The sequence below is a fragment of the Lacerta agilis genome, chromosome 6 (genome assembly GCF_009819535.1).
Source record: "Lacerta agilis isolate rLacAgi1 chromosome 6, rLacAgi1.pri, whole genome shotgun sequence".
Lineage (NCBI taxonomy): Eukaryota > Metazoa > Chordata > Lepidosauria > Squamata > Lacertidae > Lacerta > Lacerta agilis.
Genome location: NC_046317.1, coordinates 64,256,486 through 64,384,155, shown reverse-complemented (window position 1 = coordinate 64,384,155; position 127,670 = coordinate 64,256,486). Strand labels below are relative to the sequence as shown.

Here is a 127,670-nt window from a genome sequence, read left to right as displayed (position 1 = left end):
CAGGTACTATAAGATGCTTAATAAGCTTGCATACATTGCGGACCCAATTAGCTCAAGTTTCTGTGTTTGTCAAAAGTAAGCTAACACTTGCAACATTCCCAAACATCCCTTTTATTGAATTGTTCCCAGGTTAATTAATGTATTTCCAGAGTATTCCAGGTTATATGGCTGCATTTCCCCCCCCCCATATATAGCAGCATGTCTGTCAGATGTGCCAACTTGAATAAAATATTGGGGGGGGGTTGCAGGTAAGCCCCATCCTGCATAATCGATTACATGACTCAGCACACACACCATTTGAATGGCAATGGCCATCAACTTTGGGTCTGGTCTCCTCAAATATTTTAGGGTGCATGTGTGTGAAGGGTCCTCAGCCCCTAAGAGTTGGCTCCTATGATGTCTGTTGAGGTGGCTAAAATGAAATTGCCAAAGAGAGCAAAACGGATAAAGCCTACATCAAATGAATTAGGCGGATACTGATAAGCGTGAAAATAGTGTAGCAAACCTAACAGATGACTACTGTTCCTTATGTCTTATTAACCCACAGTAAACCAACCTAAAAGTAGGTATCAACTTGTAAAAATGGAAATGGATATATCTGCTTTGAAAAGCCAAGTCAGGCTTGAATTTCTGAGCTGGCTAGAAGAAGTCTCCTGGCTCTTGTTTTGCACAAGACGTGAGGGTGGGGAAAGTATACTGGATTACCTGGTCATCTTTTGCCCCGCAGAGAGCTGAGGAGTGGGGTTGCAAAGGAGGGAACGGGATGACCTATGACTAGGGATGGATGAATCTTCCAATTTTGGCTTCTCTCAAGAGGCAGGCCGGGCAAATGAAGGACCAGGTGCTTCCCTACCCCTCCCTGCAACACTCTCTCCCAGAAGAATGAGAGAAATGAAGTGGGTAGAGAAGCAGCAGCAGCAGGTTCCATGCAGGTGTAGTTTCCAGCTAGGTGTGTGCAACCCGTCAGGTTTTATATGAACTGGTGGATGGGGAGTGGTCCCCAGTTGCTGCAACTGCTCCACAGAGCATGAATCTGGGAATAGCTTCCTAGGTGCCAGATTGGTGTGCTCCAGAGCTGTCGAAGTGACTGTTATCTTTGACAATGATCGCTCCCCACATCAAATGGGGGGCGACGTTTGCGTGGTCGCACGCAGCCCCTTGAGCTCCTAGGTGACACCTGGTAGTTTGGACTGGCTGCGCCTTCCCCCAGGAGGGATACCTGGGGTCTCTGCCTACCCCAGCTAAGCGCCCAAGCCCGCCTGGGGGAGGCGTTGCCAGGGGATTGGCCAGGTAAGGGGAGGGACTACCTAGCCCACACAATAGAAGGTAGCTTACCAGGAAGCAGCAGTCAGGCTCCCGAGCTTCTCCCACCCTCCACTCCCTCAATTAATGCTTATTTTTGCAGGTTAACCTCTTCTCCACAGGTACACAGGCGCTGCTATGTCAAGGCCATTGTTGAAGGGCCGGAAAGGAATTTCCCTGCATTGGCAGGTTTTGCCATTCCCGTAGCAATTTGTCACAAATTTGGCAGTTTCAGGCCTTGGGAGGAATCCTTTAGTCATCTTCCTAAATGGGGGGGGGGGTCGTGGGGCAGTGACTCCACGCCCCCAGTGTGGTGGCGATACCAGGGTTCCCGTTAAAGGGGTATTGGGGGGAGGCATTGACTATACGCCGAGAAATTGTCATTGCTCTCCCCCACCAGTGGCGGCAAACGGAGGGCGGGCTATCTGCTTGAACATATGTTCTCCAGAGCTAGCCCAATCCCCGCACATTCTGGATAACCCTGAAGTTTCCCAGATCCCCAGCTGGGGGGCTGGGAAGGATAAACGCCCTATGCCTGAGCCAAGGTCTCCCTACATCTGAATCTTAATAAAGTTGTGGCCAAATTTAATCCCATAGCATGTTGTCTGGTGTCATTATTCTGCTCGGGGGTCGCCTGGGGTTGGGGGACTCTGCCTGTCCACCCAATAGTAAAGTTTCTGCTGTGTGCATTCCTTTGACTGGGAAGCACACTTGACAGGACATATCAAATACGGCAGGATACAAATAGCTCCTTTATATACTTTAGTGTCTCCTGTCCTGACAAATGAATGTCAGCCAAGCAACAACATGGCTAGGGTGCCGGCGTAGCGGGGTGGGGAGCCACTGGGGTGGTTGCCCCAGGCACAAAATTGTTAGGGGCACAAAATTTCAACACCTGATGCTCCCTCAGTACAGCTGTGTGCTTCCATCACTGAGCTCTGTTGAAAACGGCTTCTCCATGGAATGACTCTTATCTCTTCAGCCACGATTTCTTGGGTGACGCAGACGTCGGTAGTTGAATGCCCATGCATACTTCGTCCATTTCCTTCCCTTCCAGAGGAAACCCAACCAGATGGCGGGGTATGAATAATAAAATTATAAACTTATCTCTCCCACTCACCCCCTTTGTGCTGCCCCGGGCACTGGCATCCCACATTATGCCACTGGTGCCGGATCATTTTTGTACTGTAAAATACGGTGGCAAAATGGAGTATCACTCTCATTAGCACACAACTTCTTTCCCTGGTATAAGATAAAACAAACTGAGTTCCAGTCACTGTGCATAGCAGGAACAGTCTTCTATGCAATGTTTATTAAGAGACAGCAAGGAATGAAAGGAGGGAAATGAATAAAGACAAGGTATGTAAGCTATTTCCATTTCCCCCCCTTTCTCTCCCTTTTCTACAAGATAAGATTGGCTGTGTTGCCACTTTGTCATATGCAACTGTCTCTGGCAGATGTAGACTATTTACACTCTGTGTGGGTGAACAGAGATTGCCACGTCTCCCAACAACTGCAAGGCAGGAGAGCTGCTACTAAGGCAGGGGCCTTCATTTCTTTTTCTCACATGATCAGTTACCAGAGAGCCAGTGTGGTGTAGTGGTTAAGAGCGGTAGACTCATAATCTGGTGAACCAGGTTCACTTCCCCACTCCTCCACATGCAGCTGCTGGGTGACCTTGGGCTAGTCACACTTCTTTGAAGTCTCTCAGCCCCACACACCTCACAGAGTGTTTGTTGTGGGGGAGGAAGGGAAAGGAGAATGTTGGCTGCTTTGATACTCCTTCAGGTAGTGATAAAGTGGGATATCAAATCCAAACTCTTCTTCTTCTACCAGTTTAAAAATCAAGCACAAAACTCTTCCACTGGGCCAAGTTGCTCTTAGGTAGCAGATGAGGGTGAGAACTCAGTCTTCAGTGGGAATGATTTACTCTTAACAAAACATGGACACATTAAGGAGGAGGAATATGCTCCAGCCAAAATTAAGCATTTATGGGTCGACGCTTTCAGCAAAAATGCCCACCGGTAACTCAAAGGACTTTAATAAACAGTGCTTCACTTGGCTACCTTTTCCATTCTTTTCTATTAATACATACATAATTAGTGCCAGGTGAGGTGGGGTGGTGAAATATGTAAAGAATGAAAGAAAATGAAAAGAGGATCAACCGCATGCTACACATTTCTGATACAAATTTAATGTTTAATAAGCTATAGGCAGGGGAGGGAGCTTCCTGACACTTTGAAATCTGATGTATTTATGGTGGCATATGTGTTCGTGGACTAATAGAGATCACATTATCAAACGCATGAAGTTTGTACACACACACACACACACAGAGAGAGAGAGAGAGAGAGTGTGTACATTGAGAAAATGATGTTTCTTTTCCCCACAGCTACAAGAGTGTAGTTTAACATTACTATGCAAAACTCAATTTTCTATGCAAAGTTCTATGTTGACTCAGTTTTCCGCAGCTGAGAAAAAGGCACAGCCTATGCTAGGCATAATTAGGAAAGGAACTGAAAATAAAGCTGCCCATATCATAATGCCATCAGACAAATCTATGGTGCAGCCACATTTGGGCAATTCTAGTCATCTCAGGTGAGGTAGAGTTGGAAAAAAAAGTTCAGAGAAGCATGAGCAAAATGATCAAGGGGGTAGAGCAACTCCCCTATGAGGAAGGGTTGAGGACTTTTAAGTTTTGAGTCAGTGGTGACATAAGAAATTTATAAAATTATACATGGCATGGAGAAAGTCGATATGGAAAGGTTTTCTCCCTCTCATAGAATTGGAAGGGATCCAAAGGTAATCCAGTCCAACCCCCTGCAATGCAGGAATCCATGAGAGATGGCCATCCAACCTCTGCTTAAAAACCTCCAGGGAAGGAGAGTCCACCATCTCTTGTGGGAGTCCGTTCCACTGCTGAACAGCTCTGATTGTTGTCATAACATAAGAACTCATGGCTATCCAATGAAGCGGAACATTGGAATGTTGGAAGATTCGGGACAGATGAAAGAGAGTGCTTTTTCACACAACACATAGTTAAACAATGGAACTTGCTCCCCTAGGAAACAGTGATAGCCACCCACTTGGATGGCTTTAAAAGAGGATTACAGAAATTTATGGAGAAGGCTATCAGTGGCTACTAGCCACAATGGCTATGCTCTGCCTCCACAGTTGGAGGCAGTTTCCTTTTGAGTCCCACTTGCTGGAAACCACAGGAGGGGGGGGGCTCTTGTACTCAGGTCCTGCTTGCAGATTTCCCACAGGCATCTGGTTGGTCACTGTGGGAAGAAGGCCATTGGGCTGATCCAGCAGGTTTTTGGTGTGTTCTCATGTTTTTATAAAGTTATAAACCTGAGCTTTGGGTAGAAATGTTACAGGTTGTAATTCTTACATTTCATAACATACAGACATACACCTGCCCCCCCATGTCTTCACACTGTTAACCAACCCGCTAAATCTGTCTGCCGCATGACCTATAAGGGCTGGTTTATAGAACCATGTTTCTCCCATGATGAATTCATCATGAGGTGACGAGTGAAGTGAGGGAGGCAGTACAGGTATAAGTGTCAGGAAGTTACAAACTGAGAACCAGTAGTGGATGTCATGGTAGAGCAGAGGCACTCACTTAACCTCCTACTGCTGTTCGCTGGGTAGGAAAAGATTATGTTGAGGTCAGCGTAGTGCAAATGCACCAGCAGAGCCAATCTGGTTCTCCTGTCTGTGTGTTTGCACTGCGTTGCCTTGTTCCTTCCCCTCCCAGTAAACAATGGTTGACCTGCTGGAAGACTGGCTAAGTGCCTGTCTCACCACACCATCCATTATGGCTAAGAACAAATACACAGTTATTTTTGTGTAAGAAATCCTGTGCTTCATTGTGCTTCCACTATAAAATGAAGCAACCAGTGCCTGCTAAAAATTATGTATGCAGTATAGCACACATTGTGTGTTCTGTTATTCATTTGCCAAGTGTATGGTTTGCCTCACTGATTTTGTCATCTGGAGCTGTTGGTTTGCATGCATGTCCAATTCCTGCTTTATGCTTGTGACATGTTTGAATCCAAATGGTCTTGACTGTGCCACTGTCCTTCACACAATTCCAGACTACATTCCTAGCCGCATTCTGCTCATGCAGCTGTTCATGTCCTTATTTTGTCTAATGCTGGAGGATATGAATCAAGTCACTTTTATGTACTCTGTTGACCTGGGATAAGTGGCAGTCCCACTGTCATGAGAGAGAAACCTATGTTGCTAGGTATTTGCAATTGTTTTCAATGGAGCTTACTTGGCAACTGTGCAAACCTGTGAATTTTGAATTATTTACTCAAGATTCCATATTTAGTGACTTGTTTGCATGTCTGCGATAATATTCATAAATGCTGCCTGTTTCTAGTTATTCGGAGTGCAAAGAATGTGGAGTGAGTTCAACTGATGCACAGATGTCTGACTGCATATGCAGAAAATCCGCAGCAAGTTTTGACCTGTGAGGTACCTGATAAATGTATACCAGTAATTCTCAGCAGACTTTCCTGTATGTCACTATTAATAATGTCAATGCCAGTATTGTTAAGCATCTCTCTGTTCATCAAAGCAGATAGTTTGCAGCAGACCCGTTTGTTATTTTTGGCAAGGTTGAGGTTGCAACTCCATGTGGTTGAAAGCCATGTTGTTTCTCTTCTACACAAAGAAATCAAACAGTTGGGGAAAGCTAGAATGCGCTGTTGTAATTCAGCTGCAGAGGCTGACTCTGAACCAAATTATGTGTTATCATGATGGAAAGGGAGATTAATCAAACAGAAATGTGTTCAGTTCCAGGAAAATACATTTTAACATATTTTCCAGTCTTATGCAATGTTTTTCCTGCTCTTTGAAAAGAGTGACAAAGCCCAGGATCAAGATGATTCCCTCTTCCTTCAAGCCAATGTTGACTGGAATGAGGGATTTCTAACACTTTTCTACCTGGAAACTGATTCTTCAACCGCTTTCTACACTTCTAAAATTGAACCGGTGGCTGTATTTACAGTCATACATATGCAGTCAACTGCAGAAATGTAGATGCATGTGCATTCATTATATCACAGCAGAGGTGCCAACTCCTTGGGGGGGGGCGGCGAGGCACTTTGGTCCTCCCAATGTTTTTTTGAGGGGGGTGGGCCACCTCAATATTCAGAGGGCATTCGGCTCCTCCCCTCAAACAGCTTGAGAAGTTGGTGCCTCTGCATCACAGTCACTACTTCTGCTTTTCACTGGTTCAGATGATATATGCAGGAAATCAACAACAAGAAGAATTACCGGTATGCCTACTGGCCCAGCTTCCCACATCCATGCATTCACCCCAAATTATAAATGTGCAGACTCTGTGTGAACAATCTGAGACCCTAGAACAATTTGTACTCTTGGAGGCTGTTTACTGCTTTGGATGAATGAGTGGGCATGGATGGGAGCCGAGACCAGCAGGCTAAATCCTGTTCCCACCCCCTATATATGCACTGATATTACTTATCTGTCATGGACTCTGTGTGCGTTTGGTAGCTGCAGTAATTTAACAATGCCATTTCGGAAGAGCAAATATAACGACAACTGTTATACTGTATATAACCCACTGTTTTCTTGGGAACCACCCAGAGAAGCCAAGGGGCAGCCCCTCTCTACCAAGAAGTCACCCTGGGGAATTTGCTCCCCTCCTGAGAAGTCACAGTGCGCTTGGATTTCATTATGAGCAATGTTTGTGGAATGCAAAGGACCTGGCCCCCTTGGTTATGTAAATAACATGCCAGCCAGGGTATGCAAAGGTGTTCAGAGGTCTTAGGGCTGGGTTGCTTATAAATTAAAGGTTGTTTTTATTAATATTCTGAGCAAAGCTCTTGCCAGATTTCGCTGGACTTTGCCCTCGGGGAGTTCTACTCTGTTTGGAAACAGAAGATCAGGGCCTTCACCCATCTCATAGCCTGTGAGTTATTTATGTAACATTTTGGGGGAACATTTTTGGCTCCAGGAGATGGAACCTTATCAGGATCAGCCTTGTGGGTCAAATTTGACAGGTGAGTGGGACAACTCACTTGTCAATTATGTGATGCTCACCAGCTGAAGAAGGCCCACCAGGCCAATAAGTATCCGGCCCATACAACCAAAAAGATTTCTGACCCCTGCCTTATGGAATATAATGGGTGGGATTCACCTAAGTGTTCCTATCAGCAGAAGCCCTCCATAAGGATTCCTGCTTCCACAACAGGGCTTTCCCCCTTTCCCAAGCATTCTGTCCCCCTGAAATTGGCTCAGAGTGGGAGATAAGGAGCATATTTTAAACAGCGCGCAGGGTGAGGATAAGGGATATCATTCAATCTGGCAAGCTGGAAGGCTTACGCAGCCAAAATGATTGGAAGAGCATAAAACTGAGCAGACTGAGCTATGAAGCATGGTGGCACAGAAAAAAAGGAATTGTATCAGAGAGGCAGAGTTGAAGGGAAATTGGTGCTGGGAATGAAATGAAAGTACCAGTGGAAGGACATGGGGTCATGAAATGGTACATTTTAGCTGAGGGCCATTTTCTTATGTTCATGTATTTCTTAGCATGATTTGCATATAAAAAGGTGTCAGACGAATTGGCTCCTAATGGCAAATAGAGTGCTTTAACAGTGTTAAAGTCACTTTTAGGGCTTTGCCACCTTGGAGAGGCGTTTATTAACCCAAACTAAGAACTGAATCTGAAATGCCAGATGCTTGTACCATTTCAGAAAGCAAATGGGAAATCATATATATGACAGCACATCAAAAACTATTTGCATTTGGAAAGCTAACACACCAGAGTGAAAAGAACTAGCCTACTTTTTTCCAGATGTGCTAGCTTTCCACATTCAGTGAGGGAGTTTTTGCCATGATGCGGTAATCAAACACATAATTCAACACAATTGTTTTGATTTCCTACAGTACCAGGTGGACTACTCTGCAAGTTTTTCTGTAATGTTTAAATTGTCTCTAAATGGATGAAGAAAGGCATAGGGTGAAAGCAGGGACTTGAGAATGGAAGAGTTATTTTGAGAACTAGGGTGCATCATCATATGGCATCCTAAAAGTCAAAACAAATGGATGTCCTCACAATTCTGGCCCATAATAATCTGCTTTCTATACTGTATTTGCACTAGTCTGTCACTATGCTATTTTCACACATTTGCTAGAAATTTCTTCTAATAAAATGTATTTTTGTATGTTATTCTCAGTAAATGTTGTTTGCAGATGATACCGGTACATCCTTGGCAATGTATTCCAAGGAAGCTCTACAGAAGAAGAGTTTGGATTTGATATCCCGCTTTATCACTACCCGAAGTAGTCTCAAAGCGGCTAACATTCTCCTTTCCCTTCCTCCCCCACAACAAACACTCTGTGAGGTGAGTGGGGCTGAGAGACTTCAAAGAAGGTCACCCAGCAGCTGCATGTGGAGGAGTGGGGAAGCGAACCCGGTTCCCCAGATTACGAGACTACCACTCTTAACCACTACACCACACTGGCTCTCAGAGACTCATCAACCATTTTGCCCAAGGCTGCAGGGAGCTCTGCCTCACCATTAGCCTGACAAAGACTAATATCCTGGGTCAGGACGTTACCTCTCCAAAAGGGTATGAGAGAATGCGATGCTAGTGTCCAATATGAGGCTTGCATGTTGAGCACACCAGGAGCGACACCTCAACGTCTTCTACAAGCACTGCATCAAGAAGATTTGAGGCATCACACGGCAGGACAGAATCCCAAACAAAGATGTGCTCCCCTAAGCCCACATTCCCAGCACGTTTGCATTCCTATTTCAACAGCAGAATGGAAAGTAGCAGAATCTCCAAGGATCCTGGCTTCAGGTACCAGGCCTGTTGGCAGACCAACTCTGTGCTACAAAGCTGTTTGCAAACGTGATGTGACCCCAGAAGCATTGCTTCCACTACCTGCTACTTGGCTGATCCTTCCAATGTACATACTCACAATAATAGATGAGTGCACTAATCTGTATGTCAGATGCCCCGAGTGATTTGTTTTCTAAAGGGCATTGATGAAATGCAATGAACTAAACATTGCAAGGCTCGGTGATGGAAGTGGCTTGTGTACAGATGTCATCAGCTATACTGTATTTTCTTTAAAAGTTCAGCCCCAAATCCTGAGATTTTTTTTAAAAGCACACACAAAATGCATGACTTTTGGAATACCGTTCTGGCAAAAAACTGATGTGTTACTAGGTTGCAAACAGAAACGTAACACTAATTCGTTGCTTTCAAATAAATGCTTGAAATCGGCTCCAGTATTTTTGCTTCTAATAATTTGTGACATTTGGCAGATTGCAGTATACAGATTGTGTAGGGTGGCAGTAGCAGCAGCAGCAGATTGCTCCATCCCCAGAAAAAAACTGATGCTATGGTGCCATCTGGTGACCAGAACTGAAAGGAAACAGCCAGGAGGAAATGCTTGTTTTGTGTGACGCTTCTGTGATGGGTCACAGAAATATAGATGAGGGTGATGGGCAATAACCTCTGAGAAGGGAAGAAATCATCTTAAAACAGCTCAGCAGAACCATTCTTCCATGTAAAGCCTCATTCAGTGCAATCTCCTGGAGGAGAACACTGTTGCATCCTCTGATGGCAAAGCTCATACACAGTTCAATTGCAATTCCCCTGACTTCTTTCACGAGTATAGATTCATCATCCTCAGGGGCTGATAATGTTTACTTCTGCCTTCTCACTGCTGCTCTTCAATATTCAGAACCGAGGTGGGAGGACATCAGTAGAAACAAGTCGTTGTACCAAAAGAATCAAAATGCGACATAGCTCACACAAAGAGGTGACAAATGAACTTGCCTGTTCAGTGTGTGGCAGACTCATGTCTTTCCTTTGATTCTGATCCTACACAAAGTATTTGGCAATTTTTCTTTTGTCCTGGTGCTTTATGGATGAGCAATCTATGGCCTATGTGGCTGTCAGCCTAATGTCATGTGAGCTTTGCCCTGATTTCATTCAGGTCACAAAAAGGGGAGAAAGCTGGTAGCAGAAAGAAGGGCTGGCAAAGCCAGGGAGAAAAGAAGGCTCTGGCCCCCACCAGCATGTTGGTCCGGCAGATTATGCTGGGTTGGAATGTGGCCCTCAAAGAAGCTTCATTTGGGCCTATCAGGGCCAGAGAAGCTACTCATTTAGGCACCCGAGATGCAAGGAGGAGTAGCTAGGGTGGCAGTACCACACTTTTGTTCTCTCAACAGTGAGACAATGTGAGGTGAGGCAGGGGTGTGGTTAAGGTTGTGGAGGCACACTGCCATTGTTAGGCCTCTGAATTGTTCCTGGGTGGCAATGAACATGGCACTCAGTTTGCCCCCAAAATCGTACATGACAACACATGGCAGTTTAGGCCAAGAAGCAAACTCTGGTAACATATCTATGATACAGGAGACAGACGGCATTTTCACTTCTGTCTCTTAAACTATTTTCTTCATTTTCCTTATTTCCGTAAACAGCAATGAATGTGCCTGAGCAGCAAATTAAAATGAATGTGTTGCATTCAGTGTCATAAGGCTAACGCTCTGTCAGTGCAAGGATTTTTCCTTGCGCAATGAAACATTCTCCCCTTCTCCTCCCCTTATGAAACCCATGATCTTTTCTGGAGTTTCCCCTATCCATCCAGAGCAGATTTGGGGACAGCATGGGGGGTGATCCCATTGCGCCAGCACTAATCCTTGCATTAGTGCAAAAGGTTAGTCACATACCACCCGGCGTCTGCTGTTTTCTCTCTTACATTGACAATATCCACAAGAGGAACATTCTGGACTAAAATAGCACTCAGTGTGCCAGTTTGTAAAAATGCCCAGGATCCTGCTGAGTAGAAAAAGGAACTGATGGGATTTCTGATTTCTGAATACTGCTTAATATCAAAGCCTGTGGAGGTGAAAAGGAATGCTTGCTGTGAGGAATCACAGAGGAGGCTTTTTGGCGCTGCCACCTGCGGCCTTCAGTCTAATATCACGTGGCCCTCAGGACAGTGGCTAGGGGAAAGGGAAACCTATGCAACTCTCCCAATTCCACCCATGTTTGGCTCTGACCCCATACACTTTTGGCTCTACCCACCACAAAACACATACAGGACCCCCCCCCCCAATAGATTAGCCGCAAGAGAACGCAGCCCTTGAGAGAGAGGGAAAAGGTTCCCCAGTCCTGCTTTAGAACTCTCACTAGCCTTTTACTCCACTAGCTGTCAAATCTTTCAGGAACGGTTTGTAAGATGGAAACACCCCTTTGTGATGGCGCAGTCCAACCTGACTGGGTTGCTTCCGAGGGTAGTAGCGAACTTCATTTTGGAATGCAGTGTCACCCATACATAGGTGATGGAGGGAGCCAACTGCAGAATGTATCACTGAGCAAAAAGTCCTTCATGGGATATTTTTAAATTATTAATTTATTACTATTACCACCGTCATCATCGTCATCCTAAATGAACACCCCCCCCCCCCCGAGACTGATAACAACTGTATTGCAGGGTGAAAGACCATAAAAGGAGTAAAAGACATTTAACAGGAGACATGGCCAGTGTTCCTTACAGAGCCATCCTAGACGCAGGTTCTGTCCTCTATAAAGCTTCTGTTTTTGAAAAGACGCAGCAGCAGCAGCTTCGCCTCCAAACTGGAGATTCCTTCTAAGAACCATGGAGCTGAGTGTGTGAATAAAGCATTGCTCCAGAGCAGGGATACCAAGAGGGAGCTTTGTAGGAACAGGAAACACTGAAACAAGAGATATGTGCAGACTCAATGTCTGGAGTGGATACTAGGCATCCAGAACAGAAACCATCTAATTTAGTTCAGTGCTCATTCACTCCTAATATCTATGATGCAGTCAGCTTTTGCTTCTCCTTGCCACCATGCACACCTTAAGCTTGTTCTGCTCTTCAGTGCCATGCAGGACGATGTTCTGTTGCCAGCATTGAAGCTGCAAGTCTTCAATGATTGAACCGCAAGTCTTTCGTAGAAGACAGAAGTGACCTTGCCCTTCACTCCAGGCCACAAAATGTTTTGGGCCAGCCCTAGCCCAAGCTCTGATATGGCTCCTGAGCCAAATGCATTCTGGATGATCATCTTTAATTCTTCCAATGACATCTTACCTCAAACTCACTTTGTTCTTCATCTGGACTCACCATGTCATCCTCATTCTGGGACTGTAGAAACATAAGAAACTTGCAAGATTACTTTCCAGGCATCTCTTCATGCAATGTTTCTTTTTTGCTTGCTTGCTTGTTTGTTTGTTGTGTCCTGCTGGTGACATTAATGTTTGTTTTGTCCTGCTGGTGACATACATTCAAATTAACATGTTACATCTCATCTTGACTACAACATTAAATCTTCTTCTTCAGAATATTCTGCCTCAAGGTTTTGGTATATTTACATACTTTCAACTTCATATGCTAAGTAGTTTCTTGGCTTAAGAAGAAGATTTAATGTTGTAGTCAAGATGAGATGTAACATGTTAATTTGAATGTATGAAAATACAGTAAAGCCTGGGAAAGAATTTACTGAAGAAGCCCGAAACTGTCCATGGGCGAAACAGGGGACAAACACCGGCACCCTGGCTAACATTTGTGTGTAACATCTTCAACATTTCATCTGACTGGACTTACCTTCGTCAATATCCACAGGAGCCTGGCTAAAGGAACTTTAAAGACTGAAATTTTCCTGTTGCATTAACTTGAATGAGTTTTCTGTTTGTGGCTTCTTTATTAGATTGTCCTCTCTATTCTTGGATTACTTATATAGGATTCAGAACGTGGAATAGTTTGGTAGATTTCTGTGTGCCGTTTATGTGCTGCTTACTGTATACTGGTTTACTACGAGTATTGGCAGCATAGGTTAATTTTTTCAGCTCTTGTATTTCCTTAGGTGACATTAATGGTAGCACAAGCTTTTGCCATAGAAATAGACCAGAGAAACACAGTGATTGGTTGCAGTGCAGTAAGCAAGAGCTACTCCTTTGCAAACACACAAAAACCCCCAACTCCAGGCTTATAAAAATGCTTCTTTATATACTTTGCGATGTTAAAATGCAAAGCACGGATAGTTGCTTAGCTGACTCAAGTCTGCTGGGAGATGTTTAGAGGCAATGCTCTATATTTGAAACGCTATAAGGGCTATTTTTTTCTTAGTATCCCTCTCATCTCCATCCCAAATTGGTTATGTTCTGTTTCACTCCTGCAGTGGGAATGTCAATTGCTTTTTGCACTGGAGATTTCCTCTCCTAGTAAATACAGCTCTAGAATCTCCTTCTGGCTTTGTTTCTAGCATTCATTCATAAAAGATTTGCTGCATGGCTGTTCTGCGGAAGGGAAGTGATTTTTGTTTTGCTTGTTTAACCTTGATAACAGAATCTAGACAAGTAAGAATTTTATTGTACAGCAAAAAGCCTTCATAAAATATATAAAAATATGCATGACAGGACACAATGCAAGCCGAGTGTGAAATATCAAACGCTTCCCAAGCCCTTGGGACTTTGCCATACAAAATGTGAGCCAGGTATCTTGCAGGCTTGGGCCTGCATGGAATGTGCTGCTTGGGTTAGATCTCTGCAACGAGAGCACCAAATCTTTCTGGGTGGTTAAGTGTTGCATTTGTTTTCCTGTCTTCTCAGATTTGGGGGTTGAAGTGGAGGGGGATGGAAGAGAGCTGGGGAGCTGTTTGCTGAAGCAAGGAAATGTGATCAGGAAGCCTTGTGTGGGCAATAAATTACAGCCACTCAGCTGGGCTGCAGCCACTGCAGGTGGAGAGCACCAGTTACCCACTTATAGGAGGTTCTCTTCCATTAATAGAGTGGTGAGGAATTAATATCTCAGTTACATAGTTATGGCTAAATGGATCCTATTAGAGAAATATTACAAGGCTGCAGGATTCCAGAGCCAGGAAACATGATCAGGTGCAACATATGGTATTTCATCATATTGACTGCCAGATTTGCCAATGGGAAGACTTGCACACTTTCCCTTAGTTAGTTTTTATTTTGTTTGTTTTTGTTTTAACAGCATTGCAGATTTGGGATTCTATGGCGGAAAGGCCACAGAATGTCAATGGATGTTTGCCCACCCTCTTCTTGAAAACATACAAATAATTTATTCCACCTTCTTACAACCAGCCCACTTGACTGCTCTTACTTCATATAGACAGTATTTCCTAATATTCAATCAAAATCTACTTTATTGTAGTTTTAAAAACCACAGGCCAGGCTGACTGAGTGTGCCTCTGGTTTAGTTGTACCTTTGTCAAGTTGTTCTTAAACAATTCACAATCCCTGAGCTCTCTTCCTGCAATAAGATTATAATACTGACCCACCTTAAAGGGCTGGTGTCAGGGACGACATGTAAAGGAATCATTTTGAAAGAATATTCTGAAGAACGACATAAATGCTAAATATTGCAATAAAGCTAGCTTTTAGTCACCTCTTCTGCTCTTCACAAGTGTTGATATAACTGCACCATCCAATTGCCTCTGGACTGAAGCACTTTCTTAATGAATTTTAATAAGCTGAAGTAGAATGTGCAGCATTTGGCAAACCTTCTAAGTCACTACCTGCTGCTGCACAGTGTTTCCTTGGGAAATCAATGAAGAAGGGCCATCAATCCTGGGAACCAGCATTAACAATGTATGAAAGTGATTCTGGGAATGTCCCAGATGGAAACGGTTGCCAGCGATCCAAGCAAACGGAATGCAGTGCACCAGCCTTCAGCTGCATCTAGCAAACACACCCTGCCTGTCAATCACATCTCTCCAGGAGGCTGAAATAATTTGTTACATGACTATGATTGGAATTCCCATAAGGGACAAAGGATTACAAGCCACAGTAGAATTCACCCAGAATAGTTGCAATTCCCTTTGAAAATCTTAGCAATTGCATCAAAATAGGCAGTCCAAAAGCAAACAACTCAGATATTAAATACATACCTGTTACGTTCAGCTTGCAGTCTACAGAGGCTTCCCCCAAAGGGTTCACGGCCTTGCAGGTATAGACACCACCATCGAAGGGGTTGGGCTTGCGGATTTCTAGAGAGCAAATACCTTGGTTCATGAGGGCTAAATATCTGGGGTCTTCTCGAATTTCCATCTGGTTTTTCATCCAGATCACTTTGGGCTGAAATACAGATAAGGCACCAAAATGGCAGAAATTAACACCTCTCTCCAAAAAAGTGGGAAGGAGCTGATAATTGGTCCCAGGTGAGCAGCCGTTTCCCATTGCTTAGTGATAAGTTTCTAGACAATCTCTCATAACTTTTTTCACCCTTAACCCTCCTGCCTACTCATTGGGACTGCTTTATGATGGATGTCACTGACAATCTCCCAGTGCTGTTATAGACTGCAGCACCCATCGCATGTTTGCTGAAACAGGAAGGCACCACAAAGCCACTTCCCCATAAGACTGGACATTTATCTGGAAAGTGATGGGGAAATGCACGGGAAAGTGTGGCTTAAAACTTGCTTTGAGGCAATGCCATCCAATCTCCCTCCCTGCCCTGAATAATATCAGAATGACTGCTCATTAAACAGCCCAAGTTATCTTATCTTCCTGCAAATGAATCAGGGTGGATGCTAAATAAACAGGTCTCCTGGAAGCCCCATAAACTCTAGAGATGCTTGAAGAATTTGACACAAACTGGCCTAATCTGCATCTCCTGGACTAAAGTGCAGATCAGAATGTAGCTCTTATCTGTTTCTCTGAATGGTTCTCTGAATGGTTCTCTGAATGTTGCGATTTGGACCACAGCTCAAAAAAGCTATGCATCTAAATGCGTGTTATGAAATAAATTACAATTAGAAATTCATATTTTGAAAGAAAAACATTCAAATGCAGCTTTAAAAAAAGAAGTTTGCAGATTACTGTGGAAGCAGGACAGAACAGCCTGAGGAGTAAACACATGCACCAGGTACACTTAACCTGAAATAAATGGATCCACCCGTCTGTAACTTATCCCCATTAACAAAAGAAGTCAACCCATGTTTTTCTACCAAAGGAAACACCTCAAGCCTCTCATCCTATACCCAATGTCAGATTCAGTCTTGCTAAAGATGGTCACTGATCACTTAGCTTCCGAGAATGACCAGCACTCACCTTTGGGAAGCCCCGGACACTACAGACAAGCTGGGTACTGTAGCCCCGGGTGGTAGTTCTGTCGGTGAGAGGTTGGGTGAATTTTGGAGGTTCAGAAAGATCCTTGCTATTGTACTTCTCTGCTTTGTATGTGATTGCTGGGGGAGGGGGGGAGAAGGCAAATCAATATAACTCTACATAAGAGGGGGAGCAGATTGTGACACTTTCTGAAACAATACAAAACGACAGCCCTGTATATCGAAATAAGTGTGTAAACTGCAAGTGGAAAAGGTAAAGGACCCCTGGACGGTTAAGTCAAAGACGACTATGGGGTGTGGCACTCATCTCCACAGGCAGTTTTCTGGGCCATGTGGCTAGCATGACTAAACTGCTTCTGGCGCAATGGAACACCATAACAGAAGCCATAGCGCATGTGAAACGCCGTTTACCTTCCCGCCGCAGCAGTACCTATTTATCTACTTGCACTGGTGTGCTTTTCGAACTGCTAGGGTGGTAGGAGCTGGGACAGAGCAACAGGAGTTCACCCCATTGCAGGGAGCTCACCAAAGTCAAGCAGATTCGAACTGCCAACCTTCTGATCTTTAGCTCCCTGAGAAAACTATCAGCAGCCTCCAGCCATATATTCATTTGTAACTGCTGTCTTTATGAAAGGCAGAAAGAAAATGTTCCTTTTTTCACCCCCAACTACACCATTAAAACTCACTCCGTCATCCCTCCTAGTGTCTGCCATGGCTTATCTGGCTTTACATCAGAGTAAGGGACGTCCAGCCTCTGGGTTAAAAACTGCCTCCTCCAGGCTTCCATATCCTGCATTCACGTCTTTCCTCAGCTTATGGTCTCTCTTCCAACCCATGCGTCCCTCTCTCCAGACCATCCCCTTCACTAGCCCTGCTTCCAGCTCTTTTGTGCGGCTGGAACATGGCCTACTGAACAAGAGTCACATGTGTGGTTCTTCCTACTTTTCTTGCTGTCCCCACCCACTTTTCCTCCAATACTCCCCTCCCCCACCACCTGAGCATACAGCTGCTGGAACATTGCCCATCAAAGAAGATGCTTTAGACAATCTGGCTGGAATGGTTTGGGCTGCCATGGCTTGCCCTCTGTTCTCGATGTTCCATGCACGTAACCCACAAGCCCTACAAGGAAAGGGGGGTGGGTTTCCACTACCATGTCTTTCCTACTGTGCTTCTGCAGCCCCTACCTGATTTTTTGATGTGAGCCACGTCCTTGGAGACAGCAGGCTTCTCGCTGAGGCCGCAGGGGTTCTCCGAGAAGACTCGGAAGGAGTAGCTGTTGCCAATTATGAGATCGGAGACGGTGCAGTTGGTGCGGTTGTAGTGCTCCATAACTGTGAACCATTGCTGGAAAGCAGTAAAGGTCAGCCTCTTAAACACGAAAAAGGTTCAGGTTCAGGGCACAGGGCTGCCCTCACAGCAGAAGGACCAAGAGCTTCCCAAGCCAAAAAAAAACAAACTATGGAAGCCACCCTGGGGTGCTATTCTGGTTTGGTGTTAGGGCAAATGAAAGTGGGTGGCGGTGGCACCATTAGGGCCTCCTATTCATACCGAATAGCAATGCCCAGGGCAGGGGTTGTTAGAACTGTAGCACAGGAGGAAGCATTTAACTCAGTCTGTAGTGTGTGTGTGTGTGTGTGTGTGGTTCTTTTTAAAGAACTGTACAATTGTTGATAGCTACATCTTTCAATGTAACAGGTTCTCTGGTCCCGTGGTTTTCACTCTACCACTTCTCCAACAGTGTTGCATGAAGCGGGAAACAGCCCACAATACAATTTGGCAAATTGAGAAGGAAGAGAGTCCCCACTTGACAAACATTCCATTGCTGTACTGGGGTGGGGAATAACGGCAGGAATTCTCCTTTCCACAGCAAGCTGCCCCCACCAGTAAATCAGAGAAAACTCACCCTCTATCCAGCCACACAGCACGTTCTCCCACCCAGCCCTTTCTTAATTGCCGGCATATATAAATGTAGCATACAATGAAATGCTAACTTGCTGCACTGAACAAGCCAAGACTCTCTTATATGTTTGCATAAAAGAGTGCTTTTGCACCTTATAGAAAAGGCCTTTGATACTATTTGATAAGAAGAAGAAGAACTGCACATTTATTAATATTATAATATGTTGCCCTCTTTCACCCCAAGATCCCAGAGAAGGCTACAACATCAAAAGGCAATATTAAAAACAGTTCAAAGCAACTGGCACTCACAGAAACCAGGTGGGTCCCAAAAATATTTGGCAGCAATGTTGTTTTATGATGATCTGCGTGTTTTAATTTTTTAAAAAAATTGATTTTAATGACTCTTATGTATATTTTAAACCAAGATTTTAAGAAATGAAAGTTTGTGTATTTGTTCGTTTCAAAACCTTATACAGTATCAATGCTTCCACAGAGCAACTGAAGCAAGACATAGGTCACAGCACCAGGTATATAAAAATAGCTGAGTGCATCAACTCTTCCAGGGGGCTTGTGATTGGACCCCAGGAATAAAGCTCTATTACAAAGGCAAACTGTGTTGACCTACTGCCATTTCTGAAATAAATGCTGCCGATGCAGGATTAGAGAGGAAAAGGTTCTCAAGGGAAAGATTTGTTGGACTAAATATGGATACATTTAGAGGGTTATTTACATTTGCTAGTTAAAAAGAAAACAGTTCATACATGAGCTTTCTTTTTTAACCTTGATTTACATTCTTATTCAAGATATTATTGATTCCGTTTATTGTACTATAAAAAACATAAAAGAACAAAAAACATAAAGGTTCTAAGTAATGTTCTTTTCCCATTCTCATTTTCACAGTTTAAACCACCTGTGACCAAATTCTGTGGATTGTCACGGAATTTGTGGGCTGCGTTTTTTGTGGAATGTGCATTGCATTTCTTATATTGACTCCTTTTTGTTGGGATTTGTAAACAGCTGTGAAGGGATGGTGGCTTCAGGACCCACCACTAATTCTTGCACAAAGTTCAATGCCTAGCTGCCTTCTCCCCACCACCCCCCAGCTGTATCTTTCCCAGTTCCAAGTCCTTACCCCAGTCTTCTTGTCTGCTTTTTGGACTGTGTACCCTTTGAGATCAGCATTGCCATTATCTTTGGGTGGGCTCCACTCCAGTGCCACGTTAAAGCCCCATACATCCACCAGCTTCAGGTTCTCAGGAGGGCCTGGTCTCTCTGAAAAGATCAGCCACACATTACTTCTGAAATATCAAGACAGTGCCACCTTCTATGGCACATCACAGAGACGTTCAGCAGCAGGCACCAGATAAAACAGAGAGCAACCATTAAACTATCTGGAAGAAGAGGGAAATCTATAACCATACTAGAATATATTATTTTTCATTCATAACTCTCATGCAGGTATAGTTTCAGTATCAGAAACAATGGCTCCTAATTCTTCAATGCCTTTTCCATACAGCATCTTACCCTGTTGTATAGGGGATTTGAGACTGAAACAGAACAGTCATCTCAGTACACATTCCCCATGGCATAAGCACACCACATGCTCCAATGCTTAATAATGCCAGGCCCAGCTAGCTGCCATATGCCACAGTACGCAGTGACTCTTGAATTAGAGAATTTTGTTTCAAAGGAAGAGGTATCTGAGCTAGCCACCCTTTAGATACCAAATCAAACCATATGGTGTCATCGCCCTTACCAATCACCTGGAGATTAATGGTGGCCTTGTCTTCTAGTTCATCTAAGATCTTAACACTTATTTCATATTTTCCAGAATCATTGCGCTGTAATTGACGGATGAATAGGACGGAGTCCCTCTCACTGTTGCGCAAATGCATTCGCTTGGGATCCAGAGGCTGGCCATCTTTGGTCCAGGTCACCTGTGGCTTTGGCTTTCCCTAAAGAAAGGCATATGAGTTGGTAGATCGCGGTTTTCTTCTATTTGTCTGGCTACTAACTCTTATAAACATATAGTGAATCTTCGGCAATGGATAGGTGGTCTTTCATGATTTTGATGGTTCCTGGTGTTGCTCTTATAACTACGTTATCTGTTTTTCATTTTGTTTTATTAATTTGATTTCAATGATTAGAGTTTGCTTTATATTATATTGTGGTTCTATTACGTGAACTGTGTTGATTGTTCTTCATGGAAGTGACAAGTGGGAATAAAGGTTCAAAGAAAGAAAGGAAGTGTTCATTTGGTTCCACTTTCTAGCCACATGTGATTAAACTGTGATGCAAAAAGCCAACACAATTTTTGGATTCTTATTCGAAGGCAGGACAGTTGCCGACACGCATTTATGTATGAGAGTGCCCATGCACAGGAAAGGCAAAAATTTTCATACTGATGTTTCTACCCAAAACCTGAGCTCTGAAATCCCCTCCCCCAACAAAAAAACTTAGGGGCAGTTGAAGCAAGTATGAATGTGTGTGAAATGCAGTTGCTTCTGACAGCTGGGCCTTTAAGGGAGTGGCCTAGATCCACAGCATGTCTACAGATACCCAAGAACCAAGGAAATGCATGGAGTGCTATACCCTATTATAAGTCTCTCTATGCCACTCCATATGGCTTGCACTTGCTATTTTTAGTCAAGAGCTATTTTAGGCTCTGGGCTACAATCCACCACCCAGTGCCTGACTGGAACATATTGCCTCTACCTTCCAAATGCCTTCCAAATGCACATAGCAAACTTGATCACAATATCAAAGCACTCTCTTGTTAAGAGCTCGTTAAATCAGAATAACATAAAAAGACATCCAGTGTCAGAATTTAGGAATGCTAGGAAAAGATCAAGTATGACACAAGACACTTTTTCTGCCTGTGTTTAGAGATTAGGAGGCTGCCAAGAGCTGATGAGTTTTATGACTTGCAATATACAGATGTAATGCATATGTCAGCCAAACAAAGCTTGAGCTTGTTTACACATTACAGTTTAGGATTCAATGGTTTGTGTAGAGTACCTTGTTTCTAGTCCTGCCTTGTCCTGATACAACTCTCTTCTCAAGCGCCAATGTTTCCTTTTGCCCAAGCCTGTCAGTCTATTCTTTTTCTCAGTGACCAGGTGACATTCACGTGAAGCCGGAATTCTTTCCAAAACATCAATAATTCCTGCTTTGGATGCTGCCCACTGTAGCCAACCTGAGAACTAGTTCACCTTTAGTGTACAAGCTTTCTGCAACTATTCCTAGCTTCTTGACCAATTATGCAAAGGCTTTTATCCCCACCCAAAGCCAAAATGTCAAAATAAGAATAAGGATCCACATACCCGAAAAGGAATCATCAGGTTCAACACATCGCCCACAGTCTTCATGTACAAGTCCCTCAAATAGCGTGGCAGTCGGATCTTGGGCTGCTCTGGAGAAAACAAAATTATAGCAGTTTGTCACTGGTACTGAAGAACTTTGCTGTGGAATCACTGATGAATCTCCTTTGCTTGGATCATTTGGCTTGCTGGGAATGCTTAGAAGCACTAATCATTAGGCAGTACAGTGGTACCTCAACTTACGAATTTAATCCGTTCCGAATGCACATTCATAGGTTGAAAAATTCGTAAGTTGAAAAAAGCGATTTTCTCATAGGAATGCATTTGAAACGAAAAATGTCACGAAATGAGCCATGTCTTAAAAAGTGTGTCACTAACATGAAAAGTTTGGAAAGCTCTGTGTAACATTTGTTTTAATATTTAAAATGGTAAACTACCATGAGTGCCTTGGCAGAAAGGTGCCATATAAACACAGTACTACAGTAAACCCAGGGAGGTAAGGCACACTGATGAGCTCTTCCATCACAGTCCAGAGAATCAAAATGGAAATGAATTCTGGCCAAGGCTGCACTGGCAGAACCCTACAGTTTGTTTGTTATTAAATGACACATTTGTAACCTGACCCAACCATGGAGCCCCATATCAGGTAACTGTTCTTTATAAATTATCGGAGGTGAGAGTTTCTATTAACTCTGGCAATTCTTTGAGCTGAGTTGGTTAGCTCCATGAATGGAGAGGTGGGATCAGGACTCATAAATAGTACTAGGCATGCATTTCATAATTTAATTTAATCCACTCAGCAAGAAGAATCAGTATCAAGTGCCACATAGCAACAGCAAACCTTGCTGTAACTTCACCGAACTTTTTTTTTTTTAAACACATTTTTATTAAAGACTTTCTTGGTTTACAAAAGTTCATGCATTGTCTTTTTTCAGGTTGTACAGTCTTTCTTACAAATAAGTTACATTTGTTGTGAGACATTGGTGTTGAGTACAGTATAAGGTAGAGGGAGAGGAGGGGTGGGGTGGTGAGGCTTATATTCTTTTATATAGTGTATGTGTGGGGTTTTGTGTCAGCGTCAACTGGGTAAGTTCTCTATTCATTTATTACATTTCCTTGGTAGTGAGAGGTATTGGGGGGGCAGGGTGTGGTTGGTAGTTTGTGGTTGACTGAAGTGGTGTTTGTTTGCATTTGTGAGGGTGGGAGGTCTTGTTAGGTCAGGTAAGCCAGATGGATTTGTATGTTGTCAGGGGGTTCTTGTTGTCTTGTTGGGCTATATATGTGACAAAAGGGGAGCCATACTGGGGTGAAGGTGTCTTCTTCTATTTGTCCCCGTGTCAGTTTCAGCTTATTGGTTAGCTTTTCTAGTAAGGCTGTTTCCCATACAATTTGATACCATTGGTCCATGTTTACTCCTGACCGGTCTCTCCAGTGTCTGGCTATGAGGCATCCGGCTGCTGAGAGTATTTGGGTTATAAGCTCTGTATAATGTGAGTGGTCATTATGGTCTTGGAAGATGCTCAGTAGGGTCAGATATGGGGTGAGTTCTAATACAGTGGTACCTCGGGTTACATACGCTTCAGGTTACATACGTTTCAGGTTACAGACTCCGCTAACCCAGAAATAACGCTTCAGGTTAAGAACTTTGCTTCAGGATAAGAACAGAAATCGTGCTTGGTGGTACAGCAGCAGCGGGAGGTCCCATTAGCTAAAGTGGTGCTTCAGGTTAAGAACAGTTTCAGGTTAAGAACGGAGCTCCGGAACGAATTAAGTACTTAACCAGAGGTACCACTGTACCTGTTAAGTTATTTTGCAAATCTCTTGTAGGACTGCTGTCCAGAAGGGTTGGATTTTAGGGCATCCCCACCACATGTGGTGATATGTCCCTGTGGAGGTGCAGCCTCTCCAACATCTTGGTGAGGTTCCTGGGCCTATCAGCACCAGTTTCCGTGGTGTTAAGTACCACCCATAGGCGAGCTTCAGAGTGAGTTCCCTTCCTTTGGCTGATACGAACTTAAAGGGAGGTTTAGATCACATTCTAGTCCATTAGGTGGAGTTAATTTCATAGCCTGTGTCGTGCTCCCATTGTTCTTTGATTGAGTCAAGGGGGGCTGTGGGATTTTGGAGTATTATGTATATTGTGAATATCATCCCTTTGCCGTGGTTTTCGAAGGTGGTCAAGGGCTAGTGGCTGCTGATTTTACTGCTGGATTGTTTAAGAAGGCAAGCAGTTGATGGTGTGTTAGCCAAGGTATTTGGGTGTCCCATAGTTTGTCTTGTATATCTTGTATTGACCTCACCGAACTGTTGACAGAGATCCTTCCTCCTTCTGGTATTAAAGGTAAGTACACTGCCACGTTTGGTACAATTCTGCTGGCTATAATGGCTCAGTGGCGCAATAGAAAATGGATGCATTGACACAACTCAGTCCTGGAAAATGAAGGCTGTTGCCATTCCAAAATTAAGATGGTGCCTAATGAATGGCAGAGATGTGCAAAGTAGGCCAGGGAAGTCTGCTGGGTTAATTTTCAAATTCTACAATGAATAATATTTGGCAAATTTTAGGTCCAGCTAAAGCATAATTTGTTTGTTTGTTTGTTTGTTTGTATGCTGCCCATCTGACTGGGTTGCCCCAGCCACTCTGGGCAGCTCCCAACAGAATATTAAAAACATGATAAAACATCAAACATAAAAAACTTCCCTAAACAGGGCTGCCTTCAGGTTAAATAGTTACCTAGTTTTTTCTTTCCTGCATGTTTTTGCAGGCACTGTAACTTCAAATTCCAATTTTCACCCACTTCCAGAGGTGATCAGTCACAGAATCTTAACACTGCAATGCAACCCCCTGCAATGCAGGAATCTCAAATTGGTGGGGTTAGTGTCCTTTTTGGGGGTCCTAATAAAGGTAGATTTTGTAATTCATCCTAAAATAGTAGCACAATGTTTTCAATATACAGCTACAAAATTGGTTTTGTACCAAATCAGTGTGAGATTTTCTTTCAGCTCTACAACTATGCTCCTACAATTTCTGGATTTTACTTCAAGTCCCTCTGTTGTATACTAAGCCAAAAAGAAGCATGTGTATGTACCATGCAGTGAACAGCACATACTGGAAGCGGAGCTTTATACTTTCCCTTGGGAAAACAACCTGGTGAGATTCAAAAGAAGCCTGTATGCATTTAATCACTTGCTGCTGTCTTCACTCGCATCAAAATAGCAATGGTGTAACTCTAGAATGCTATATTTGTAAATGGTAGCCTGGGTGGTAAAGGAGTTATGTTGGGGTTTAATAAAAGAGCTATGCATGCCTGCGAGGCTTAAACGTGCAGTAGCTTACGTTCCAGAAGTGATCGTGTAAAAGAGGACCCAGGATTAAAAAGCTGAAAGATAGTTTAGCAACACTGTTCATAGAACACCAGCAATGCAGTAGGATATACCAGAGGACAGTGCTACCAACAACTGTAACAGCATCTTCACTCACCCATCTCTTTTCCCCCCGAAGATCCCTTGCTGGCATTTATTCTTATCAACAGGGCCGGCGCAGCCATTAGGCAGGATGAGGCCACTGTCTCAGGCAGCGGAAGCCCCCAAGGTGGCACTCTCACAGGCTTATCAGCCTAGGGAAATCTAACACTCCAAGGAAATAAGGTATTTTCTATATCCCTACATACAAAGGAAAGCATAGCTCATATAGTAAAGGTTATCTTGCTAATTGCTTAAAATTGCGCAAAGGTATTTTTTTGCTCAAGTGTTAGAATCCAAGTGTTAGAATCAAACAGCATCAGGGGCAAACAGCAGGGTGACATTTTCAAACACAAACCTATGTAGAGGACATCGATGCTAATCTTTCGAAATAAAAGTAACAGCATTAAGCACACTTTTAAAAAAAAGAACCAGTCCTTTCAACACACAATAAAGTAGGCCAGTAGTATTATATCAATATTGTGCAATGAGAGAGGTTGTGAGTTTCCTGAGCTGAGAACTGGTGCTGCTACGCTGTACCAATTGGCTAGAAAACTAATTGAAGATTAAGTGTGTAAATAGACCTTCAATCTCAAAATGCCATAGCATATATTTTTTTTGTCTACCTGCGGCTACACAGGCACTCAACTGGAATTTGCTCCCAGCAATGTACATAAAGTAGGCTCGTTAACTAAACAGTTGGAATTGCGAGAACAATTTAAATATAACATTCTGGTCAAGATTTTATATTTGCATAATCTGGGACACTCAAACTATAGAACCTACCCCACCACAAAGAAAACATTCACCTGCCAGTACAGTACTGCCGATATCTGAAAATACAACAACCTGAATTTGACTCATTCTGAGTCAGGTTAAAAAGCACTGCGTACAAATTTCATCAGACAGTGGCAGATGCCTTTATGTCCCTACTCCTTCCACACCTTATGCTAGTGGTTCACAAGTAGTGAAAGATGTGTAAGTCCAGTGACAATCTGTGCTGGCAGGCAGCACAATTACATGCTGCAGTAGAGAACTCACTTACCAGCTAGCTGGCAGAGAAGTATGTTCGTGACCGGCATTCATCATTTTCCATCAAAACATTTGTCTAAAAATAATTCCTCTTCGCAGTAGAAACAGATTTTAGGTTAGTCTGAAGTGTGACCCTTCTGTCCAAGCTATACAAGGTCTTAATATTTCACACTCCACACAAGAGACCTATTAAACACACTATGGGGCCAGCAATAATACCTTGAGGAGGCTGAAGAAGTTTTCAAACTCCCAAGAAGCACTGAAGGTCACACACCCTTGCTGTAATATGAAGTGAAGGATCCAGGGGTAAAGTGACCAGATGCAAAGAAGGACAAGATTCCTGAATCTTTAATAGTTGTGTGTGTGTGGGGGGGGGTGCACTCTAGCAGCGTTTTATGCAGTGGTTTAAAAAGCAGTACTTGGCAGATTCTCCTCAGCCAGTTTCTAGCTGCAGAAAAATGTATACATGGGTTCCAAATTACAGCACTCAGATCCATGACCACTGCTGCTAAGTGAGATGCAATTAACAGTGCAATGTATGTATCATTGCACTGTGGTGCTTCATTAATGTTATTAGCAGCTGATACCATGGAAGTCAGAGCTGTGTCATACCCAGGACTTGCAGATCAGACTGTTCTTGCAATTTGTAGACATATCTGCACATGATTTATTTTGAGAACTAAATGTGTTTGAGAGGTATACTTCTTCATCACCGACTTCAGCTTCTTCTGGTTTCCTGTTACCCAGAGTTCTGTTGATGACTGAAGGATGAGGGCAAGGTAATGTCACAGCCACGAGGGCACCCCAGGTTAAAATGAACCTGCCTCGCCATGGATGTTATCCAGTGCTTCCAGTTGAGTGCTAAAATGCTGAAGAAAGAACATGGGAAGTTGCCATGCCCTCAACAGAACTACTGAAGTAAGACAATTGAAAATGAGGAAATTTAGTTCTGAATGTATAGGATTGCGCTATTATTCCTGCATTCGGAAGAACAGTTTTATATTAATATTGGATGAAACATAATTGTACTTGCCAATGGTGCACCAAGAAGGCCTATTAGCTGCATGTTTCAGGTCCATGTGCAATGTCTGCCACTCACTGCAATGCACACTGTCATAGAAGATATCCACTTGCCCTACATATTCATGGGACTGTCCAAAAATAGGTGCAGTGGGAGCATCAATGGCACCTTTTTAATTTACTAAAGCGGATTTCACATAAAGGTGAGAACAAGATGCAGTTGGTGTTAAGTAGGTGAAGTATGCTCCATTTTTACACAAGCAGGTTTGATTGCTCTATGCTGGGATGTCTGCTTCATTTTCATTTCAAGAAATTGCAAAAATGAGTCAAAGCTGTTCATAATTTTTAAAGCAACGAAGAAAGGACAACAGAAAGGAAAAGTAAAGAAATCTTTGCGAGGGCAAAACGGAAACAGCCAAAACCAGAAAGTCATCTGAAATTAATTCTCCATTGCATACCACAGTGCAACCAGCTACAACAAATCATGACACCAAATGCTAGCAGGCTTTAGTTGTGATGAAGAAAAAACTCCAAAGGTATACTAATGTGAGCCAAAGTCTCTCTTATGGAAATTACAAGAGTTAATGAAAGCCATTAAGCAAATCTGATCCGCTTGTGTATAAGGGAAGGAGTGTTGTTTAACCTTTGCATACCACATCACTTTGCTGATAGAAATCATGGTCCCACAAAGCTCTTGGGGGTAGGGGAATAACTCCCAACAAGGCAAACAGCAGCTAGAGGGGGGATTTTCACCAGGAAGATGATATGAAGGACTTCTTTGAATAATCCATGTTAATGAACATGTTCTGTTACACTAAATGCATTCAAGATACATACCAAGAACCTCTCTGATGAGGAGTGGCTGGTCCAGGACGGCTGGCTCACTAACTCCATCACCTTTCACAGCCTTCACACGAACGAGAAGTTTATCTCCAGATGTTAGATCGCGAATTATGTAACGGGTGGAAAGGAAGGGCTTCGTGTTGGCGGCCACCCAGTCTGTAGCTAAAACAAAAATATGCAACAGGTGAGTCATACGATTAGAAGCAAGGATGGCAAGGTTGGGTTATGGCACTCGTTTGACCTTACAGCAGAGTCACTGCTACTTACCAGGAAGGAGGGGTCAACACAATGTAAAAAAACCAGTTGGAATGCCAGATTGGCTCTGCCAGTATATTTGCACCATGTCAACCTCCCTGCCCCCACTTCCAGGTAAGCAGAAGCAGGTAAGCTGCCAGGAGGTCTAATGTTTATTGCTGCCCCACTACGTCATCCGCAACGGAATTATTGTAAAAAGTTGATTCAGTGGACAATGAGGCTTCTACTCTGATATATCTGTCTACAGAGTCCACTCAATTCTTTCTTGAGAATGAGATGAACACTCCAATGCTAACAACACTTACTTCACAACACAGTAGCACTTGCTTCGAATTCAACACTCTTAAGACTGTGTTGTTCAAAAGCAAACCTATGCTTTGCTATCCTACGTCTACTGGTTTGTGTTTGTCTGTTTTTTAAAAAAAAACAAAAACACAAAATTTAAGGTTGCAATATATCAATTCTAGCCTCCCAACTCTAGAAAGACCATGTATAAGCTCATTCTTACATTCAAATTAGCTAAGTGTGCCATACGTCCTGGACATAGCCGGAATTTGTCTGTCGAAAATGGCGTCCAGGTTGAAAAGTGGCTAATATGTCTGGGAAAGAAAGCTCAACAACTTTGCCTCCACCCCCCAAAAAAAGCCTTTCACTTTTTTGCAATATGGCAACCCTAAATTATCCCCATTGGGCTATAACATTTGGATACATTTGTGTTACAATTGTGCTCAAGCCATCTTTTGTGAACAGTTATGCCATGTTTCAAGGACATCGTCTTCTAATCACAACAAAAACAAGCTTTTATTGGATTCAATTAACAAAAGAGGTTACAATGGTTGAAGCAATCTAATCAGTGAGTGGAAATGCTACCCTACAGCAATAGCTCTCCAAATACACCATGCAGATATGGAGTGACAAATATGTGATAATGCACTCATGCAGGTCAAAAAACTGGCTTGAATAAAATATTCAGCAAACAATTTGGAATGCAGGAAGTAATTTGCGAGCAAGGAAAAGAGCTAAACTCAAAATTATTTATTTATGAGAAATGATTCACCCAGCTATACCTCACAAGAAACCCCAGCTAGACAACCAATGAAAATGTGCAAAATAAATTATTTGTAGCAATCAATAGGGATGTCATCAATTGCTGAAGACTTTAGCAGACGTCACCATTTATTACCATTATAGCATACTCAGTGTGTATGGTAAACCTTGTTTAATACATAATATCTTCCACTCAGGCTTTGACATGATTAATCCATCACTGGTGGTTTACAAACCAAATTGCTCACAAATGTAATCTTGGTTCATAATATTATTCTGTTTTTTAAAGCAGACATCATAGACTGCAACCCTTTTTCGTAATATAAAGTGCTACTACAGTGGTACCTCGGGTTAAGAACTTAATTCGTTCTGGAGGTCCATTCTTAACCTAAAACTGTTCTTAACCTGAAGTACCACTTTAGCTAATGGGGCCTCCCACTGCCACTGCGCCGCCAGAGCACGATTTCTGTTCTTATCCTGAAGCAAAGTTCTTAACCTGAAGCGTTATTTCTGGGTTAGCGGAGTATGTAACCTGAAGCGTCTGTAACCTGAGGTACCACTGTATACTGTATCTTTCTATGCTATAGAGAAGCCTTGCCCAGGAGGTGTGTATTTGGCAGCTTCTATGGTATGGCATCTATACTTGCTACATAATGGATTCAATTTGCAAAAGTGGTTGAAAGAGGGAAGAAATAACTACTTTCTCTATAGCAACTTCCATCATTGCCATATACAGTATAAGAGGCTGAAAGGCAAGGTCATAATTTCTCGACTTTAAGTAGATTTCCTTCTTTTAGTAGTTCCACAGCAAGCACATTTTCTACATGTGCAGCATTTCCTGCTCCAGCATGCAATTTCTGCTTCTCAGCAGTTGGCCGGAACCAATGCAGTGCTTGACTAGAAGCACTGCATTGGTTCTGTGGAATCTCTTCCTGCCTGAGAGCTCCTAAAAGAAATGGACCAACCTCAAGGTTCTAGAATTTGCAATCCCATGACTTGCTGCTTCTAGTATTCCAAGCCTTTCTCAACTTGAGCTCACAGAGCATGTCCATTGCACGTCAACATGGCATGTGAGCAACTGATCGGGTATGTGGAGAAGATGTCAGGATAACAAGAGAACACATATCATTTTCTTTACACACCTGTTCAGCGGTTTAAGGATTCAATGAACATTTCATGAGAACTACATGGTTCTCTCCTCACCTCCAACTGTGGCTGTAGATACGTCAAGAGAGGGACAAGCAATTTATCCTGACCATGTTATCCTATTTTCCACATTAATGCATGCAGCTCTTCATGCTCACGAGAGATAAAGCTCAAGCCTACTTCCGTCTTTGCAGTGCTCCACCACATATCCATCCAGGCCAGAATGGCCCACAACCTCTGGGGCATCCCACGTCAGAGTCACAGAATTGTCGTTCACATCGTCCACTGTTAGATTTAATGGTGCGCCGGGAGTGCCTGGTATCACAAATATAAAAGCGTTAGTAAGGCATTTCCCATCCCCACCAGTCCAGTAATTATGCTGTGTAAATTAATTAATGCTCTTTTCTTGGACTACAGGCTTAGTCGGAGAATGCATATCCCAACCTTATATTAGCCTTTGCATGATAGCTATGCAAATTCCCATTTCTCACACACTCAGTGTGCAGAGAGCAGGGAGTGGGGTTGTGTCCCACTCCCCAACACTGGTGCATACCTCTGGCTATATGCCGCAACATCCATCATTAAGCTGAGCACATCTCCATGCATACAGGGATTTTCATGTGATCAGGAACCTCAATTGCACTGGATTTATGACTGCATGGAAGCTCCGACACATGTACAGTTGTATGCATGCAGGGCTCCCTTTCACTTGTTCAGCTGAACAAGAGAATGTAGTGGAGGGTTGTGACCAGAGGGGTACACCAACACACATATTGCTGATGCAGTAAATTCCCTGGGGAACCAGGTCTCCTTCCTACCACCTTCAAATTTCTGCGGGTGGGGAAACAGAACACTATCCTCCTTCTCCAGCTGCTTCTATGATGCTCTCAATAGTAGTCAGTGGGAACACACAGCCGAAAAGGCACAACTGTAGAGTGCATCCCTTACTCACAGGGAGCTGAAGGTGACTTCATGGAGGGTTGTTGCTGGTGGTTTTCACATTCATTCCATTTCTGACACAGATATAGGTTTTGTTGCAAAAGCTACAAGACCTCTTTCAGTGCTTCCAGACCATATACGGCTCATACAGGTAATTGCAAATGGGACGTCTGTGGCAATGGGGCTTTTAAGGCTGCAGTCCCAACCCTATTTAGTTCCCATTTAATTCGATAGGGCATGCTTCTAGGTAGCCATGGTTAGGATTGCATTGCAATTTATCAGAGAAGTGAAATCCGTCTTAAATGGAGGAGGCAGAACATGGCCTGCAGTTAGGATACCATGGCCTGGCGTGAGCACAGCAATTATTTAATTATTTAATTATTATTATTATTTAAAAATGGAGCCAGCACTATACCACAATAAACGCCCCTCTGGAAAAAAATCACCAGAAACAAGCGTGGCGCAGGCCGTGGCGCTTCACTCGCGACCACTATTTTGCCGACTTTTAAATATGAGAGAAGCCCCCCATGTGCTTTTTGGCGCTCAGGCTCAAAGCGCCTCATTTCAGCGCGTGACCTTGGAAATGGCCTCCCGCGTCCCGCGCGCGCCACGGGTTTGCGCCTGGAGCAAGAGGCGCACGCCTTGCTGCCGCTGCTGGAGACACTTTCCGGCCACCTCGTCGGCCGCCGCCCTCACCTTCTTTGGGCTTCTTTTTAGCTGGAGCTGCCGGCGGGGCGCTTTGGGCCGCCGGGGGAGCCGGAGTCTCGACGGCTGCTGCTGCTGCTGCTACGTCCGGTCCGGGAGCTGCTGGAGTCGGTTCTGCTGGAGCCGATGCCGGCTCTTCGGAGGGAGCGGCCTCCTGTGGGGCCGCCGGGGCCGCCTCTTGCTCGGACATCTGCGGTAGGCTTCGAGGACTCCGCTCTGTGCCCCGGGGTGGCGGTCGGTCGGTGAAGCTGCCGCGTGCGGTTAGAGGGTCAACGGTGGCCAAAGTCCCTCCCGGCTCGCCCTTTCAGTCTCTCTCCTTTCTTCGGCGGCGATTTTCTCATTGTGCTCTCCGCAGGGTCTGGGGGGTTTTATAGGTCCCTCCAGGCCGCCCCCTCCTCTCCCTCCGCCGCTTGGGTCCACCTGCTTGGGCGGGCGGGGGAACCAGGAATAGCCGCCCAGCAGCTGCGAGGTGCAAATTCAGCATCTCCTCGTCGGGAGTAGCTGCGCTCTGCGGGACTCGGTGAGACTGGCCGACAGCGCTCAGTCCACAGAATGATCTGTCCCTTGAAGCAAGGCTTCCCCTGAGCCAGGGTTTCGCAAGGCTCTCTAGAGTTTAGCTGCGCCCTCAAGCCGGCACCCAATGTGGAGCATTGCCCCTGAGCATGGGCAGAGTAACATTCCTTCAACCTTGCCATCTCCCTCCGTATCTCCTCTTTAAAGAGAAGGGGTGCCAAACCTTCACAATCTGCCAGTTCAGCATAACACTGGAAATTAAGGACTCAATGCCAACCTCAAATACTTTGTGAAGTAGGAATTTGGGTGTCCTTTCTCCAGCCTTGCATTCCAAAAGTGTCTGGGGAAACCCAGCCAGATGGGCGGGGGTATAAATGATAAATTATGATAATATTATTATTGGCCCTCTGATTCCTCCGTTTTCCAAATAGTCCCAAGACCCTCATCTGTCTTTGCAGCTTGCAGGGTCTGGACTGCACTAACAAAACTGCTTGATTATGGATGAAGCTTGTGTGGTAAACAGCTGATGAAGACAAAACTGTGCCAGAAGGCAAAGTTCTCTAGACAAACTATAAATCCCAGAGGAATGGTTGCTGCAAGAAAAACAGTAATATTGTGGTTTGCTGCAGCATAATATATTGTGCAATAAAAGAATCCTGAAAGTTATGCTTAATAGTAAACAATAAATACAACATGTAAATAGAAAATATAACATGTAATGACATTTCACTTTAATAAAAGACCTATTAATCCTTTTTGATAATTTGAGGGGGTTTGGGAGAAACGTGAGTGAACAGAAGCTGGAAACAGGAGTGGTTTTAAGATATGTTTCTTAAGTTGTATGATACATCTGAAAGTTTGCGTAGGGAAGTAGATGATCTTAATTTATTTATTTTGGTATTCATAAATGAGCATTTAGTACTGAGCTGCTCATGGTGGTAGCAGCATACTGGTACAGTCCCAGAACAGTCAATTCTTTTAGGATGCTGCTTCCCCATGCTTGCCTTGTCAGATCTGAGTGTGGGAAAAGATTTAGCAAATAGCTCACTGTGGGGGCATGTACTGTATAGGCCTACATTACTGATTTTTCACAATTGGCTTTGGTATGTTCCTGATTTCTAACCTTATTGCCAAGCATTGTTCCTGAAAAACCCTCATTCCTGAACTGATTGTCAGAGTGAGGAAAACAGAACCATTTTTGTTAACCTGGATGCTGATTGTCCAAAGAAGCCATCAGGCAACAGAGTTTATGGGCACTTAACTTCCTAGGCTTATGTCTTAATTCTGTTCTAACACCCTAACAGGTGTTTGGTTTGATATATGTTCATCTCCAGTGACTGAGTTAAGAAGCAGCCAGCAACTTTCTGTAGCTTGAGAAAGCAGTTGATGGAGATTTTAAAGGTCAAAGGGTTCAAGGCCGGATTTTCTGAAAGAATAAATCTTCATGTTGCTAAGTTTTTTCTTAAATGTATTTTGGATCTGCCTCGGTGTTTGGCAATTGTCTGTTGTTACATTTAACATGAATTTATTTGCTTAATGTATGCAGATAGTAGTTTAGATGGTCAAGGTGGTAATTTTGGTATGTCCTGGGGAGGCAGATATTAAATATCTTCAGGCGTCGGCGCAAATATCTCACTATGGATAAACATGAGAACCCTGTGAGACATGTAGCACATCACTTTGCCCTGAGCAGAACAAAAATAGGGCAAAAGAATTGTGATAATGGTGTCAGAACATGGCAGCCAGGCGTTATCGTATCATGGGTCAAACTATGAAACCCCAAATATTAAGATACTTCATTTCAGAAGATGTGAGAACGTGCTACTGTACTTCACTTCAGAGAAAATATAGGAAGCACAGCTCAGCTTTCAAGAAATTTGGGATGGAGCTAGATAGCTCAGTTGGTTAGAGTATGGTGCTGATAATGCAGGTTCAATTCCTGTGGGGTAATTGCATATTCCTTAATTGCAGGGGGTTGAACTAGATGATACTCAGGGTCCCTTCTAACTCTACAATTCTTTGACTGTGATTCTATTAATTCACCACAGTCATACCCAAGATAGACATACTGAACTCAATGGACTCATAACCAACTTCAGCAGTACCTTTTTTCTAGAAAAAAGGTGCTGGTACTCACTCACTTCTTTGCCGACTGGCTGTAGCTGATGCTTCTAGCTGGGCTCAGTGTGGAGGGAGCGCCCTCTGAGTGCCCAAAACTGGGCTCACCACTGCTGGAAAACATGACCTTCCACCTCTGTGCCATCCCTGATTATTTCAAGGAAGCCAGAGTCCTCTTGTTGCTGCCCAGCTACCACGGACCTGGCCTACCTGCTGCCCAATGATCTCTTTCACCTGGCTGAGTGGCGTCGGCAGGCGCAGTGGCAGCCTGGCAGCTTCCTGCAGCTATGCCACCACAGGACAAGGAAGAGGAGGAAGTGCTGCTCCCAGGGCCAAGGGGCCCACTGCCATGGGCGCGGGAGAAAAGGCACACCCTCTTTACACACTTTAGTAGCCAAGATTTGGTGAGTACCACCAAGAAAAAAAAGAACAGAACTTGAAGTAAATTTATTTCAGTGGGTCTACTCTTGAGTATGACCGGACACAAACCTTAATATTCAGTCTGCAAATGTGAAAAGTCACCCATACTCTTATCAGACCACACTCTTTTTAGTTATCCAGTTTCCACAAGCCGTGTCACCTGCAAAGATTCAAAGGGCATTTTTTGCTTCAGGCCTCCCCCTTGACCATTTGACCCTTGCCATCTCGTTCTCCCATTAATGACAAAAAGAACTATACACAATCTGAAAAGATCAAGAGGAAAGTTCACAAATGCTGCCTGCAAATGCTACCGAGGGGAAGGCCACCTTAAAGGCAAAAGCCAATGCTGTTTCATATGTCTCTAGGCTTGGAGAAGTAGCATTTCCAGACTTGCTGTCATCATGACATTCAGAGCAGGTTTAGTCACGTTCTCTCAGATACCCAGCAGGTGGACCAATAAACAGAGAAGCTTCTCATTATATGTATGGCACACAATTGCATACTTACCTCACTCGTGAACAATGATGGCAGGTGTGAGGCTGGGCAGTGTGACAGGGCCCATCATTCAGGAAATTGTCATTGCGGTAAGACAGCACATTCTGGTCTGCTCTTAGCATTAGTGTATTTGGGGGATAGTTTATTATTATTATTCATTTTATTAAGAACATAATTCATACTGTAGTTCAGCTGAGAGGGTAACATCTTAAGCCAATTTATTTTCATTGAGTTCAATGGGATTATATTTATAAATCTTACTGGATTGTGGAAATGAGGGTATTCCTTGAGACAAAAATAATTACATTGACCAATGTTCATGTAACTGGATCTCCCAATAACAGTTTAGTTTATTATTATTATTTTTAAAAAAATATATAGATTTTTTTTAAAATAATAGACCAAGATGAGTTTATGCACTGTTGCACACAACATGTACCTATTACAAAAGACAACTAAAGAATAATGTAACATAAAATGAAATGCCAGCAATTCATAGTAATAGTTAAGTTTATTGCATTTTTATATTACTTCAGGGTCCTGAATTATAAAAACTAAAATACACAATAAATTCAATATAACAAAGCAAATGTCAAATACTGAAAGAGTTCATCCAAAGAAAAAGTAATCTAAAAGTACAAAATATCCATACCCCCACTTCCGCACAGAATGCACAAAAGTAGCAACCAAAAGCCCAACTAAGAGTGCTGTCCAAATACCCAGGGGAATAAAAAGTATTTGCCTGGGGATGAGAGCATTCAGCAGTCAAGGACATTAATTTTTCGCCTGGGCCAACACCTGCCTCGAAATACAGGAACAGTTTAACTAGAAAGTATTCCCACAGAAATAAGTTTGCAAAACTGAGAAACCAGTTCCATTATATCGTGATAAACATAACTGAGCAGTCATTAAAGACTTCTTCATTTTATTTGTATGCCACTTTTCAATAGTTAAAAAAAACCCATGCTCAAGGTGGCTTACAATATGAAAAACTTACGTAATTACAAACATAACAAAAGTAGTCATAAAGAATGGATAAAACGTCAAAAAGTACACAACCCAATTGAACAATTTCCACATAAATCATAATATCTAGAATAAAGATACAAAATATCTGAAACAGCAAAAACCCCACCCGACAAAAACCCGTAAACAATTCCTCAGCTTGTATTTCCTCCCTTAGTTACAGCAGAGTATATTCTTCTGTAGATAGAAACCACTTTATTCAGCACATGCTGCTGTTAAAGTTTGTTTTATCTGATTGATTCCTTCACTGAAATTCAAATATAGCAGTTGCGAATTGCAATGCAAACATTTTACATTTGGTCTGTCTGTTATGCTGAGTAGGTGGATAGGAGCTATCACCTTAAATGCCCAGAGATGATAAAGAAAGATGCAGGCATTACATGTTCTACACCAGAGGTAAGCATACGTCCAGGGGCGTCGCAGGGGGGGGGCGGAGGGGGCGGGGGGCCCGGGCAGCGCCCCTGTTGGGGTGACACATCGGGGGCCCAGCCCCGCCCACTGGGCTTTTTAAAATATTTTTTAAAAAAAAAAAATTGGAAAAAAATTTTTAGGTTATTTTCGGCACTGCCGGGGGGGAGCCGCAGAGGCGGCCAGCGAGGAGGGGTGTCACCCCCCCCTCGCTGGCTGCCCCTGCGGCTCCGCCCCAGCAGCGCCGAAAATAGCCCCCCCTTCCAGCGGCACAGCTCGGCATGGAGGCAAGGGGCGGGCCAGCGAGGTGGCCCGTCCCTCTCCCTGCCCCGACTTGCGCTCCGCCAAGGGAGCCCGGGCGGCAGATTTGGTAGTCTTTGAAGCCCGCAAAGACTCCCGAATCCGCCGCCCAGTACCCCTTCTTGCAGCGGCTGCTCCCGCAGGCACGAGCAGCCGTGGCAAGAAGGGGTGCTGCCGCCGGGCGGAGGCTTCTTCAGGAGTCTTTGCAGCCCACAAAGACTCCTGAATCCGCCGCCCAGCACCCCTTCTTGCCGCGGCTGCTCCCGCAGGCACGAGCAGCCGCGGCAAGAAGGGGTGCTGCCACCGGGCGGAGGCTTCTTCAGGAGTCTTTGCAGCCCGCCAAAACTCCTGAATCCGCCGCCGGCACCCCCGGGGGCGGGGCGTCGCATGCGTCATGACGCATGCACGCCCCACCCCCCAGGGGTGTCTCTTGGCTTCCCGCCCCCGGCAGCCAAGGGGCTAAGAACGCCCCTGCATACGTCAGGTTTCCAATATTTACTTTGCTTTTTTATTTTTACTATATTCCCAAAGTCCACCAACTGGAGCCAGAATCACAATCGTGGCTTGGGTAATGCCCATGGAATTAAAGAAGCAGGATGCCTCTGAGCATATGTTCAGCCCAGGAATTTGTGTTCAATAATAGAATAGAGCACACAGTAATTCCATACATAAAACTACTCTGGCTTTTTCCTTACGCTTTCTTCATTGCTTTCTTATTTAGAAAGAAAATGCCTTTTGCTGTGGCTTAAAAAAACCCAAAACAATTGGTATATGTGAGTGTCCGAAATCCTTGATAATCTACTACAAGTTGTCTAGAAATTAGCAAGCCGTGATCTATCTTCTGCCTGCCCCTGTTCTGTCTGGTCTTTTCCTTGACCACCTCAGTTGCTTTGAGTGGGTTTGAAATTTCAAAAGCCCGTGTATTGAAAATTCAAAACGTGCCTACTGAAATAGAAAAATATGCTGAACTCTTATGAGCCACAACTAAGAATTGGGGCTGATTCCTTTCCCTATACATGAAAGTATATTCCGAGTAAGGTAATGCATAGAATCATGTTCTAGGGAAGAGCTGGATGTGCCGCATGCAAATATGTTTTTCTTCTTAAGGAATGGGTGAGTGAAATGTCTCTTGGGATCCTGTTTCTACTATACATGCTTTGAAAATGGCACCTAAGTGTTTTCTTAGCATGGAAGTCATCTTTGGAGATTTCCATGTATTGGGTGTTGATAGCAACCATCCATCCCTGCTTCTCTGTTGCAGAGGCTGCCTCACTCCTAGGAACCGCACAATCCGAGACAGCAGCTGGGAACTGTAATAAGGGTCTGACGCATGGAAGTGCTGGCAAGCAACCCAATTTTGTTTTGTTTTTTGGATTCACATCCAGACATACAACCTGAGTAACAGGTCAAATTTGTATTCCTATGCCCTGTGTCAGATGTACTATTAAGTTGATTGACGGACTGAAGGCATCACTTTCTGTTTATATAAAGAAGTAAATGCAAATCCTTGGCTTGTTTCTGATCTCTGTTTCAGAGTGTAGGTGAACGAAAATGATACTTGCTGACATCTGAGAACACTCAACAAGACACCCAGGTATCAGTACTAACATGTGAGAGGCACTGTATTCAAAAATAGTCTTTTTATAAGGTAGAGAGAGAGAGAGAGACCACAGCTCTGGTCACTTGCCGAATTCATTGGTGTAACGCAACTCTAACAGGTCTTGAAAGAGCATATTCTTGCTCTGCTGAAACACAGACACTCCTTTTAAGGCATGTGGGAGAGGAAGGCTCTGCAGTTGTTAAAGCAATGAATTGCTTTAGCAGTACCCATCAGAGCAAGGCAGGCAAATCTGTGACCCTCCAGATGTTGTTGGACTACAGTTCCCATCATCCCTGGCCATCAGCCATGCTGACTGGGACTGATGGGAGTTGAACAACTTCTGGAGGTCTGCAAGTTGCTCACTTCTGCATTACTCTTGTCATTTTGCTGAAGGGGAAGGCTGGGGCAGGTGTTGTATGCATGTATGGAGTGTGGGTGAGAGAGACATAATGGTTTGGGAACTGTTTCTGTGACTACAGCGCCTGAGGCCTTTGTGTGTTCACTTTAGGAGGAAGTTGCTCCATTCTGGGATTTCAGATATTTCCATTGTGCTTGTAGATTAACTAATCGGGAGCCAGTGTGGTGTAGTGGTTAAGAGTGGTAGACTCGTAATCTGGTGAACCGGGTTCGCGTCTCTGCTCCTCCACATGCAGCTGCTGGGTGACCTTGGGCTAGTCACACTTCTCTGAAGTCTCTCAGCCCCACTCACCTCACAGAGTGTTTGTTGTGGTGGAGGAAGGGAAAGGAGAATGTTAGCCACTTTGAGACTCCTTCGGGTAGTGATAAAGCGGGATATCAAATCCAAACTCTTCTTCTTATCCTGAATTTCATCTTTCCGTCTTTAGGTATCTCCATGTTGTTAAAGAGAAAGTGTCCTACTTTCAGTAGTGACAGTAGAGGTGAATAATGACTGATTCAGCAGAGCATTCATTTGTAAGGGAAACAGCTACCTTTGTATGGACCCATCATATCCATATATTGCAGGGTAACCAGCTTTATATAACCAATATGCTTGAATTAATTAATGCATGAAAGGGGTTCATGCTAGAGTAATCTGCCCTGCCATGCTTAGCTAGGTCACATAAGGAGTATTTAACATGACAAAGGGAAAACTAAATAAGGGTGTGCACTCTTGGAATACAATGCCATCTGGGCTGCATTCTGAAAACATCCAAGCGTGCTTCTGTGTGAATCACTAAGCCCTAAAACATTAAAATACTCTCAAACATGAAGCTGACATTGCTGGATCAGAATTGATAGCATGACTAAGGCTTGCATATACAGTGGTACCTTGGGTTACATACGCTTCAGGTTACATACTCTGCTAACACAGAGATAACTCTTCAGGTTAAGAACTTTGCTTCAGGATAAGAACAAAAATCATGCTCTGGCGGCGCAGTGACAGCGGGAGGTCCCATTAGCTAAAGTGGTGCTTCAGGTTAAGAACAGTTTTAGGTTAAGAACAGACCTCCGAAACAAATTAAGTACGTAACCACAGGTACCACTGTATATAAAAAGGCACAGACCGATGTTCTTCCTATTTCTTGGCATGACATATAAGGCAGAATTGATCTTATGCCTACAACCTTTAGTTCATGTACCGTGAAAAACAGAAGAAAAGTCAAGCACTAAAATACATTTTAAAAGAAAAAACCTATTCACTTATACATGACCTTAAAAAAGCCAGCACAAAGAAATAGATCTTACAATGTTTCCAAGATACATAATTTCTTCAAGCCTGCATCCTCTCCATTTTGTCCTTCATTTAGGCAACTCTCAGGTGTGCATATTGGAGTTATCTAGTAGAATCACTTGCTGACAGACCTAAAGGGAAGGGGAGCATTTCTAAAGTGAGATCTCCATCCCTGTCATGTACACAAAACAATGCTGAACCAAAAACAAAATCAGTGGCTTTTTCTTGGCTGGGAACAAACACTTAAGTCTTGACACATTTGCTGAGGTGAATAGGAGAGGTACACTTAGATTTCAGAACAGGGCTAAGTCGTAGAGAAATCTTCTGAATTGAACTATTTATTTATTTTGTATAACACAACTGTTCTGACAACTTCACAATTTAAAGAAAATAAAAATAGAACCAACAGTGCTAAAATAGAATCAAATATATAAAAGCAATATTAGGACAAAATTAATTTTAAAAGCAGAATAAAACCACACAACAGCATGAAACCAAGGTGCAGAAGTTAAGAACCAACTAGGGAAAGATAAAATGGTCCCCTTAAAAAAAACCCGAGAGAAGAGAGGAATCTTCACTTGCTGTAGGAGATTCTAGGCAAGGGTCTCTGAGGGGAGCATTTCATCACCATAGCACCTCCACCAGGAAGGTTCTCTCTACTTCTTGTATATTATAAGCCATTGGGATGATGTAGGGTTCACAAGACATGTCAACCAGATGTGAAGGATCACCCATGTTCCCAAAAACCAAGTTCTGTAATGATCTGTGCATTTTTCCTCCTGGTCTTGCAGATCCAGAACTCTTCTCCGTCCAGGACTAATATTAAAGTAATATATCCACTGTGGCAGCTTTCTTTGCATTGAAAAGCAAGGTTGGTTTTTCCCCATTTGGGGAGATAGACCTTGAGCGACCCTGAACAACTGACCCTCCAAGTGAAACCCAACCTACCACAGCTCTCGGTGCTCTTATGCAAGAACACTATATGCTCCCCATGTTAATTGGCGACGGTGATGGGTGCCATTGGAATTTCCACCTTGGTCCCCCAAACTCCTTGCACCAGCATTAGAGTGGAAACCTCCAGTTTAACCCCATAACAGATGGGCAGGAGATATTGAAGGATGCAGTTCCTCTTACTCATTGACAGCCCAGGGTGTGCAGGTCTCACAGAGTCTATAAATGCTCTAGGACTCTGCCAAGGAGAATCTCAGCAGGAATGTGAGGGATGAGTTTCACTTCATGGCCTATAAAGCCCTTTGGGACCCTCTGGGGTGAGAACTGCTGGAATGCACAGGATTCAAGTTATCACCCAGCCTGTAAATCTTTGGGATCCCAAGGGAAATGGGGTGCTATATAGCTTGGGAGGTTAGTCAATAAACCTTTTTAAGTATTTGGCTGGGAGTGGAAGTGCCTTGCTGTGTGAGGTTTACTTTAAATTTTCACAGCTTGTGAGGCCCCCGAAGGATCTTGCAAAAGGGCACTTCACTTCCCAGACAGTTTGTGTCTCATGGGGAAATTTAAGGCTAAGCTTTCCAGTTAATATTTTCATGCTCGTTATTATTTGCTCAGTTTGTTATTTCTCCTTGGTATAGGCAGTGAATCTCTACCTGTCCCAGGCCTTCCAGTTGCTGATATATGTGGAATACTTCACAGACTCATAAAACACGAAAGCACAAAACAACTGAGTTTATTGGAAACTGTCATTAGTATTTTTTTATTATTGAAGATAATAATTTATTAACTCGTTAGAAATGCGTATAAACTGCTGAAATCACAAGCAGAAACGAGTAAGATAGTTCTAAGAAAAAGAAGGAAACATTCAGTATTGCTCACAGGTGAACTCCTTTTGAGAAAGCCTTTTAACAACAAAAGGTTTTAGCATCTCACCAAATGTATACGACGCTGTCATCTAAACACACCGTAAAAACACATAAAGCAGTTAAAACCACATGTCAAGTAACCATTGTGGAAGGATGTATTCTTAATTGCCTGCATAGGCCTAGTGGAATAAAAAAGTTTTCAGCAGCTATTTAAAAGTTGGCACAGAGGGTGTCCGTTGAATCTGTCATTTACAAAGCACTCCACAGGACTGAGCTGGTGTTTCTTGTTGTCAAATGAGCCTCACCAACTCGTACAATAACCGACACTCCTGCAGATGACCTTAATGATCGAGTGGGGATATAAGAGTTGTTTGAAACCCAGGAGACCTACTTCCAGTCAGTGTAAATTGACCAATGGTATAAGGCAGCATTCTATGTTTGGAGACCGGGGCTGGCCCACCCATGAGGCAAGCTGAGGCAGCCACCTCAGGCTGCAGATCCAGCTCCAAAGAATGCATCATGCCCCACCATTGTGTTCGTATGGTGGCTGATCAGATTCCTATGGGAAGCTACAAGCAATAGTACTCAAAACCCTCTGATACTGGAGATGGCATATAGTCAGTCTGAATAGCCAGAGATAGCCTTGTCCTCCCTGAATGTGTCTAATACTGGTTTAAAGCCATATAAATTGGTGGCTATTACCCTTATGACTTAGTAGTTTTAATAATAATCATCTCTGGTGCTACCGCTACCCCCATCCTCATCTGCTCTGTGGGTAGGGAGCTCAAGGAACTTGCAATGTACACACGTCTCATCCCCACACTGAAGGGTCTCTCCCGCAGCATCCTCTCCAGCAGGGCTAATTTTGTCTGACATGTGTGAGTTTGTAGGATGCTGTGTGGTTTTTGAACCTACCAGTGAAATGCACAAATCCGTCAAGGTCTGCAAAGTAAGAGCACGAAAGGAGACAGTACTCCCCCACCCCCACCCAGATACCTGATACTGCAAACTCCAGAGTAAACTTAGCATGGCCTTTTGGAAAGTACTCTATGTGGTGAGGCACATAGTAAATTACTGCTTCAAATGCCAACAAATACTTAGGGATTATCAGAACTTATGAAACAAGACTTCCAAACTGATTGGGCAAGAAGGCTTCCAGCCTTATTATCTCCTGGCAAACCTAAGCAATGGCCGACGCAGCCCCCTTATATTCCACTTGGAACAGAGATGATTTATTGTAATCATTCTTCCAACTTGGAAATAGCTACACGTGAATGAGAATTTCACAAAGTCATTGAGAACATTGCAAGGTATTGAGGGATACTAGGATTTGTCATCACTGGGACAGACACAGCAGTCATTCATAACAATGCCTAATGAGAAAGTACAGCTTCTGTTTTAGTTGCTTCTGTGTAATTGCGTATGTGTGTCAAGCTTACCTGTCACCTGAAGGCATTCTAGGGCCACCGTAGCCATGAAATTAATTGTGCTGGTGCAGTTAACATGCACATTTCTTGTTTTGTAAATTGCAGCTGAGGGGAAGCCTGAACAGTCTCAGGACAGGGGTGATGTGTAAATAGAGGCTTTGCTGAAGTGGTTTTTGTTGGGATCATACCACGGAGAGAGGCTGCATACACACCAATCCATTTGCGGCATAAAAATTCAGTTTTTCTCAATATGGAATAGTTTGTTCTTATCCTTAGCTTGCTGATTTCAATCTGTATTGATTCTGGATCCTGCCATCCAAAAGGATGTATACAGCTACTTGATATGTATTTCAAAACCCTTCCCGATTAGGATATCCATGTCTTTTCCTCCTGCAAATGCCCCAGGTGAGTGAAGAAGGAAGAGGTGGTTGTGATCTTGGTGCATGCGAACTTCTTTTTTCTAAACTGCTTTAGAGGTTTCTTTCTACAATCAAGCGGTATGTAAATTTTTATGAAAATAAATAAATAAACATGTCTCTTCACATGTGGAGTATTGCTGAATCGATCTGCAATCAGCTCTTATTTTCAGAATGGAACCAGATTCTCAAGAATTGTTTTTCAGGGGCAGAAAGTATGCAATAGATCAGGACTGCACTACATAAGAAAAAACAAGTACAGTACTCAGTCTCTAATATTTTGGAATAAAATGTTGCACGTAAAAAGATCAAACTCCTCATTCGCCATGAACCCGAGGCTGCTCAGGTTTCCTTTTGCCTGCTATTTACATAACAAAAAACAAGCAATTAGTATCATGCCTAGTTTGGCTGTGAGAAACTGGATAGCTACTAGTATATTTCAGCTGGAAAAAATTGCATTTTTGGGAGGGGCGAGATACTGTGTAGTAATAATACAAGCAAACAAGTGTTATGACATCTCAAAAGGGAAATGGTCTAACAATAATTGTCTACTAACCCTTTGTTTCCATTACATAAACACACCAGTTTCCCTTTGTCAAATGTCAGAGTGATGTTGCTGTTGCTACAGAAATCTCATTTTGAAGTGTTTCCCATGTGGGGTAGAGAAATGCTACTCAGGGTGGCTTTAAGTAGGAAGAAGAATGGCAGCTAACAGATTCCTCATCAAGGTGAGACAGGGACTGGGGAATTAAACTCTTACCTTTTGCAGGCTACATTTCAACTACACAAAAGCCTGAGGGTTCAATACACAAACACAACACCTCCATCCTCTATCCAGGCATGTAAGAGGCATCCACAGACTTGAAGGGCATTTATAGCCAAGCAAAAACACTCAAGGATGTGGAGCAGGAGCAGTTAGAGTAGGGCCTGGGGAGGAGAATAGTCAAGGAAGAGTCTCAAGGGCATTTAGCCCTCAGACTTGAGGTTCCTCACCTGTGTTGTATAACCTCTGGCAATAGGGCCTCCCCAGCCATCTCCATCATCATTGCTTTCCTTACATTGTCATATAACAAAAGTACACAGGCACCACCTGTGTATACAGGCACCAAAGGTATGAAGCTTTTCCAAAGGCAGTGTTTCGGTTCAGGATGGTCTGACACAGCAAGGAATCCCTTTGTGCTGTTCCTGCCAGGAGGGCCATGGGTGCCTGTTGAGGCAAATGGATCTTGGCTGATACGTCGTTTCTTTGTTACAGGTGGGTAGCCGTGTTGGTCTGCCATAGTCAAAACAAAATCGAAAATTCTTTCCAGTAGCACCTTAGAGACCAACTGAGTTTGTTCCTGGTATGAGCTTTCGTGTGCATGCACACTTCTTCAGATACGGTATCTGAAGAAGTGTGCATGCACACGAAAGCTCATACCAGGAACAAACTCGTTTCTTTGTTGTTATCCTGACACCTAGTGGTAAGGAAAAAGATCTGCAACAAATCAATTCACTAAATTAAGTTTCAGATCATGTTTGCTTACTGGATATTCATCCTTGTTTGCACAAAGGCTGCAGGGAGAGAGGTTAGATTACATTGAGGTTAGCTGAATTAAGCATTCATTCTGATTTGTTCGTGTTAAGTTTACAGAACGTCATGTTACCCCATACTTTCTAGTGCATTTCCTTATCTTTTGCGGGGAGTGGGGAGGATGCTGGTTTGTTGCACAAGAACACCAAACCTACATTAATAGCTCTGGCTGGGAAAAAAAGCCCTGATTAAGAATAAAAAGGTGCTGGCATCTGAGCACCTCTTGAGTTTGCGAGGCCAAATCCAAGAGTATAAATCTTCCTATGAAAAGTAACAGAAATAATTGACCAGCAACAAACAAGTGGCAGATGAGCCACTACTAAATGCAAAATAATGTTGAACTGCTAATATAACCGCAGTTATAATCACACAATTTACTTAGGAGTTGCTGTGAATATCCCCAGAAATACTGACGCAACATATTGGAGCCAATAAAAAAAGCTAGGGATTATTAGGAAAAGTACAGAGACTGCTGTAGAGTGTATAATTAACAGTGCACAATGAGATTTTAATTTATTTTGGCATTTATACTCCACTCCAGAGTTCAAGGTGGCATACACAGTTCTCCTTCTCCCCATTTTATCTTGATAAAAGATTCCTGCACTGCAGGGTGTTGGGCTCTATGATTGTGTGATTAACCTTGTGAGGTAGGTTAGGCTGAAAGATAGTGACTGGCCCAAGGTCATCAAGAAAGCTTTATAACTGAGGGGGAATTGGTGCCGTCTTCTCCCAGGTCCTGCAGCAGCATTGTAACCGCTACATTACACTGGCCCTCAAATATAGCAGTACCCAGTATAATACAATAAAATGTACAGTGCAGAATGTATAGGAACAACCCAGGAAAAGCTAAGCAGTTCCGCTGATTCACTGGGAGATGGAGCAAAGCACATCAACCATTGTTTCACTTTGGCTTTAGCACTTAATAATAAGCACTTTAAATACTGATTACAAGGTAAGTATTAGGGCAGGCATCCCCAAACTCAGCCCTCCAGGTGTTTTGGGACTACAATTCCCATCATCCCTGACCACTGGTCCTGTTAGCTAGGGATGATGGGAGTTGTAGTCCCAAAACAGCTGGAGGGCCAAGTTTGGGGGTGCCTGTATTAGGGCATAACCAGGTCCATTCTTTACCAGGGAACACTTTCCCTACTTTCTCTTTGGGCATCGTAGAATAACTATGACTGTGTATAAATCACTTTACATCACGTATAACATTCCTTAATGTTCCATAGAGCGGGTGTCAAGGTGAGACCATACTTCCACTTTATGGGTGTGATGGATGTCAGTTGCTAAATTATAGTTTCAAGGACTCTGAGTGACCCCAAAGCATTCCCAACCTGCCACCTGTTATCTATTTACATAGTCTGAGAGCAAGTCATTTCGTCAGGGAGAGTACAATGTTGACAGAAAATAATTACCCAGCTTCTGCTGATGGGCTCTAGAGAAAATGTCTCCCTTCTGACTGTTTCTTCTGAGAATCAACAGGGAAAGTGACCTTGCTGTATGTTCCGTTGCTGCTTTGGCTACCAGCCCAGTCAGCACAAGATGCATCTTATGAGGGGACCATTCTTCCTTTCACACTGTGGGTGGCTGTTATTGTCTCCCCAGAAAGAGAATTCAGGCCAATTCTTCAAACTGAAAACTTCAGCTGTACTGCCCATACAAAGGGGGTCCTTTTCCTAGGGTAGCAGAGCGTAAGAAACATTACTCTGTTCATGAGACCAGTCCTATCATTAGGCTAAGTGAGTCAGTTGAATCAGGCAGCAGATTCTGGGGAGCAGCTAGCAGTAGTGGGATGGTAGCCTGGGATGGTGCACAACTAGCTTGCTGCTGCCCTCAGGTGTGGTGGAAGATGCTCACCCTTCACCTGTCACCAGGGCTGAAGTCAGATTCAACTACCAGTCCAGTTGGCTCCCTGCAATGGAGAGGGGCTGCCATCTTTTCTCTCAGTTCGGGCAGCAAAATTACTCTGATTGCTATCCTTGGACCAAACAGAATTAATTCAGATGCTTTCAACCAATCACATTGCAGCTGCCACAGTACTGTTATGAGAGAGGAGCTTGGCCAGCACATTAAGGTAAAAATGTAAAGGACCCCTGGACGGTTAAGTCCAGTCAAAGGTGACCATGGGGTTGTGGCACTCATCTCACTTTCAGGCCAAGGGAGCCAGCGTTTGTCCACAGACAGCTTTCTGGGTCATGTGGCCAGCAGGACTAAACCGCTTCTGGACCACGGAAACTCTGTTTACCTTTCCACCACAGTGGTACTTATTTATCTACTAGTACTGGTGTGCTTTCGAACTGCTAGGTTGGTAGGAGCTGCGACAGAGCAACGGGAGCTCACCCCATTGTGCAGATATGAACCGTCGACCTTCTGATTGGGAAGTCCAAGAAGCACAGTGGTTTAGGACTTTAGACCACAGCGCCATCCACTGGGAAGCACCAGTTAGATTGTGTTGCTTTGGTTAAAAAGCACGGGAGGCAACTGGTGTATGACAATAAGATTGTTTGGTTGATTTGCTGTGCTGACAGAAACAGATTTCCTTCCTTGCTGCATAAATAAACCCACCTTTTCTCTCATATGCTAGCAATTAGCCCTTTTCTTTCTCCACACCACCCCGTAACCTATTCTTTCCCCTTTTCAGGCCACAGCCTTGCTCTCTTTCCCACATACCCATATGTGTACAGCTGTGTTAAGTGTTCTCTCCCTATTTTAACTTCTGCCTGTCCTGCCCTCTGCCACACAAGCCTCAGTGGACAGTCACCACTGAACATTACTAATGCAAAGCCCACACTGGCTGGAACAAACCATAAGAGCATTTATCCACATGGCAAATTCAGTCTGTCTAAACCCAGCATTGTAAAGTTTGGGGGGAAACTTCATTCATTCAGATATGTATGTTACATATGTGGCTCCCAGAGTGGAAGATCACATCCAAGAAGTAAATAATCACAACCAGATTAAAGAGAGTTCATTATAAAACTGCAGCACCAAAACAGAAAGAATATGTGGATTAAATAATATGAGACACAGCCATTCTTTAATGCACCAGAACACAACAAAACACATCACTTTCATTATCAGTACATAATTGGGCATATGACATAAGGCCTTGGCTGGACAAACAGATTTGCAGACTAATACTATACCAAATACATGTTTAAAAGACGGCCTTCTTGTAAGAGACTGGAATCCTTTAGGAGTTTGCTCTACTTCATTCTCCCTTAACTTACCAGTTTAACTCCTGAATGCAGTGCTTTCATCATTGGAGAATTAAGGGAGACACAATAAATTCTGAAAGTCTATGAAACCCGCATAAAATTGTGCATTTCCAGGGTGTACATTTCCCCAGCGTATGCACATTGCATGTGCAATTGGGAATTGAGAAATTTACTATTGTGTGTGTTTTTAATAAGATTGATCTTTTCTTACTTTTTGTAGCTGTATTTTTATACTCAGTGAAGGATAGGCGTGCCTGGCGTACTCTGGTCCATGGGGTCACGAAGAGTCGGACACGACTGAACGACTGAACAACAACAACAACAACAATTTTTATACTGTATTATGTGTTTGTGTAGTATTAAGTATTTGTTTTCTACTCCGTAGAGTGTATTTATTTCATGCTTGTATATATATATATATATATATATATATATATATATATATATTTTAAAAAAAAACATTTGGCAAAACCACCTTGCTCATAGTTTCTTCGCAAGCCTGCGAGTTGTTAAGAAACTCTGAACACCGTTGAAAAAACGGTTTAGAAATAATGCCAAGACGAGACAAGCGCACCGTCTCCGGGAAGCAGAAGACACCCACGTGCGCGCGCGTACACGTCGCATGGATTTGGGACGGCGCCCTTTGCCTACAGGAAGGCCCTGGCCGTCCAACCAACCAATCCGGGCAGGGTCCACCCCACCTCTGCTCAGGTGTTCTCCCTGCCGCCTCCAGGGGTTGCTGCTCCCTTGGCAGCTGCTCCGCTCTCGTCCGCTGGGGAGCGACGGGGCGCCGCCTCCCTCTCCGCGCAGCACCGGCTCCTTGCGCGCCTCTCAGGTGTGCGGCGGCTCCGCAGCAGCCGCGCAGAAAGCGAAAGCGCGCCAGGCGGCAGAGGAGGAGGCGCTGGGCAGAAGCTGAGCGTCCGCCGAAGAAGCAGAGGGCGGACCGGCCGCCCGGGGAGTGCGCGCGGCTGCGCGGCATGGCGGGGGAAAGCTTCGTGCGCTTCTTCCGAAACAGCCTGCGCCGGAGGTCGTCCAGGAGAGGTGAGCAGAGCCGCAGCAGCGCCCCTGCCCGAGCTTCCCAACCCGGCGACCCCTGCCCGGCCGCCCGGCAGCCTGGCGCCAGTTCCGGGTCTCCTCGGCGCCTGCCTCTCGCGCGCGTCTTTTGGAGGCAACAGGTCTCCCTGGTGGCAGAAAGCAAAGCTCGCGCCCGACCCCCCCACCCCGGTATCTGCGCGCGCGCCCGCGTGTGAAATGCGGGTGGTGGGGGGTCCATTGCCGCTGTCAAGCGTGAACTTCGCCGCCAAGGCTTCCAGGAACAGGCCGAGCGAGGCCCGCCCCGGGGGGCAGCCCAGCCAGCGCTGTTCCCGGACGCCTGGAGAATCCCGGGCTGCCTCTCCAGGAGTCGGAAAGTCCCCACGCGTGCTTAGCTCTGGGGAGGGAGAGCTAAAGCGCCGTTTAAGCATATGCTGTGTAGGGAAATGGGTGTAACTACCACGGGCATTTCGGGAATGACCTCGGGAAAGAGTGGGAATCCCAAGGAAGGGCGATCCCTTGTTGGAATGCTTTTTTAAAAAGGCAACACGGAAACGCACGTCCCCCTTAACGACGCATTTGCAGTGTGTTTTCTGTAAAGTCGCTGTTGCTTTCAAGTGTGCGTCGGATTGCAGCCTCAGACGCGTTTTCACAGTCAAGGGGTGTAGACAAAATTACGTAAAGTGGGCTAGTTGCTTCTTATTCCCTTGATGCTCATAATGGGATATTAAAATATGAGGCGGGTGTTTTTTTAATAGCACTACTATGCATGCTTGTGAGGACAGGAATCTAATTATATTTATAATTGGGAGTACCAGAGCAGATGGCTTTTGTTGTTCTGGGTTAATTAAAGAAGAGAACAAAAGCGTAGCCTGCCAAGTTAACATTGCAAATGATTTTTAAAGGTAGCCTTTTTAGAATATATACTTCTGGAGGTAGTATTAACTCTAATGCAGATTAGTAGTTGTAATACAGAATACGGATACAGGCTCTCTAAACTGTGTGGTAAGGAATGAATGAATGGATCTGTTAATTTTGGTTTCCCAATCTTAAATTCTCCGCCAATTAGCATTTTTTTAAAAAAAAAAACCAACCGAAAAAAAAAATTCTCTTAATACACACATTTTTGGAAAGCACTTTACTATAATGCTTTTGGGGTTTGCTATTTTCACAAATGCATGTATTTTTATGCACACTTTCCCCTAGACTAATGAGATAAACATTTGAGTACAGAATAAAGAAGAAAGTAAAAAACCACAAGGCCACAACTTTTGCTAAAGTTTATTGTGTGGCTGCAAGTTGGCAACTGTCGTTGATTTTTCCAGTTGTTGCATCCATTTTACGATTACACTGTCAGTACTCCAGTTTCATACTTGTAGTGGTTCTCAGAGGCCTGCCACTGACATTTACTTGGCTGGCAAATGTTTTTGTGCAACAAGAGGAACAGAAACATACCTTCCCCGCCACCACACAAAAGATGTTTCATATGAAAATGTGCTTCATGAGAACCTCAAAACACACAAACTTCCAGTAAGGGAAGAAGGGGGGGGGGAGTTTGCATCTTGCCACCCTATGTTCAGTGCAGCATCCAGATTAATGCAAAGAGGACAGAACATAAGAGTCCTGCTGGATCCGACCAAAGGCTCATCTAGCCCAACATCCTGTTCTCACAGTGGCCAGCCAGATGCCTGTAGGAAGCCTGCAGAAGCATTCTCCCAACCCACACCTGGTGTTCAGAAACATTACCACCTCCAACCATGGAGGCAGTGCATAGCCATCATGGCTCATAGCCATTGATATCCTTACCTTTCACGAATTCGTCTAAGCCTCTTTTAAATCCAGCCAAGTTGGTGGCCATTATTTCCTTCTGCAGGAGCAAGTTCCATAGTTTAAAAAATAGGCAAATCCCAATTTACGTTCCAAGGCACCACACATTTGAAATCACATATATTGGAAACACCATTGAAAAAAGTCTGAAAACCTTTGGCTGTACCAATAGTCTTGCATTCCCAACCCCCTTCAGGTCAGCCAGCACATAGCCAAATGGGATGATGGGTGCTGTAATTAAACAATACCTGGAACAACACAGATTCCCCATGACTTGTTTAGGGTTCATTTTGACATGTTTGGCTGGAGAATAATATCTTCTGGATCGGAGCCAACTGAGTTCTACTTTTACTATTAAAAGTAATGTAAATAAGTTAGGCGTATTAAACTCAGTGGGTCTGTTCAGGGTAGACGAGCACAGGCTACAACCTTTTGTCTCCTTGAAGGAAAAAGATGATCACAGCCACATAAAAGATCACAGCTACAAACCTTTTGCATCTCTTTAAAGAGGAATAAAATGTCTGTCTTGCAAATTCAGCAACATGCTACGTGCAGAGCTCTATAAAAGCCTTAATGCATGTTTGCAAGCACTTGCAAGCACTTGCAATCATACAGGTACATTCAGCAGCTGTTCCTTCTGCATACCCACATACACCCCATGCTCGATAATAGGCACTCATCACCTCATTATCTGCAGAGTCACCTGCCTAAGGCAAACACGGAAAGGGTTCTCCCTACATACCTTCTGCTTAGAGATCTTCACCTTTGCTCCCCAAACTGACGAATGCACCAATTGGAGCCAGCTGCTTTGCATCTCATGCCATCATAAATGGAGACTAATCCCTAATCCAGCCCTAACCAGACGGGCACTATGAAAATTGGGTGTGTTTTTACCTGCAAATTGGTTCCATTTATTTTGGCCTCGTGGTGCAGATCTTTCCATTCCAGGAAAGGGAACCATTCCATTATTAGAAAACTCTGTATAAATAAAGCATTTCTGAGGTTGTTTTGCAAAGGTGTGGTGAGCCCCAGTTGGTGGCTGTTAAATTCACGTAACTCTCCAAGTGAAGTGTTTTAGCACGGTGTGTAACTTGGCCCTAAACCAGCCGGGATGTTGATGGGGCTGGTGTAGCAAGAAGCACCAGAAGCCCTCTGTTTGTATCAAACCCCACCCCACCCCAAAAAAACTTTCTGTGGGAAAGCCCACTGAATCTATATTGGAAAGCAGCCAAACTTTCCCCACCTTTTTGGTGTTTCAGGAACTTTAGAGACAAGAAAGCCTTGCAAGCTTACCAAGGGAGGGTGGAGAGAGAACATTTCCTTCGTTGCAGTCTGTTGCTCACAGTTACCTTATTACTGAAGCAAATGTGGGGGAGATGGCATGGTGGTGAAGCAGAAGGATAGTGGCGCTGTGAGCGTAGGCACCCAGGACACCTCAGCAGAACAGGAAGGAGGGCCTCAAAATGCAGCAGGGCAGGCTTATTACAAATGGAAGCAAGCAAAGCAGTACACATTACCACCATAAAATCGTTAAATCCCCTAATTGCGCCACTGATGGCCCCCTACATAGAAGCGAAATAATTTGGATTTTTATTTTATTTTTTATCAGTAGAAGGTCCCCCAAAGGGGAATGTGTGTGACCTTCTTTCACAATAAATGTACAGTAAAGGTACAGTTCAGGCAGGTCTTAAGAAGCAGGAATAAAACTTTAAGGGTGTAATATACATCAAGGGAAGCGGTGGGGGTGGGGGCACCACAGAAATTGGCCATGGATAGATTTACCCTGGACTAAATGGTGCGGCTGAACCAGGTTGCACAAAAAGGCTCCCACAATAAATGAAATAGATACAAACAATAAAAATAATAATGAAATAGTAATAATAGAGATTATTGATACACATTAATCCTGGGAATGCAACAGCATTAGAATCTGGTAACTGAGGGCACCAACATCTTTTAAGTGCTTAGGGCCTCTGAAGGTCTTAATCCAGCCTGTCTTTGAACCAGTTACTTGTTCTCATAGGAGAACAATCCTGTCTCCACAGTCTAATACTAGCATTTAGTGGTCTCAGCGGGTAATTGCAACAAACACAATTCCCCAGTGTGGAACAAAGGCCTGATTTGTTTTCCTCCTGTACAAACAGCCACCTATACATTTCTTGAACTTGCTGCTGTTTAGGCTGGTGGGGAAAAACCTGCTGAAGCAGCAGCCAAAATCAGATTCTGAAATTAACCAAAAGTGATCCCTAGCTGCAGAATTGCTGCCAAACCTGTTGTAACAAATGATGCAGGCTTTCTGTTTGCCCTGTTTCCTTTCTGGGTGCATTCAAGTGAATTTACTTCCTGGGTGGTGTTAATTCTTTATTCCTCCACCCAATCTTTCTGATGCAATTGTGATTTTTTTCTTTTTGGGGCTTGGACTCAAGCCATCTAAACTTTTCTGCTGCAATCAAAGAAAGAAAGAAAGACTCATTCCTCTGTTCAGCAACCAAACACCTGTGCAGAGAAAGCTGTAAAACCTCAAGATCCGGTAGCATTGAAAACAATTGCGCAAGTCACCTGACTTGAGTGCTTTGTGGCAACCTAGGACGTTCCACGTCCTGTAACCGTTTCTGAGGAAAGAAGCAGGTCCTGTTGTAAGACTGAATTTGAGATTTCTTTGGTTCAAGCTACAGCTTGCATGAATTTACCAAGGGATGGGAAGTTATGGGCTCTTCTCCAAAGTACGGAAAGAGTCTTCTAGTGTGGGCTTTTTTTCCCATTTCAGAAAACATAATGTTATTAACAAGGCAGGTAAGTGCATTTGATGAGGCAGTGAGCATTGCTTAAAAAGCTAACTAAGGGAAGGATCCAGACATAGCAAAGCTTGTGGGGGATTTACAGCTTGAGCGTAAAGTCTAATGAAGTACCATGGGGCTTAATCAGTAACTAGTCTTAGAACTGTAGCCTTACTCTCATATTTATGCTGGTTCATGCCCCATTCTGTTTGTTCAAAGGTTAGCATTTTTGTGGCTTTTTGCATAATCTTACTCTGCTGAATTTGGCTCCTGATCCTAGTAGCATTCTGGGATGTGTTGATCATACTTTTTGCCCCATAGGTATCTCTGGCATGGTGAACATTTTTATTTTTCCATTGATATTCCACCTTTCCTCCAAGAAGCTCAATGCTTCTCCCCCTCCTCATTTTATCCTGACTCGGCCATGTAACTCACTGGGTGACCTTGGGCTAGTCACTGCATTTTAGCCCAATTTACCTCACAGGGGTTGTTGTGAGGGAAGATGCATACACAAATGCAGTTGTATATGCAATGCATAGAGCCCCTTTTCTCATTGGTTCAAAAGATGTGGACCTTGGGGGGGGGCGTTGACCAGTGGCATTGTGGGTATAGTCAGTAGCCTCAGAGGGGTCTGGTCCATTAGGGCGAGTGGAGCCAGGTAGCTCCTGCCCCTGCCTGCCTTTTTACAAGGATGGCCCAAGACATTTTGGCACCTGAGGCAAACCAGAAAATAGCACACACACAGACGCACACTGGACAGGAAAGAAGGGGTGTGTGAAGATCTGCATCCAGAACAAGGGGGAAACAAAGTTATACATTCGGAGCAAGGGTGGGAGGAGACCAGCAGTGCCCCCTATTTGCCACAAGGCTGCTTAGGAGGTGGCAGTTCCCACTTCCAAGAGCAGTGACTGTGTGTGCAGACCACTTTCCTTGTGCACAGGGCAGGCCATCTTTCAGAAATGGTTATGTATCCCTCAAATCCTTCTGTAAGGCCTAATTCTTGTTTTTGTGTCACTGTCATCTTTGTGCAGCGGACGAATCCCGGGATGCACACCCTACTGAAAGCAAACCTGAAATTGGCGAGAGGCCAGGAGAAAGAAGCAGCTTCCCCAGCTCTGCAGGACACTTGTTCTTTGAATATTTGGTTGTGGTCTCGCTCAAAAAGAATGCTAAAGGAGATTATGAGCCCAAGATTACCTATCAGTTTCCAAAGGTGAGATACCCACCGTGATTCTTTTGCCAGATGACAAAACTGGAGCGCATTAGTGAGGAATGCTCCTCAGATACTAAACCTTGGAGGGATGAATGCTGGAAGCAAAGCAGTGCCATGATGGCGGGTTCTGCTTCAGCCTTCCCTAACCTGGTGCTCTCTGTATGTTTTGGACTGCAGCTCCCATCAGTCTCGGTGACCATGGCCAAAGGTCAAGTATGAGTGGAGCTATGAATCTTAGCAAACATCTTGCAGGGCACCAGGTTGGAGAAGGCTGCTGCACTCCAACTTCTGTGTTGTTTTGAGATGAGCCTATGCCCATGCAAGTGTATGTGTGTATCATTTCAGAAGCTGAAATGAAAACACAAGTTGGAGTGCAGTATGATTTTTTAAAAAACAAACAAACAAAAACAGATTGCTTCAAAAACAGGGTAACTGGAATGTTGGACCACTTTTGCTGTTGCAATTCATGGTGGCAGTCCCAAGCATTCCCTGAAAATGAAGGCAGGGGAGGGGGGTGCTGGGGGAAAAATGCTGATTTGGAGCCTACATCTTTTAGATTCTCTTTGCCTGCCTTCCTCTCCAGTTCCACAGAATTTTGCCTGCATTGCAAAACTGTCTGTAAAACTCCAGTAGAATTGATTTATCTTTAGAAATGCATAAAATCCTGCTAACAAAAAGCAGTGCCTGCAGCATCTTTCTCTTTTGAAGTGCCCCTCATTGTTTTGCTTCCTGGTGTATCTTCTCTCTATCTATTGGAGTTGTGCCAAGGAAAGTGCTCCCTTGGTAATTGTGAAAGTAGGAGGGATACTGCTGATGGAGCAAGGAAGGAACATCAGGCCCAGTGTGTCAAGAAGGCATGAGAAAGAAGATCAACATAAGTGGTCTCTGTGGCTGTGGAATATAATCCTAGGCCATCTGCAGGGAAGCCATCTTTGTTGCAGGCTACATATATCTTACATATCTCTTAGACCTAGCGCTGACTAGGGCCTGTGTCTGGGCTGTGCCAATTCAGACTGCAGGGGCTAGAGCTCAAATGAGTGAATGCTCCTCCATACCAAAAATCCCTCCATGTAGCCAAGTTGAATGCCGGGAAGAAGAGTTCTAGATTAGTATCTGAATAAATTTACTTATTATTATTGTGGAGGCGCATTCTGTCTTGTAAGACTTTACCTGCAGCCTGCAATGGCGTCGATCAGACGTGGACTTGCTCCCTAAGTCACTAAGCTAGGACAGAAATGACGTCGCCTAGGCCCACCTTCCCCAGCTGGTGCCTCCAGATGTTTTGGTTTACAACGCACATCAGCCTCAGCCAGGAAGGGCACTGGGGAAGGCTGGTCCAGGCAGGTTTGGGAGCAGTGAAAAGAGCACACAGCAAATGTCCTAATTGTGTTGGCACTTCCGCACTAATCTCTGGTTTAAAATCATATCCTAGAAGATGGGGGGGGGGGGGAACATCTTCAGCTCAGGGGCCACATTCCCTTGAGGCAAAAGCAGTGGATGTGACTCTTTGTACTGTATGTTACATTTCATCCATGTACGTGTCAGAGGTTTCTGCTCACACACTTCATGCATCTTTCCATGCTCCTTCCAGGCATGCAATATGCATGTCACAGTTCAAGGGACACATTGCCACCAGGCAACGGCACCTGGGGAGTATGTGGCCTGTGGGAGGGGGCCTGAGGAGAGCACTGAGGGCCAGACAGAGGTCTACTGGCCTCTGCCTGAGGTTACTCAACCCTGCTGTAAGCTTAAGCATATCAGTGAAATAATTTCCAATTCATATGTTTGGAGTTGGTTTTTTATGTTTTTAAGGAGGTGGCTTGTGTATTCTTTTCCTGACTTTATCTAGCACTGCTGGGCCAGGATTCAGTGCCACATTATATCTAAATGAAGTACCCTGACTGCTAGAGAAATGCAGGGGTCTTCCACAGAATCCCATGCTGTCTTGATCTAGTGTTGCGTTTTACTAAAGTAGTTCTGCCTGATTGAAAAAGTTCACGTGAGGCTGAAATCCTTGTCGCTGAGTGGGGTGACCAGCCTTTGCAAAGTGAGCACAGAAAGAGGCTTGTTACTCTTATTGTTGTACAAGATGCAATAGCTGTTCCAAAAGCCTGTGCCTCAGCGTTTCTTCTAAAAGCAGAATGAAACCATGTTCCTTTGTGGCTTCGCTTCATGCAGCATGATTTCACACTGCAGCACTTTCATTTTATCTGGGCATACCTTCTCACCACTCGGTCTGCATGGAGAGGAAAAGTACAGAATTGCTTCAGACTCAGATTTTCTTTTTAAAGTTATGCATGTGTGCTGCAGGCTGTGTAGTGACACCATCCACTGTTCAGCGTAGTATTTGAATTTAATATGTGACCTTCTGCTTTAGGCCCAGGTTGACCTTCATGCAGACAGCTGTGCAGGTGCCCTTAAGTCCCACGCTCAAGTACCGCCTTGCTCAAGAGACTTTCAGCGAGATCGCCAAACATCACTTGCAAACTAGACCCCTCTTCATCTTGCTAGCCAGCAACTGTTTTCCTCTGCAAAGTACTATCTGCTACTAGGTTCCTGTCATCTCAGTCACAGAAACATCTTTGGCATGTATTTGCCACATGTCTTCTTTTTCCAGGACACATCCTGTTTTTCAGGGGTAAAATTTCTGTCTGGGTGGATTTTTTAAAGTTTGCCAAAATGTCTCTGGCTATGCTTTCTGGATGAGACCTAGACACCACAACTGGTGGTTGAAGACTTGCTTTCCTCTTCTCTTCTCCTGCCCCCCCAGCAATATATCACAGCTTCTATAGCCTACATATAGTAGGGGTATTTTGCTCTTCAAAATATGGCAGCCCTAGTATGGCGATGTACAGCTGTCTTATGCGGAGTCAGATCATTGAGCCGCTGTTGTCTTCTTTGACTGACAGTGGCTTTCCTGGGACTCCAACAGAGGTCTTTCCCTCCGTTTGCAATCTGACCACTTGGCAGGAGGAAGCCTGTTTCCTGAGGGCACGATAGGATATTTGGTTAAGGACCTCCACCTCAGTCAACCTCTAGATAGCCAATCCTTACCAGTTTTTGGCTTATTGCACCCCAGAGTCAGATGGTCTGATCTTTAAACGCTTGTCACAAAATGAGAGTAAGGGGTCAGAGAGGGGGGTGATCCCAGTATGCCACACCGGCCTTGCCAGCTTCTCAGTCAAGTATGTGAACCAAAGAACAGGCTGCCATGAGCTGCCATGTTAACGGTGCAACGTGCTTCGTGTATATTCTCTTATAAATCTTTACCATGGTAATCCTGGTTTTGGCAATGTAATACTGTACTTACAAATACAAAAATGATCCACACATAAGGACTGAGGACTTTGTCTTTCAAAGTCCTTTCTTATGGCTACATATGATCTTCAGTCATATAGAATGCAGACAAATGTCACTTGAGAATGGTGGTACATCACCTTATAAGACGTGGTCATGAGCATCTGTCAAAATTGAACTTGGAAGCAGCTTAGATATTCTGTGTGGACTCTTATACCCCATATAGCAAGTGAGCCAGTGTGGTGTAGTTGTTTGAGTGTCAGACTAGGGCCTGGATGACCAAGGTTTACTCGTCCATGAAGCTCACTGGGTGACCTTGAGCCAGTCACTGCCTCTCAGCCTAACCTACCACACAGGGTTGTTTGGGGAATTATATGAGGAAGGGTGACCTGTGCATGCCACCTTGAGTTCCTTGGAGAAAAGGGCGGCATGAAAATGCAATGAAAAAAATAAATAAAACAAGACAGGGACTTCATATTTCGACAGAAATCTCCTCTAAGTATCATGGGAATGTAACTTCTTTCATCTCCTTTTCTGCTTTTTTCTCATTTCAGCGTGAGAACTTGATGAGGGGGCAGCGTGAAGAAGAGGAAAGGTTGCTGCAGGCCATTCCCCTTTTCTGCTTTCCTGATGGCAATGAATGGGCACCGCTCACAGAGTTTAACAGGTAAGCGTTGTGTGACTTGTGAGTCAGCAAGGGACTAGCGCTGTATTGTCCTACAAGAGATGAGGAAAGCAAAATAGACACCAAGGGGCAAAGACTTAGTGCTACATACACACGATATACGTTTAAACCACATTTAAAGCATGTGGCCTCTCCCAAAGAGTACTGGGAACTGTAGTTTATCCATCACGGAACTACAGTTCTCAGCCACCCTTAACAAGCTAGTTTTCACAATACAGCTTTAACTCTATGGTGTGTACCTCAAATTGTATGTTTGTGACCTTCTTTTTGAAATTCTATAAAACCACCTGCTCATAATTGGTGGACCTTTATAATGGTGCTTTATAATCCTGGTTCTAGTTTAGTGCAAATAGTGTTTTGTTTTGTTTTTTGCAAAGGGCTGAAGTTAAACTGTCATTGTAATCTCTCTCTGCAGATTGTGATAATTGATTATTTTTGCACAATCTCTTACCATTCTCTCTGATGACTTAAAATCATGATAGCCCTCCCTTAAAACAAAAACAAATGCTACATTTTTTCAGTGTGATAAAAATCTTAGGGTTTCCCCTGCCTCTGAAATGCACTGGCCACACATAACAAATGTAAAAGTTTAGTTCTGAGCACCTGCTCATTTCCCCCCTCCCTTCTACACAGCTTCTGCATCTGACTGCCCTAGTTTTGAGTAAGCCTTTTGTTATCTTTCACTTCCCTTCACAGGAAGAGGTAGTAATGCTTGCCTGTTGCAGTGCAGTTTGCTAAGGGAATCTGGTAACACCCGTAATGTGCCTCGAAAACGTGACCATTGCATGTTACCTAGTTTGCGTTTATAACTTAAAGATCTTCAGGGAAATACTGCTTTGTTGGTTTCATTCTTGTAGTTAACAGGTTCATTGGAATCACTTGTCATAAAAAAACCCTGCTTTCCATGCCACTGCTTATCTTATGTTCGGACGGGTGAGGTTGCAGTGCAAAATCATAGTTTATGCTTGCAAGAAACAGTTCAGATGATCTGTTTGCTCCCAAAAATATTGCCAACCAAGCAGGAAAAAAAATACACTCTTGTCTTCTGCTGAGTGGTGTGGATGGGTCCCAAGGCACTTCCTGAGGGGTGGGGGGTGTTTTCCACATGTTTGGGCGAGTCAAAGAATCTCTCTGACACATGGTTCGTAAGGTTCCTGAGTTATTACCTGAAGACTGTATTTGCTGAGCCCTGAAACATTCAGAGACTAACAGTGCAATATTAATCTTGTCTGCTCAGAAGTAAGCCCTATTGAATTCAGTAGGGTTTACTCACAGCTAAGTCGGATGAGGATTGCAGCCTGCTTCCCAAATCTTCATTTAAGTAGCTGATTTTTTCTGGTTTTTCTCCATACAATACTTAGCAGACTGGTAAAACTCTTTCGTCTTTTATTCTTTTTTTTTTTTACAGTGAAACCTTTTCTTTTGTTCTCACCAATGTTGATGGAAGTAGAAAGATTGGCTACTGCAGGCGACTGTTGGTGAATATTTCTTTTACTATTATTTTTTAAATGTTCCTTTTAGTTTGTTGTTTAGGCCCTGGGTGGGAGTGGGGCTGGCTAATCCAAGGAGCTTATGCAGTTTTTGCAGTCAGGCCCAACCCCACGCTGTGTCTGTAGTATGCCAAAATAGGCATAGTTTTTCATATTGACCAATAGTTTAAGAGTTACAAAAGAAGGAAGTTGCTAATACATGTTTGAATCCAGTGCCTTAGCCCCAGTCCTTACTGAAGTGCCAAATCTGTGCCTGGGTGTTACCACTTTAAACTCCAGTTGGGACTCACTCCCTTCTCTATGCGCAAAACACAGTGATCAAGCTAAACTTGGTCAGTACCAGAAACTTGATCCAGTGTTGCCCTGTTGCATACAGTGGTGCCCCGCTAGACGAATGCCTCGCTAGACGAAAAACTCGCTAGACAAAGGCATTCGTCTAGTGGAAGGCTGCCCCGCAAGACGAATTTGTCTATGGGGCTGCCTCGCAAGACGAAAAAATTTCCGATTTTTTTTCCGTCTAGCGAAAACCGCGGTTTGCATTGCCGCTTCGCTAGACGAAAAACCTGCTAGATGGAAAAATTCGCAGAACGAATTATTTTCGTCTAGTGGGGCACCACTGTATTTTGGACCTAATACATGCCAACTGGATCGCGTGGCCATGAATCGTGATCTGCACTTGTTAAGGAGGTCTCAATGTTGAAGTTGCAGTACCTCAGTACTGTTCTTTGAGGAGTCCCCAATGCCATGCCCAAGACAATCTCACTGCTCACTCAGGGAGGGAGGTGGTTATGACAACAGCAGGATCCCTGTTCTGTGCCAGTTGCCCAATACCAAGTCTTCATAGTCAAATGGACTATATCTTGGACTGGGCATCTGTCAAGGAGGAGAGGATCCTTAAGCATTACTACAGCAATCCCATCTTCCCACCCAAGTTGCTCTTGTACAAAATAACTGGCTTGAATTGACTGGGACTAAAATGGTTTTTCAAGCTCTGGATAATACATACCAGCCGGTCAGCTTATTCATCCTTGATCGTATCATGAGTGATGCACTACTTTGTACTTCTTTCTAAAGATGTGATTTAGGCCTGCAGATTTGATTTAGTCCTAAATTCACTATCAGAAAACAAGGTTGATAAATTCAGCAAGTGGAGCTCCCCAGATAGAATACGACGGACAAATGCATTAGTTTAGCTGTAATGGAATTTCCCCCCCCCCCCCTGAAGCCTAGCAGTGCAGGCAAGGGCAGAGAGTGTGATGGAAATTCTTGACTCTGCAGCAGGGTGTTGGATGAAGGAACTGGGGCCTCTCCAGGGCATGAGAACTTGTCAAGTCCTTGTCAGCACTGGGCTATTGCAAGATTTGGCAGGGATTCTATGAAAACCACCAGATTCTTCCCCAAAATGTACAGAGCTTTAATGAAAGAGCATTGTCAGGTATAAAAAAGAACTTACACATTAGAGGAGAAAGGCAGAATGAAAGTTAAGTGTGAGGAATGAAAACGGTACTTATTTCAAATGATTAAAAACAACCCAAATTAGTAGTAATAGTAGTGATTGCAGTAGGAGAGTGGGCTGGGCTGCCAAAGAACTGGGTTGCTTCTCCATCACATACATCATTATTATTATTATTATTATTATTATTATTATTATTATTATTAAAATTTGTATACTGCCCTTCATCCAAAGATCCCAGGGCAATTCACAACCCTTCTTTTTGTATGAACTGACCTTTACAAAATATGTGCCCTTATATTGTGTTACGACTTTTATAAAATGCATCATGGGACAATTGTCTGCTGCTGCAGAGTGTCCAACCTGCCCCTTGCCCTTACCACAGTCCCACATTTAAAAGCTGATAAGGCTGTTCTTTTGCAGAGGTGGAAAAGTAGATTCCCCCCCTCCCTCATGTGCAAGCAGTTCTTTCCACATGAGTGTAAAAACCCACATTGACTAATAAATAATAATGGTAAAGGGTCTCGTGGGGTCCCAGCCCTGGTGGACACTTACGTAAAATCCATGCTTAGAATGGAGCATTTGTTATGTCCCTATCATTACGAAGGGCAGCCTTCCCCAACCTATTTGGCTTTGGCTGATGGGAGTTGTAGTCCAAAACAACTTGAGGGCACCTGACTGGCAAAGGCTGCTCTGAGCTATGTCATTGGTGCCTTTAGCTTTAAAAATATGTGACTGTGTAAGCAGCTCTGGTGTGTGTATCTAATGTTGGACCTCTTAAAAGGTAGAACTATTGTGTTGGAGAGTGGCTGGGGCAACTCAGCCTGATGGGTGGGGAATAATAATAATAATAATAATAATAATAATAATAATAATAATACTCAGGTCACCTCTTCCGAAGAAAATAGGAAAAGCGAAGGGCAAGAATCCACAACCACATTTAAGTCCTGGCTGTGGCTCAGAGTTTTAAGAGGGTAGGAAAATAGCCTTCTCTTTGAGTGAGTGGCTTGGATCCACTCCATTTCTGCAGAAATCAAAAATGACCAGCCAGAGCTCTGCACTGTATGTTACAAAGGACACTTGGATCATAGTCAAGGCCCTTTGCCTCTGGAGACATCTAGGCTTACATTCCAAGGAAATATGATGCAAATTCTGGGGCAATTTTTCAGATAAATGAAACAACAACTGATTATTATTTTTTTAAGTGTGTGTTTGTATCAATCACAGCACAGTTGCCCTTGAGTTGCTTGTGGCTTTATGTTTATTATGTTTGTTCCTTCAAAGGAACAGTGGGAGGGGAGGGGGGGCTTTGTTGTGCAAAGAGTTGGACAAACACACACAGGGATCAAAATATAAATAATTAGCTTGAAGGATATACAGCCTGAACAGACAAGACAGGCATAGAGAGGGGGAAGCAGAGAGGACCAACAGAGACGGGTGGTTCAGGCAGTTACGTATTTCTAGGACCAGGGGTGTACAAGGTGAGGTGACTAAAAGCATTTGTTTATTTTTTTAAATACATACACAAGGTGGGATTTTCCCTTAGCAGCAGATAAGGTAAGAGCAGAGAGAGAGGGGGGGAGAAGATGGGAGGAGAAACATTCCTGATACCAGAATCACTGTTGTTCACCTGGACAGTGTAGGGACAGGTCAGCGGGGATGGTGAGATTGGGGCTCTGTGAGCATGATGACCGAGTGATGGATTGGCTCCATCTGGGCATGGCATACATGCCCATTCCAGGTTGGCAGTTGAATCTTCCTCCATCAGGGCTCCTGTTACTGCAGCTGGCACTCCCACAGCCCCAGTCTCACTGCTTCCTGCCCCCCTCCCCACCATCCAGTTAAGTGGTGCCTGTTCAAGAGTGCACCTCCACGGCACTGGCTGCTCTTGGTTGCAACAGTGACCATTTCTGGAGCACTCCCTACATAAGTCGAAAGGAAAGCTTGGTGGTGTGGTGGGGATTTTGGCTTTGGCTCAGTCTGGATCATGCCAGTGATGGGGGGAGGCCAGAGGCAAACGTAGCTGGAGCATGACCACAAGTACGCTTCCACTCCCCCCCCATCCTCCCCTCCTGTTTCCCCACTTGCTACCCACATGAAATCAGAACGAAGTCTGCACGTGACCCCCAGTGCCACAGTTTCTCTATTCCTGCTGAAGATACAGAGCAACCAGAAAGTAGGAAAGGAAATCAGAGCCTTCATTACTGGCTCTTTAACTCAGATGATAACAAAGGGACAGGCTTTTGAAAGATGTGAGACTCTAAGTCCCGGAGGGCGGGGGTGGGAAGCAATGAGCTGTCAAGTAAGGGCTGCTGTGAATAAGGCCAGAAAGGGCCCTTTGATCACTCTTTGTACAGATGAAATGGGGGTCTTCACAGCTACCTCCACCCACTGTTCAGCCTTAGACTGAACAACCATCATTCATTGCGATATGTCCCTTTTTCAACACAAGGGAGTGTCTGTTGTCTCTTTCTATTCTGCAGGGACAGTTGTTTTTTTTGTCCTCATTTCACTTTCACGTAAACTTAGTGACCTCTCTTTGAGGAAGCCTATTTTGTGCACTTCCTTAAATTTGTGGTGGTGAACTGGAATATTCATTTATTAAATTAACTTGTTAAGACCTTCTGCACTGCCTTTCTTCCTTTGCCTTTCAGTTTATTTTGAATAATCTTAATATCCACCTGTAAATGGGAGATGTTTATGATGTAGATGATATGAGCTTTCTCTTGGCTTGTTTCTAGTTACAACACAATTGACTAGTTTAATTCCCCTACATACTGGTTCATAGCAGTCTGATTCAGAAGTGGGTTTGTATGTTCTCAGATGTTGGCATTCTGTTCGTTAGTGTAGCCAACACCTTTGTTTGGGTTGTTTGCTCTTTTGACAAGATATGCAACATTCAAAGCTTACAGTCAGATTTCATTGCGCTTAGAAGTACAATGAAAACTGACTGCAAACTGTGCATGTCGTAGATCAGGGCTGGACCAAGACATTTTGCTGCCTGAGGCAAACTACAAGTCAGCAAGGCATACATGCCCATTCCAGGTTGGCAGCTGAATCTTCCTTCAACAGGTCATCATCCTTCCATGCACCTGAAGACTGCAAATTAGCTAGGGGATGCAGGTCAGGTCACATGGCGCACACAGCTCTTTAATCACCTTGGCGCTGCTCTGAGCCCTGAGGCAGTTTCCTTCCTCTGTCTAATGACAAGACCAGCCCTGTATTCTATACTGTTCTGAAGATGTTCTGGTTAACATATGAGGCAGGCTGTGTACTTTCATTTCTGCATGTCAAACAGTTCCAGTTATTTGTTAATAATAGCATTTTTGTGCATGTGGAATCTAGACTCACTTTAAAGCCACTTGATTTATTATGTGTGATTGGAAGCTGAAAGGGAAAATTATCACAGATTGGAAATCAGTATTTGTCATGATAATGTCCGACGTTCAGATTATCTTGTACATTCTTAAGAAGTAATTTACTGAATGAACGGATGCGTTTGTGCCCTGCCTATTAGGATACAGACCCACACCAAGGGGATTGCAAAACACACACACCCACACACACAACATCTCATATAAACAATATTTTTTTTAAATCACGGAACAGCCTGCAACCCCTCTCTTAATGAACCAAATGTGGCTGTTTCATTTGCTATGGCTGAAGAACCCATTGTTGCCTAGTTGAAGGTTGGTGATCTGGTTCAGATCCTTCCCCCAGAGGATCTCAGTTGGAAAGATGAACTTTAGTCCTAGGTAGCTCAGTTGGTTAAAGCGTGGTGCTGATTATGCCAAGGTTGCAGGTTCGATCTCCATATGGGACAGCTGCATATTCTTGCATTGCAGGGGGTTGGACTAGATGGTCCTCAGGGTCCCTTCCAACTCTACAGTTCTGTGATTCTTGGGCAGGGTGCTAGCTGTGTCTCAGTTCCTGCATCTGTACAGTGAGGTTGAAGCTTGAGGCAGAAGTACTTCCTGTCACTTCTTGTGACACAAAAACTTGGCTCCTCGGAAACCTGGTTTTCTTGCTTGGCATGCACCCACACCATAACACTTCGTGACGACAAATGAGAAAGTGTTATGTGCATAAGAATTTCTGCATAATAATTACAGGGCACAACTTTCCAGCTGATAAAGCTTTGATGTTAGGCAGGGGAGTGGGGAGGAGAGAGAAACACGTACACATCTTTCAGGGCAAATATTTCAATTGCTGCTTAGTTGAAAAGTCAACAGGAAGACTCAGGCCCTGAAAGGTAAAAAGAAAAGCTGGCTTTGTTTTTGTTTTATTTCATATGTTAACAGAACTAGTCATCCAACAATCCCTCCATCAACCCATGGAGACCTGTGGAGAGACTCTTTAAGTTAATCTACAGGACTTCACAGTGAACACTATTGCAGCAGATATTCTGCGGTTCTGTTCATGTTGGTGTTTACTATTTGTATGTTCAGAGAACCACTCAATAGAAATATTTACAAAGAAAAATCCCAAACAGCTGAAGGGACAGTTTGGGGGGGGGGGATACTTCAAATGTAGTGGGGATTCAGAAAAAGGGGGAGGCAGTTGGATGTGTGACCATAAAGAAGTAATTGTCTTGAGGCAAAACAGGGCATAACATCAGGGTGGGGTCACCAACAACCCCCTACAACTGGGTGTGTAGTTAGAAGGGGGCTGAGCTTCTACCTCCTTACTGTTTTTTTAAAAAGCCATTCCCCCCCCCCCCAGTGGTATTCTGTGTCCACATATAACTCCTTCCCCCATCCACACACATAGGGAGAAAAGTGGGTGAAGAGGGGCTTTAGGAGAGGTGTGAAGGTGAGGGAAATGCTTCACTCCACCAACCAGCCCATGCTGCCCTTTAAATCAGTGTATTCGCATTCCATAAGGCTCATGTATGACTCACTTTGAGTTATGCCATCATTGCTCCTACTTGAGTTCTGAGGAAACTCCAGACTCAGAACCAGGGCATGTGCCCAGGGATGCTTTCCTTGTGCCTGTTTCAGTGCTTTAGTGTGAAACCGGAAGTTCAGGAAGCAGTGTCGCCCCTGTCTCTCCAGCCCCCCAAAGTAGGTATCTCATTGCAGTGCCCTGGACTTGCATGCTGATTTCTCTTGATTTGTCACGTGGCCTACCAGGAAACCTGCCATGGTTGTGTCCAGGGGCTATGTTCTACGTGCTGTGACAGTTTGCTCTCACTTGGCTGCACAAGTCCTATGCACGTTTTACTCAGAAGTTAATTAATGCAACTTGCTCCCCAATAGGTGGGTTTGGGGCTGCAGCCTCAGCATGTCAGAGCTCCAAAAGGAAACCCTGCGCAGATGCCTTCTGCCCAGTCAGTATTCATCCATGCAAAGCTGTTTATACTTGGTTCCTCCACAGCCTAGGTTGTTTTCTATGGTGACAAAGAGCTTAACCATCTGTTCACCATCCGGTTTATTTCACGTCTACTAAATTCTCATGTCTCAGGCGGTGGGTAAGGGGGGGGGGAAATCACTTGAGGCTCATTTTGTGTCATGAGGATGCTTCATGGAAATGCACACTGTGACTTAATCAGGACTCGGCTAAATTTAGAAATAAACTGTTTAGTTAGCTTATTTTTAAAAAAACCAGGAGATTCCCCCTCCCCCTCTCCCCCTCTGTTGGCATAGTGAAACTGCATTGCTTCCTGTTGCTAAACCCAATTTTCAAGTTCCGTGGGTGATTTTCACAAAACTGGGTCATCCAGAATTCACCTTTCTTCTGTGTTCAGTGAGTTAAGTTGATGTCTTGTTGATCTTGAGAGGGAGCAGGAGAGCGTTCAAACTGGTCTAGTGTTCAGGGCTTCCTTTCTGTCCTTATCATCCTAGATGACAAAATGTGGTGCATCTGCTGCAGAAAAGAAGAAATACACCCCACCCCAAAGAAGCTTGTTGCAAATAGCCCTCCATTTTTGCTTTCACCACTCCATAACCAACAATTCAATTTAGGGGCTTTGAAAGTTGCGTTTAGTGACTTAGGCTACCTCTTCTTGTTGCTATGGGAATGTTTTTGTGTATTTGCATACTATAAACATGCAGTTTGAACATGGCATTTAGTGGTGGTTAACTTTTGTGCAAAATAATTTTTTTCAGCCATCTGGACGAGGTGCTCGTCTTCCAGAGGTTTACTGCATTGTAAGCTGCCTGGGTTGTTTTGGCCTGTTTTCAAAGGTAGGAGTTCTGGCCTATCTCTCCCTGCACCCCAGTCATCCCTTTTACTCTTCACCTCATACAGAAAAATAGATTTGGCTCAGAATTGCTTGTGTTGTTATTCCATGGCTAAATCTATCTACTTCCGGTATTCCCCTTATGAGGAACCAGTACAAAGAAAGAGACTCCCATCTCGCCTAGATGTCATGCCTTGTAATCCCAGATGTCCTTACTTATTGATCAGTGGAAATGTGCTCTGTACATCATTATTAAAATTAAGAGTCAATGTGGAACAGTAACCCTAGGTATGGGAAGCACTGCCACTCAAGCTCTCCAGTCCTGCAGAGTGGTTGGAAGGATGAGATGCCCTTAGAGGTAAGGCAGTTCACAAGAGGAGTTGGCACCAAGATCTCGAAGATGAAAGAAGCAAAATAAAGTCTTGTGCATCACAATGTGGCTTCCTTGCTGAGAATTCTCTTTCTTTGGAAAGTCCCTGGAGGGATGCAAATAGATTCGGAGTGGCTGTCAAGTGACTGATACCCTTCTTTTCTTCCATTAGATTTTGGATGAGGTGGAGAAAAGGCGGCAGATCTCTGCAGCTGTCATCTACCCCTTTATGCAGGGTCTACGTGAATCCCCTTTTCCAGCACCAGGGAAAACGGTCACCATTAAAAGCTTCATCCCCGACTCAGGGACAGAGGTTTGTAGCTGCTGATAATAATCTCAGCCGGTTCTATCATGACTAGTAAATAAGTCACTAAGTTAAGCAGGGAGTGCAATAAGGCAGGAGCTGGTGATCGCAAAACACACTGTGGCTGGGTTCAGATGTTAACTTGAAACCATGGTCTGAATGTCACAGTTTCATGTTAATATCTGAACCCAAACCTGCCCCAAAAACATAGTTCTTGGGGATAAACCAGGTGCTGAAGTGATGGTTTGAAGCTGGTCTGCAAGTTGCAGTTTGAGCTAACTATGGTTTCGCATTACATCATAATTCAGGGAGCATTGACAAACCACTGTGAGGGCCATGCTTCTTCCTGAAGAGACTACTGCACAATGGAGATGGAAGTGAATTTAGGAAAAGGAGGACAGGACTTGGGTACATTTTAATATTTGCACAGATTTGGGCAGATGTAGATTCCCTCCTGCCATACTAGGACATGACAACGGACGCGGGTGGCACTGTGGTCTAAACCATTGAGCCTAGGGCTTGCCAATCAGAAGGTCAGTGGTTCAAATCCCCGTGACGGGGTGAGCTCCCGTTGCTCAGTCCCAGCTCCTGCCCACCTAGCAGTTCGAAAGCACACCAGTGCAAGTAGATAAATAGGTACCGCTCCGGCGGGAAGGTAAACGGTGTTTCTGTGTGCTGCTCTGTTTCGCCAGAAGCGGCTTAGTCATGCTGGCCACATGACCCGGAAGCTGTCTGCGGACAAACGCCGGCTCCCTCAACCTATAGAGCAAGATGAGCGCTGCAACCCCAGAGTCGTCCGTAACTGGACCTAATGGTCAGGGTTTACCTTTACCTTTACCTTTAGATTCCCTCCTGCTGTACTAGAACATGACAACAGCACCTACCCAAATTCCCTCTTTGATGCAACCATGAAAGGTGTAAGAGACCTGCCCTCTAATGTGTCTTCCCTAGGGAGAAGTCCTCTTAGTTAGAAATATTAGTTAGGTCCTCGGCCACAAAGCGTGACTTGTCTTTCTGTGCTAGTGAGTTTTGACTTCCTGTTACGATGTCAAAAGTTTGTTTCTTTCAGCTGCCAGAGAGTGAAATTCTGGTATGATTTCCTGGCTTGCTCAGTGTTTAAGGCAGCTGGAAGAGTTAGATAGTGGGTGCTGCCTGCATTTTCCTCAAAAGCAACATTATCCTTAAATGGGCATAGCAGTATGTTTCCACCAGACGCTTTTCGACTTGGCTTTTATAGAGAAGGAGAAACTGCGCACAGAAAACAGATTATTTCAGCAGTCACACCCTTGTGGAAGTGCCCTTGCTGCCTTTTGTGCGCATGTATAAACCTCCTCTGCAGGGTTTTGCTCAGGAAACCAGTTCCTTGTGTTTGCATTGCAGACTTTGCTCAGGGAAGAGCCAGTTTCTCATCTTTGTGGTGGAAGCTGACCCTAGGGCAATACGGAGTGGCTGGAATGACGTTATTGTCACTAAAGTACATTTTCTCACCCCATTACGGGAATAGTTGCGAAATGTTTTAAGGAATGATTCTGCTTTTTAAAAAATGAGAAAGGGGGAACAAATTGAATAAACTTCGTTGTGCTTTGAAAATAAATTTTAAAACCAGATAATTTAAAGCATGAGGAGTGGGGAAAGGCCCACCTACTCCAACCTCATAATGCCCGAACAGATGCCTGTGGGAAAGCCACAAGCAGGGGCTGGGCACAGCAACACTCTCCATACCTGCAGCTCATAGCAACTGGTATTCGGAAGTCTACTGATTCTGACAGGAGATGCAGAGCATCTGCCTGCTGCACACTGGAAACAGAATGGCGATGGAAGGGCAGGAAAACCTACAACAAGTCCTGTATGGTGTATTATAGTATGTACTTTTGGAAGTACCACACAGATTTGTCTTCTCTGTGCAAATTGTCAAAAAGCTGATCTAATTCCATGTGGCTTTTTTTCTGGCCCAATAGAGTTATAGGCAGCTTTGGCTGGGATTACTATGGTCTATTTTGTATTTTGTTTTATTTAAACAAAATAATCATTTTTTGATTTGTTAGCCCCAAAAAGGAGCAAAAGAAATAAAAAGAATATAACATATATATAACCCATAAAGCATCACAGCCTGAAAGGACAAAAGTACAAAGATACAGAACGGCCTCAAAGGGTTAATAAAGTATTAACTCCCGCAAAAAAAAAATCCCTTTACAGATAATAAAGATAAGGAAAAATAAAGTATTCTCCACCTGTGAATTCCATCATTACGGTATTGAGAATGAAGCTTGTATAACATCTTAGTTGAGACATATGTTTGCACATGCTGATGGCAGCGAGTGACCACGTACCTCAGTATTCGTTTAAGAAATAAAACCATGCCATGTAGCAAAACAAAAAACAAAATGCTCATTCCAGCTCTGCCCTTTAGATGCTTGTAGCTTGTGAGATATCTTTTCAAGGAGGGCAATTTGCCAAACCTTAAATTACTTGCTTATCAGATCCTGTTCTGTTTCCATATGCAGGTTTAAAAGTGTCAGGTGGAATGATGGCTTAATCGTTAGCTTTGTTATCAAAGAGATCTCGGAGAACACCTTATTCCACATTTCTGCCACCTTTGAGTAGGACATAGTCTCTCTTGTATGTTTTTAGCAGGCAGCTGAAATTAAGATCTGGGTTTTAACTACCCAGTCCTGCTAGCAGAAGCCAGCACAAGGACTGTCAGTAGCATGGCAGAACTTTGCCCACTCTTGCCTCCCCCCCCCCTGCACTCCAACCCTCTCATCTCCTCCAGATCTGCTCTGGAGGGTCAGAACTGTGCAGGAGAGGAGAGAGGGGAACATTGCAGAAATGCCTGCGCCCATGAAATGATCTCGTTAGGACTACACTGAATTCCACCCTAAGCTTGCAAAATAAACAAGAATAGTTAGTTCTGCCTGGAAACAAGCATTTGCTTCTCTGCCTTGGCTGTAGTGAGTCACTTGCAGTATGGAAAGTCCAAAGGTTACCGAAGCTGTTGCACCACTGTTGCCTTTTGAAATAAAGGATTATGGGCAAATGACAGGCTTAAGAGGAGGAAATAGATGTGCATTCCACTGGTTTTAATGGGACATACTCAAAAGTAAGTGTGTGCATGTGATTGCAGCCAGAGTTGGCACAGTCCTCCCTGCTTCCTGGCTGTCTCTCTGCTCTCCAGTCAGTGATGATGGTAGATGGGTTGCCTCTAGACATTGACTGATGCTGCTGAATGGCAAGTAGCCTGTGGAAGGATATGTCAGTTTGGGTTCTCGGTTTCTCATTTTTCCAATCTGAAAATCTCATTTTCCCACATTTCTGCAGCAAATTGCAATTGTTATTATTATTTAAATCCTTGTGGAAATTAGCTTTTTTTGGTTTAATTTCTCCAAATAAATACACACATGCATACACACCCACGGTTTTGAATAATGGGCACATTGTTGCAAACATTTCCCCCAAATATAATGCATGATTGTATGGTATTTTCACAAAGATGTTCATTTTTATGCACATTTCCCCAACAATACGTGCATTCTTGGGATCACTGCACCTCTAAATTCAGGTAAGTTCGAATTTTGAACGACAGCTGTGCTTCTGTTCGCATTTTGCTTCAGAAAGCGCAGATTTTGCAAATTCAGTTTGAAATGCAAACTGGATCAAATTTCTCCACCATCCTTCATGGCAAGCAAAGGGAGTGGAAGAGGTGTTAGCCCAGCCTACCCCATTCACACCAGCTCCATTCCACTCGAGAGATGCTCTTTTAAGCCTGTGCTCTGCCTCACAAAACTGCAAATGGTTGAGGCCCACCCTGTGTGCATAGCTTGCTCTTGTTTTACCTATTCATTGTATCCTGGCAGGTGTAATGTGTGTGTGCATATCGCCCTGGCTTAGATGTCTCAGTTTGTGGATTTTCAGACACCTACCGGTAGTCTTGCGGTGCCACTGGTGTAGCAGGAATGTTTGCACACTGCCCTCTGCAGGTGAAAATTAGCATTATAGTATAGAAGTAAATAAAATATATGAAACTGTTGTCTAAAACAGGAGGTTACAAGCAGCAGCAAGCCTGGAGTTCAAGTGCTTCTTTCTCTTCCCTGGTGTAGCTACAAGGAGATAAGAAACATTTAAGCTAATTGGATTCTCTCACTGTCCAAACTCATGGGGACTCCAGTTAGTTTAATAATAATAATAATAATAATAATTTATTTGTACCCCGCCCATCTGGCTGGGTTAGTTTAAACTAACTGAGAACGAATCTGGATCATAAATCACAGTTTGATGATGATCTTGGCCTATTTGAATAAGCCTTAGTTCTCCCAAGTTCAGATGTAACGGAGAACTCGAGCCCAAGGCTTGCTGCTGTTTGTGCACATAATGCAAAATCATAGTTTAGTGTTACATTCATAAAGGGCATTTAGGTTGAATTCTAGGGCAGTCATTTTAGTTGATCATAATGATTCCTCTTCATTTAGCTCTAATGTTCATGAGTAACTGGAGAAAGTGTGCGAGGGCAAGCAGGGAGTGTTTTGTTTGTTTGTTAAGCCTATGATACAAAATATATCCACTCCTGTCTATAACGATGAACGTAGTCATCCTGCCATGTCTTGGTTTCTTCCTCACAGCATATTGAGCTAACACGGCCTCTGGACTCTCACTTGGAACATGTGGAATTTCAGGCCCTCTTTCAGTGCCTCAGTCCAGAGAAGATCCTCCAGATATTTGCCTCTGCAGTGCTGGAACGACGGATAGTATTCTTGGCTGAGGAACTCAGGTGAATACCTTGGCTTCAGTCTAGTCCGAAAACTAATTGCGCTTTAGCCCCACTGAAATCAGTGAGATGGCTTTGTTGCTTGTACTGTCAGGAAGTGTAGTGATAAGTCAGAATTTCTTTCCCTGTTGGCGTAGATTGGGGTGGAGAATGACTGGATGTGGCCCATCTAGCCACTTTGTTTGTCCCTCTCTACTGGTGATAGATAGATAGACAGATAGATAGATAGATCTTTATTTCGGCTATAAGCCCACACAAATAGAAATAGCTCATAACATAAAAACACAGATACACATTTCTGGTACATAAATAAAATATAACTATAAATCACCGCCACTATTTGGGGGCACAATCTTTAAATATGTCAGTATACAATTTGAAGGGGGAAAAATCAATAATCGTGTAACATTCCAGCACGTCTCTTATACGAGAAAACTGAAATCAGAAATCTTGCTACCTGCAGTGTTCTGTGTGGGTCATTGTCTTGCAGAACACATGCTGAATGAGATTCAGATGGATTATTAGCATTCTCCAAGATTATTGGATTCAGAATGCTAGTCCGAGCTGCAGTGTACAGGGGGCAATTAAACATTATATGGTACAGGGATTCTATTGATTTATTATCGCAAGTACATAAAATGGAAACTTGGCAGTTAGAAAACCTGTGACTTAGTACATTAGATGGAAACACATTGAACCTCGCTTTAATAAATGCGAATCTATGTGACGCAACGGAGAGAGAGGACAAATATGATGGAATCTGAGGCATAGGAGTAATACCAAAGTTCAACGGAGAACAAACTTCTCCGCCCGTCACAAGATTATGTTGTAATTCAACATCATCCAGTCTTTGTTTAATGACTCTTGGCTGAGGCGAGATCTAGATTCAGTACTGCAGAACTACTGGTGCTAAATGAAAGTAATGAAATAAGGGTATTTGTGGGCCTGATGCTCACCTAACTTTTTTGAGCGTTTCTCGGCAATAATCTCATCAGCATTATGACTCCCTTTCCAGTTCCCTTTCCAAATGCATCCATGCAGCTGCAGCTCTTCTTTACCCCTTCACCTGGGCCCATACGTACATCCCGGTGGTTCCAGAGCAGCTTCTCAGCACTGTCTGCTGCCCCACACCCTTCATGGTTGGGATCCAAAAGCGCTACCTAGACGAGGTTCAGGAGCAACCCATGGAAGAGGTACTGTCCTTCATATCTCTTGAGTGAGGGGAAAGTGGCATTGAATGGCAAGAGAGCAAAACGTGACTGTGTGTTTGGGGCTATCTCAGCACCCAAGATGGGCATTTGCGATGTCCCCCTATGTCCTCCTGCTGGCAAGGCTGCTATTCTTCATCACTTCAACCTTCATATCCAGTTTCCTGTCATCTTAAAGGCTTGGCATGGTCATTTGGCTCTCATAAAATCATTGTTGGTTGTTCCATCCTACTACGATATGCCTAGATTTTTTTTGTGTGCAAATATTTCAGTTTGGCTCCTGGTTTAATTTTATGATGATGTAAGTTTACACCTTTTGGCCTGACTCAAACCCCTCAAAGGACCTTTCATCAAAACCTTGAAATAAACCAAAGAAACTCAAAACAACAAAATCCTCAAGGACTACTTCTCTACATATGAACTAGCCCGGATCCTCTGGTCTTCATCAGATGCCTGTCCCCATGTGCCCTGCCAGTAGTAGGTACAGAGTGTGGCCACACAAGAATGGGCCTTTTCAGTGGTGCCCCCCAGTGCAATCTGAGGGATACTCTACTTGGGGAGATGTGCCTGACACACCATCTTTGTCAGTCTTTAGGTGCCAGGCTGAGACTTTTTTGTGTGCTCAAGCTTTTGATAATTAATTTGCCTTTTACATTGCTGTTCATATTTTAGCGGGTTGGGTAGGACTTCCAATATTTTACTGAACGTCTGTTTCATATATTTTCTATTGTTCATAGTTTCACACTTTCCTTGTTTTAAATTGCTTTTATTTGTTGTATTTATATCTTGTCAAGTTGCTTTGGGACTTTTAATTTTGTATTAAGTGACTAATAAATGCAAATAAAATAAATAAATAAAATACCATGGTTACTGGGCATCAGAACCCAGAATGTCAGTGCGTGTTTTGGCACAACTTGGCTGAAGCCCCTGCCTTCTGAATCCCCTGCATTCCTTCAGTCCCTCCAATTTTGAACATTCTCTGGATAGTTTGCTCATTCTTAAGGTAGTTTTGGATAAATAAAGCTGGATCTTATTTTATTTTTACCTTTTTAGGTGCTCCTTGTTGATCTGTGCAAAGGAAAGTTCTTAAAATTGGTAAGTTTGATCCAAATCCAACATTATCCTTGGGTCTTCGATGGGCACTTCCCAGCAATTATGTTTTGCTAGGGCCCCATTCTGCACTACACATTTAGAGCAGTATTATAACACTTTAAAAAGTCATGCCTTTCCCCCACATACAGGATAACAACATCAAGCTTTACCTCGCTGTACTGACATTTCTCCATCCATTCCCAATTGGATGTCTCATTGCCATCTTGTTGTCAAACTCAAGATGCCAGGCACTGGTCTTTTATCTCCATCTCCACCACCTGTTGACAGGGCGTGTAGCCTTGGCTTTACACCTGATTGCTCCATTCCTTTTCCTCCCTGTGCTCAGTATGTGGACAATTAATTTCCCTTCTTGCTGTACACAGTGTTGCCAAAAAACTTTCCCATTTCACTCTGGTACAGTGGAACCTTGGTTCTTGAATGGCTTAGCTGACGAACAGATCAGCTCCTCAACTCTGCAAACCCGGAAGTAAGTGTTCTGGTTTGCAAATCTTTTTTGGAAGCTGAACGTCCGACACTGCTTCCGCTTGAGTGTAGGAAGTTCTTGCAGCCAATCGGAAGCTGTGCCTTGGTTTTCGAATGGTTTCGGGAGTCGAACAGACTTCCAGAACAGATTAAGTCCAAGAACCAAGGTACCACTGTATTTGCTCGTGCTCTTGAAGGTAGAGGGTTTTTATCTGCAGTCACATTTTCAGTTGATGAAACACTCCAATAAATCAAGTAAAGCCTGGAGCTCTAGTTCTTATTCTTCTGTCTTTAAATATAATGTGTGTGTTTCCATCCTTTTTGATATATTTTTTATTTGCTTTTCTGTTTTATCATATCATCAACATATACTGTGTCACAGTCATACATAGGTTAATAGGAACAATAACGTAAATATAAGAAACACACACACACACACACACACACACACACACACACACATATATATATATGAATATTGATGGTAACATAACTTACTCCTCCTACTTATTTGACTGTTATAAACCTTAACTTTACTCCCCTTCCACTCTTTCCTTGGTTTCCTATCTGCCATCTTTTCAACTGCATTTTCTTTCTTTACTAAGTTTTTTTTATTGCCTTATATACCATAGACCTTATGACCTTATCCCACATTGTAACCTCTACTGTTGAGTATTTTTTGTCAGCCTGTTAACAATTATTTTCTTGTTATAGTATTTTTCCATATAATCTACAGTGGTGCCTCGCAAGACGAAATTAATTCGTTCTGCGAGTCGTTTCGTATTGTGAAAATTTCGTCTTGCGAAGCGCGGTTTCCCATAGGAATGCATTGTGCGGGGGGGGGGGACGCAAAATGTTTTCGTCTTGCGAAGCACGACCATAGAAAAATTTGTCTTGCGAGTCACCTAAAAAAACGCAAAACCCTTTTGTCTAGCGAGTTTTTCGTTGCGCAAGGCATTCGTCTTGCGAGATACCACTGTATATATATTGTCCAGTCCTCTTTTAAATTCTTGTCATCTTTATTTCTTAATGTATTTAACATGCTGGCAAGTTCTATATATTATAATATTTTAAGGTGCCATTTTTCTCGTGGTGGTACTTCGTCTGTTCTCCACTTTTGTGCTACCAGAATTCGGGCAGCCGTGATCACATACATCCATAGAGTAATATATTTTGGGGGGGATATCTCTTGTTATTATTCCCAGAAGAGCTTCTGGGCTTTGGGGAAACATTCTTCTAAACATTTCCATAAGTTTGTTATACACCATCACCCAAAATTCTTTTATTATTTGACAAGACCACCACGAATGATAAAATGTGCTGGTTGTTTCTTTGCACTTCCAGCATAGGTCACTTTTAGATCTAGACATTTTAGCTAGTTTGCTTGTTGTCAAGTACCGCCCATGGATCAATTTTAAGTAGTTATCTTTTAGAGCATAACTAGCAGTGAATTTTAAGTTTATTTTCCACAATTGTTCCCACAGGTTCAAATCAATCTTATGACCCACATCTTGTGCCCATTTGATCATAGATGATTTCACAAATTCTTCTTTCATTTCCTAATCAAGTAATATCCTATACATTTTAGATAATTTTAAACTCTAGATATTATTTCTTTTTTGAATTGTGATGGTTTTTCTGCAAATCCCAATTTCTTATTTACCTTAAATTTTGATTTGATTTTGTAATAATTTAGCTAGTCTGAAACATATTCTTTAATCTCTTCAAAATGTTTTCATTTTTGGTTCTGTTTTTGAGAAGTCTGACAATTCATTATAGGTACTCCAGTTATCACTCATATTAATTTTCTTCCTTGTCTCAGCTCCTTTTGGGGATAGCCACCTTGGTGTTTCTTTCTTTCTTTCTTTCTTTCTTTCTTTCTTTCTTTCTTATTTTATTTGTATTTCCCCCATGTCCTAATTAAGTTCTTTCTAATAACATGCTTGGCAAAGCTTTTACATATTCCAAATACAGGCGTGCCAACCGTATTTGACATCATGGCCCTCCAAGTCTAGTAACTGTATTTTCTAGCAATACCCAGTCTTTTATCCAGCACAGGCAGGCAGCTTCAAAATACAATTCTAAGTCTGGGTGTGTGAAACCTCCTGTTGTCTTTTATATCAATAAGAGTCTTATGTTTTATCCATGGTTTCTTCTCCCTCCAAATAAACTTATCAACAGATCTTTTTGCCAATCTTTCAGACATCGTGTATTTTTAAGTATTGGAATCGTTTGGAATAGAAATAGCATTTTAATTGAACTCAGACCTGCCTAGCCTCCAAAACATTACTAGACCATGTGCTTTCAAACAACATCCTGGGATCATTTAGACAGTCTTCACTTTGCCAGGCTAGGCCAGTATAATCTGATGCCAAATCCAGCTGTCAGGTTGTCATGCTGCCTGTTTCTTGGTTTCCTTGTGAGATAATCTTTCTGTTCTCCTTAGTACCCTCTCTGATACCATGGGATGGCCCCCATTGATAGCTAATGAGAGACTGCTTATCCATATGGTTACATCTGTCTCTGTACGTTGTGCAGAATGTGTCTTGGGGGAGCTAGTGGCCAGACATGTTTATAGCCCTGCAGACCTGAAAGTGCAATCAAAAAGGAGTTATTTTTGAGTGACAGCCCCTTGTCCTCACATCTTCTGCTGCTTTTCAGTGGCTGGCTGTTGTCAAAACTTCCCTGTTTATAATTCTGCAGGTTGGTGACGAAGAAGAGATTTTGCCTGCCAAGTTACAAAGCGAGATGCTGTCCTCTCTGCCCACGATGAACAACAACGTACAAAGTAAGCCTGCCTGTCTCCCTGTATATGCATAAAACAGAGCTATTTGAGAAATGTGCTGAGGGAAGGGCTCCAAAATGGCTGTCCTTGGACAGATGAGCTCAGAATGGAGATCCTTCTTTCCAAAGATGGAGGAGACAATTTTGCATCTCTAGCTCTTTCTGCAAGCTAGTGGTACAGGTAGATCTTCCCTTTGGAGCCCTATGTTTCCATGGCAACAGCTCCTTAGCAGTTTAATGCTATAGGATTGGGTTTTATGACTTAAGGACGCCACAGTTAATTGATGAGTTAATACATCATACTGCCTCCACTGTGTGTAAGTGGTAGACATTTCCTCATTAAGAAAATGAGTATGCAGAGCTTTAAAGCTCTTTGATTAAAGGGGCTGTGAGAGTGAAGAGTACCTATGTTCACGTGAATTTTCCATAATCCCTATTAGAGATTAATGTCTGAGAACTCTGAAGTACTCAGCAAGGATGAGTAATGTCTGTTCCCTGGGGTCTGATGTCACCAGACTAGGTTCAAGCTTCTTCTATTAATCTGCAAGGCCCTTAACAGTTTGAGTCCAGGATATCTTAAGGACCGCCTAATCCCTTACATCCCTGCCCAATCACTGAGATCTTCCAGGGAGTGTTGTTTGTTCCCCATGGCTCAGATATATAGCTTGTAGCCACCAGAAATGGGGCACATTGTGTTGTGAGTCCAAACCTTTGGAACTCCCACCTGGCTGAGATTAGGCAGGTGCCCTCCATGCTCATCTTCAGGTACACAACAAAGACTTCCTTATTCTAGCAGGCATTTTAAGGCAGCCTTCAGCTTTATGGTGTGTCTTTAACGTTTTATTCTTTGCATGGTTTATTTTTATGTACACCTCTTAGAAATGCTAATGATTAAGGGGTATATGAATGCAATCAATAATAAATGGGCACATACTGAACCATTTGTGTGCATCCATGCTAAGTACTGGGTGACTCTCTCTGCATGCAAGAAAACACACAAGAGAGGCAAAAAAAAGAGGCAGGCAGACAAAAAGGCCATCTGGTGCTGTGCAGAAAAGCACCCAATCCTTATTGTGAGCCATTGTAGTACTTGCCCCCCCCCACCACACACACACCAAGGAGGGAACACAGGCCTGTATCCTGAGGCTTGGGAAAGGAGCAACATTTGTGCTAGACCTGAACTGTACATTGTCTCATTTTCTCTCCCTGCCCCCAAGCATCTGAGGAACTCAACACGCGTGTTTCAGACGCCTTTGTGCAGTTTTTCGTCAAAACAATTGGCCACTATCCGGCACACATCAAATGGGGCAAGAATGGTGAGGGCAGCTTCCAGGAGAGGTCGTTCTGCAAGGCCCTCACCTCCAAGACCAATCGCAAGTTTCTGAAAAAGTTTGTGAAGACACAGATGTTCTCCTTATTTATTCAAGAAGCAGAAAGGAACAAGAAGAGTGTTGAAGGTAAAACTGATATAAGTGAAGCCATTCTTCCTTTAAACAGTACTTATAAATATAGTTTGGATATGAGGACTCGCATTTCAGGCTGAATAAATTGGGAGCTCTGTCTTTCTCACAACCACAATCCATACATAATTACTTATTGCAGTTGAGAGCTAGGTGCAGCCCGGGGGGGGGGGGGGAGAGAGTGCATTTTCCCCTGAGAAATCATCAAAGTTTGAATGCTGCAAAAATGAGTATTATGCCAACAAGTGTTGTTCTGATAGTTGGATCCCCTGCAACAAATAAATAAATGCTGCACACCTGTTGTGGAACTCATCTACCCAGATTTCCCTGAACATTTAGGTTTCTGGGTCCTAGTACCCCAACCCCCTTGTTCTTAGGGTTTACTGCCCCACTGATTCACTGCTCCTCACCCCCAGACAGAACTGCTGCCTGTCAATGTAGACAGCCTTTAGATGGATCAATGGTCTAACTCTGTATAAGGCAGCTTCCTATGTCCCTAATCTTTTACTGCAATGTGGAAGCGGATGGCAAGATCCTTTAGGTGGGGAAATCCATATGCAGTGATTGGTGCATTTTGTTTCTTATTCACAGGATATTTTCAGAAGAGATTAAATGAATATGAAGAACAAAAGAAGCAAAGGAGACTCTCCTGAATTTGGACTCTCAGAATTGCTCACCAGCAGATGACAGGCCTGTGCCTAAAGTAATTGCCTGTTTGGACCAAGATAACTTCCTAGGAGGAAGAACATCATTGGATACGCTGGTTCTCAATGTAGTCTCTCCTTCATCTGTGAAACATGAGAGGCCAGCTTGGCTTCAGGCTCTACTTTTAAATCTTCTCTTCCTTTTCAAGACTGGCACTACAGAGCTTTTCTATTATATAGTTAAAGTTTGGCTGCATTTAACAGCCCGGCTTGGAAGTAGGACTGCAGTTCTTTTAAGAAAATGGCAGCATAAAACTGAAATGAACCAAGTGATCATCTTGGTTAAAACAGGACTCTAGAAATTCAGTCAAATGAAGGAGATGTGGGGTGGTTAATAATGACAAAGATTGTATAGCAAGTGATGAGAAAAATTATATTAATTGGAAACTTTTCTGTTCTCATTAAATGGTTTCCAAATCAATGGTTTCATTCAGTGTTTGCTTCTAATGGCATCCTATTGTTGGAATCAAATTTCTGTTTTTATTTCATTGCTCTTATTTCCATTTTTGTAAAGTTGTGTTTCTGCACTCCACTTGTTCCATATATTTTTCTTAGGGGGAAAAACGTGTTGAATTTTTCTTCTTACCTAGGGCTTTTGGCCCTTAGTTTAAAGGATTTCTAAGTATTTTGTGGGGCAGGATCTGCAGGACTTGTCGTTTATTTGTATAGATGGATTTGTTTAGTTTATACTTTCATGGCTGTGTTTATTGTCATTGGTTTTAGTGTTTCCATTGTGTTTGAAAATTGCTTTGTCATTTTTATGAGTAAAGCAACTAAATAATAATAATACTTAAGGGGTGTGGTGGCAAGTAGTAGCATGCAAAGGAATGAAAGGAAGATTCTCAAACTGATTTGAAAGGAATTAAAAAATAGAAAATGTGGAAGTGAGACAGGGACTGAAAAAGCAACCTTCATGCTATCTCATTGACACAGTGAAGGGGAATAAGCAGCCTAATCCTGTTGAACCACACAATAGTTAGAGAGGTGCTAGTTCAAAGCACCCTTTTTTTTTAAAGGACCCTTTCACCTGGCACATAAAATATGAATTATAAATTGGGGTTGGCATGTGATTGAGCTGGAGATTGTGTCAATGGGAACAATAGAGCCGCTGAATGCTATTTGAAGGACTATGGCAGCATAACCATACAATGAGGTCAATGGATAGCAAAGGCTGCTGTGATGAGACACTGTAAGTAAACAAATACTGAAATGTTTAAAATCAGAAAAGTTACATTTTCCCAGTTGGCCTGGTATTTTAAGGTTTCAATGAATTCCAGTTAACTCTTGTTTTAGAACACCTGCAGATTCCTACATTGTTTATTCTAAGACGTGCCTTTATATACTAATTTAAGTATCTGTTTTATTTTTAGAGACAAATACATTGAGAGTCCTCTTCTATAACTTCAGTCCTTAATCACTGACTTGTAGAGTCCAAGTGTAACAGTTAAATCTTCTTTGAGGAAGTGCTTCTTCTCATGTACAAAGGTAGGGATTAAACCACTTTGAAAGGCAACATACCAACCTATTTAACTACAGGTGGAACAACTGGAAGTGCTATTGCAGTTTGTCTTACCTAACTTCTGTGTTCAGTTGCTATGGACTCAGTTGTTGCTGTGAAATGCAATGCACTATATTCACAATGCCGCTGGAACCTACATAATCTCAGCTGTGGAGTGTGTGCCTCACTCTTAAGGTTCCACAAAGGCCTTCATCTAAATTCTTGTTTGTATAGGAGAATAGGGCAATGGGGAATGGGTGGCAATCTGCCACATGTACCAAAGGGAAAGGCTGCTGGTGCCTGCTTCATTTGAACCCAGGGACTAGTCAACCAGCAGACGCACCCTTAGAAGCATTGGTGATAATAGCTGACAGCTCTGCCAAAAGCCCTCTTTGTTCCTACTCCAGCTATATATTCAGTCCAGCATTCACCTTCTAGTGCCTAGGCCGAGTCACAAGAATATATTCTTTTGAACCATCTACTTTCTTCAGAGGGTATCTCTTCCTGAATTTCCCTCATAGTCGCTTCATTAGTTTCCCACTGGTTAAACCAGCAAGTGCCTTTGCTGCTACCAAGAGTAAAAATCAGAATTGCTGAGATTTACCTGTATTTACCAGTATTTATATGACTAAAGAGTAAATACTACTTGTATTTACCAGTGTGCTGGGATGAGCTGCCAGCCCCTAAATCCTTTGCCCTATCAGTTCACTGGAACTTAGGATAGCCGTATCATATCCCTGTGCCCTTCATCCCTGATATGTGCTGTGCACATCCTGTTGCACCTATTCTGCCTGTGGAACCTCAACCAGATGGAGCTTTCCACAGGCAGGCCAGAGGACTTCCAGAAATATTGTCCCACTGGCATACCTCCATTTTTGCACTAGGAGCCACCATTCCTTGTTCCTGAGGCCCCTCAGCCACCTTCAGCCTTCAGAATGGTAAGTGCCCTTCCTTGTGCCGACCACACAAGGCTTGTCCCAGTCGCTTTGCAAGAAGCCTTTGCTAGGAGAAACTAAATATTTTATGTGTAAAACATGGAGTCACTTTGACAGCAGGAATGCACTTTTATCAGTTCAAATAAATATTCCGCAGAATGGCTCAAAATAAACACAAGGATGGTCACAGTTATGAGAATTTTCTTATTTATTAAAGAGCAGAAATAAATTTTTGCATAAATTTTATACAAAAAAAGTAACTGTAAATTTTGTATAGACTTTCCACTGAAGGAAACAAATTCTTTAAATGTTTATTTTTTAAAAAATAAAATAAACTGAGATAACCACACTATACCGCATGCGGACGTTCACCCCCACATCACAGGGTACCGGGGGTAGAATTTTAAAGACAAAAGGTGCAGTTCAACAAGCACTGCAGCTGAGCAAACTGAATTCAGCAGACACACACCACCCAACTGAAATGAACAGAGACTGCCCAGCCACGGTGGATTGCTTGCAAAGATGGCACTTTAGATGCCTGGCTTCCAGTGACAGTGCCGTGCCTAAGTGTCGTTTTGGATTCTTAAAAATCTACCTCTGGTATCAGTAACAGGTGAATGAGATCACAGTCCAGACTCAAAAGTCAAAGACATGCCAGCCACAAAAGCCTAGTGGGGGATCTGTGTTTCACAAGCTCAACTCTTAATAATTATTTTTTGAGTGGGTACTAAGTGAGTTTTTTTTTTACTAATAGATGATTTCTTAAAATTAGAAAGCAAATTGTCTTACAGCTTGTAATTACACTGTATTAGAGTACTCTGTTATTGGGAATCCATTTCCCCAAGAGTTTATGCCGTGTAGTCAAGGTAATTACAAAGACAAAGCTTTACTCTCTGCATGCTTTCCTGGGCACACAACCAGCAGAGCAGGCAATATGCATGTTTGACTGGAGAGTGCTTGGGATTCCCCTTTTGTTGGAGGAGGCTAGCTAAGGAGTAACAAAGAGTAGAAGTTATACAACATTATTATAAATTAGATTTGTTCCTATCTGCTCCAGTTTTCATAGTCTCCTCAGTATGTTTGTAACCTCCTGTAGAAAACAGTTGTGAGTTATTTCTTATTGTGTCAATGACCAAGTTAACTAATGATGATTAGAATATGTGGAAAAGGTCTTGATCCTGAAGACATGGATGTGAAGGTGGGAAGCGATCTGATTGCAAACACTGACACAGTATCGGAGTAAATCAAAAAGGGAAAAGATCTGGAAGAAGAACATAAGTTACATGTTAGATCCAAACATAAAAGCTCAGAAATAATTTGTTCTGCAAATTTTGTATCCATTCACAATGCAATGGGTTGCATTGTAGAATTATCTTTGTCCTTCTGAAACAAAGGCTTTTTCTATAGTCTAAAGCAGCCTTCCCCAACCTCCAGCTGCAGGTTATATATTCCCTATTCATTGATATTCGATCCTCATAATGAATTCTCTAGGACTAGGTTATGTACAATAAATTATATATAAAACAAGATTAAAAATCAAATCCAAAACAAAAACCCCAAATGTACACCAGCATGCAAGAATAAAACAACTGCTTGGAAACTTATCTATACTGCCCAGATTTTTTTTCTGTACCATTCCCTCATTCTCATTAGACTGCTGCAAAATTACAAGTTGCTTACATTAGCGTGAAAGAATGCACAAGGATATTTTTCATGCCCAGAAAAATAAGGAAATACTTACCAGGGCAATCCAAAGTACAATATACTCATCAATAAAGCTATTAAAATATTGGTCCAGAAACAAGAGTGCTGGGCCTATGAATGCCGTGTCATGCAGATGCATCTCACTCTTGGTCATATGTGCAACCTGTTGGGAAAAATTAAAACTCAGATAAATATTCTGTTTCAGCATCTATACTGAATAATTTAATATTGGAGGGGAGGGATAAAAACTGAATTCTGATTTCTCTTTATAGCTTGGGCTATCACCAATTCCCCAGGGCATACTCTGTTGGAAGCAAATGATATACCACTATACAGCTTTCATAAATGCAGTATTTAAAAGAAGTTTGGAAAATCATTGTTTGCAACTGGAGAAAGAAAGGAAACCTTTCACAACAAAGTATACCATATGAGAAATAATAAGAGTTAAGTACTTTGTTTGTATTTATGGGACATGTCATAAAATAAATTCTCTAACTTACCACCAGTTTGTTAGTTATTTTAGCAGAAACAAAACCAAAAGTCAGTATGTAGAGGCAAGGATGCTTTTCAAAGAGTTGCACAGCAGATTTCTTGTAGATCATAGCAGCTAACGCAATGACGGATCCAATGTGAAGAAATGGTGAAAGGACACTTGTTCCCTACACAGAGAAAAAGCTTTGTATTTATCAAGGGCATATTACAGAAACAAATATGTCAACATGCTATCTTCAGAACAACTGGAGGCTGGCTGACAGTCCTTTTGTAACATTCTAATGCTACCTTCTTGAATTCACTCTGCTGGCAGTAAGGAAGTGTAGAGAAGGATGTCACCTGGCTGTGTGGTTGGAGTCTCTTAACAGAAAAGCAGGCACAGTGAACTTTGTGCTGCATGCCTGGCCTAAGTGTAATTTCAGTCACAAAACAGCTTGATGCAATGCAATTCTTACCCAGTTCTAGCCTAACATATGTGAACAGATGAATTTTTAAAGCACAAGTGGCCCAGATATTTTCAACTGGATGACCAAACAAAAACAATGTCTATCACTACATACTACAAAGTCAACAATCTTAGTTTAAAATGCAAAATCATCAAATACATATATTGAATATCAACATTTGTACTAAAATCTGAAAATAAGTGTAGTAGATCAGAGACATGGTTGTTTCATTGTCAGTGAAAAACGGAGAACCATTTACCATGTGAAATCTTTGAATCTGCCCTAAAATAAATACATTTTTAAACTCGAGGGCTCCCTTCCCTCAAGGGTAACGTGGGGTCTGCATGTCAGTGGTCAGCTAGGCTGATGCCACAAATATTCTGCCCACACTCCATCCACACACACAAGCTTCTCAATTTTCACACATCCATACATGATGATCTTTGCCAACCATTGAGAAAGGGGGCTCCCTTTCTCAGCAAGTAGCCAATGGAAAAAGTTGCCAATTTCTTCCATCAGCAGCTTGCTTGGCTTCTGTACTGAGCACAGAGAAAGAGGTTTCGATTTGCATCAGGACTCTATGGCCAAACTCCTTCCCTACTATGTTCCTTATGCCAGTATGCAAAGTAGAAGATTGTACCAATAAAACGAGTCCACTCGAATACATATAGCATTCTAAAGACTGGCAAGGGAAAAGGGAGACTGAGTTACCCAAAAGGTAAAGAAAAACTCACTGCTATAGTTGATCCATTTTTGCCAACACCACCTGTGAAGATCACACCAAAGTAGTTTGTACAGGAGAATATGGTTCCTGCTACAGTACAAAGAGCTGGAAGTATTTTCACTGGGATGTTTAGCACTGGAATCTTAACAGGAGAGGAAGAAAAATATGGACACAGTTTAAAGAATTCTAGATTTCAAGTAAACTCAAACATTCCACTTTTCCAAATCTATATTTGGGAACAACCTAGGAACAAGAGGGGGTACAATATTCTTTCACACATTACCTTTCAGAAAGCTGAAGACCTGTATCCAAGATGACACACAGGAGAAATACCAGTATTTGAGAACTTATTCCTTGGAAAAGCAGACAGCACTTAATGGACAGAGGAGTCAGTATTTAGGTTTCCATTCTGAGGTAGTTGGAAACCAGGATCCATGAAGTATGGTGTGGTAGTTAATGTTGACCTACCACTGGCAGGAGCAGGGTTCAAATCCCCACTACTCTCACCCTACTCTACCTTACAAAGTTGTTCTGAAGGAAAAAAGTGGGCGACCCTGCACATCCCCCTGAGTTCCTATGGGGGAGGTGAGATATACATTAAATAATATGAATAAAGAAATTAGAAGTCACATAGAGGCCAGACTAGATAGGATATGTCTAAAGAATTAGGAAAGGACACTTCAATATATTTCAAATTTTTCATGTTAAGAGTTTAGAAATGAAGAAAAGCAAATAGAAGTACATGGGGCTGCAGTGCTGGGTGAAAACATGGTCAATTTCTGTACCCTGGGCGGTGGCCAGAGAGATGTTCTTGGGATGTTCGTAAAGCAAAACAAAAGGGTGACAACATTCCTTGTTATTTGTCTCCGGCATCCTACAAAGGTATACTGTCCCTGAAATATGATGGTTCCATTATCACGCATAACAGTCATTGTTGATCAACCCTCCATGAATTTATCAAATTCTGTTTTAATATAATTAATTTGTTTTATATAATTAATTTGCAAAATCCTGACCACCACCAAACTACAGCTGGTAGGGATGTTGCACTTGTTCTACAGTATTATTCTGAAACCCTTCCCCTGAAATTTGAACTAAGAACAGCATTTGAAAAACAATGATATAAACTTAACAAAACCAAGAGAACTGTAAATAAACCAAAGGGGCTTGTTATTTAATTTGAAGATTATACCTCACCTTTCAATCAAATGATTCTCAAGACAGTTTACAAGTAAGGGCTAATAAAGCAAATCAACCCAATCTCACAGATACACAACCTAGCAAGCCTTAGTCCTTTGGCTGATGGATGCTTTCACAAGTCCTAGGGCAACTGACAGTTGTAGCAGGGTTCTCTTTAAGCATAAGAGGTGGGGAACAAATTTCCTGGAACAGCTGTTTCCTTAGCTAATGGATGGAACCAGGCTGATCTTCCCCTTGCCATGTCTTCTTCCTGGCAGGCAGGGGGTGCAACATCCCAATGGCCATTAGTTCCTTGACAGTGGCAGACACTAGAGGGTGCTCTTTGCACACAAGCATACAAATATGGTGCTGCAAAAGCCATTTGACAAATCAGCGGGGAGCAGGACGTCATCGTCCCCCTTTGGCAATAAATCAAAGTCCCACAGTTTGAGTGTAACAGAATCTTCACACAAATGCTGGCACACTGAGATTAGGGGAAGAAGTGGGACACTCAACCCTGATACAGGCTTGTGGCTAATTAAACCATCTATGGCCTTTTAAAATGTGTGGGGATTATTATTGTTTGTTTGGTATGTATTTTTGTGTTTTTATATTGTCAACTGCCCTGTTATCTTTGGGTGAAGGGTAGTATAGAAATTTAACAATAAATTAAATTAGTAAATACTGCTTCACAGCTTCATAAACCATGATTTGTGATGACTTGAACAATTGTCCAAACTAAGCCAAGACCTGGGATAGCACAGTTGGTACAGCATGAAACTCTTAATCTCAGGGTCATGGGTTCAAGCCACACATTGGGTGAAAGTTTCCTGCATTGCAGGGGACTAGACTAGATGATCCTTGTGGTCCCTTCAAGCTCTACAATTCTATGAGTCAGCTAATGACAATCAACCAAATTTTCCCATTATCAAACAACTTTGTAAACAACCATTATTTAATTCTATAAGGCATAGAAGGTAACAGCAGTATAGTATCATCTCCACCGCCCCCCCCCCCGGCGTTCTGCCTCTCTTCCATCAGCTGTGAACAGAATATTGCTCTATTGTCTTGTGAAACTATTGGGCAAACGCTGAATACTACAGAAAGGCCCTAGAGAGAAAAGTGGAATGATTGAGTACATGTGCAATTGAAATAATAAGCAAACATTTTAATGATATATTTTCCTCTATACAAGTGGAGTTGTGTTTTTCCCCCAGTATAAGAAACCACCAAAATAAGCAGCAGCTGTCAAGAAAATCTAAAAAAAACCCCACTGTGTATATAAATAGCACATATTAAATTTTCAGAGCAGACTTCAAAATACTTTTATGTCTTTTATACTTCAAAGAAAGCTAGGCTTACTTTTAACCAGCCTTTTCTTGACACACCACTTCCTTTTAAGTGTAACTCACATTAAGGAATATTTTGCAAGTTCCAATTTATTTATTGTATAATTAAATTGTAGCAGATTAGCTTTTGATTTTAAGATAGCTTACAAAACAAGACACACATAGCTATGTTATGGACCAATTTTTTATATTTTAGTAGACATACATATAGCATGCTCAAGCAACTATGGCAGCCAAATCATCTTAGAAAATTATTTAGCCGGAAGTAGTTACCAAAGATTTACCACTCCCATCGCATTTACAGCTCAGGATCTGCATCCAGTTGCAATAGTCCTCCCTTTCCAAATTTAGCAGATTTGTGAACTGTCCATCAAGATGTGAATGCTTTGTTCAACCAACAGACCAAATTTCTCCTTAATGAATATGTGTTGGGCTCCCTCTGCCTAAATGGCAGCACATAATACAAAAGAATGATGGCTTTAAATATCTTGTGGGATGAACCAGTGCAATATAGCCAAAATGGGAAGGTCTCTCCAACAAAAAGGACAGAGATACTGTTCTAAATGTATAACAAAATGGGTTGGGGAAAATAAACAATGTAAGTTACATGTGATATACAAGATGAACAGAATTACCATTGCTTGCCACAATGTTGGTCCGCCAATCACTGCCAGTAAATGCATGGTTATTATGAAGACTTGAACTTCAGTCACATCAATTCTGATTAGGTACAAAAAAGCCAAAAAAGCACAATTACTCAAAGCCAATTATAATCCATTTGCAAGCATGACAGCGCTCCTCTATCATGCACAAGGTAAAACAAAACAATGGAGAAAATGTTTTCTTGATATACTCTTGCTGTACTGCTGTTTGTTAACATCACAGCACAGAAAATGGAGATCTAGTTAGGGGTTGCAATTCTAGACAGTTCTAGAGCAGGCATGTGTCAAACATACATAGCCAGAGGTTTTAAAGGTTTCTACTGAAGTCAATCAACTGGCTGTATGGGCAAACTGGTTTTAAGTGCAAGATAGATTTCCCATTCCACCGATGATTGGCTGCTGGACAAGTTTTCAAAACTCCTCTGGCTGCACTTCTGCTTCTCTCCTACCTACACCATGGCTGTCTAGGAATGTGGCCAAAAGGAAAAGTTGGAACTTGTTTACTTCTTTCAGCTAACCATAAGCAGTTGCAGAAATGTAAGCATTAAACCTTGCCCACCAAAAAAAAGAATTCCGAGTCTTACTTTCTTGAAAAAAAATGTTTGCCCTCATCACAATCTTTCTCCTTTCATTCTGTCCTGCTATTCACATAGGCATGGAACTGATATACTGCTACCAGTCTCCTAACCATGGATAAGAGACTAGGACCCCTCCTTCCTCGCCTCTCAATAATAAATCTTCCCTCTTTATTTTCCCCCATGCTTAAATGTGATACCTTTGGGCAGTAACCATGGTTAACGCTAACCAGGGTTTGAAGCAGGTTTGCAAACTCTGGTTAAGAAGCATCCCTGAGTAGCACCAAATTGGTTAAGGCAAATAAGGTAAGGGGAATTCGCACCAGAGAAGGGAGGAAGGGTGCAAGCCTGCACTTGCTACCAATATCTTAACCATAGGGAAGAGCTTGGCAGTGTTACACCTTCAATGAACCATAAACACTACTGTTTTCTACTAGTCTTTTGAAGGGCACTTGGTTGCAACTCTGAGGTTTGTGGGGTTTGGGTCTTCCTTAATAGGCCAATTGACACTTATGGGTAGTATGAATAAGCCATACTCAGAGTAGCCCCAATGTAACGGTGTAATGACTGCATGTAGCATACATGTGTTCACCATTTATTGTTAATTATGCAGATTCATTAGCTAAGAGGCCATGGTTGGCTGTCGAGTACAGTGCGCCTGTTAAGCAGGTGACCATGTTAGAAAGTGAGGGCACATTCCTGGGCACCCTCCCCTCCTCTCCTGTCTCAAAGGTGAGCAATGCCAACACAGCTGACAGTCCTGACTTTCTGTTTGATGGATTAAGATTCTTCCATGAGTCACAATAAAAGTTTAATTTCAGATAATCCTGTCTTGTCTTTCATACATGAGAAGGGATGCTGCTGAATTCAGAGAGAGTAATAAAACAGATGCATATGTGTACATACTCCATTTGTATAATGATAAAGTATACAAATTGTATGTACATAATATAAAGAAAAATAAATAAATCATGGTTTCTTAATTTGCCACATGGTTTCTACTCTCTTTCTTTTCCACAGGCATTACTAATAGACATCAATGCATTCCCATATTTTCATGTTTCACAAGAGAAACATAATGTAGACCTTAGCACTAGAAATAAAATGCTTCTGTTTATATGTACTTTATACCTACAATCTACATAGGTTCAAGTTCCAAAGCCAAATGGGGATGTGCCCACATCCAAAGGCCAATTACAAAGGAAAGTGTCTTCACACCCAGCATGAGTTACATAATTTCTGAAAACAAAATAAAAAATAAATAAAATCCTTCCAGTAGCACCTTAGAGACCAACTAAGTTTGTTCTTGGTATGAGCTTTCGTGTGCATGCACACTTCTTCAGATACCAATTTCTGAAGGCACTTGCTTAAGTGTATGGCTAATAACTTCTAACAAACGTTTGGCCTCAAATCACTGCTAACAAATTATTTAATACTCTGTTGCAGCAGATGCAATAACTGGTTCAGAAACTTTAATTAGCTTCATCTATGGCAGGAGGGGAAATATACACCAAGAACAGAGAAGAACTGGATTAAGCAAACATGTGTAAATCACACTGTTAGTCAAAGGGAAAACTGAGGCGGCAGAGAGAGTACAGAAGAAAAGTGGGAACAGGATGGGTTTGTGAGAAAATATAATAGATTTAACATATGAAGCCTTACAATGAGAAACTATAACATTTTCAAAACACTACCTACAAATACTTAAAAACTGTGTTAAACCCATTTCATGTCCCACATATGATCAGCATTTCAGGACCACACTTGCACTATCAATTATGTTTGTGTCAGGGAGAATCCCTATTATAAATTGACCTTGTGAAAGAAATAATGTCTGCATTTCAGTTTACTATTTTTGCTTTAATTCAGATTTTATTAACCATTGTTTTATGTTTGAAGGTATTAAATGCATCATTTACATCTTTAAAATCTAAGATGTGAGATCGCAACTTTTTTACATTAAATGTACAAAGCTGAGGTGCCAGTTAAACTCACCAGCCACAGGTTCAGATATGAACTTGCAGACCATATTACTGGCCTGAAAGAGGCACATATTGCAAATCACCAACTTATTCTTTGGTTCTGATAAAATCTAAGTCAGAATTTCTAGCTTACTCCCAACACACACACCCCACCTACTAAATGACAGCTTTGTGTAACCAAAAGAAGTCCCCTGGGATATATCTCCTGGCTGCACAAAGCTGTCAAGGGTAACCAGGGTCAGGGAGAGTTGCAGGCCTTTCTAATGCCTGTGTCTTTGACAGCAGTATCCGTAAAAATCAATTGGGGCAGGTAGCCCCCACAAAGAATGCTGCCAACCCAAGGGTGTTCAGGTGGGCATTGGGTTTCCCTCCAAAACTATTTTCATGGGTACAGCCTTTTAAATCTTTCTATTTAGTGGAACACAGCTCTATTAGACTGAGATGGGGAATTTTAAAAGATTGCACCTGTGAAAGACCACTTGTGGTGGTGCGTACTCTGAAATGAAGTGGGACACCTTCTGTCTAATAGTTTTCACAGGTGCAGCTTATTTACCTCAAAATGTTCAGTCAGTTATGTGCAACTCCAGGGGCCATTCTACCTCAGTCATCATTTTGCCATGTACTCATTTTGTCTTGCTTTTTTTAAAAAAAAATCTGACCAGACGTATATAGGAAAATAGAAATAAAAATGACAGCCGCTCCACAGAGTTGGGGCAAGTTAGCTGTAAAACTCGTGAGAAAAATATTCAGGGTCTTGTTGACTTGTCATAGTTTTATTATGTTATGTGCATCCCTCAAACCAGGAGGTCTTCAGTTCAAATGCCACCTCAACCACTACTCACTACAGGGTTGCAGCGAAGCTACTATGCCCCAGCATCTGTCCTCCTCAGCCTCACCTGCAGTGGGGAGTAATAATACCACAAACCTTACATTGTTGCTATAAGGATTACAGACCCCATGTATGCATTTGAACAGCTGAAAGCATGATATAAATGCTATTCCCCCCCCCTTACTGATATTACATGCTGGCACAGCTGACTCTCTGTTTCAAACTTATCAGCAATTTGCTCTGCAACTTGTTTTGTACCCCACACCAAGTCATCCAAGCTTTATGGTGCTTCATACAATTTGCCAGTTATGCTTGACCAAGGTAATCAGTATTTCCTGCAACTTTCGGTATGAGCCGAGTACAGCTAGCTCCCATGCCCATGTGCCTGAGAATCTTGTTTGGAATGTGACTCCCCACCCCCACCCCGCTTGACTGTATCAGGAGTGAAACAGACTTCAATCCCTAAGTTTAGCAAGTACTGGAAAAAAACACCCATATGCTACTTGGCAACAGGTACAAATTAGGTTGAGAAAGGTTGTCAAGCAATCTTTCTGTGTGCAATGACTTTTGCTTTCACAAATAATATTAACAGAAATAGGTTCAAGAAAAGGACAGCAAAGTTAAGAAAGATACTGAGAGATTCAGAAGACCCAAGTTTAGTTACTTTCTTAGAATTATGTCATCTTGAAGAAATAACATATTCATACGGGATTCTACCAAGCAACAGAAAGCTCAAAACCCCTTCTAATAGCTTGAATTTACTTTCCTAATATCTAAGGAAAGGGAAGCTGGCAATGGAACTTCTGTTTATGAGGAAATTACATCACTATTACAAAGATGGTTAGGAAAGATCCTATAGCACTCTTTCTTAAGCGTGAGGGCAAGGAACTCTAAAACATGACTAAAACTGCAATCCTAACCCCACTTACCTGAGAATAAGTCCCACTGAATTCAGTAAGACTTACTTCTGAGTAGAAATGGTTAGGATTGCCCTGTAATACAGTAATACTTTTCTAACATCAATATATTTCACGATAGCTAAGTATGTAAACAATTCTTTTTCCTGGTGGAAAGGTTTCTAGCAAAAAAGGGAGGAAATATTCCAAAGGTGTTCCAACAAAATTAACCCAGACCTTATATAAAGAGATGGTTCCACCACTCTGGCATTCTGCTCTTCAAAGAGGTGAAGTCAGTTCTGCATATTTTACAGTAGCCAATAGAGGAGAAAACACCAGAGTTTCAAAACAAAGCTTTTTTTTGTTTTGTTTTGTTTTAGAGTAAACAGGTGAGGAAAAGTTTGATAATCTGAGTGAGTTTTTATTTTTCATTCAGCCCATTATGAATTGCCTTTAAAACGAATGTCCATGAAATATCACCAGGAAAACAATTGGCATTTTTGCAGTTACTCTGTGCATGACAAAAAGGTGCTGCTTCTAGAGAGTTCATGCCATTGTTCATTGGGTAACACTGATTTGTATCTGTTACCGTGTTATTCCAGAACCCAGGTCCCAGAGTTCCTGTGAGAAGCTGAACTATTGCAAGACAGAGTTCAGACTCTGTAACATCAAATCTATGTGTGAGGGAAAGAAACATTTAAAAACAGCTTGCTTAGAAATCTTCAGCTTAATAGTTCCATAAGAACAGATTTTCACACACAATTAAGGATACAGACTTGAAATCAGGGCAATCTCCTTCAGAATGTTATGACAGTTGCAATTACAATTGTAGAGAGAAACGAAAAGCAGTAGTAAATCCACATCCCATACAATCCAGTTCAATCCCACTGAAGTCAATGGTAAAGTTCCCATTGAGTTTAATGGCTTTGGACTGTACTCATAAGGAATCTGATAATATTATAAAAGCAGTACATAATTCAAATACAAGTTACTGGGCAAATACCACAGAAATTGAAATTAAAGATTTACATTTTCAATAACAATGCTGAATTAATACAATGAAATTTGAAACTAAATATTATTTTAGTTGTAACAATAATATTTTAACCCAATGAATGCAAATAAAGATAATATTTTTACAATCATGTTACTTACACTTGTGTGTAACTTTGCTTATACAGTGGTACCTTGGTTTACGAACAGTCCTGTTTACGAACTATTTGGTTTATGAATTCTGCAAAACCGGAAGTAGTGTTCTGGTTTGCGAATTTTACCTCAGTCTACGAACGGAAGCCAAACAGTGGAAGGGCACCAGCAGCAGGAGGCCTCGTTAGAAAAAGTGTGCCTTGGTTTAAGAACGGACTTCAGGAACGGATTAAGTTCGTAAACCGAGGTACCACTGTACTCAGGAAAAGAAGCTATAAGAAGGAAGCTTTACTCACACTAGATTCTTTAAGCACTTACACTGGTCTCTTTGTAAATAAAGCAATAAGAAGAATGTAAGGGGGCTGTGCATCTATTTTATATTTATTAAAATATTCCACTTTAAGGCTGCAATGGTATACAGAACATTGAACTCATGTGCGACTTACTTCTTTTCTTTGTTCACAGAACACTATTTGTTCTGCACCAAGCAGACAGTCTATTTTCAAATTTAGCTAATGTTTTGGTCACAATGTATTGTTAAGGTTTGTTTCCCCCAACTATCATTCCTGCTTTAACATTATCTATGAAGCTTTGAATCTAGTAAAAATGTACTCTTCAAATTGTATGAATGGTAACTGGTGACACTAGCATTATACCTTGTGGCACCACAATGAAGATAGGAGACAGAAAAGCCAAATGCGAGAAGATGTCAGGTCACTTATTGCTAAACAACCTTCCTACCCTTGAGATGGGTGTGGACAATAATTTGCATGTTCTGATTTGATTAGTCAGTGATTTTATAACTTAGGAAGAAACAATGCCCTTTTTTTGCCTTTTAAACTTGCTAAATCTTTAACTAGTGATCTGTAATCATTAAAAATAGGCACTAAAATGTGAATTGTGTTTAGGAAAGGAGAAACATTCCATGACAGGTAAAGCTAAAGAAAGGAACATTAAAAAAAATAACAACAGCATTCAACATGCAAAGTAAACAATGATTGCAATCCAAGCAATGCATCTGATTTTTTGAATGCTGTGTTTAAACATTTGGGTAATATTCAGCATTAGTCATACTCAGCGTAGCTACTCAAGTCAATTGATTTCAATGGATCTACTCTGGGTATGACTATCATTGGCTATTACCCTTATAACTACATAAAAATGCAATTATAATCAAACATTTGCATTTAAATAAAAGAGAAGACCTAATAAAACAAAGCTAGCTGAACTAGCACAGTCTACCTGATTGAAATGAACTAATCCTATTTTTCCAAATGTATAACACATTTCTTAAAGGCTACAGAACAGAATGCTTGTTCTTTCTTGCTTTGTCAAATAAAACAAAATAGGTTAATTAGTGAACATTTCAAACTGTAAAAATGTAAATGTATAGCATATATTTAAAGATGTGTTATTTAATATTATGTAGTTCTTTTTGCCAGCAAAGCTGCTAAACTTATGTCTCACCTCGTGTTACACTCAAGCTTGGGTTTCATTCCATGATATGCACTAACTAACCTAGTGACAGCCTAGAGACTCCCTAAGCTGGAGTTCAGTGAGCTCACCAAAATCCAGAATTGTGGGTCAAAGACAGTTGCATGAAATCACTGCATAAAACAGCTACATAACATTTATCTTGAGTTTGGAGAAAGGTGGGCAATAGAAAAAATAGACATATACACAGATCCCAATAAGCATATCTTAGAATTTGGAGAAAGGAAGTTGGGCTACAACACTTCAGCCTGAGAGAAACTTTAGCTTTCATACTAGCAATTGAATGGCCCACATTTGTCTATTTTCTACTGGATGTATGATGTTATTAATACTCCAAGAAAGCAATTCCCTTCTGAGGCACTAATATTTAATATTAAGTAATTAACACACCAGGGACCCAGGTGGCGCTGTGGGTTAAACCACAGAGTCTAGGGCTTGCTGATCACAAGGTCAGCGGTTCGAATCCCTGCCACGGGGTGAGCTCCCGTTGCTCGGTCCCAGCTCCTGCCCACCTAGCAGTTCGAAAGCACATCAAAGTGCAAGTAGATAAATAGGGACCGCTCCAGCGGGAAGGTAAACGTTGTTTCCGTGTGCTGCTCTTGTTCGCCAGAAGCGGCTTTGTCATGCTGGCCACATGACCCGGAAGCTGTCTGCGGACAAACGCCGGCTCCCTCGACCTATAGAGCGAGATGAGCGCTGCAACTCCAGAGTCGGACACGACTGGAACTGATGGTCAGGGGCCCCTTTACCTTTACCTTTAATTAACACACCACTGTAATTCTGAGGGACACAATGGATTAATCTTGCCAACTGTCCTTCCTTTCCTGATTTTTTAAAATTTACCCAACACCATTGTTTGCCTGAATTCCTTTTGCCCTTCAAAGCTAGTTTTGCAATGTTTTTATGCAACAGCAACACTGAACTCTAGTGCACTCCATTAAACTTTCCCACTCATTTCTTCCCTCTCCTCTGGCCTGTATCTGCATACCAAAGCAGGTAAAGTGGGAGGCATCAAAAGAAACCAGTATAAGGAGCTTACAGATGAGCTGAGTTTTAAGAAGGCCATGTATAAGAAATGGAAGAAAGAGGAAATCACAAAGGAAGAGTATACATGAGTAGCCAACAGTTGCAGGGAAGGTCTGGTGGGCTAAAGCTCAGAATGAGCTTAGGCTTGCAAGAGAGGTTAAAAATAATTTTTAAAGTTACAGGTAGGTAGCCGTGTTGGTCTGCCATAGTCAAAACAAAATAAAAAATTCCTTCCAGTAGCACCTTAGAGACCAACTAAGTTTGTTCTTGGTATGAGTATCTGAAGAAGTGTGCATGCACACGAACACTCATACCAAGAACAAACTTAGTTGGTCTCTAAGGTGCTACTGGAAGGAATTTTTTATTTTTTAAGTGTCTTCTTTCTTCTCCCCCTCCCCAGCCCCACCTTCCACTGTGGCCACCATAAGCAGCAGGTGCTCCACAGCTTTACAAAGCCCTGCTAGGCTAGCCAGAGGAGGGAGTTTGGACTGTGGTCTAAAATGGAAAAAACATAATTGCATAGCACCTAATTATGTTTAATTATTTTTAATTATCTTGGTATGGTACAGCCTCCAAGAGAGACAAGAAAAGGCTCCAACGAACTGTAAGAATTGCAGAAAGGGTAATTGGTGTTAGCTTGCCTTCAATAGAGACAATTTATGCTACCCGAGTTAGGAAGAGAGCAGAGAGAATTGTAGCAGATCCTTTACATCCCGGTCATCATCTGCTTGATTTACTTCCATCTGGACGTCGCTACAGGACTTCATATACAAAATCGGCCAGGCACAAGAATAGTTTTTCCCTTGTGCCATTAAATTGTTAAATTCGTAGTTGTATAGCTTAAGGGGAGGTAAAATATGGGTGGGGTTTCTTTGCTTCTTTGTATTGTGAGAGGAACAGTGTCTGTATGTTTACATTGCAATGTAGCCGAAACAAATTCCAAGTATGTTGGAAAATGTACTTGGCCAATAATAAATTATTCCTATTATTCCTATTAAATTATTCCTATTATTATGTCTCTAATTCCTACACTATTCTTAATCAATCTGTGCTGTTAATAAACTCTATGATCAGGGACACCAGCTCATGGGGTCCGAGCTATTTTGGGGCCCCCAATTTTGAGAGCATGGAGGAGACTGAGTGTGGAACCAAGCATGGCACAGCTTCAGTGGCCAGCTCCTCCTCCTGCCATGGAAAGAGGCCATGTGAGAGAGAGCAGCCACTGGCCACTGAAGCTGCACTCCACTCAGCACCATGCTAAGCCTCCGCCTGACATCTTTGGTGCAAGTTGGTGCCTCTGCATATGATTATTTTCAATCTGATTATTCACTATGATGAAAATGTGCCGAACTGAAAGAACAATTAAATTAGCATTACTTTTGTTTAGGCCAAAACATTGCCTCCATAGATTACAGATTTGCATGTACCTTCTGAATGACTTAATCGCTTAGCAATGTAATGTGTGGCAATATTAGGTTTCTCTCTTAGGTGGTTTACTTACATTCCAAAGCGCAATGTTCCAGAGACATATGTCTGCCAGTGTGCGCAGTAAAACATGAATGTTCCAGCAAAACAGCAAAAGAACATCCAGTCAGGATTTGTCCCCAGCTGCACAGCAATACACGTTCCCAAAACCACAAACACTGCAGGGGAAAAAAAATCAGTTAAAATGAGCATAGATTACAGATTTCAAAAGCAAAGAATGAACAAACAAATGTGTTCAATAGTCTGCAGTATGCAGTTGGCACTCTCTTTTACTTACTGCTCTGTATTTTTGATGCATGGTCTTAAGAATGTTAAGATTCCAGATCAAATATATGCATAAAATATAGTCGGAAACAAATTTCAACAGTCAAAATAACTAAACTAGAGAAAACTGGTGGGTTCTCAGTTCCATCAGAATTTATACTGTTACACATTTTAAATATGAAAAGAAAATTACCATTGAGTTTTAATAACTGCATGATTTAGATTGCAAATTTTAAACACACTTGTCTGGGAGTAAGACTCATTGAACGGAGTGGGATTTACTTCCAAGTAGACACGCATAAGACAACTGCATGGTAAGTAACATTTCATAACCAATGGGCAGCCAATTCTGTTATGGTTAAGTTAATGTGGCACTACAGCAGATCCAGAATTGTTAGATTGATACTGTAATTCTGCAAACATAATAGGAAAGAGGAGAAATCTGACTATTAGGATTAAACATATTTGTTTCCTTTTCTTGTGTTACAATTCCTCCTGCTTCCCCTAATCAAGGTAAAGGAGCGGAGAAATTGATGAAGCAATATTTGAAATAGCTTTGCTCACTTTGCTGCCCTTTTGCAGCAAAGTACTTAGTACACATGTTGTTAGAGAGGAACTCAACCACTTAATGCAACATAGCATTAAGCATCACTTTAAGCATCACAGCTAATTTTGGTTGCAACTGGATGAGACTGTTTAGTGTTTTTATCAGAGAGGTACTTCATGTTTCATTCTGTTTAGTAGGTTTAAGGGTGCTTAATAATGTTTTTACTAAACATTATTTCTTAACTAAACGTTTTATTCTATTTTATATTTAACATCCAACTTACAGTAGAACTGTGCTAAAATATCACAATTTCAACTTTCATGTCAAAATTTGGATGTTCAGTGAGTTAGACAAAATGGTCCAACAGCTAAGAAAATTACACATACAGTTTCAGTGTGTGTGTACTTTGCATCCAAATTTTGCACACTAGTCATGTCTTAGATAATGTTTTTTAAAAACCCGTTAAAGGTACTTTGGGGGCTTCAAGGAATTGTGCAGTCCCTGAGCTAGCCTACAGGACAGTTTGTGAAGCTTCTGAGTCTTAGGCACTTGCAATCACTGTTCATGTGTGGATAGGACTGGACTAAGTTAAAGCAAAGCAGGGTTTCGACATAATGTATAATCTCTGTAAGTCCTTTCCACCTACAGGAACAGGGCTGAGACTAAGGGAGGTCCATCACATGGACACAGGTAAGAGCTCACAGAGACTCTGCCTAAGGTGCAGTTGGCTTCAAGTTGGACAAGTTCAGGGATTGCACAAAGCCTTTGTTCCTGAGGCTCGGGAGCTTCCCTGAGTTGTAGCATGTGGGCTAACTCAATTTCTGGCATGTGAATGTGCAGCGTCCTAAATGATTCACTCCTCTCCAGCTCCAGCGAAGAAACAAACCATAGACTGGCATAGCATTATCCCAGAACCCGGGCTTGTGGTTTGTTTCTCTCCAAACACGTGGAAAAACCAAGATATGCTAACCACTTATGGTTTGTGGGGTTGTTGTTGTTGTTGTTTTGCAGGGTGGGGAGGAATCAAGAGTCCAGGTTTGGATGCAAGACTAAACCAGACTATGTATGGTCTGCTTCCCAGCAACATAGCAGGTGCAGGTGTGAAGTGCCTGTGATTTCAGTGGCATGCACAAGCATGCCGCACACTCACATTAAACCATCACTTCTTTTAACTATAGTTTAAGGTACTCAAGCTCTACTTTATTGCTTCTTTGTTCAAAGAATCTGGACAGGGGTAGATTAAAAATCTAAATGCCCAAACATATTTCAAATATTTTAATACTTTAAATTCTTATTTTAAAATGACAGTAAATCTAAACTATTTACTATTAAACATACTAGCTAAACCTTGAAAGATGGCACAGGATTATACAGAGTACATTATTTTCATTCTGGCAGAGCACCAACAGTTTTTCTTTCTGTTTGCAGTTCAGTATCCCCAGTATCCTTCAAAGGATAAACCACTTAACAGACCCTTATATTTCAGTAATATATGACATAATACCTGTGGACAGTGAATCACAGCCATGGTCAAAAAGTTCTCCCAAAGGGCTACTACTATTGGTTCTTCTTGCTTGCTTCCCATCTATAGCATCCAAAGACTGGTATATGAAAAGGCCACAAGCACATGCAATATATGCCCAAGCAGGTGCCTAAGAGAGAAAGTATGTGACTGCAGTTAATGTAAATAAAAAGTTTACAGGGTCTTAAATCAGACGTGGTTCTCCCATGCTCCAAATTTATTCCCAGTTTTAACTATCTGTAAAAGGTTATAAATATTCCCACTTTTCTGGAGTGTGGAAAACCTAGCTATGGTGACATGGATTGCCTTAAGTACTCATACAGTTTAATCCTACACATGAAGCTAGTCTCACTCTGCTCAATAGGACCCACTCCCAAATACCCATGTATTGTGCAGGATACCTGAGAATAAGTCTCACAGTCCAACGAGTCCTAATTCTGTAATGGATCTCTGGTACATTCATCCCAGAAAAGCGTACCTGGCTCCAGGCATAACCCAGGAACATAAGAAGCTGCCTTATGCCAAGTCAGACCATTGGTCCATCTAGCACAGCACTATCTACACTGACTGGCAGTAGGTCTGCATTATTTTTAGACAGGGGTCTCTGCCAGCCCTACCTGGCTATGCCACATATTGAACCTGTAACTTTTTGCATGCAAAATGAAAGCTATACCACTGAGCCGCAGACTTTCCAAAATATTTTCTGCACCAGGTTGTGACTTTGTTTTATACACCCAAACACTTGAGTGTTGACATCTGTCTCTTACTCACTCTCAGTGGGTGGTTTTTAGCTGCTTGCAATTTTATTGTGATGGCTTATAATAGTTTTATAGCAGGAGATGTGTACTTTGGCATGTTTGTGGGCATGTTTGATCACTTGTAAAAAAAATTTTTAACTTTTTTTTATTAAAGATTTTCTTGATTTACAAAGGTAGTGCAATGTCTCTCTCGTATTTTTCCATATAACATTTTTACAAATCAGTTTTTGTTGTTGAGACATTAGGAAGAAAAGGGGGGGAGAGGTGGGTGGGATGGGTGGGGCGGGGGGACGATGTTTCTTTTTTACTATGAGTAGGGTTTGGTGTCAGCGTTGTTTGTGTAGGTTCTCTGTTGTTCGTTTGTGCTCCTTTGGCGGTGAGAGAGGTCAGGCTTGGTGTGGGGTGTGATTGTTCATTTGTGGTTGGCTGTGGTGATCTTTGGTTTCCTGTGTGAGTGGGGTTAGTGGGTGTTTTGGGTCAGGTTAGCCATATTGATTTGTATGCTGTTGGTAGATTTTTGTCATTGCCTTTTTGGGCTGTGTGTGTGATGAAGGGGAACCATACTGGGGTGAAGGTGTCTTCTTCTGTTTGTTCCTGTGTCAGTTTCAGCTTACTGGTTAGTTTTTCTAGTAGGGCTGTTTCCCATACTACTTGGTACCATTGGTCCATGTTTACTCCTGACAGGTCTTTCCAGTGTCTGGTTATGATGTTTCTGGCTGCTGAGAGTAGATGGATTATGAGTTCTTTGTGTTGTAAGTGGGCATTATTGTCTTGGAAGATGTTTAGTAAGACCAATTCTGGGGTGGTTTCTAACACTTGCTTGGCTATTTTACATATTTCTCGTGTGGTTGTTGTCCAGAACGTTTGGATTTTGGGGCACTCCCACCACATGTGAAGGTATGTGCCTGTGGAGGTGCACCCTCTCCAGCATTTTGGTGAGGTTCCTGGGCGTATTAGCGCTAATTTTCTTGGCGTTAGATACCACCTGTAGGTTAGCTTTAGCATGAGTTCTCTTCTTTTTGTTGATATGGATTTAAAGGGGGGGGGGTTTAGACCACATTCTGGTCCTTTGGGTGGGGTTGATTTCATATCCTATGTCATCCTCCCATTGTTTTTTGATTGTGTCTAGGGAGCTCGTGGGATTTTTGAGTATTATTTTGTATATTGCGGATACCAGCCCTCTGCCGCGTCCCTTTGTCATTAGGATGAGGTTTTTGAAGGTTGTCAGGGGTTTAGTTGCTGCTGATTTTACTGTTGGATTGTTTAAGAGGGCATGTATCACTTGTAAGTTTTTCATATTTGTTTAATATGTAAATCACCTCAATATCTTTGAGTATAAGGTGACACATAAATAATAAAATAATAATAACAACAACAAACTATGCACTGTTATTGTCTTAGTCTTACAGTTTATGTAACATACTGGGGGGAAACAAATTCTCTCAAAATTTACCCTTAGCACAGATTCTATGGCACAGATTTCTACCAAACATTTACAATGTCTAGGATTAGGCTATTTCCCAAATTTCTTAGATTTTTAAAATGTCAGTACTATATAAAGCCCTCAGTAAATAACTTGTTCACACAATTACTTCTCCAGCTTTGAGCACTACATTAGCTTTCCTATAGGTGATTCTTACCAGGATTAGAAACACCTTTGCATCCTACTTGCCAAGAATGTAAAAAGGCACTCTCTGGCCATGCTTAAGATACAGAAAGGAATGGGGAAATTTTCAGAGCTCATTTAGGCCAAGCCTCAAATAATCTAAAACACTACAGTGGTACCTCGGGTTACATACCCTTCAGGTTACATACCCTTCAGATTACATACTCCGCTAACCCAGAAATAACGCTTCAGGTTAAGAACTTTGCTTCAGGATAAGAACAGAAATTGTGCTCTGGCGGCGCAGCGGCAGCGGGAAGTCCCATTAGCTAAAGTGGTGCTTCAGGTTAAGAACAGTTTCAGGTTAAGAACGGACCTCCAGAACGAATTAAGTACGTAACCAGAGATACCACTGTATTCCAACACATTTTCAAAAATGCATAGAAATTTCAAAGGCCCCCATGGTCAAGTGGGAATGTTTGATTCCTGCACTTTATAATTGAATACCACCCTAGAAACAAACTGGCACCCATTCTTGAAATAGTTAACATTTAACTACCAATATGTATTTAAGAGAAATGCAGTAAAGGGGAGAAAATTTCAACAAATCTTTGCTATACAGATATGAGTGATTTAGATTTTGATGAATATTTTTTCTGTTTTTTGCCAATTTTTTGTTTTATGCAAAAAAATAAGCATTCTTATAAGGTATGAAGCCTGTCTGCTTTACTGGGTGATCATAAAATATAAGTTGTATAGTGCAGTAAAAATATTATGCAAAAGGAAAAGAGACTTAATAAAACATATTCTGATACCTCAAACAGGATGCTGAATTATCTTTAATATAAACCGTTTTGCATTGTTTACAATGGTGTACAGTAACATAGAATGATTACAATTCCAGCATGTAGAAATATAGTCCCTTTCTCTTATTTGTATGTTAATTTGTATTGTAAGACTACATAAATTAATATTATAACTGTACTGAAATGCAAGAGAATTGTTCTCAGGGGGAATTTCTCAGTCAGGACAATAACAGAAAAAAATATGCTGATCCAGCCATCAATCCCAACCTCAAAAGGAAAACCAAAACAGTGCTCTGCATTACAGCAATATATCATAAATGCTTATCTAGATCTTTAATGCCTACATGAGCAAGAATGCCTTAGTCAGTATCAATTAATCTCAATTTTGTAATAAATAAAATCACTAGTCATTTTATATATTTCTATGACACTTCCCCTAAAATGTTGCCTCTAACTATAATTTCTCTGTTCTATTTATCTCCTCCCCCTCTATTTAAACATCATCAGAAGCCTAAGTAAATATTCTTTCCCTGTCTTACAGAAACAACTCTGTGCATGTCTCAGGGTGTATATACAGATAGTTATTCAAAGAGCTGAGGCAGGATTTTAACTGTAACTCAATATATGTCAACTTGTACTTCTCGACTGCTACTCAACTGGATGTTTGCAAAGTACTATCTTACATACCGGTACTTGTACTACTTGAGAATAACTAATAGTAAACCAGCCTTCTTGCTCATTGTTTAGAAGGTGACATTGAATCACACATGTATATTTGTGAAATGAGTATGTAAATGAGTATGAGGAAGACATATGAAATAAATAAACAAGACAAGACAAGCATATATGGGCTTTCCAAGAAGTACCTTAAATATTTAGGGAAACAAGAATTATAAGATGAAGGATGTGTCTCAAGGCCTTCCCAATTGTGTTCTGAGAATCTGATACAAAATACAACACTCACACTGGATTGTTGTCAGAAGGAAAATGCCTCTATTGATAGCAGAGTTTAACTGTGGTAATGAATACAGTAAAGTGGTTCTTCTAAAATGCCAGATCCATGGGATCTTTTACTTGTACAGTGCAGGTCCAGAAGTACTGATCCCCAAAATCTTATGACTATTTGCACTCCTAATTTTGCTCTTGTCTAGATGAGCAGCAACTGGAAATACTCAATAATACTGAAAGGTATATGGATAAGAATACCATATAAGATTCTTATATGGATAAGAATCTGGCCCTAAATGACTTAGGACTCAAATATCTTAAAGACTGCCTCATTCTCTACAGGCACCCCCTCCCCCCAAATGTGAAGATCAGCAGAAAGGACCATCTTAGTAGTTCTACCTCTCTTAGAAGTTCAGGGTGGTGGTGGCCTGGAAAAGAGCATTCTCTGTTGTGAAATTCCTTCCTCACAGAGGTGAAACTGGCTTTTTTACTACAGTATATAGCTTCCAGCAATAACAATAGCAGGGGTGGAAAACTGCATCCAGATAATGGGCCAGATTCTTATCTCTTCTAACTCATGGGCCAAATCTGACACAAGGGTGGGCCTGCCCACCTCTCAAGCACCTGATATTACAATGATGTCAAGTGATACAGGGCTTTGAACCCCTGACAATCAGCTGATTTGGGGGGACTTTAATGCACTGCACAGAGCTCTTCAAAGTGCTGGTGACCAGCTGATCATTGGGATTTCCTAGCAGTGCTGAGGACTGCAAAGAGGCTTGCAAAACTGCTGAGGCTGTGCTGTGAAGTCCTGACAAGCAACTAACAGTGGTGCATCAAAAGCTACCTTTGGCCCAACCCAACCACCTTTTTACCTTCCCACACCTGACACCATACAGTAATACCTCTGGTTACGTACCATCCTCCTTGCAAATGCTTCAGGTAATGAGCTCCGCTAACCCGGAAGTAGGTGCTCCTGGCAGTGAACTTTGCCCCGGGATGTGAGCGGATGTTGCACACTGTAGGCGCATGCGCAGTGGGACACCCCATTAGTGAAAGCACGCCTCAGGTTAAGAACCGTTTCATGTTAAGAATGGGCCTCCAGAATGAATTAAGTTTGAAACCAGAGGTAGCACTGTATATGAAGTCAAGGCAGCTGGGCATGCCTTGGCCAGAATGGTCTGGCAGGCCAAATGGGGAGGTCTGGTGGGCCAGATTAGGCTCACAGACTGGAGGTTCTCCACCCTGATAAATGGCCTCATTTGGAGTACCATGTTCAATTCTGGATACTCAAGCTAATGTATGATGTGCAAATATTGGAAAAGACCCAGTGAAGAGCTATAAAAATGATCAATTGTCAAAAGAGTAAAAAGAAGAAGGTATGGTTATCATAGGAAAGAAACAATATTCAGGAAGGAAAGGAAGAGGGGATTATTTACCTACCGATTAGAGTCAAAATATGGAAAGGTATAATTAGAATTCCCTAATATTTGGAACAGTCACTGAACTAACTACTTGAGAAGTTGTGGAATCCCCATTATGCACAGGCATCTGTCAGGAAACTTAAGGTGAACCTGTTCCTTTCTTAGAAGAAGAGAGATTAATTAGGTAATAAATAAAATATAAATAGCATTTTATTTATTCAAAAATTTATATAATCACTTTATCTATATGGATATACATAGGAGCCTGGCCAAGCACAATAATTTACAGATCAGTAGTACAGTAATCCCTTTCACATATAAGTTTTCAAGCAGGAATCCTGCTAAGCAGCTGCTAAACACTACATAAGTAAAGGTAGAAAAACAAGTATCTCAGCATAAGCAAGTTATTAGTAGGGTGCTGAGTCACCTAGAGCTTATTACATATATATTTCATAGCAGTACAGATGGAAGGAAAGCTGAGATCATGTACTACAGAAAGCTTCTTGGATTAAGGATAAGAGATCTATTGCAATGGTGTGATGTGTGCAAAATCCCCCAATATTTGATAGCTGAATTCCAACAATAAACAGCTCAACTTTTGCCCCCCCCCCAATATATTTCAAAACATTTTAAATCTCCAGATCTCAGAGGATGACAAGAGCCAGGTAGTATCAGACCTTGGGAGAAAGGCATTTTGATATTCTTCATATTTTTCATGTTTATGTTTGATATCTCTGCCCTTGTTACAAATTTTATGAACTCCACTGCTAAGCTTTCTATCATTCTCACATTCTGCCACACATCAGTCAGCATGTATTGCATAGTGCTCATGATATTATGAAAACCTTTGTGAAAATAAACAATGTATCTTATTTTGAAATAATTAAGGATTGTGCAAAAGTATTATTGGGAATTTTAGAAACATAATTTAGATCCTTTAAGAGCAAAACCTACATACATAGAACACCAAAATAAAACATAATACTGAGCCATTCAACAGGAGTACAATCCCTTCCTCAAAGAAACGTTAAGAAATATTTAGCTTACCTGCTCTGTAGCTGTCGGACAGTAACACACTAATATTATGGTTGTGCAGATGTTTATTATCAGTCCAACTATTGTAATCAGATTAGGGGCAATCCAAGCTGGTACTCTTCTAACTAACCATTCCCAGTAACCTTGCATTAGTGGTTCAAGCAGGGACCGTCCAGCACTTTGATACTTGTGTTCTTCTAACCGTTTTAGCTGATGCTTTGTCAAAGGTGGCGTAGGCAACTGAAGCAGCTTGCTTAATGTACATCCTGCTGAAGGAACGTGACCATAGCGCACAGGGGATTCCAACTGCAATTCCCCACATCGTTTCTTCACGGATCGATTCCCACTCATGGATTTATTAGCCTTGATGTTGTATTTGACAGATTTTAACCGTTGTAAAGTATCTCAAGATCCTGGTCTATCTGGAACATAAAGTATTTAGATTAATCTAACAGGTGGAAAGCTGTCAGGAATGTCTCAAGTGTTTCATAGCAAAACATGAGATATTTGAAGGCCCAAGCCTACTCACAAACAAAACAAACAGTGCTCAGAGATTCACGTGACAGAATAAGTGCCCCCACTACTATTAGACAGGAACCATATATTGAAGTTGCAGCCACTGCTGATCTCTTTATTTTAATGCATTCAAGACAGCAGGAATCATGGTTAGTTTCTTCCCAGCACTAGCAGGGACGAGCAAAGCATGTGCAATCAGCTCATGCATGGTAATCCATGGCATACAGTTTACAATGACATGTGAGCATGGCTACAGTGTCTGTCCCAGGCTATGCTGTTCTTCAAGTTGTCTCTGGATTGAGAAAACAGATCAGCCAAGACTTGCTATTAGTTTGCAGCCACCAACATGGCATTTAGCAGCCATTAGTCACAACTATAAGTTACTTTAGGAAAATTTGGACATGTTCAGGGGCATAGGACAAGGACTAGAACTATCTGAGGGTAAATACAAGGAACAAGTTTAATAAATAGTCTCTTTTTGGTTGGGGGTATTTGGACATGCCAATTTCTCTAACTGAAACTTAAATTTGTACTTCAAAGAACACTTTTTTATTAGTTCCTTGCTATTAGTATAAGCAGAAAGCATCCATCTGGTGAATTATGAGAAGTAGTTTTGCAAAGAGTGACAAGTAGTACAGGAAAGGAGAAAACTTTTACAGGATCAGCAGAATAAATAGAAGATAGATAAAACTGAAGAAATGTTATTCAAGCCTTATGGGTGATACAAAGTGAAAGTAATTTTTTCTTGAACTCCCTCAAGTTGCCTAGAGTTCCAGAAATCGTCTATGCTTGAAAAGTACAACAGAAGCTTGCCAGACCCTTGCTAATAAATCACTTCAGTCAAATAAGCAGGTCAGAAGCACTGAGTCAATACAGTATCAACAGTCACAAACTAAAGAAAAAGCAGTGCCAAGATCCAGTCCAAAGTCTCCTCTCTGGCCACCAGGCTACAGGGATTTGGAGGGGGGGGGGAGAGATGAGGAAACTCTACACCTGCCCTTAGGGAAGTGAAAGCATCGCACTTTCACTGTCAGGGCACATATACTTTGCATGTAAGCCTCCTGTAAAAAGAACAGGGATGGCATATCACTAAAATGTGCAAGGTGCTCGGTTCAGTCTGCGGCTGAAGGGAAGCAGGCGACGAGGCTGGTTGAAAGACCTATATCTGAGACCTTGAAGGGCCGCTACCTGGGCTAGATGGGCCAGTGCTCTGGACTCCATGCAAGGGTGACCCTCCTGCGGTGCACCCTTGTCCTGAGCCTGCCACGCCTGTACCTGACGCAAACTGTGGCATGCCTGCGTGTGTGTTTGTATCTCGGAGCGCGGAGGGTGGCTGTTTTGACTTGTCCCAGCAGTGGCACCCGCTCCGATTACACGGCTCCAAGGACTGACTGACAGGACACGAACTGCGGCAGCCCACCCCCCTGTCTCTCTCTCTCTCTCTGGCACCGGGAGACACGCACCTTCCCAAGCGCGGCGGCCGGGGAGAGGAGCCAACGGCAAGGGCAGCCTCCGGGGTCCGCTTAGCGCAAGCCACCCGCCCACCATCTCCTGCGCAGATGACCCCGGCGGGCGAGCGAGCGAGAAGAGACCCCCGCGGTCCGTCTCGCCGAAGGACCCCGGTGACTGAGGAGGGGAGAACTCACGTTAGCCAACTCTCCGCTGGGCCCGGAGGAGACCCGGCGCTGTCGAAGGCCGAGTTCCCACCACCAACACCGCCCCCCGCCCGACAGAGACCATCGCCCTGAAGCGCGCCGAAAAACACCCGGCATTTACCTCAACAAGCCTCTTCGCCCAAGCGGCGCTTTTACGTCCCTTTTGCGGCTGCCGTAAACAAGGCCGGGTTGGTGGTTGCTTAGGACGGGCGCGCGAGCGGGCAGAGGCTCCTAACGGGGAGCCGGCGGGAGCGCGCGTGGAAGGGAAGGCGGGGGTTGGCTGAGGGAGGAGGGAGCGTCGCGCGCGTGCCCGCCCCTGACCCTTTTTCCTCCTCTCGCGTCCGTCCTTTCACTGCTCCCCCCGACCGCGCCGCCCACGTGCTTCCTCAGAGAGGAGGCGGCCGGAGCAGCGAGATGAGGAGGCCGCGGGAGAGAGCGAGACGGTAAATTAACCCCTTCCTGGAGGCTCGAATATCAAAGTGTGTACTTTGGCATGACGGGGGGGAGGGGGTGACGGGGTCACCTCAGATGCCGCGGGCGGGGAAAGGGAGCGCGCATGCCTCTCGCCTTCCTCCTCCTCTGGAGGGTCGCATGAAAACAACTCATCCGTGCCAAGGGCACCTTCTCCCCACCCCGAGAGAGAGAGGGAGGGACTGTGGCTTTAACAACCGTATGGCAGGCAGACGTTCAACGGATTTAGTTTCCCCATTAAACACAACCCCATACGCAGCATACCCCCCCCCCTTGAACTTCTGGTAGCTGTTAAAGACACACGAGTTGGGAAAGTGGAGGGAGAGGCAGCAACTGCGGTTGTCCCCTTCCTCAGCCTAAAGAGAGCTGGTGGCTGGTAAGAGTTGATTTTTCAGGGTTTGTGTGTTTGTTTTTTGCCCGAGAATCAGGCATGGTAACTTTCTGGTAGCTTTTTTTGATGCAAACGTTGAGACGTTCCCATTTGAGGGATGACTTCCCGCATTTGAGAAGACGAAATTATCATTATGACTATGCCTTTGTTTGCCCCAATGAAGGCTTTTTTTGTGTCTCCTAAATTAGTTGGGCTCTGCTTTGTAATCGAATGACTGTGCTTGGAAGAATCCTGTGCTTGGAAGAATCCTTCTTTGCACTCTTCAGAGAGTAGGGCATTAGCTCTGTGCTGTGTTCTGCAGTCGTGTCCAGCTTGAAGCTGTCTTGACTAGAAAGCCACAAAAAAAAAATTCTTGTAGCATTAGTTTTTAGTTAGACTTTTTGAGCTAAAAACAGCATGCACAGTACTCCTGTGGCTTCAGCATATCAAATGTACCGGTACTCCAGCTAGAATAAACCTTTCACCACACAATGGTAGAAATTGTAGTTGCATTTGACAGTTCCAACTGATGATAGTAGTGTTTTTGGTAGGTGGTGTGACCAGTATTTTTGTGAATGGACATCCTGCTATTCATAGAATTAATAAGCTCTTGAATCCAAGTGCTGGCTGCAGAAAGGGACGAGAGCTTATTTGCCAAATAGAATGCCATACCTAAGGATATGTGGGGATTTTCCATTGTGGGAAAGTGAGGATTTGTGTTCTATTCCCAATAGATCCAATTGTCAGTGAGCTCTCAAGATTTCTTTTTTTGTTTTTGTTTTTTCCTTTTCTCAAATTCTCTTTATTATTTAAAAACACACAAAATAAACCTATACATCACATATATCAACTTCTTCAAATTTAAATATTTACATACATCCACATTTACACACACACCTTCTCGTACCTCCAATTATCCTCATTGTATTTTGTAGAGTTGTATTTGTATAGCGTACAGTTATAATTTCTTTTTATATTTCATTTTTTTCCATCTTTAAATTTCTAATCACTTATTTGAGGGTTCAGTCTACATCTGCCACTAGGATTCCATTTATACCATTATTCCTTAAATATTCTTTAAATATCCTCCATTCTTTCCATACTTCTTGGGTCATTTGTCTTCTTATTTTACCCGTTGTTTTGGCTAGTTGCAAGTATTCTAACATTAGATTTTGCCAATCTGCTATGGTTCGTGCAACTTTATTTTTCCAATTTCTTGCCACTAGCATTCTCGCTGCTGTTAAACCATACATACACAATACTCTTTTCAAGTATTTTCAAAATATATAATATTCAAAGCTAGATGGTTGGAGTTCACAGGATGGTTAAAAGAGAAACTGCCATATTTAGGACCTGGCTACATTTTGCATGCAAGTGTATGGAAACAAAAGTGGCTTTGAATAAGGGGTGATTGGTGTGGGGTGAATAAGTGGTAGGTAGAGAGAGGTTTTAACAGCCCCATTATCCTTACCTCACCATTTCTCTGCTTCAAATCTTTCTCCTGCATCTAGTTTTTCCCTTTGGAAAGCAGATCTCAAGTTTTGCTATGGATATTATGTGTTTGCAACCTACCGTATATTTCCGCCCTTAGATAGGTGCATCATATCAAAGTCAAAAAGCAGGTTTCACCATTGTAACCTGGGGTCAGTGGCCCTGACAAAGTAGAGTGCTGATATGAAAAGCAAATAGGGGGGATAGGATAAGACCTAAGCCAAGTTCTAATTGTTTCCGTTACTACTTTATAATTTATACAACTTCTAACACTTTAAAGTGATGCACAGTTATTAACAAACTGCCCAAATGTTTACAGTAGACATGATAGTAAAGGAAAAGGAGTGGAAAGGGAAGGGGAAAACAAACAAATTCAAGTACTAATTTTTAAAAGTTACGGTATGTAACTGGTGACCCGTTGGAATAGCCACTCAGAAGATTTCCATGTTCATTATTAGAGTAAATTTGTGTCTGTGTTAAACTCTTTAATTCTATATAATTTATTCAGATTAGAATGTAGTCCACTTTGACCTCTTATGGAGAAGTGTAAAGATCCATGCAAGGCATTGAAACTCTGCCCCCGCCCACGGAAATACTCCACCACCCACCTGAGACTCATCATGTATCACTCACATACTTTGTGTCCTATTTTTACAACCACAAGGGAAGGAAGCACTTTTTAAAATGAAAGGTGAGGTTCTCAGCAAACTGAATTCTGCCCACAATGCCATGTACCACATTTTCATGTACTTGTATAAATTTGGAAATTGAACACATCTACCTACAATCTATGGTTTGAAATCCAGGAAAGCACAAACATGTTACAGGTCTTCTAAGTGTTCTCTGTCTCTGGTGCTGAATATGATAACTGTTTTTCTGTGGGACACCTGCTGCTGCGGGAAATGAAGAATCCAATAATATATGCTTTTCTCATCTAAAAGAATTACTTAGCCTTTGTGCAGAAGTCTCACTATCTGAGGATAGTCAGAGGCCCATATAGTGCCCCCCACACTTGTAATGCTTAAGAAATGTTAAATAGTCCCATTTGTTCCCTGCCATCAATTAGCAGTGTCCAGTGCTATTCAACCACAGTTTACTCCAAAAAATACAAAGCAGTGGAAAGGCTTCAAACAGGAATTAATCAGATTCCATTTAAATTCTTATCTTGGATAAATAAAAACAGCATGCTGGTTATATTAAAATTAATATTCTTAAAAAATGTTTTTTTAAGAGCTTGGAACAGATTCAGAAGAATATTAAGGGCAAAACTAGATGGTTCCAGCACATTACCAAATAATGGAGTGTAGAAAGAAATAGCTGCATTCTTTTCAAGCCCACTGATGCTCCCCTACACTACGTTGTTCATTTTTAAGCAAAAACCTGAGCAGCATTAGCTGGACAAACCAATAGCTAAGGCTGGAATTGCTGTTGTTACTGTGTAAACATGAAGTTATGTTCACCCCACTTTTACAATGCCCATCTTTTACAATGCCCATAGTTTTGTCCTTTAGGTAGAGATTGACCCAGGTTATTCCAAGTAGTATCAGCCTGCTCCTCTCTTGGAAACAATAATGGCTCTTTTCTAATGTGTTTATTTCTAGTCTTTAGTCATGGTATTTGATTTTTTTTAAATCCTCTTTAACAGTTATGCAGGTTTTCATATGTTTCCATTGTGTATTAGAATATTATTTTTCACTATATGTGGAATTACTGTCGTGCCATCCATCTCCTTTTCGCTTTTACAATATTACACATAATTGGTAAAACAGTGATCATTTTGATATCTCTGCCAAGAGATGAAACAGCCAAGAGAACCAGGAAGATTTGACACTGTTTCGCCTCTTGGCCAAACTGCGAGAGGCAGTGAAGGATAGGCGTGCCTGGCGTACTCTGGTCCATGGGGTCACGAAGAGTCGGACACGACTGAACGACTGAACAACAACAATTAGATTCTTTCTTCCCCTGCCCCCCATCTCCTTGTTCTAAAAAAAAATTAAGTCTTGCACATATCCAAAATACATTTCTGCTTTCTAGTTTCCATTCAGCTTCTGTATTGCAATAACTTTCTGTTTCCTGGTTTGTGTTGGTATTGCAAGGCAGGCACGAAAAGTGAAACAATCTAATCTCACTCGGGCCAAAGTCTTGAGTCAGTAAAATTGTTTGCCTGGGTGTGTTTCTAAACACAAAGAAGACTGCATACGAAAAGAATTGTTTGCTTTCAATGGCAAGGAAGGGGAAGAGAAAACATAGTTAATGTTATCTCTTCATTCTTCACAGTGTTTGGACTTGGAAGATGATTTTGAGATGTGGTGGTTTCAGCAAGGTCTGAGCATCTTGCCTTCTGCCCTCGTTATTTGGACATCTGCTTCCTTTGTGTTTTCATACATTACTGCAGTCGTCTTACATCATGTTGACCCTTTGGTGCCCTACATCAGGTCAGTAAGACTTTTACAATTGCATTGTTACATACAGTGGTACCTCTGGTTACAAACACTTCTGGTTACAAATGCTTCAGGTTACGAGCTCTGCTAACCCGGAAGTAGCTGCTCCTGGTTGCGAACTTTGCTCCTATCACTGCATAGGAAAGCACCCCCCCTTGGGGGGGGGGTTGAACTCCTAATTTTTAAAAAGTCATATGCATACCAATTTTAAGTTCTTTCATTTCTATCTAGCAATGCTGAAAAACTTGTTCCTCTCCCCTTGGCTTTTGCTGGAAGGTGAAGTTCATATCCTTCCCAATTCCTTACAGATGAGTATGGCAAAATCAATAAATGGTTATAGGTTATAGCTTGCCTGCAGCCATGTTGTAACTATAGGAGACTGCAAGAATCTGCAGCTGTAATAAACTGCATACACATTTTGACTAAGATACAGATTCCTATTTGGCTATTCCCAGGCAATGTGGGTGTAGCTGCTGTGATCACTGGAAACCAAGAGGCAGGGAGAAACCTGCATCCGAGTTATCCATTTTCTCCATTAACATGCCAGCTATAGGTCCTAGAGCAGGTCAGTTAGATCTCTTTCCTATGATGCATATATCGCTTGTAACCAAACATCCATAAGAGCTTCTTACTTTTTAAATTAAATATATAGTTTTAAATGCCATTGGATAAGTATACATTTTTACAAGAAAACTGTTGTGGGGGAAAGTGTTGCAGAGTCACTGCCTCTCAACCTACGCTACCTCACAGTGTGGTTGTGAGGATAAAATGGGGAAGTGGGAGCACCATGCACTCCACCATGAGCTCCATGGAGGAAATGTGTGATATAAATACAGTGGTACCTCTGGTTATGTACTTAATTCGTTCCAGAGGTCCGTTCTTAACCTGAAACTGTTCTTAACCTGAAGCACCACTTTAGCTAATGGAACCTCCCGCTGCCGCTGCCCCGCCAGAGCACAATTTCTGTTCTTATCCTGAAGCAAAGTTCTTAACCTGAAGCATTACAGTGGTACCTCTGGTTACGTACTTAATTCGTTCCAGAGGTCCGTTCTTAACCTGAAACCATTCTTAACCAGAAGCACCACTTTAGCTAATGGTGCCTCCCACTGCCGCCACGCCACCGCTGCCCGATTTCTGTTCTCATCCTGAAGCAAAGTTCTTAACCTGAGGTACTATTTCTGGGTTAGCGGAGTCTGTAACCTGAAGTGTCTGTAACCTGAAGCGTCTGTAACCCGAGGTACCACTGTATTTCTGGGTTAGCGGAGTATGTAACCTGAAGCGTATATAACCTGAAGCGTATGTAACCCGAGGTACCACTGTATAATGATGAATAAATAATATAAATAAATACTAGTACTATAGAAAAAAATAATCTAATGTGTTCAGATGAAGAAAAATCATATCGCTGATATGAACACTCTTCCCTTTCATATGTTTTCAGGGTCCTTGATTCATTATTCGTAATGCCTTATGTCTGGGGTGGCAGATAAACCTTAGAATCACAGAACTGCAGAGTTGAAAGGGACCCAGAGGATCATTTAGTCCAACCTCCTGCAATGCAGGAATATGCAGCTGTTCCATACAGGGATCGAACCTGCAACCTTGGTGTTATCAGCACCATGCTCTCACCAGCTGAGCTATCCATCTCTAGCCCTTGTCATGCCTGATGTCAGGGAACCTTTTTTCAGTTCTGGGGCTGCATCCCCTTTTGGGCAACCTTTCAAGGACCACATGCGAGTGTTAGGCAGAACTAGAGGCTGAGCAATGAAAGCTAGTTTCTGCACATACTCACACACCCCTTTTGTATCTCCATGCAGAAAAGCAAGAGGTGTTATCAGAATACATGGCCACATTCTAGCCTGGCAAAAATTGTTGGGGTGTGAAGCAAAGCCAGCAAGGTGTTGTGGCCTAGGGAGAGCTCCAAGGGCCACTTTTGGCCTGCCAGCCTGAGGTTTCCTGCTCCTGCCTTATGTAATTCACCGGGCAGTGTTAAAAATCAGAGATCCAGCATGCTGTAAGCAAGAGAAAGGATTACTAGCAAATATATTCAGCAGACAATTTGCAAGTGGGTGGGGGTGAAGGTCTATGTTTCTGGATGAATACATAGAGATAGCATATGGGCAGCCTGATAAGACTGCACTTTGCCTTTTAGAACTTTGCCATTATCGTGTATTGAAATTCTTAAATGACTTGGAGTCAGAAAATGTGTCAGACATCGGTAAACATTAGCCATGCATAGCTGGCTGTACTAAAGAAATTAATAAAAAGGCTCTATATTTGGCACACAGCCTTTTATAAGTCTTTAAAAACTTGTTCCTTTAATAAATATAATTGTGCTAGATTTACCAGCATTAAAAACTTACTCCATGCATTTTGAAATAATACAAAAACCAAATGAGTCGTGCCTCAAATACTACATGAGCATGGATTTGTTTTTACTTGCTTTCCTTTTGATACAGTGGTGCCCCGCTAGACGAATGCCTCGCTAGATGAAAAACTTGCTAGACGAATGTCAATGGGGCTGCTTCTCGTCTTTTTTTTTTTTTCGTTTAGCGGAGCGCGGCTGTCATTGCCGCTTCGCTAGACGAAAAAAATTGCAGAACGAATTATTTTCGTCTAGCGGGGCACCACTGTAGTTGTATCCCCCCCCCCCCGCATCTACTGCTTATTCTTGATACTTACAAATTGGTATTTAAAAATTTAAATGTCTCCCATTTTTTAGTTGTGCATTTGGTGAGTTGTAGAATCACTGTATCTTACATTGCTTTTCGTTCAGTGACACAGGAACAACACCTCCTGAAAGATGTTTGTTTGGGATAATGTTAAACATTGCCGCTCTTTTGGGTAAGTACAGAGGGGAAAGAATCATAGGCTTCTGAAAGATGCTTAGACTTAGGCTTTGTGAGACTCCAGAGGGAAGGAATTCTGTATCTGTAGCATAGCTATTGAGATGCCCTTGTCGTGTGGAAAAGGAGCACTGATGGAAGTGAGACAAGGACACCACAACAACTGTTCTTAAAGATTGCCATGGCAAATACAGATGGCAATATGATTATTGACTATTCATTATTCCATAATCCTGTTAAATCTGCCTGTCTCATAGTAGACAAGTAATTGTATATGACACAGAATCTTGTGACCACTTAAAAGCTTACAAATGCGTTAAGGTGCAAGACAAAGGGTTTTGAGATACTACTTAGTTAATAACCATACCAATGCCAGGATGTTTATTATAAACAACTGTGAATTCTCTCTCTTAATATATGATTATCACTGTTTTGTGCTTCCTGTATTTCATTTCCTTCTGACCATACTGTTTACAATTTTGCTTCTGCAAAACCATGTGAATATATCCCTATAACTCAGGAGAATACTTCATGCATCTAACAAAGTGAACAGGTCCACGAAAGCTGATACCTTAATCAATTTGTTAAGCCTTTTAAAGATGCTATGATCATCTTTGTTCTTTTTGCTGCAACATACTAACATGGCTACTCTAAAAGTATGTGTCATATAAGAAAAATTCATCTGCCCTCAGGGCTGCATTCAGACTTTCTTCCCTCCTATTGCATTTTGAGTACCTGACAGCTAGTTTTAGGTGGCCACCAATTATACTTGGCTTCTTCCAATGGCAGTCTTTTATACCATAGTCTTACTGTGCTGTATTTGGATTATTTCACAGGCATGGCAACAATGTATGTCCGATACAAACAAGTTCATGCTTTGAATCCTGACAACCCCAAGATCTTCAGGTTAAATAAAGCTGGCTTTGTGTTAGGAACAGTTAGTTGCTTTGGGCTTTGCGTCATTGCGAACTTCCAGGTTTGTACTTCAACTTTAATTGTTTTGGAATATAGGATATGATAGGCTTTTTTCTCTCTCCAGAGAAGTTGCCTACTGATTGCCTTCCAGCATAAATTTGGGTAGTGAACGCACATGAAACACAATTTTTCATCTCATAATAGGTTTGTGCTTACAATTGGGCTTTGGTAGTCATGCCCCAATTGTATGGTTGCCATGATCTTGCTGTACATTTACTTAGTAGCAATTAGTGCAGTTTAGTTTTATTTGTGTGAATTTCAATATTTACATGATTTGTTAAGCAACTTACCTTTTTCGCTCTAAGCCGCTTGGAGATATTCAGGTGACAAGTGAAAAATAAGTCTAAGAAATGAAATGAAATGCTCAGGCACAAAGCTTATTGGATGGCCTTGGGCTGGTTGCAATCTCTCAGCCTAACCTTCTAAGAGTTGTTGAGGTTAAAGTGCTATCAGAGTTCTAGACATAATGCAGCAACCTTCAAGCTAGGCATATCTGAGTCTGGTCAGTAGTTGGATGAGAGACTATCTGGAAACCACATGTGTGCTACTTTGAGCTTCTTGGAGCAAAGCTAGCATGTAAACTATTCTTTTCCACTAAAAAGTAGGGTAAAAATGTTTTAAGTGTAAAACATGAATTAGCTATGGGAGACAGATGTAAGAAATAGGTATATGATTCTGCTATCAAACCACATTTTTTTGAAAACCTGAACTCTCCTTGGGAGCCACCCCTCTTAAAGTCTCAGTTTATTGACTGAATTGTTCAGCTTTCAAATATTACTTGGTCAAACCAGTTTTGAAACCTGTGTTCTTTTCCTCCAGAAAAGCACTTTATTTTCCATGCATGTAACTGGAGCCTGTCTCACGTTTGGAATAGGAGTCATTTACATTCTGGTTCAAACAGTTCTTTCCTACAAGATGCAACCAGGGATTCATGGGAAGGGCATTTTTTGGATCAGACTGACAGTTCTGCTGTGGTGTACATCCAGCATAGTGAGTAGTATCCTTTGTGGTGAAATGTCATTAAAACAGTGAACATGTATAATTTATATTCAAATGGTGGCTAAAAGGTGCCAACTGTTATGGTAATTTGGGGGGATCATAGTATATATTAACTTCAGTAGCTATTAAAATATACATTCTGCACTTTATTCCTTCCATATATATGTCTGCCATCAAAAAAAGAACCAAATCTTAGTTCAGTGGGATATGTTTAGTAGAATGTAAACATAAGAACATAAGATTGCAGTTCAACTGATCCATGTTCTATTTGGAAGTCTCTGTGACTTCAGTGGGTGTTAGTATAAGAACATAAGGAGAGCCCTATTTGATCAGACAAAAGGCATATCTAGTCCAGTATTTTACTTCTGGCTGACTTTTTTCCTAACCCAAAGGTTTTAAATGTTCTAGCCTTTCCTTCCATGGAAGGTTCTCAAGCCCTCAGATAATTTTGGTTCTTTTTCTGCATCATTCCCAGTTCTGTGATGCTTATTTAAGTATACATAGGATTCTAAATGCAGCTGCATCATATATTTGTATAATGGCATTACAATGATGCCACTGGTGCCAATTGCAGCCTCCCTCCCAGGAAAAATAAAGCATAGGGATTTGCATAGGGATTGCAGCACAGAAAGAAATGGTTAACCTCCCTCTGCACATCACAGTCACAATCTGCAGCTGCTATTCAAAAACATGCTGAATGTATTCATACTTCTCTGCATAGGGACTAGGCTGCAAATCTATTTCGTAAATAAATGACTGATTAAGATAAAATTGAATGATTTCTCAAATGCTGAAAGTGCAAAGCAGATATTAGGGGTATTTGAAAGGAAACCCATTTGTGAGTCTCTAAATCTCAACCATATTGGTATACATTTCACAAGAGGTAAGAAAAATACCAGTATTCTGTTTGGCAGGGGAAAGCAAACAAACCTGTGGGAAGCCAGTGTTAATTGCACTGGGGTAAATTATGCTGCTGTTAATTCACTCCTATTCCAAACTCCATTCAGGAGTAGGGCTGAGTGCGCCCAAGTTTGAAGAGGGAAAACAAGCCTTTAAATAGTTTGTCTTCCACCACCCTTTTTGCAAGTAAAATTACCATTGAGCAGCTAGGTCATGTGACTGAGCTGAATTTGGAATAGAGGTAAGTCTTCTTCTGCTTCTCTACAGAACATAACTTTTTCAGGACTCATTCCAGCACTGGCTGGAATATTCTAGTGTATCTCCAGTTGAGCCAAGATGAGGGTCTTCAGCTGAGATACACCTGTTCCAAACTCCACTCATCCTGGCAGATCTTGGATTTGGACTGATCCCTAAGTCTCAGCTGAGGCATTTGGTCAGTTTATGGTTATCACATTTTTAAAGGACATGGACAAGCTGAAGAGACCAGCAAAACTGAAAATCCATACCAGGAAAAATAATATCTCTTCTATTTCTTGCTACGAGTCAGCCAATACACCAGTGAGCCCCTAGATCAGAGAAAAAGCAAATAAGGGCAAGCAAGAATGAATGAATGAATGTAAAGGGAGGATGCTCCATATGCCTTATGGATGTTCCTTAACCTGCTAAAAGTGTTTATTTCTTCAGTCATTTTGTACAGTGGCCTGTGTGGAACAGGTTTAGTACAGAAGCTGCATTGGGACCCCCAGGAGAACGTAAGTTTCATATTCTTATGAGAAAAGATGAAGACACAATGGAAATTTGTCCTCTGCATTGTAGCATATATAGGGGAGGGAGAGGGAGAGCTATGCACACACACACACCCTAAAAACAAACAGCTAAGTGGTCACAGTAAAAAATTTCCAGGGCATACAAGAGTAAGGCAGTGGTGATGTAGGGTGCTCAAAACCCACTGTTGGATTGACTATTTGAACCAGAAGGTACCTGGAAAGTTAGAAACCAGATAGCATGACAGTTGCCCTGCCTGTTTATCTTATATATTTTATACACAATGTCTGTTCTGAAATCATCTTATCTGTTATGCCTAGTAAGGGTTATTGAATTGAGTTGCCCTGCCTGAGCTTCTGCCAATTTGCTAGCTTCTTTGAATAGTTCCCCCCCCCCCAACAGATAAAGTAGCACATAAATTAACAAACATAACCCTAAATATAGTATGAGACAAGTGTTCCTCACATTTTCTATAAATATTGCCCATTTCATGTCACTCCAGTCTGGAGAAATGTGTAAGAGCAGCTCAGTTGGGTCGGCCAGATGTCTGTGGGATGCCCACAAGCAGGGTATGAAGGCAATAGCCCACAGTTACTCTTCAGCAAATGGCATTGACCATCTTCAGTTATAGTGCTAAACCATGGTTTAAGCGCAGGAGTGTAGATTCTCCAGCTCACGAGCCAGACTTTACCACCGGGGGGGGGGGTCAAATTTGGGCAATTAGGCCATTTCCCCCAACTGCTTAGTGGGAGTTAAACCCTGCTCAGTTTGGCAAGATTCTCTGCAAATCCCTTGTTAAAACAGGGTTTCCTCCCATTATGCTACATGAATAAGTGTAGCCTCCTAGGCTTCCACGTTTCCCTTCCTTTCACATGGAAGTGAAGCTTTTGCTTTCTTTAACTCTGGTCTGCTTTTGTCTGAACTGTGAATTGCGGTTCAACAAACTATGGTTAGCTTTAACACGATATATCTTTATTTGAAGGAGGCTTATTTTGAAATTAACTGTAATTAGTATTAACAAACCTTACTTAGCTTTTTGGATGAAATGACAAACCACAGTTAAGGGAAAGAAAAAGCTAGTGTCTAATGCTATGTGAGTGAGGAACCTAGGCTCATTCACATAGCACTAGATGATGGTGTAGCATTCCTCCTTAACATGGTTATTCACTGGCCTATTGCCTCTGAACCTGGAAATAACCAAACAAAAATGTAAGGAGTACAAATCAGAACTCATTCACTGCCATTCTGTATACAGTCCACAATAGGTGGCTATGGGAAAATCAGCCCTCAACACGCTTTCCATATACAAATCTTATCCATCACACTATTTTAGAAGGAACAAGAGCAACCTGCAACAAAATGCTGCAGTGTCTCCCCAGTTGTAAAAGGGTGTTTTGCATTCAGGGTTTCATCCCATCCTAATTCTCTCTAAATGCAGTATTCAGCTCAAACCCCATCTGTTCCATTTTTCTTTCCCAACTATTACTGTACACACTATGCCTACTGTATGCTTAGTCATCCATGAGCTGATTTTATAGGGTTTGCCCCCTTAAGAGGAAGGGAAAGGAGAATGTTAGCCGCTTTGAGACTCCTTCGGGTAGTGAAAAGCGGGATATCAAATCCAAACTCCTCTTCTTTCTTCTTCTTCTTCTTAGGTGTTCATCTTTTCAAAAACAATTCATACTTTTTTGCAATCTGTGGGGTTCCCCTGAGCATGCTGAAACTTCACTCTTGTTTTGACTACTTGTTGACAGTCACTTAATTGCTATTAGTGATCTTTCACCACTAAGATGTATTCTCATAGAAATCTGTTTTTGTCTTTACAGGGTTACGCTTTTCACATCATGAGCACAGTCTCTGAGTGGTCTTTGGCTTTCTCTTTCCTCAGCTTTTTCCTTACTTATATTCGTGACTTCCAGGTAAACCAATGCGGGTTTTTAGTTGAATAGCTTCTAAGCGATATTAGATATTCTTAACCACCCTGAAGTTTTGGGGAGAGGCTTAACACAACAAGGAAGGCACTTCATGGGATAATATGAAATGTGAATTTCCATGGCAAATCATGTAAGGTAAATATCACCCATGCTAAAAGCTTGTGGCTTTTGATCTGTAAACTTCCTCTTTGACATACATGACTGGCCACTATTAAGACAGTATGTACACTAGATGGAGCACAGAAATTAAAATGGATATTTTTCTGAGCTACAAGAGAAAAAAAGAACACTTCATACAAGAATATTTTACTTTCAGAGGCTGGCCTTGCAATATTACCTTTTTCAGAAATGTTTTTCAGCATGAAGAACAACATTTTGTCTGCATTGTCTCCCTTGCTTATGAAAACAAACACAACTCTGTATAAAATGAAAGTATAGTATGCACTGAATGTCCCAATGCAATCAGTATGATGACTCAAAATGAAATCCACACAAGGCATGTATGTAGTCACAAAGAACTTGACAATAATATATGCAGTCTTGCAATTTGCCATTCAATGTAACAGAGTTCAAGAGTTCAACTAGGTAGTAAATCTTCTAGATAAGACTGTGTACATGAAGGACTCTGGCAAGAAGGCTCCCATGTATGGTCTTCGTTTTGTATGTCTTCTTCAGGTTGGTTCAGATACATTGATAAACGTCAAGTTTGTGCTCATAATGAGGCCAGCTCCTGACTTGCATGGGCACTTAGCTCCTAGTATAATCCTTGCTTATGAGTCAGTATCAAATTACAAAGCAATGCATATAAACCTTTCTTTAGAAGTGTCTCATGGATCACTGGGTTTAGTAATGGAAAACCATTAAAAAAATTCTGCTACGCACTGCAGAATGTTATTTATTTAATGAATTTATACCCTCCCTTCCCCTTAAAGTGTGATTCCCCACCACCACCCTTTTTTGAGGATTAGGACACCTTTAGTGCCTTGCCATATCTGCTCATGTCTATTTAAGTCAGGTAGGAAATCCAGATGGCATTGGACTCCCCACTTCCATCCTCCCCAGCAAACATGGCCAAAGGTCAGATATTATGGGAATTCAGCAACATCTGGAGGACCACAGGTATCCCACCCCTGGTTTGTGTTTCAACAAAATCCCTCCAGGTACATATGTAGCATAGGTAGGAAGCCTCAGCCCTGTGGGTTAGATACAGCTCTCAAGGCTTCTCTATCCAGTCCTTGTCACAGCCCTACTCAATACCCTCGAGTTCTTTTGCCTTGCTAGAATGTGTCCTCTGGTTTATGTGGGTGGAGAGATGTGGGACTTGTATAGCTGGAATGTAGCCTATTGTAAATAGGTAAGAGTTGCATCCATTATTTCACCCACTTTTACCTCTGGCCCACCTATTACTGGCATGCAGCCACTGGAATGTTCCCCATGAGGAAATGCAGCCTTTGAGCTGAAAAAATCCCACCATGGATCTATGGAATTAAAAAACAACAGCCAATACTAATCCAAACCAGTGAGACCCATCAATTCCACCATCACCACCCAGTGAAGGAAGATCTAGTGGAGAACTTTGATGTTGCAGTTGTTGCTCTGCGAAAATGGATTGACAGGCCTTATTCATTCTTTTCCACCATTGTTCCCTTCTTCAGAAAATCTCCTTGCGTACAGAAGCACTGCTGCAGGGGCACAATCTTTATTATACACATCATCAGCTACTAGCAGATGACCAAGGAATGCCAACCACAGGGAATATATGAGAAGAGAACAATGGAGAATGAGTATGGATTGGATGCAAAGGTGGAATCCGTCCATCAGAGAATGGCTTTTTCTGTCAGAAGGGAAACTTTGGATCAAACACTGGCTTTTAATATCTGATGAACCTGTGTTGGTTTTGTGTCTAAAAATCCAATGTTGCCTGAGTGCACTTCTGCTCACACAATGGGACTTCCCTATCCTCTCCCCAAATCTGTCCTGGAGGGTCACCTAAGTAAAGTGAATGCCATTGCTATTGAGCACAGACACCATTGGATTTCACTCAGTTATGCCATCAGTCTTAATATGCAACTAACAAGATGGATGCCTACTTGTCTCATTGTCATCAACCACGTCTACAACTTTGTGTTTTAAGATTGAGCACATTCTGTGCAAGCAGTAAAAATGTGTCATTTTATATGCAAATATTGATGAAGGATTGTTAATGAAATGTGTCACTTATGTGAAAATATTTTTAATTAACCCATAAAGCAATGCAATTCTGAATATGAAGTAATACTGCCTGTAGCAGCCTGCAACATTTCTTCTAGATTTTTATATACTGAATAATAAAATACAGGTTAAAGTTTGCTGACTGAAGTCCATGAATTCTGCATACTCACGAAAGGAGGTGGGATTGAAAGATTTCCATGTATAGGTTAAATTAGGGGTCAATCATCTTTCTGGCCCAGTGGAATTTTGAGTTATGTGGGTGCCAGCCACAATATGGTTGCCACATTAGGGGGGGAGACACAGAAGGTACAGTCATTCTGCAGTTCCTCCCATAATTCTATTTTCATACTAGACCTTGTAGAATTTCTGAATCAAACAGCAACCTTCTCTTTGCTAACATGTGGAAATTTCCTTCCAAAACTACTGATGGTATCACTTCCCCTGCAGCTTAATAAAATTCGGATGGTGTTTAGAATCTATGTATGAGCCAGCTTGCTTTTTCCTGCACCAGAACATGAACCAATGGATTCAAG

General features: G+C 42.3%; 4 protein-coding genes across 10 annotated transcripts; 2 read left to right on the top strand and 2 right to left on the bottom strand.

Annotated features, from left to right (window-relative positions):
* Positions 1-11,770: 11,770 nt before the first annotated feature.
* On the bottom strand, positions 11,771-32,411 carry MYBPH (myosin binding protein H). Its single transcript, XM_033153132.1, has 11 exons — positions 32,077-32,411; positions 30,622-30,756; positions 27,988-28,155; positions 21,640-21,728; positions 20,073-20,271; positions 19,449-19,588; positions 17,602-17,761; positions 16,401-16,537; positions 15,239-15,425; positions 12,418-12,471; positions 11,771-12,040 (listed from the first exon to the last, which is right to left on the bottom strand). The coding sequence occupies exons 1-10, from the start codon at positions 32,273-32,275 to the stop codon at positions 12,461-12,463; spliced, it is 1,425 nt and encodes a 474-aa protein (XP_033009023.1). The 5' UTR covers positions 32,276-32,411; the 3' UTR covers positions 11,771-12,040; positions 12,418-12,460.
* Positions 32,412-49,885: 17,474 nt separating this feature from the next.
* On the top strand, positions 49,886-82,298 carry DENND2D (DENN domain containing 2D). Its single transcript, XM_033153131.1, has 12 exons — positions 49,886-50,153; positions 55,780-55,961; positions 59,813-59,925; positions 61,352-61,421; positions 68,994-69,071; positions 69,610-69,750; positions 74,358-74,506; positions 75,519-75,696; positions 76,765-76,806; positions 79,990-80,074; positions 81,288-81,527; positions 82,122-82,298. The coding sequence occupies exons 1-12, from the start codon at positions 50,090-50,092 to the stop codon at positions 82,181-82,183; spliced, it is 1,404 nt and encodes a 467-aa protein (XP_033009022.1). The 5' UTR covers positions 49,886-50,089; the 3' UTR covers positions 82,184-82,298.
* A 2,562-nt stretch (positions 82,299-84,860) lies between these two features.
* On the bottom strand, positions 84,861-111,979 carry CEPT1 (choline/ethanolamine phosphotransferase 1). Of its 5 annotated transcripts, none has more exons than XM_033153123.1 (9): positions 111,856-111,979; positions 109,576-109,985; positions 102,972-103,119; positions 100,673-100,814; positions 91,197-91,281; positions 88,044-88,175; positions 86,872-87,030; positions 86,409-86,534; positions 84,861-85,928 (listed from the first exon to the last, which is right to left on the bottom strand). In XM_033153123.1, the coding sequence occupies exons 2-9, from the start codon at positions 109,912-109,914 to the stop codon at positions 85,809-85,811; spliced, it is 1,251 nt and encodes a 416-aa protein (XP_033009014.1). In that variant the 5' UTR covers positions 109,915-109,985; positions 111,856-111,979; the 3' UTR covers positions 84,861-85,808. The 5 variants fall into 5 exon arrangements, with proteins under 5 accessions (XP_033009014.1, XP_033009016.1, XP_033009018.1 ...); XM_033153125.1 differs by having other exon boundaries at positions 109,576-109,981; positions 111,856-111,978; XM_033153127.1 differs by lacking the exons at positions 91,197-91,281; positions 111,856-111,979 and adding exons at positions 96,095-96,179; positions 111,726-111,849.
* A 98-nt stretch (positions 111,980-112,077) lies between these two features.
* DRAM2 (DNA damage regulated autophagy modulator 2) lies at positions 112,078-127,274 on the top strand. Of its 3 annotated transcripts, none has more exons than XM_033153128.1 (8): positions 112,078-112,177; positions 116,344-116,501; positions 119,284-119,351; positions 120,190-120,329; positions 121,148-121,325; positions 122,897-122,979; positions 124,819-124,911; positions 126,582-127,274. In XM_033153128.1, the coding sequence occupies exons 2-8, from the start codon at positions 116,371-116,373 to the stop codon at positions 126,687-126,689; spliced, it is 801 nt and encodes a 266-aa protein (XP_033009019.1). In that variant the 5' UTR covers positions 112,078-112,177; positions 116,344-116,370; the 3' UTR covers positions 126,690-127,274. The 3 variants fall into 3 exon arrangements, with proteins under 3 accessions (XP_033009019.1, XP_033009020.1, XP_033009021.1); XM_033153129.1 differs by lacking the exon at positions 112,078-112,177 and adding an exon at positions 112,494-112,581; XM_033153130.1 differs by lacking the exon at positions 112,078-112,177 and adding an exon at positions 114,669-114,757.
* The last annotated feature ends 396 nt before the right edge of the window (positions 127,275-127,670 follow it).

What these genes read in the sequence shown, in the direction of transcription:
- CEPT1 (XM_033153123.1), bottom strand. Translation starts at nt 109,914, where the DNA reads ATGAGTGGGAATCGATCCGTGAAGAAACGATGTGGGGAATTGCAGTTG. An exon ending in CTGTGATTCACTGTCCACAG is followed by an intron (nt 100,815 to 102,971) that starts GTATTATGTCAT and finishes TTTCCCCTGCAG; the next exon opens with TGTTTGTGGTTTTGGGAACG. An exon ending in AAATAACTAACAAACTGGTG is followed by an intron (nt 86,535 to 86,871) that starts GTAAGTTAGAGA and finishes TTTTCCCAACAG; the next exon opens with GTTGCACATATGACCAAGAG.
- DRAM2 (XM_033153128.1), top strand. Translation starts at nt 116,371, where the DNA reads ATGTGGTGGTTTCAGCAAGGTCTGAGCATCTTGCCTTCTGCCCTCGTT. An exon ending in AAACATTGCCGCTCTTTTGG is followed by an intron (nt 119,352 to 120,189) that starts GTAAGTACAGAG and finishes ATTATTTCACAG; the next exon opens with GCATGGCAACAATGTATGTC. An exon ending in CTTATATTCGTGACTTCCAG is followed by an intron (nt 124,912 to 126,581) that starts GTAAACCAATGC and finishes TCCCTTCTTCAG; the next exon opens with AAAATCTCCTTGCGTACAGA.
- DENND2D (XM_033153131.1), top strand. Translation starts at nt 50,090, where the DNA reads ATGGCGGGGGAAAGCTTCGTGCGCTTCTTCCGAAACAGCCTGCGCCGG. An exon ending in GATGAACAACAACGTACAAA is followed by an intron (nt 80,075 to 81,287) that starts GTAAGCCTGCCT and finishes CCTGCCCCCAAG; the next exon opens with CATCTGAGGAACTCAACACG. An exon ending in GAACAAGAAGAGTGTTGAAG is followed by an intron (nt 81,528 to 82,121) that starts GTAAAACTGATA and finishes TCTTATTCACAG; the next exon opens with GATATTTTCAGAAGAGATTA.
- MYBPH (XM_033153132.1), bottom strand. Translation starts at nt 32,275, where the DNA reads ATGTCCGAGCAAGAGGCGGCCCCGGCGGCCCCACAGGAGGCCGCTCCC. An exon ending in GGCTCACATCAAAAAATCAG is followed by an intron (nt 16,538 to 17,601) that starts GTAGGGGCTGCA and finishes CCCCTCCCCCAG; the next exon opens with CAATCACATACAAAGCAGAG. An exon ending in GTGTCCGGGGCTTCCCAAAG is followed by an intron (nt 15,426 to 16,400) that starts GTGAGTGCTGGT and finishes TCTGTATTTCAG; the next exon opens with CCCAAAGTGATCTGGATGAA.